The sequence below is a fragment of the Lates calcarifer genome, linkage group LG16_LG22 (genome assembly GCF_001640805.2).
Source record: "Lates calcarifer isolate ASB-BC8 linkage group LG16_LG22, TLL_Latcal_v3, whole genome shotgun sequence".
Classification (NCBI taxonomy): Eukaryota; Metazoa; Chordata; class Actinopteri; family Centropomidae; genus Lates; species Lates calcarifer.
Genome location: NC_066848.1, coordinates 15055974 through 15196967, shown reverse-complemented (window position 1 = coordinate 15196967; position 140994 = coordinate 15055974). Strand labels below are relative to the sequence as shown.

Below are 140994 nucleotides of genomic sequence, written 5' to 3'. Positions count from 1 at the left end.
CTGGATCGACTTCAAACTTTGTAGGTGTATTGCTGAGGACTCCCTGCTATTGACTGTGAAGTTTTTTGGTTGAACGGTTCTTAAGAGAGCTTCAAACATCGCTTTTCTATATGTTACCTGATGTGAGAAAAAGGTGTAACTGCTCTACGAAGGCAGTGCAGCACCTGGACAATTTATAGCGCACACATGTCAGGATTTTAAGACCGACGGAACTCAATATGACAGCACTTTCTATGCATGCAGTCACCCAGAGACTATCAAAGCAGAACAGAACAGCCAACTCCAGCAGTCACAATGAGACCGACTGAGCACATGCACTGCAAAGAAAGCAAATTGGATAAACAGAGACCAAGCAATCAGCCCTTCCACATTTTCTGCTAGCTGATTTTGTTGTGGCCTTCTATGACTGAGATGTAAGATGCTTTAAACCTATAATAATAAAACATTCTCCCTCTGCAGCTAATCATCACCACATATACATTCTAGTCATTACTACATGCCATTTGTTGTTGTTTCCTACATACCCTCATTAAATAATAATAATTAATGACTTTACTTTTGTGACTCATTATTAGTGTTGTTATGTTTTGTATGTTTTTTAATATGCTTGTGGATGTTTGAGCAGGTGTTTGTGTTTCTTTGTGGCCACAACTCTTTTTGTGTGTGTGTGTGTGTGTGTGTGTGTGTGTAGGACCAGAAGTTAATGTCCTTGTGTGTGTAAGGTTTGCCCTTGTGTTTTGCTTGTGCTCATGTGTGAGCGCACGCGGCTGAGTGAGGAGAGGAGCTGGGATTAGTTTAGTGGGTAGAGGAGCTCATTAACTTTCTATTCTCCATTGTCTGTTAATTTTCATTTCAGCTTTTAATTATCATTTCTCAGTTTTGCTGATAATTCCTAGCCTTCATTATGGGGAATGTGCTGTTTTCATCAAGAGTCACTTTTCCTGATTTTCCGCCTGTGTGGATAAGACAGCAGTGATGCTAATTTTAACTGTGTGTACATATGAGTGTGTGTGTGTGTGTGTGTGTGCATGTGAGTGTGTGTGTGTCTATATGTGTGTCTAAAAGAGGACTTCTACAGTAAAGTGCGGAAAGGAATAACAGTCAGGCATCTATTTGTTATTCTGAGAACTGTTTTGCATTAATTCTAGATGTGTAATAATCCTCTATTTTCTTCTAATATCACTTCAAAATAAAAGTGTCAACTGAATTGTTCTGTAGCTGCAGCACTGAAAATATTTCAATAATCATCCAGAAGGTTTTATTGGTTGTAAACAGTTTATAAGAACTGATGAGGCCTCACACAAGAGGGATGAAACAGTATCAACAATAACAGGGCAACACAAACACCGTCTACATTGCGTACCATTGCATCATTGCATCCTTTGACGTCTGTAACACACAGCAGATGCACCACATAGAAAAAAGTCAAGGTGTGGCAATAGACAAGGGACAATAGCTGGGAAGTAGGACAGAGGTGTGGCATGATGCTGTGACCTTACATAAAAAAACATTGTGGTTTGGTGAACATCATATGACGCCAGAGTGTGTTGGTATAGTAAAGGTCCTGTGGTGGATATTTTACTTGAGCTTGTATAACTTAAATGAATGACATGAATCTACACAGGATGTTTTTTTCTGACTCTGTCCTCCATCTGTTGGTATTGTCTCCTTCTGTACTCTGCATCCATCACTTATTCATCACAAATTCAACCTTTATCTATTCTGCATCTCTCATCTTTCATTAACCTCACAGTGGTAGCCACTCACCTCAGTTTTTTAACACTGCTTTCACTTTTGATGGTGAAATGGCCATTTCTCACTTCCTCCTGAAACTGTATTAAACTAGAATATGGATGGACACTAAACAATATTTGAATTTTCCAAACAGTGTAAACCCTCCACTAATGATCCACTTAACGTACACTTAAAAGTCCCATGTGTGCAATTTTATTTTGGGTGAATTGACAATGTGTCTGTTTTAATACATTTTTGGGACAGAAGAAAGAACCCACTCTCAAAATAAACAGTCCTGCTATGCTTTTGATGTGTACATCTTGGCATCAAAGCCTTTCTGTGTGCTGATATTGCTTTTTCTCCCTGTGCTTCTCTTCATATTCATCCAAGAAATAGACTTGACAACCTACCATGATGGGTGTGACGGAATATAGGCCAGGCAGGTTTTTACTGAAGTGATACGGTGGTAATGATTTGGAGTAGTAGGTAATGAAACTTGGTCTGCACTGCTTGTCTCCAGAATGTTCTATGACCATTCTGTATTTTTCTTTTATTTCATTACAAACATTTTCATATTTCTAGACTAGAACTTGTTTGGAGCACAAAAATAGAATCAGGGTCACATGTTAATACACTGCCGGGGGGAATTCTTGAAAATTACAATGTAAAATACAAGATACATAAAAAATATCTAGATAGATAGATAAGAACTTCATTGATCCTAAGTAATTGCACCACCACCTCAGTTGGCTTTAACTCTACAAGACGCTGCACAACACTTAGCCAGTCCATCTCTTTGATTAAAAAGTGGGCCCACTCTTACACCTGTGGTGGAAAAGGTTCCCAGATTCCCTGATACTGACATATGCTGGCCTCTGGTACTCATAATGACTGCAACAACCAATCAGCTTGGAGTTTCTCTTGGTTTACTGTTCTGCCCAGTTTAGAATTAAATGAGAACATAGTGACCTGTTTAGAGAATGTGTAGTAGCTGTATCATGTGTTTGTTTATATCTGTAATCCCTGTATTTGTGCTATTGGTTCTGGATAAAGACCTCGCTAATTAAGAATGCAAAGAAAAACCTCTTGGCAGCGAACAGCTCCCCCTTGTGGAGAATGCACGACCTCCTAAAAACATTTGTGAATGTGTGAGCGTCATTCATCCTTTCAGTCATTCTACTCCAGTAACGTCTCTTTCTCACTCTGATTCTTTACCCTCTCATGTCTCCGTCCCTCATTTCTTCAGCTGGACCCCGCCCCCCCACCCCACCCCATCGTCCTCCTTCCTCCCTCTCGCTCTCCCCTCTGTATCTCTCTCATTCATCATGGTAAGTTCCAGTGACAGGGGAGCACTGCTCGGTGGCAGTCCGCTTAGTAGAGCCTGACGCGCACAGCCTTGAAGACAGCCTCACGAAATGAAAGTGAGGGAGGAAGGGAGAGGGAGAGAGAGAGAGAGAGAGAGGGGGATAGAAGGCAATATGTAAATGGGGGAGGTGAAATGAGAGAAGGAGAGTAGGAAAGAGAGACAAAGAGGTCACATGTTCTCCCTGTGGAGCTATCATTGGACAACACATTCTAGTCTGTGTGTGCATGTTTGCCTATTTGGTGGGTGACCTTGGGAACTATGGCCTTGTGTCTGTGTGTGTGTTTTTCGTAATGGGGAACATGTTAGTGTAAAAGCACAGATTCATACAAATCATCTTTACCTGACAAAAATAAAAAAATAAAAAAATCAGATTTTATCTTCTCTTGTGTGTGATGTGTGTGTTTGTGAAGATGTTGTTGACTCTTCTTCTGCTGGAGAAAAGATGGCATGTTGGCAATTCCCATAACAATGTTCAGTGATTAATTCTGTATTCCAGAAATAAGCAATCAGGAGAGATCAGAGCAAATCTGATTCTACGTCAGTTGAACTGATTTCTGTGCTACATTCGCTCTCATAGAGAATAATTGCAGTTCAGACGATCAGCTGGATCATGATGTTCATCAGTATCATTATATTAAGCATCAAATATTAAATCTGGTTGAAAACAAATAGAGAATGTTGAGAACTCACTGAATCACTAGGGAAAGCAGGAATGAGCTTCTTTTAATATTTAACATGGTATCAAAATAATGAGGAGAGAATACTGTGATGTCTAAAAATGGACAGTCTAAAAATTTAAGAGAGATTATTCTCCTTCACTGTGTGCTTCTTTCTCCTTCTGGTTTCATTTGTTTAGCAGCAGTGAACATGGTTTTGTCATTAAAGAACGCCATCTCCAGAGTCATACAAGCATTTGTGAAAATAAAAGATCAAATTCTCTCAGTGAAGCAATATGAATGAAAACGAAATGCTCGCAACTATCTGAAATGTACAATAATGCACAACACTATATTATTTTAAACTTAGCAAAAGCTCTATCAGGACTATTCTTCTTGTTTAATCTTCCTTTTGCTTTGAGCTTAGAAAGCAGATTTTTTTTTTTTTTTGGACATTTTCACTTCAACCAGTCAGATGTTGTAATAGCCTCTGTGGGCCAGTTCCTATTGTTACTATTACTGTGTTAGCTGTCCTTTCATTTAGCCTCTTCTTTTGTTTCAATCAGTGTTAGGCAGCTGCTCATTTTAGTAGGTAAATCTGTTTATAGTCTTGCTTTTACAAACACACTGTGCAAGTAGTTGTAAAAGTACATGTACAGGCTGTTGTCTCATGACTAAAATAGTCTTATTTAGAAGTATACTAAAATATACACTCAGTTGCCAGTTTATTAGGTACACTTAGCTAAAATGTGTCCCTTACTTGTAAGTCACTTTGGATAAAAGTATCTGCCAAATGAGCATATGTAAATGAATTGCACTGTGTTATACAGACAGATGTTTCTATTATTTTATCCACCATATTTATGTCAATGAGGGTAGCCTAAACAAACACAAACCTTCTCTGTGTGATGCAAAATGCCACCAAAATCAACATACTCTTTCCAAAATGTTCATAACATCGATGACTTCTTAGTTTCATTATTGGCTGTTGGCTGTTTACGTGTAGTTTTAGATAACTGTATATAATAAACTTACAACTGAGAGTGTTCATAGTATTCAGTTTTGTTATGCACAGATATAAAGCACAGTTAAAAGTCTGTTTTTGATGAGGCATTGGATTGATATTCAATGCACCTCAATGCAACTTTTTTTTGTATGGACTGTCTCCAGGGATGCCTAAGGAACAGATCAGAGATTCATTTATCTCCATGTTGTGCTACATAAGGCCACTGCACGTGACATGTAATGTTAATGTAATTCCAAGACCAGGCCACTTTAACCCAGATGAAACACAGTGTCACACTGAGTTAGTGCCAATGCAATCAGATGTGTATTGTAATGTTGTATTACTGTTGTCATTAATGTTCTGACCAGCTCTGATCATACATGCTCAGTTTGCCCACTTGGTCAGTAAAACCAAGGTCATCTGAGAGCATTTAATAAATGCAATCTTACAATACAATTCCTGATTAATCATCCACAGAATAAATTGCTTATCTGTCTCCTGGTGTTTTTCAGTATGGCTGCAGTATGCAGGCTATTGTCTTACTTGTATGACAAATTTTACAATGACATGTCAGCATCAGCGTATTGCTTCTAACTGGCATTTTGCATTTACTAATGCTCCTCGGCCTGAAGAGCCATGAGGGAAATGAGACATTTTTACTCAAGGACGCCCGTGCTGTTGAGTATTTACAGGAACTTTAAAGGATGCAGGGAATATTTAAAAAATGCCAGTGCCAGAGACAAACAATGAAAAACAAGACAAACCTTTTAGGTAATATAAAACTTAGGCAGATACACTGCATGTTTAAAACACAGCAACTGAAAGTAAATGCTTAAGATTATATTTGTATCTTGTATCTTGCCTTTTGCAATCACACCTTAATCTCCCTGAATAGTTGTCTTACACATATCCTCAAGTAAACAATAGTTTCTTGCATCTGAAATATGTAATTACTTTTTAAGAAATCCAATAGCTTGCCATTTCTGTGTTCAGATTAGTGCAATCCTCCTATAAGCAGTCCATTACTTGCGGTTCCAGTATGGTGGTTACATTCAGAGGAAATTGATGTCAGTGTTTACACGAGGAGGCCAGTCATCGCTCGGTTTGCCAGCTTAGTTAGTGAAACCAAGGTCGACAAAAGGGAAAATCCATCATCCTCAACTAGCCAACATAGAGAGAAAGGGACCCTAAGTTTCTGCCTTGTGTTGTGCTGCTGTGTCTTTACAATGTAAATGAGATATTTTTTTTTTGTTAAAGATGATTTTTCCTTATTATTATTATTGTTATTGTTATTTTTCCCCTCACTGATAATAAAGGGGCACACAAGAAACAAGAGGAGAGAGAGGGCTATGACATGTAACAGAGGTAAATAGAATCAAACCATGGAAGTGCCTTTATGTGGCATGGTAACTACTTGGTCACACCCAAGCATGATATTTAAGACAAATTTTTTGTCCTCCAAATGTAGTTTTTTTTTTTTTTGCCACAACACCAAATGCAAAACATCTAGTGTAGAATTTGTTAGTTTTTTTTTCATGATTGATTGAAATAAATAAATAACTGAAATGAAAATGAAGTGGGGATACTCCTGTCCTGATTTCAGTGTAACATTAATCTGATCGAGTCACACGGGCTCTTTTGCATTTTTACATTGGCATGAATGTCATACATTACTGTATGAATTTGTGTGATCCAAACATTTTACACATTCATGTGTAATTGAGGCTACCGGCATGTTTGACTTGACATATTTTCCAAATTTGTCAACATCTCATGCACTGAATTGACAGACGGTGCATGAGATGTCTCTCTCACTCAGCACTTTATTAGGAACAGCATACAAAATCTGGGTAGGTGCAGATTCAGTTCTTTGTTGTTGATTCCACGAGATGTTGAAAACCTTCCTTTCAGACTCTAGTCCATGATGACATGATTGCATCACATCCCAGAGGTGTTCTGTTGGATGCAGATCTGGTGACTGGGGAGGCCACTGAAATACACTGAACTCATTAACATGTTCATGACGTCTTTCGCTCTGTGTCATGGTACATTGTCATGCTGGAAGTAGCCATTAGAAGATGGTAAATTGTGGCCATAAAGAGATTCCCCGCATCATTACACCACCACCACCCGCCTGGACTGTTGACACAAGGCAGGTTGGATCCATGGTTTCATGCTGTTGACGCCAAGTCACATTTTTCCCCATTGTGGTGGGGATGTGAACATCCTGACCTGTATCTGCATGAATTTATGCACTGCACTGCTGCCACGTAATAAGTTGATTGCATTGCACAAAGATGCAGGTGTACAGGTGTTCCTAATAAAGTGCTTGGTGAGCGTATGTTTTATATGTAACACTGTTTTGTCTACAACATAAAATGTTTGTGTATTCTAAGTTGATTATGAGCAAATGCACTTTCGTATACTAATGACTGAGTTACACTATCACAGTATCAAGGAAGTGGAGTGAGAAATGGATGAGAAAGAGTGGATACCTGCCTAAAGAAAATGAAGGAGGATGGTATGAAGGGATGAAGGGAATGCCTGAAGGAGGAAAGGGTGAAAAGACTGTTTGACAGCAGGAAGAAAGCGTGAATGCAAAGGGAAAGATAGGCAGGAAAGGCAAAAAAGCAAAGCTTTAAGCAAAGCATAAAGAGATAATATAAACTGGGGGGGGGGACTAATCAAAAGTGAGAGATTGAAACACAAAAATGAATTCATGCAGGGCTGCAGACGGGGAGGGATGGACGTGGAGGGTGGCCACAAGCGAAATGAAATTGCAGAGTTGCTGTTTCTGGAAGTAGGGAATATGAGAAAGGTATGAGCCGAGGCAAGAGGGAGAAGTAATGAGACAGGTAGTGAAAGACGGATGAAGAGGTATGGAGGGCAGTGAAATTCTGTATTTAATCATCTCCATAAAGGATCCCCCAAGAAACAGCCAATCAAGAGTTCCAAATGAGTCTTATGTTTGCTGATGAAGATGAATATTAGACTGAGTGCTGTTTTTTTTTTTTTTTAATTTCTGCCAATGAGAACATTTCTTTTGACATCCATCTCCTCTGTTCGCCATCCTTCTCACTTTCATACATCATTTCACAAATCATCACAACTTACAGACATGTTGACAGCATGTTGAGCCAGAGAAGCTACAAGTCTGCTGGACTGACTTGAATCTGTACCTCTTGTGTTGAGTGATGAGTGCGCATGTGTGTGCATGTGTGTGTGTGTGTGTGTGTGTTCAGGCTGAATGAAGATGGAGCTTTTGGTTGCTTTTTCTCCGCTTTGTGGGAGTTGAAGATCAATAATCCATCTTCCCATTCACTGGCCTACAACCTTAACTAAGAACACACACAAACACACACACAAACGCACACAATCTCAAAAACAAGTCAACATTCACACATACATGCTTAGGTAAAAGCAAGAACACACATAGATTTGCAAGTAAAGAGCTCAATAACCTTTTCAGTTAAAATCACTATGTTTCCCTATCCACATACACACACACGCACACATGCACACACACTTTGGATTGATGGAGTTGCTGAGACACTTTCTGACATGTTCTAAAGTACTGCATGTAGTTACAGATGGTTCACTGACCCCATCACTCCTCCTCTTCACTCACTTCCTCCACACTCTGAGCAGACAGGTGGAGAAAGCCACCAAAGCTGCTGGGATTAGTGGTTCCAGTCCTACTGGGACTTTATTTACTGCATCATGTCTACAGGGCAGTAAAGGCTTTAAAAGCCTTGCCCTGAATTGTCTCACTCACTGTTTCCTCCTTAGCTCCAGACAGACAAATAAATGTTTATGTATTTGCCTAAACAGCTGATGATGTTGGTTTTCTTGGGAGGACAATCTTGGATTTGAAGCTCTGTTTTTCAAACACAACTTCACACAGCTACAGTGCCTTCAAAGAAGCTCTCTTGGAGTCACCTGCTGTAATCTCCATTTGTCTGAATAATTGAGACTATCCTCTTGTGAAAAAAAAGTTGCTTGTGCAGCAGCTCCCCAGCAACGGCCCACAGTAATGTCTTCTTGTTAACTGACATCTAGTGGCCGTAATAATTCTGACATCTACTGAGTAGACGACGTAGTATGAAGAGCAAAGAAGTCCACGCTTTTCCTAAACCTAACTTCTTACCTTTTATACTTAACCTAACCAAGTAGATTTTCTGCCTAAACCTCTCCGAAGAGAGACTGTTCCGTAACGTTGATAACGTGTTTATTATAGTTATTATGACGACGAATCTCAGGTACGAGACCATTCTTCGTTAACTGTGTGATTATTATTGTTACTATGACAACAAAGCTCTGGCACGTTAGAATGCTCCTATGGCGATCTGTATGGTCGTGGATTAATCTTCTCAACTTGGCTTCAACTGTGGCCACTCAGAGCTAACTTAAAATAAAATTAGCAGATGTCAGACTAAGCTCAGCTTTAGCTTTATGCAGTATCATCAGGGATAGATCATTACAGCAAACATCCGTCACAGATGTTTTGTGTATCACATGACTAAATACTGGAATAATACATTTTGTTCAACTTCACTTTGGCACTTTGGTTCTAAGATAGCAACAGTATATATGGAAAAAAATTACAAATGCAGCTCATGATCCACATTCATATAATATGCTACAAGTACATGGTCATTTATTAATGCTCAGGGAAAGAGTCACACAAACCACACACACATGCACAAGGAGGACTGAGTGGCTGCAGGCGTAAACAGATTCACACACAAACATAACATACAAACACACACACAAACTCTCACACAAGGAACACACTGTTTATCTTTTGATTATGTCCGCAGCCATGTAACTGTCATCTGACTGTTTGTCATATCAGATAAACAAGAACAGACACAAAGCAGACACAACTCTTCTAAGGTTCAAGCACTGTCACTGGTAGGAAATCTGTGTGTTTGTGTGAGTCATTTTTTTCTGACAAAAGGACTTTACTTTAGCTCAGGTAAGAGGGCACCTGGACTGAAGGAGGCATTTGTTTGTTTGTTTGTGCACGTGTGTAAATGCATTCATTCAGACAGTTAGTTTGTGTTTGTGTACATGTTTGTGTGTGCATGGTCCTTCCCCACCCACACACACTTTGTCCTCATATCCAGACAAAGTCACCATGTCCTCATATTTTACTGAGGAAACAGGAGCTGTGTGTCTGTGTGTCCAAGGGAAGGTTACTCACCCCTGTCTCTACTGAGTTTTTTTTTTTTTTTTTTTTTTTTTTTACTTTATACTGTATTAATATAACTTTATGTTTGCTTAAACAGGAGAGAACCAAGGGAAGATTCTGATCAGGGAAAAAACAATGAAACATGACAGAAGCTGATGTTTTCTCAGTCTATACACAAAACTGCACCATCCAGTCACACAATTACAACCCTGAAAGATGAACTTATTTAATGTTTAAGACTACACAAACCAGAAATTATAATGTAACATAACATTCATGTGTACTGAGCTGTCAATGTAAGTTTGCACCAAAAGGGTGGCAGTGGTCTAATTATCTGACCTGAGTACCCTGCTCATTTTCACACCAGAATTTTTAAGTAAACAGGACAAATCTGCAGAAACTCAGTCAGTCACCAAATTGTACAAGTTTAATTAAGCCACTAATGTCACTGTAACCAGATTGCTGACTTGATTGGAAAACATGCTGAAAATCAAATGTAAAGGCTCAGGTCCACCTACGCAGGTGTTTTCACTTGAGCCTGATTAGACCTCCTTTGTGTGGGCGTGTACAGATGGCATGATTGACATCCCTCTGACCCTCCTGTAGTTTTTAGGTTTTGTTGCAGACTGAAAACAGTCTTGAATTAAAATAACACAAGGGGGCTATAATGCATGGGCGTGTTGTTTCAGGTTCCAATGAGACATGAAGTACAATCTGGGAAGTCCAGCTTGGAGGCTTAACAGATGCCAAAACATTGCACAGTGGTTTATAATACTCTGAGACAGGAAAATATACAGTGCAGCAGTGCAGTGCAGCTTATTTTATTTTTCATCACAACTGCCAGGTAAAATGTAGAACTATAGTGTTCACGTTACAAAGTAATCTGCCTGGACTGTGTGCTCTCATGTCTCGTTGATTGGTACTGCAGTCTACTACTCTATTACTACTGAGTCTTGTCAGAAGATGACATATTGCAGAAAAAGCTGAGGTTCAACTTTTTTGCAGTATGACACTGCAATTTTTTCCCCATCCCATTACTTTCAAATAAATCACGCTGCTGCATTGTCCATGCAAGAATAGTTAGTCTGAATGCAGCTTCTGAGTTTACCTTTATCATTCTTATTGATCCATGCCATATTCAGTGTAATTCTGATCAGTGGGGGTCAAATGCATTTACTGTTTAGTAAGTAAGTAGTAGTGTTTATTTACATCAGTCTTGGGGTTTACATGCATGGTAACATCAAATCACTTGAAGGGGCATTTTCCCTTAATTCAGTGCAGCTGTGGCCTCTTACAGCTGTTATCAGTGATATAATTTGTCAGGGAAAGCAGACAAATTATATCAGCTACTCCTCAATAATGCAAGGTGCAACTCTGTATTTCTGTTTGCAAGATTAAACCTGCTTACTGATAAGTCTCTATACTTCAATATGCATGTTTTTATTCCACAACCTCTCTGCATATCTGCACAGAAACACCACATGTCTAACTCTGCAGGCAGGCGAAGCCTCAAAGGTCCCACAAATCTACTTTAATTTGCTACCAAAGGAGAAGGGCTAAAGCTCTGAAATTGCTGATGAAGCAGTGTACATACAGTAGAAAGCCCCAGGTCACACACTTATTTTTATACATTATGATGTGACATATTATGAGGTAAAATGAGACAGCCATTATGGAAGATGAAATGGTTTTACATATATGAATACCAATGTTGTTGCTGAAACTAGTTTGCTTTTCTTACGGAGTACAAGAAAACAGAGCAGCAAATCAGACACTAATAGGCTAATTCAGAGCTACAAGAACCAAACAACAACAACAAACTTGTGAATAAAATTGCTGACATAAGTTTCCTACCTGAGAGTGGGATAGCTTTAATGCTAAAGGTGTGGTACTACACCAGGTGGTTTCACTGATTAGTGTCACTCTCTGGCTGAAGCTGTGTTTGTTTGGAATTAAAACCGTTGATGTCCTGTCAGACACTGTGGTTTAAACAAATTGATTTCTGCTAATTGGAACTTTTATTCCCTTTGCCAATGATAACAACGACAACAGCTGAACATTCAGTAGATATTCCCACTGGCTTGTACAAAAACAGCCTCACTTGATTTGATAATGATGCAGTTCAAGAATATTAGTTATGCACAACACATGTAGAGTGAAGATGTCTCAACCACTTGGATATTAGCACATATTAGCATATATGAATAATTTAATATTTATCCAAACAGACATTTGAAGTTGTTGTGTATATGTGAGTGAAGGGGTCAGTGGACATCAAACCATTCCGTGTTAAAGAACATATGTAATATTACAGCGCGGGGGGGATGAATAAAGAAAGGTCCTGCATCCAGTACAACAGGTTGGCACATTATCTGAGCCAAACCAAGCTTTAAGACAACAATGTACAACATCCATAAATATTTATTATCAACTCCAACTAAAGCTTTGCCCCATTTACACTTGCCATCTCGAATGATTCATATCCAGCCATCAACACAAAGGGTTGCCATGGATACCATGTGGTTTTTGATGTAATTCAGAATCTGATCTCTCTCATTAATATTGTGATCGTGATCAGGTCCAGGAACTTGGAGGTATTGCACTCAGTCGCCATATTTATGTTGCTGCATTTGTGGCAGTGGAGGTGGCTTTGCTAAATGCTGCACACACTTTGTGTTGTGTCACTATCCACAATCTCAAGTGGAATCAGAGCATTGTAGGAAAAGAATATAAGCAGCCCAAGCTGACCAATCACACATCCCCATGTGGTCTTCCCATAGCCACTGTAGCCCTGACATGTATTGACATATTTGAGGAGGCACGTGTCATCTGTGGTGTAACTAACTTAGTAACTTTGAAGCCTTCCTGGTTGTATTTACACATTTTCTGATAAAGCTGAACAGTTGGAAAGATGCCTCCATGTATTCTATTATTCTGAGATAAAGCTACTCTGCATTAGCAGTGTCAGTTTAATGCTAAAACGTTGCCAGTTCCAGATGTAGCATGTTTCAGAATGAACAGTAAAGGTAAAGAGAGTCATCATCTTTCCCTAAACCTAACCAAGTGGGTTTCTATACTCTGTGGAGGCAAATCTCCCTCTGCCTCAAAATACTGGTGGCTAATTGTGAATAACTTTTCAATAAACATATGGCCTGACATGGATCTTTACACATGTTGTCATTGTCAGAGCATCTTTCTGGTTATTACTTGAAAAAAACCTTCATGTTGTTTGTGCAGAGAGTGATTCTGAAAGGAACAGAGGGTTCCAAACTCTGTCCGAAAAGTACTTGTCAGTTCATAAACCACACCTCAGTGCACAGGAAGGACCACACACACACACACACACACACACCACCTGTCTTAGTACATTTGCACACATGCACCAGCAAACAAACAAATGCATCCTTCAGCCCAAGTGCCCTCCTACCTGTGCACTGGTAAAGTGCATTTGTCAGAAAACACACACACACACACACACACACACACACACACATAAATAAAAAACACACGGACTGTAGGTATAGAAGGTGGAGACTTAATGGACTCCAGTGACAGAAGAAGAATTGCGTTGTTGCAGCCATTCAGTGCCACATCAACACACACATACACCAACATAGGCACACACTTAAAAAAACACACGCATACACACACCCCTACACACAGAGACACCAACACAGTTCCATGCACACACATACGGGCATTTCCACACATGTGGAGACAGATACACACGTGCACATACGTACACACAGTATGGCGACCATTTTGTCCATCAGATTACCTGCCTTGCAGTTGGTGGTGTGCAGAATAACAATGAATGGAACAAACCACAAAGGAAAGGAGAGGAGAGGGGAGGGAGGAATGAAAGCACCGATAGAATAAGAAGAGGGGGAGGAATGCAGAGAGGGATGGATGAAAGACAGAAATTAAGGAAGGATGGTGAGGAGAGGAAGATAAAAGGATGGTACATAAGAAAGCAGGAGAAAATGAAAGGTGAGGAACTTTGAAGGATGAAGGGAGGGGAGAAAATGAGGATGGGCAGAAGAAAGTACCACTGTTAAGTATCTCATGAGGCATTTCAGATACTCAAAATAGGTGTGTAGGAGGTGTGTCTACTTGTGTGTGTGTCTTACAAGCACCTAAATTTACTTTACTGTATGAGAATTTGAAGCAATTTATATGTAATAATTACCTTTTTTATTACCAATACATGAAAAGATTGTAATGCAGCTTTAAAAATTAGATTAATTAGATTAGATTAATTCCCAGCTTTCTCCATTGCCTCTAACACCCCTCCTGAGTGCCTTGCCACAATAAAAGTCTCTCTTCTGCGCATGAAATGACTGGCCCCCAGCACAAGAAATACTCCAACACAATTTCCACACAAGAACAAACAACAGAAATCTTCATGAAGCCTGTTTGGCCAAATGTGAATTGGAGTGACGCTGGGGAAAACTATGGTCAATATCAGCAGGGCATTTCACTTATTTGATTTATGAAGGGAACTTTGTTCAGCTTTGGGGATCATAACCTACTGGCTCTCTTTCTATTAGACGTGAGCTAACATTACTGTAAAGCCTGTGAAATTTGTTGGCAATTTGTCATTAGCTTGCCTGCTAACGTGGACAGATTGATAGCAAACCACTGTGTTGAGTGGATAACATCTGCTGATACTCCAGGGGCTGATCTGGCTGGTAAATCTAAAAGCTCACTTCATTTACTAACAAACCAACACAGGATCAGTGAAAGTAAGTTACAGCTACTTGGCTAACTATTCCTTGTTTCCTCAGTAATGTTATCGTTAAGGTTGGACTGTGACTCTTGCACCCCAGCATGCACAGGGTGAGGCCTGGTAAAGAGACTGACGGGGTCAGTAAGAAGTTAATGGATGCTCATGCCTGCCTGCTTACGGAGTTTGAATATGTGTGCAAACGTGAGTAAAAGAGCAAGCCTGCAGTTCACTTAACAGCCACAGGTGTCAGTAATAACAAGGGTTTTTGTATTTCTTCATACAGAACCTTTAAAAGAGTGTAATGTCTGTGTGTGTAGGTTTGTTAGAAGTTGGATCAAAGCGGTGATTAATTCTGGATCAGCCAGGAGGGAGGATTTGACAGACACTGACATTTTGTCTCTCTATTTGATTATACAGTATCTCTCACACTCATTATTCAAGCTATATGCAGTTTCAAACCAGGATGATATGCATATTTATACATGCACTTTCAAAAAAATGCACATATTTTAAATCATTACAAGATACTTTAGCAGAAAACAAACAGAAAACAGAAACAGAAAACAAAAATCAATGATTTTGCGGAGTGCTTCTTTCTAGAAGAGGCGATACTCAGCAGTAATACAGGGTGAAATATATTGTACAGTCGAAGAGACAGAAAGACCAATTTCAACATCCACAGTAGCAGAAATAGATGTGATATCTGGTTGTATTTTGAGCAAGTGGTCAGACTTTTTCTCAGTTCAAAGAAACACTGCCTATAGCCACTGGTCATGTAACAATTTCCATCTGAATGCATCAAGTTTAGACCTGTTTCCTGAAGTCTGCCAGATGATGTCTTGGATGGATTACTAAACAGCTCTACTGAGCACAGGCACAGACGCCCGAGGGGTCATGTGGGCCCAACGTCAAAACCTCTGTGTGAAATAAGTGTTACAAAACTTTCACACTTATTTTATAAGATGATCCTGTTTTTTTTTCTGTGTATTCTCAATCTTAAAGAGACTAGTATCTGTAGCTTGCATATAAAAGTAGTCAAGCAAAAAGTACAATATTTGCCTCTGATATGTAGTAGAGTTTAGGGCAGCAAATGTGAATACTCAATTAAAATACAGGTATCGCAAATATGTAATTCCGTACAGTACTAGAATGAATGCTCTTACTTTCTACTATTGGTATTGACACCATTCAAAATGGGCCCTGCAGAAAGAAATCATAAAATTGTGAGGTCATAAATGTTGGGGGTTGGGGTTGTGGATGTACCTATGCCCAGAGGCCATTTGTCCAATAATCAGTACCTCATGAAGAAGTAGTGGAGCCAGGTGGAAGGAAAGTGGATATGACAAAATAATTAAATAAAAAGTAAAAAAAAGAAATGACAGCACTTCATCACAAATCCTCCTGGATTAAAGTAGACAGGCTGAACGGGAATTAATGATCTTAAATGATCTGTATGTGGATTTCTTTCGTGAAATATCATAAATTGTGACTTCAAAGTTTTCACTCTTTCACTCTCTCTATGTATTATTGTTTTTTTCTTATTTTTGGGATAGTCAGGTTCATCTTCAGGCTCATTTTGTAGCTTATATTTCTTTACATTTTGGTGAATTTGAATTTTGCATGGAAATCCATGCTGCAGTTACTATTGGCAGTTCCTGTTTGCACTGTTACCATGGATTTACATGCAGCGATCAGCTGGATTTCTCGGACAGTGCATCAAATGTCTATAAATGATGATTATGAGGTAGTACCTTAAATGATAGGGATTGTCTTTTTATGTGATTTCTTAACAGATTCATGTTCGTTTAACCATTGTGGACATTGGAGGTAGCACTATCACTGGCAATAGTTAGTTGTGTCTGTTTTACCATTATGTGTATATTTCTGTTCATTAGAGACCAAGGTGTAAATCCAAGTCAAAGGGGTATGCAATTTCTTTAGGTTAACTGCACTGATCAAGTTCAATGGGTTAAAGGAAAATGCATGACTTTTAGTCTAGGAACTTAAGAGGAGCTGACATGCTGCTCAGTAATCACTGATGTAAATAAATGGTCATTGACACCATACATTATTCAACTGACTGAGCTGCCTTTTCATCATACTCTCCTCAGATGCCAGTCAAACACACACACACACACGCACACACGCTTCATCATGTACTATTCATAAGCCTAATGATTATTGACTTCTCATTTTTCCCAGTGACACAAAACTGATTGCAAGTAAAGAAGATGTGTTGCCGCAAAGAAAGACAGCTGCCATTTAGAAATAATGAGTCACAAAATGAGTTTCTGGAAAGACAGAACAAGTGTAAGAATGACAAGAATAAATAAAGGAACTGAAAGAGGTATATACTGGAGCTTAGAGAGGGATATATTGCAAGGAAAGAGGGATAAAGCCATTAAGGAGGGATACAAGAGCAAATAAATGAAGGAAAAGATTATGAGAGAAGTAAAAGGGTGAATGAAGGAGAGTGAAAAAGAAGACAGAGGATAGTAAATTATGTAAATACTAGGACCTACAAAGAAGGACGAAGAAAGGAAAGCTGGGGCAGAAACAGAAATAAAAGGCATCAGGCATCACAAAGGCTGAAAACACTGGGAAATAACGAGAGTGAGGACATTTTACAATATGCCACGCATCATTTGCAAAAATATACAAATGCAAAGGCGACGTAATTGGCAACAAAATAATGCAAACTGTATGATATCAGACTGTAAATTAAAGTTTCTTATGTCTACACATAAGACACTTAACTTCCATATCTAAAAACTTTCATCAACTGTTTACTATATCTACAGTATCTGTGAGAATTTTGCAGAGTCAGATTTAATGCTTAATGCAGTGAGTAGGGAGGAAGTGAATATAGATAAATACATTTGTTTAAAGCAAAACAATGTAACTTTTTGCTGAGCAACAGTGCCCTCTGCAGCAACAAGCAGCAGTTAATTCTGTTGTACTCTAAGTCTGAGTGGTCAAACGGTTTTCATGTACAGAAAAAAAAATTGACTTCCAAGTCTTTACTTGCAGGGCCTAATTCTGGCAGTTTAAGCTGCTATCACTCAATTAAACACATCACGTGTGAGATTGTACCCATTCACCAAAGCTACATAGAGCAAGAACAGGTGTGCAGAGTGTGGATGGTAGAGGCACCATTCTCCCTATAACATCAAAATTATTTTGAAGCTGTTATTTTAAGGTAAAATAGTTGCATAATGTTGCTTTAATAATCTGAATGACATAACTTGATTATTTGTTGTTTGTGCTTTTTAAATTATTCTAATAGATCTTGCTTGAATCTAGGTGTGCTTGAGCTCTGTGGCTGGCTGACTCTGAGAATACAAAATACATCTGCAGCCACACTGGGATTAGTTTGTCATTTAGCTAAAATTACAAAGTTTGTGTTCTACCTATTTTTCCTTCAGTGACTTAAATCATGGACCCGAACTTACAACAGAGGCTGTAGACAGTCACGTTTAATTATCAAATCCTGCTCATATCTTCTTTTGGTGACTGCACATACTATCCTATGTCTGTGTATCCCAAATCTGATTTTAAAAAAAATGAATCGATGGCCATAAAGAAAGCATATGAAAAGAGAACAAGACAAGAGAGCCCTTGTTAACTGACACTTCAAATCCATGTAAAAAAGACAAAAAAGGAAATTGTTTAAAATACTATCAATGTGAATGATGGGTAGCAACTGGATCACAGTACCCTGGTCCAGTTTGGTCTAATCAGTCATCATGCCCAGATCTTCAAACTCTAAATGTATTAATCTGTCTGTCTGTCTTTTGATTTTCTCAACAACCTCTCATCCAATTGACTTCAAACTTGTGTGGGTATATTGCTGAGGACCTATGGAGATGCAGTGTCGACTGTAAAGTTTTTTGATGAGCAGTTTCTGAGAAAGCTTCAAACATCAATTTTTGACAAGTTACTTGCTGTGAAGAAAAAGGTGGAACAACTCTACACAGGAAGAACCGCACCGGGACAATTTATACAGTGCACATGGCAGGGTTTTAAGAAAGGTGGAGCTCAATTGCAACAGTGCTCTGTATGGCATCACCCAGACACCATCAGAGTGGATCAGGGCAGCAAACTCCAGCTGTACTGACCACGTACTCTGCAGCCTAGAGAGCAAGCTGGATTAACAGAGGCCAAGCAATCACCCCCTACTGACATTTTGAACAGGCACTGCACTAGTGATTATAATCAGCAGAGCAAGGTAGCAGCAGGTAGCAGCAGTACTTCAAAATAAACAGGGATATACATGAAAGTCAAAGAAAACTTTTGTATGGCTTTATTTGAATTTGTGTCCATTTGTCATATTATATTTATCAGTGAATTTAAACCACATCAATTGGGATACAAGAAAACCCACATCTGAAACCTCATCAGCATGAAATGTCCAGATGTGGCCACCTTCTCGGCTCAAAACATGGCTGAAGTCCATTATTTTCTCCAGAGCTGAACTCTGATAATGACTGCATTTCTCTCGCAACTGATTGATCATGTACACCATCTGTTCCCTTGTTGATTTCAGCTGTTAGATCTACTTTGGTCACAGAGGGCAGACGCAGATGAAAGGGAGGAGGCTGAAGGTTAAAGAGAAGTTTCCCAACTTTGAGATGATGCAGGCACTCTAAATTAGGTTCCAGCCTGATATGGCTGCTGATTAGTGAAAATGTATTCCTCTGAGGCCCCCATGACGAAGCTTTCTTGTATGTTCAGGCTGTTAGTGAGTATGTGAAGCTGTCAAAACAGAATTTGTGTGTGTGTGTGTGTGTGTGTGTGTGTGTATCATGAAGAACAAAGCCTGTTGAGTTTTGTTGATAGACGGTGACATTATTATTGCGTCATGGGTTCATGAACACATTTCTCTCCCTGTCTGTCCCACTACAACTGACAGTAGCTGTGGTGTGTGTGTGTGTGGTATTTGTACCTGTAGAGGTGTGTAAGTGTGTATACAGTATGTTGGTTTGTGAGGACCCATGATGCCTGTTGTTTTGACAGCAAACAGATGTGAGGTTTCCTGCTCATAATTAACCAGATGTGTGTCCGTGTGTTTGAGTGCGTGTGTGTGTGTGTGTGTTTACTTTCTCTTGGTCCATTTTCTAAATATCAAACAATGGAAACCTCTCACTGAGACACAGCATGGCTCAGAAGTACACGATGCACACACATACATACACACACACACACACACACACAGAGAGAGAGAGAGAGAGAGAGAAAGAGAGAGAGAAAACACATGCAGAAATAATAACACCCCAGAGATAATAAGCATACAGACATGAATGTACTGTACTCACAGTGGGATACAGTCAGAGACATCAACACACACATACACACACAGAGAGCAAAAAGAAGTCTTCCTACAGTGTCTCTGTTTAAGTAAAATGTCAAGTATGTGTTTTCTTTCCCCCACTACAAGATACATGGTACAATATCCTTCTCGTCTTTAAATCTTCTCTCCTGCTGTCAGCCGCATTCTAATTTAATTTCACAAATTACTCACAACAATGAAATAAGCAAACTGTGCCGACAGACAGCTAATACTTACAGAAATAATTTGTTTACAAGTCGAGTGGACTTAATTAATGAAGTTATTCAAACAACATACAGGTGATAATCTGTCTCTTTAATGAAGTCATAGTTATCTTAATTGCATTTTGCTGAATTAAAGCTCAGTATCCTCTCAAGAAACAGCACTGAAATCTGTCTGAACACTGACTCACACTGAACCGAGTCATATTTGAACCTGTAGAGATATTGTTGGTAAGTCAATGTGCCGGGGGCTACATGAAGGACAAGCCGAGTGGAATCATTAAAAGACCATGGTGTGTTATTCATACGCCATTTGACCAGGCTGCTATATCAGGCTTTGGAGACATAAACAGTGGTTGTTAGTAGGATCAACTGGCTTTGGTCTTTTCCTGAAACTTGTTGACAGCAAGAAAAACACAGCGAATCACCAGACTTGTCTTTTAGGGTATGTAGAAAAAAAACACATTTTCCCATAACTAAGGTGCTTTTGTAGCTCAAACCTAAACACACACTGGACACAAACCTTGGCCTCTGGTGTCAGTTTCACTCTTTTTTGTCTGAGAACATGTGGACTGGAAAAAAAAATGAATTGGCATATAAAGACACATCAAGAGGTAAGAGTTCTGATTTTCTGATGATTTTATGCTTTAATTCTACCTCAGTCCCACAGAGGACAGGTGGATATAAAAGAGAAGGTGACAAGAATTATCTACAATCCAGAGAAGAACTCTAACAATCCTCATTAAATCAGCAAATCCCACAGTATGCATGACAAGCATACTGTTAAGGATAGTTTAGGAGAAGAGTAAACATCAGTTCCACTTCCCATTATTTCTCTTGCCGAGTCTAAAAATGCTCAAATGACAGCAGATGAACAAAATTAACATTATTAACTAAGCCAATACTGTGTGGAGGGGTTTTGTCCACTGTATTATTAGCATCATGAATAACATCTGAGAGCAGTTAAAAAATGTCCTGCTGATGAATGAATTAACTGAATTAATCTCTGGGTAAATCCACCAGGAGATCATCAAACTGCAGGAATCAATAATGTTAATGCAACACTACTTACACATAAATCCACAGAGGGCCTGCAAAAAAAAGAAAGAAAGACAGAAAGAAAAGGCAAAAGAAAAGGTGCTGATGATGACAATGATGGTAATGATGATAATCCATGCACTCATCCAAATCCACAAAGACAAATTCTATCAATTTATTTATGTGGCAAAACTTTTATTTTTAATAATTTGCTTTCTTCAAAAGAGAAAATGCCCAGAGGTAAACAGGAAATACTAAATTGGCAGTTTAGGCTCCTACTTCTGTCCTTGTTAAAACTGAACAAATGTCTTTGCATATGGTAAAGTTGACAAGCAGTAGCAGGTTTAAGTGGTTTAAATGGAGGCCAAGACTATGGCCTAATTTAACCTTTGCATGTGAGAGGGCGAGCAGTAATTTAACCACCCACCATACTAACCCTTATTAAAGTAGAATAAATCTTCAACTCTGTGTGCAAGACTCTTTAAAGACTCTCAGCCTGCATTCAAATTGCCTCACCAAACCCCAGTGGTGATATGCATGAACAGGTGGGGAAACTGTATCCATCTTAACTAGCGAATCCTTACCAGGCCTCAGTTACAGTAACATAGAGACATTGCCTCTACCTTTCAATATCATACAGTTTATAATTTGAGAAAATTTGGCATAGGAAGAATGATAAATATCATTCACTGCAGAGGATGCATTTAGAATAAAGACTGAAAACAGGGCAAAACAGCTAGCCTGGTTTTCTCTAAATACATGCCTACCATCACCTCTAAAGGTCACTGTTTAACACATGTATCTTGTGTTTAGCCAGTACACAAACAGACATGTGGAAATGCAAAATAGTGATTTCAGAGGGAGTTCTACATTGTTATAGGCAGCCACATATGGTCTAATAAGGAGAGCTTGTACTACATGTCTCTGTATAAGCAAGAGCTTCGCAAGCCTTTCCAGCTTTCTGTGCTCAGTTATAACAGTTCAGAATTGGAAAGACTCATATGCATGACTCAGACACTGATAAAAAATGTTCACCATTGTTTAGGCTTGGCTGACAAGGATAAACAGGAAGCATGCAGTGGTCGGCAAAGGGCAGGCAAGGAGCAGGCAAACAAGCAGGAGGTCAATACAGACAGACCAGAACAGGTAAGTGAGGCTGGAAAGCTGCAGGTGGGATGGCACAATAAACAATCTGGCAGAGTGCTGGTGGAAATGGACCAGTATACATACTACTGTGTAAATGAGGAAAGAAGACCAGGTGAGTAGGTAGACAGGGAGGTGCCATGAAAAAGGTACGCAATGTAACATATTTTTGTGCATTTGTGGTACAACCAGTAACCTTTTTGTATTTCACCAAAGGTTCACTGCAGTCACTATGGAAGATCAGGGTCCACACAAATATGGTTCTTTGCTAAGCAGACCTGCTCTGTACTGCAAGTTGTTTGTTTCATATTCAGCTTAAACTCTTCATGGGAGACCAGCTGCTCATGTTTCTCGCTGCAGGGAGCTGCAGGTAGAGGGAGTAAAGTACCTGAGAGGGTTTAATAGTCACTAAGACAATTTTTTCTCATTTAACGCCTTTCATCACGGTGATGTGAGCTTCAAGCAACACTTTGCCAGTCTAACTATAATTATAGATTTTTAAAAAAGCATCAGCTGAGCCTTGTGGAATCAGCGTCACTAAATGACCCATAATAACAGTGCAGAATAGTCATTATAGTGTCTTGGCTTTTATACAACACATTTTCTCAGAATTGTCTGAAAAGTTTTTTTTTGCAAAGGTGTGTACATATATCAGGGAAAAATGTTATGCTGAATATGTGTCTGCATCCATTTTCTATGTTAGTGGTATAAAGACACATCATAAGGCAAATACAGCAATGCAGCTGTCTATCACCTTCACAGCATCATGCTGCAGGTTTAACTGGACAGTAACCAGTTAAACTTGCAAACCAAATATCTGCAGCTGTCATTCACATATGAAAGCCAGATGAATCAGACTGGCTGTTTGGATTAAAGTGAGTGTGTGGACTTTGAGTGCGGACTCACAGACCACCCAGACACACAAAGTAAGACAGTGATGAGCAGGAAACCACAGAGTTAAGTCCCATAGGTTTACATAATGTTCATGCTAATTCAACACCAACATCGCTGGCCTTGTCTATCATGGAAGGAAAAGTATGTCCAATTGTATGTATAATTTGTTTTGCAGTTGCACAAGAGAAGAAATAAGTGGACACAACTAAATAACTGTTACACATATCAGTGTTAGAATATGTAACAAGATGGAGCATATTACTTCAATACACAAACAGTCATAACTCTAACAATCAGCAAAAAAATATAGAAATTGTAACTGTCTTCAGTTGCTAAATGAAGTGATGGATAAATTAAATGAGGGAATGAGATGGTGAATTCTGGTGAGCAGACGTATTCTAATGTATCACCACACACATCTATATAATGCAGGAAGAGAAATAACTGATCCAGCTGTGCTGTAAATTGCAGCAATCACATTTATCTGAGGGGGAAGTGAAATTTCAGTGTGTTAGTATGACACTTCTAATCACCTAGCAGCCTCATACATATTACAAACACACACACACACATCCAATCACATGGAGACACCGATTCAATCATCAAAGCTTAAGTGCCCACCCACGGGAGACCTAAATCACACAAACACACACACTGATGAGCCACTGTTTGACCTTGGCCAAAGCCACCCTGCTGACGGTGTAAATCTGCTGGTTCCCTGATGGAACAAAGATGAGAGGACAGAAACACAAGGTGAGTTTCAACTCGTTACTGAAACAGTGGGTCATACCACTGATACTACACATGTTCATTTCAGTTACTAATATCATCTTATATCTTCTTATCAAGATAACAGTAATGTGTAATGTGCATGGCTTCACAGACAAACAACTCACCTTGCCTGATGCCAACATTTAAATAAACAAAATAAATGAAAAATAATTACATGCACAAACTGAGTGTAGGATTAGAATGAAATACATACAGAAAATATAATAAAATAGGTATAGAGACAGACAGTTTAAATTTAGTTTTAAATAGATCCCTGGATATAACAGCCAGGCAATAATTGTCAGTCTTTCTGTAAAAAATGACTCCATGGGTTGTCTGATCAACAGGTTATTATGACCCACAGTTGTGGAGGCTTGGTGACGTTGTATAAAGACTGACAAAGTCCATGTTAGGAGCAGACTGGGGTGGATAGGTGGGATGTCAAAACAGAGGACTGTCACACAGAAGGCAGTTGTTATACGCAATATCTAGATCAATAGGTTGTCTTGTCAGTTTGATTAATTAGACGATAAATTTCAAGGATCTAATACAGTCTACTTGGAACAGCTTGAATCTCTCATATTCTTTTGGGAGAAAACATAAATAAATTTTTTGTCATGTACTTCATAATGTAAAACCTGTTTTGAATTCTTTCTCATCATTTCTGTGTTGTCATTTTTTAGATCTACTGCTTATGGACAAAGAGGTTACAGCACACATCAGTTTTTTTGTTTGTTTGTTTTTTTTTTTTTTTAACATAAAAGTTAACCATTATGCTATAACAGTTTTTTCTTGGAATGGAAATGTTTCAGCCAGACCAAAAGGCAAAAAACCCATCTAAATGCAGAATTAGCCTCCCTCCTCTCATACTCCATGGTCATTTGATCAGAATTGCCTCCTCCTTCCTCCCACCTGGTGCCAGATTTCAGCTGGACACAAAGACTCTGACGCCCACACTGCCCCCCTGGCCCTTTTCTAATTGGATATGCAAACCTCATTTGCATGATTGGTCTTTGGCCACAGAATCTGCAGAAGCCACAACTGTTTATGTTTATGTGTGTGGTTGTGGTGGCAGATGATGGGGATGTCTTTAGTAACTGAGACATATGGGGGAGAAACAAAACCAATTAATGTATTAAAGCTTATATTTATTATTTATGCATTGAAGCCAATGCCACGTCACTGGCTATTACCAGCATCACTGGCAGGAGCTCACAGTTTCTTTCTGCAGGGGAGAAGCACTGAGACAAAAGGGCCCATGGGTGAACTTTACCATTCTCCAAGGAATGTTGCGAGATGACCACCCTCCATCCCAGCGTCTTAGGTGTTATTCAACCATGAATTGCTCCATTGGGTCTCTCTGAATGAGAATAGATGCAGAGGTGAAGCTGATCTTGTATGGCTACTTCTGCTACAGGAGTCCAGGAGGGTGGAGGATATGCAAATGGAACCAGGGAGAGGGCATGGAGCTCTGAATTTGCAATCTGACTGTGGACAGATGGCATTACAAGAGGGGCTCTGACTAACAACTTTGAAAGAACTCTAATCAATATGGGGGTTCTACTTAATGAGAAATAATACTGTAGTGGATGCGCTGATAAAGAATACTTGAAAAGCCCATATAAAGATGAGAAATTGTTCAGAAAAGATCTCAAAGGACCAGACACCAGTTTGAGTCAAGGTGAAGATCAGCAAAGAGACAAGTCCAGCATTCAAAAGCAAACAAACCTATGAACTTCTGTGAAAAGACAAGATAAAGAACAAAAGATGAACAAAAAAAGATAAATTGAATTTTACTGTGACTGTAAAAACCTGGAGGGATGTGGCATATGTCTTCAGCTTTAGGATCAAAAGAAAGGAGGCCATTTCAAGCATAATACCAAAGTCCTGGAAAAAGGAGGAGAACAACAAGTGACATGGAAGCAGCTCCTTGATAAAGCTTCTGTTGAGGCTTTAAAAAAATGTAGTAGTATAAAAGGAGTAGTATAGAGTCAAATCACAGGCCTTCTTCCAATATTCCAAAATTCCAACAGATGTCAGGATATCGTTAATGACAAGATGTGTCCTTTCACATCAGGAGTGATTCCTTAGTTGGTAGGTATGGAGAATCGCTGTATGCAATGTAAAGTCTAGGCACCAGTTCATTGCACATGGGTGAACTTGGCGAGTTCATGCTGATTGCTAAAGATATGGACTGTGAGGGGTCTGGAATATTTATGTACACCTTCAACAGCAGTCAAAATTGGATTTTGTTTTAAAGGAGCAGTGGTGGTCTTGATTGCAGAGACTCTTATGAATGATGATGACTTGACAGGGAAGAGAGCAAAAGAATAAATTTAAAAAAAAAGAAAAAGAAAAAAACTTGGATTAAACAAGACGGCCTCTCACCAAAAATATGATGGCTTTGAGGAATGATCTTGGTGATGTAGAAGATGACGCAAGGAGCTGGCACAACAACTCAGCTTAAACAGCATATAAGATATTCTGGCACAGGTCATTGTCTTTAATAAGAGGAAGCATCAAGCTTGACTTTTGAATCCTACACAAGAGTAAGCACAAATCCCATAAATGAGGACAAATATGAAACCCTGTCACCATTAGAAAAAGAGCTAACTACTACTACTAACTTGCACTGAAGTCTGCAGGAAAACAAGGAAGGAAGGTACCTGTTCTTTTGGCAGAGAGAATGAAAGAAACCATTGACTTGTTGATTAAGATGAGAGGTGAGGCTGGTTTATCTGCTGAAAATCCCTCTCTCATTGTAAGACCTGGTGTGATGACACATGGATGAAAATATGCAGAGGAAAACAAAGCAAAAACCCTTTAAGTCCTGAGGTCAACTAAATTAACACAACAGGCTGCCACACTCCAACTCCTGGATCTTAGTGGACAAAAGCTCAGACAAGTTGCAAGTTGACTGTGACTTTTACTGACAGATGATTTTTTGTCTTCTTCTTTTATTTTGTAGTTACTTCCCCTTTGTCTCTGGTGGCTTTGTTGACTGTCTTCTTTTTTCCCACTTGTTTTCTGGCCCACCTGTGTCTGATTAGTAATCACCCCCTGTGTGTATGTAAGTCCTGTCTTTCACTCTTAAATTTGCCTGAGCATTGAACTGTGTCTCATGTTTTTCATGATCTTCTGCATGTTTCCTTTTTGAGTTGGAATGTTCACATTTGTTTGCCCTCACCGCCATCACCTTCAGCGTAAGGTTTTTGTTGCAACAAATCTCTGGACTGCTTCATCACTTCCTTGTATTCTGTGTCTGGGTCCTCACTTTTGTGTATCTAACCCCAAAATGTAACAAAAACGTTTCAAATTGTTAAGATGAATAAGCTTCTGTTTGCAATGGAACTAGGCTTTGGGACCTTAGTGGGAAAGAACCTCGACACAGATCTTTCTGTCAGTGTTATGCATTGTAACTGATCTTGTTTTGTTCTGCTCAGGGGTCATTTTATTGTCAGCACAATCTATTATAGCTGGACAACATCTTAGGAAAAACAGACACACACAGCTGCACATTCTCTCGTGTGGTTATATTCACTGCTCTTGTGATGTAACCTTCTTGCTAATTGTTTGTTAGCTCTATATTTTCCATCCATCTCTCTGTTATCTATACTGCTCATTCTTAAGGTTCACATTTCAGTGTTGGCAGCTATGTTGGAGGCAGGGATCGACACTTGACTGCCTTCTCTTTCCTTTCATTGTGTTTAAAATATGTATCCCTTCTCTTATAAAGTAACATCAGATATTTATATTTAGATAGAATGTTGGTTAGAAATGCATTAATGGTAGCCCTTAACTACTGCATGTGAGTTCTTCTTGTCCCTTTAATGTGTGTGTCACTACAGCCTGTGAAACAATTTAAGCTGTCCGTCAGTTTCTGCAGCAACACCCCCAAGTCGGAGTCCTACACATTTATTATACTTTAGCCATTTAAGCCATTTTCACTCTGAAATACACTGGCAAAGTTCTCTGTGATGTTATGTACTTTAGGGAGCTGAATTGTATCTGACACTATTGATAGATGAAGCAAAGAGAGACACAGAACTGAGGGGAGGTTGGAGGGGAATCCAATTTCAGAGGACACGGGACATTGGTTGTCACTGTCCCTCTGTGTTTTATATATTTGGCCTCAGAGACGGCAGCAGCAGTTGGAATGTGTGTCCTCTGAGGCAGTGCCAGTGGAGCCTTTATTTCAACTTCATAATGTCCTGATGGAGGAAAAGAGGGAGGCGAAGAGAGAAGGGGGGTGGTGTGAAGAGAGGAAACCAGTTGTAAAAGTAAGTAATAAGACAAAGAGCTGTTGTGCACCGGGATGTGACAGGAGGTTATGACTGTGTTTGTGGAGAAGTGGAATAGCAGAGAGGCTGAGTGAGGCAATGTATGTGTCAGCCTGTCTATTTACCTAGCAGCTTTACTTTGATGATTTGATTTAAGGCTACATTTGGGGGCAGAGGCAGATACAAACTGCATTGCATGATCAAAACCAGTTTTATTATGAAGCCATTAGCTATAATTAAGTGTTGGACTTGCATTGCTCGCTTCATTAAAGCACTGCAGACTTATGCAATGATTATAACGTCATATTAATACAAATATAAATGAAGAGGAAAAAAGGCTTGAAATTCCACCAAACAGCTCGGTAGCTGCTAAGCAGAGCATCAAATTTAGTCCAAAGAGGTGAACAGAAAGTGAAGCAGGTGGTGGAGACTCATTAAGGTGATGATGCTCAGCCAAATTCATATATTACATTCCTTCAAGCAAACTACAATACTACAGATGTAACCACTGTATGAGCTCCTGTGTTTCTTGCATGGTAATTTTTAAGCTTTACATGGCACATAAGGGGAGCCAGGTTATCCTTGAAAAAGGTGAAATTTGTGTCATCATTTACATGTCTGTTTCTGAACTGTGAGTTAGCAAGAAGTAAAGCTCTGCATTATCAAAGGGGATATCCACTGATTTAACACTTAGCATGGTTTATACATCACAGAGAGTGTAAAAACAGGTATATAATGTTTTCTGTGACTCTGGAAGAGCTTTCTAAAGTCTGCAATAACTTGAATGATGACATCAGGGTTATCTCTCCGAGACTCTAAATTTATGAGAGGTGACGTGTATTCCAAAGCGAAGGGTGTGGAGATTGAAATACATGGGCATTTGTCAGGCAGGGAGAGTTTAATAAAATATGATATTGGTTTCAGTATGGAAAATGTAGGATCCTACATTTTGGGGTTTTCTGACCAATACTTCTCAAAAGTGAGAATATCTCAACCCCTGTTGCTACAGCTGTATCTCTTTAATCGCTGAAGAAATACAAGGAGATCAGACCCCAGTTGTGAGAAGAAAAGAAGTGCAAGGGGCTTTGTTGCCGTGGACATGCTGTTTCATGTCCTGGTAAGGCAATGAAATATATAAAAAATGAAATATCCAGGAGGGCCAGCTTGAGTAATAGACCCATAAATTTGACACAAAAACTGCACAGTAGTATATAATACTGTGGGAGAGGACTTAATGTCTATAAAATGATCAGCATTCATTTGTTATAATGATGATAAAGTGTGTTCAAGTTATAAAATAATGGTTCAACTTGTGTGCCAGAGCCCTCTGAGTGGCATTACCACTGAAATAAATGAGGGGGCTGCATTTTTTTCACACAGTGCTCTTGTCTGTCTGAATACAACCTCTATGCACCAAGATGCACTTTGCCTGTCATCTTAAATCATAAAATAATAACCCTTGAGCAAGGCACTTAAACCCCCAAAAAGCAATTTGTTTGAGGGACAAAGTGCATCTGCAGTCTGTGGATGGTTCTTAAATCAACCCCAGAGTGAGTGACAGCTCCTCAAGATGAGTGACAAGTGTTGAGGCGTGACCAAACACTGAGGGTGTGGACAGGCTACCAATACACTTCTTGTCTCAAAGCGTTGAATACTGCTGCTTCAACAAGGAAGCTTTTCAGTGCTTTTTTATTCAAAGAGGTTGACATTGTTTAATTTTGGGTTCCCTCTTTAAATGTAAATGGCTAAGATATAACAGTCAGAGTGGAGTAATAGGCAGTACTTAAGTTAATAAGGTAAAAATAGTAATATATATATATATATATATAATTAATAAAATAAGGTAATGGTGTAACTTTCGGACGGATGAAGCCCCGCTTGGCTTTGCTATAGTGAAGTGGTTAGTGAATGCAAGCTAGAAACCATTGTGGATGTGATAAATTGAGCAAGCTTTGACTTCCCCCAAACCATCAGCATCTTAGACTCTGAGGAAATAGGCCTGTCATACTCGCCTGATAGATTAAAATAGTCTATATACACATACATGTATTTACTGAGATACACTTGCCTTCCATTTCATAGCTGTCAGGCAGTGAGGCAGCAGCAGTGTGTGTGTGTGTGTGTGTGTGTGTGAGTATTAATGTGAGAATTTGTTTCAACTTGTGTATGTGTTTATGTTCTGCGTGTGCCAATATGTAGCTGTGAACGTAGCTGTATGTGTGCGTGAGTGTCTGGAGGAAACATGCTTATCATGCTGGAGCTTAACACACAATACTTTGATTTACTGCTCTCTTTCTCACACAGTCTAACACACACACACACACACACACACACACCTGACAGGCTGTTCATGCATTTATAGATGAAAAAAAGGTTTTAGGGGACTGGCTGGCCTGAAGACAACATTACTGCTTTTAGATGGAATGTATAGATGAATGTTGCACTGCTGGTGAGGTGTTAGAAAATGGTGTATGAATATCAAGAGGATACAGAGGGAACACCAGATACAGATTGAATGACTGGAGAAAGAAAGCCAAATCACGCACACTGGAACAAGAACAAGTGAGATGTTTATGTCCACGGAAGACTGGGAGTCTGCAAATTCTTCTTCTTGCCAGACACCTGCTGATTTCACTGAAAAGTTTTTTCTTTTGTGGTTGATTTTAAAACAGTACAACTGGTCTTAAAGGGGTGAGAGCACACATGGTGTCCTACAAAACAGATAACACAAACAGAAACCGATACAATACACCACATTTTACTGAGTAATTACTTAGTAAAATCAGCCATTCCCTGTTTGTAGGAAAATCTGCAGACTCTCAGCCCTCAAGGGATATGAAGCATAATGATTTTGTCAAAAATGACTGGTTGAGTTTGCCTCTGTTTACATTAGTTTCTCCAAAGTAGGGCGACAGACTTCGAATGTGGTATAAATCAAACATGACTGCCGTGCAAAGCAAGCAAATTAAGCCATGAATTGTTCCTACAGATATTCAAGTTGTTTACAGGAAAGACCCCTTAATGTTCCATCCATCCATCCATTATCTATACTGCTTATCCGTTAAGGGTCGCGGGGCTGGGGCCTATCCCAGCTGTTACTGGGCGAGAGGTGGGATCCACCCTGTACGGATCGCCCCTTAATGTTGCACATGCTAAATAAATATTAGATAGTATAAGAAATGGCAAATGATAAGAATTAATGTGGAAGAGGTGATGTGGTGAAAGTAGGTGAAATGAGAGTAGGGAAGAGAGAATAAGAAGCTGGTGAAGCAAAGCCTACGAATGACAGCCAGCACTAGACATCAGGAGGGCAGCAAAGAGAGGAAAATCAATATCTAATTTTACAGGCAAACATCCTCACAAACAGCACTGAACCTCAAAAGGTGATTCGTTTGGCTGCATTCTGCATTCGAGGGAAAACAATTTTGCCCTGTGCTTTCTACTTCTCCCAGAGATGAAAACTGTATGATGGATTGATTTTTACTTACCTTGATGCCTCTCCCTGTGTTTGGCCTCCGCTGGTAGTTGATTAAAACCTGTTGGTGATAAGTGGCAATCAGACAATCACCTGATGTCGTTATCTTGACAACAATTATATTGTTGTCTAATTTTGTGAAGGATAGGATGAACAAATATTGAATTTGCTTTCACTGGATGGATGAATAAGAGAAGGAAATACTGATGTGTACTAAAACTTAACGGAATATGTAACTGTATATCACAATTTTTTTCTGGGCTTGTATTCCTTCAAGGGGAACACCACTGACAACACAGATGGTGGTGATGCCACCTTGCTCTGTGAGGACCTTTGTATCACCCAGCACTTCTCAGCAGTACCTCACTCTTATAGTTTTCCTACACTGCTGTGCTTCTTCATCCAATGGTCCAGCTATCTATTGCAGCTTGTATGGTGTTTAACACTCTGGTGCAAACCTATAGGACAGTTAAGGGAGCTGCTCCTACCCACCGCCAAGCCATGGTCAAACCCTACAATCCATCGGTCTCAGCCTCTGGATGACTGAGAACCCTGTTGTCATTCATCTTGGTGAAGACTCTTTTCTGTCCTGGCTCCACAGTGGAGTCACTGGCCAATGTACTTAGCAGGCTGAAAGCTCACCTTGTCACACTAAACCTTGAGATCCCATGTCAGCACTTGCTCATGCATTTTGTTGATGAAGCCAGGTATGGTCTTAACATTACCCCTTTTCAGTCCATTCCAGTTCAAACAAACAGATCCAGAAAATACCCTCCTTTTCCTTCACTACACCTGTTACTCTGCACTTCACCTAAATATAGGACAACATATGCACACAACTACCTTTCTGCATCCTTTGTAAAGAGACAAAGAGAACCTCAGCACATGTGCTAAACCACTGAACACAGTTTTACGTGTTTGTTCATGATCTCAGCATTCAATGATGTTTAGCTCTCATTCCTATGGAGTTTTAATGCATGAACTGTAAGTAATCAGAGATTGCATTTATATGATGGTATTAGCTTTGACCCTCAGACGATAAATAATAATAATCTGAAAAATGTTTGCAGTTAGATTTCCAAAATGTCACATCATCAACATTATGTTTGCCAAGAGGAGGTGATCCTGCTCATCTCAAACAAACATGCACAGAGTCAATCAGAGCTGTTAGCTGTGAAATGAGTTGATCTCAATGTGACTGAAGCAAGCAGCCATAGCCAAGAGCAGACAACCTTGAAGCACTGACTCTCTTTTTTATATTTTATCTTTTTTTTATACAAGTCACATGGCAAACACAAGCTTTGCCAGCTGCAGCTACCTACATATGTATGTGTGTGTGTGTGTGTGTGTGTGTGCGCGCGCGCGCACGCAGGATCAACTCTATGTGCAAGATGTTGTGTGCGTGGGAGTTAGACTTGGGGTTACATTGTACATGAGTATGGTAGTGCGGAGGGAATGCACAATTTCTATGTTGTATGTAAGACTGATATTGTAGTGTATTAGTAGTCCTGATTTAGGTATGGTTAAGTTTGGCCAAATTAACTTAAAGGAAGAGACTGATTACACATTAACACATGCAGTTCTGGGACACGAATGGGATCAAAGGTCCCATCCACTAGTGTTCAATGTGAATTGTGAGGTGTGGGACATAGGGCGGGATCAGCACTGTTATTTTCTGTTTATAAGCAACACTGTATTAACCCTCTAGAGAAACAGCCCTCAAGGAATTCTACAAACTACAAACAATGATGAAATGAGATCATGGGGTTTGTATTCAGAGAATTTTTGACAAAAACTGGAATCAATACAAACAGATGTCATAGATTATGAGCAGAATATCAGACACTTTATCAAGTGTGCATTTCCTGTTGTCAAATTCTAAAGGACCTTCAACTTCTTGGTTGCTTATTCTCCCCAGTGTGACTGTGTGGGATGACTGGCAGTCATTAGTTAAGTAACTACGTGTATATAGTCAGAGGATGTCAACTTAAAACAGCTTTTCCTGTCAGGATTTCAAACTGCTATTATTAGTGCTATTCATTTCATTGCTATTCATTTCTGCTTCATGTATAATTCTGTTCTGTTTTATTGCCTTAACTTTGGTGTCTAAGCTGTCAGTCTTGCACAAATTCAACAAGCAGGCACTTACTATTGTCTTCTGCCTTGTTGAGAAGACATATTAAACTTGATGTCATTAGGCAAATAGCAGGTCTGTTTTCCAGTTGTCTGTCGGAGCTTTGTGGCTGAGCTGTCAAGATTTTAGACAAATGGCTGTGAAAATGCTGAGAGAAACACATAAAAAGTTGAGTTCCAGAACCCTGTATCCATAAGCAACCAGGTAGGTGATAAATAGACCTGCTTACTCTGTTGGAGAAAAGGATGAGGGGAAGAGGAATGGAGGAAAAAGCAAATGAGAAGAAACTGAGGTGAGATAATGAGACACAAGAGGCAAGAACAGGAAAAGGAAAGGATGCAAAAACGAAGATGAAAAGCACAGCGGAAGAGCTTGACAGTGAGATGGAAAAAAGCAAGGAACTCAATGACGGAAAGAAATGTGAGTGAAGAGGTGATGGGTTATAAAAAGGGGTGAAAACAGAACGAGAGGAAGGAATCCACTCAGTGGCAGAGGTGGAATGTGACTTAAGAAAAAATGGTCCCTGCAGAGAAAAAGAGAACAATGAAGATGGAGTGAGGTGTGAAAGATGTGATGGACATAAAGAGGGAGAGCAAGACAAAATGGGAAGAGAGAGACAGGAAGGGTGCCAGGCATCGTGACAGATGCTTCAATTTTACTTCAAGGGAAACTTTAAAAATGATTTTCAAAGATAAAGTCATCAGTCAGTGCTGGACAGCTTTGCAGTTCACCTGCTTGTGTGTGTAGGCGCATGTGTGTAGATTTAAGCAATAATGGTATAGCTACCAATTTTATACTCAATACACACAGTTTTACTAAACAACATTGACGTCCCAGTGATTTCATGTCCTCTTATATGTGTTTTGGTGGTGATTTTTGAAAATCTGAGGCCGGCCAAGGCCCCACCATTTCCCTAAATCTCTCCTCTCTGTTGCCAAATATCGGCAAAGATGGCTTTATCAGTAAGTCCAAATGTTTGGTTGGTCTATATTTTGCATTAATATTTTGTGAGCTTCTGTTGTATAATAAAACCTAATCCAACCCTGAACTACAGTAGGAAAGGTTATCAGCAATTGCCTCATTTTAAAAAAATGGCCTTCACATTCATTTTGGTAAGGTCAAAGAAAAATACATAATAGTAGTTGCCACAAGAATGCAGGCACAACAACAACACACACACAAAAAAGGAAAAAGAAAAAAAAAACAGTGTAGTTCCCCTGGTGAATGAATCTCACTGTGCAGACATATTGAGCCCTATGGGTATAAAGTATTGTGGTCTAATCACAAAAAGCTAGATTTGCTGTGCTTCTTGAGTGAATCACAGACCACATGAACACAAAATCCTCACAATGATGACAACAAACTCAGTACCAAAGCTCAACGTGCAATTCAAATAAACCTCAAATGCTGCCTTGATAGCATATACCAGTTTTATTATGAAAATGGATATGGTTTGAATGGAAGGAACACAGGTGTGTGTTTTCAGGTTAAGCTTGCATTACAATAGTTAAGAATTGTAAATGGAAATTACAGGGGGTAAGGCTTTGTTCTGTTTTTTGTTTTATTCTAATCTGTATTCTAATGAGGCTTAATTTGCTCTTGGTTTTTTATGAAACAAAATGATTTTTGTTTTATTCTGTTTTGTTTAAAACAATTCAGGGATTCCGTAACTGGACAAGTTCAAACTCATTAACTCAATATGAGATGGAGTACACAGTGAATTTCATTACTACAAGTATTCCTCTGCATTATGCAAAGGAGATTTCATTACAATCTCCAAGGATGCATTCAAACAAGGCTGAGTGTCCCTGTACAAGCCAGTCTCCTGAAATAGTCACAAAATGTAATCTATTGTCATGGACACGAATTTACCCTTATGTTTGTGACAGCCAGCATGACTTGCAGTTTGTCAAATAGTCACATAGAAAGCATTGATTTAACCTACATCTTTTTGTGACGGTAAAATATTGACTTGTAGTGACTACGTGTATTGGGCATTATTACACTTATTTATAGTAACGTTTAGGCACACGCAGAACTTGTTTAAGGTTAGATCATGGTTTGGTTTAATACAGAAAAGGTTTCCAGTGACTTCAGACACAACATGCAGATTTAAATTTAACCAAAACCACAATTGTTTATCAACCTTAACCAAAGTGCTTTCGTTGCCTAAACCCTCCCACAGAAGGGACTCTGGATGTGGACCCCGGTCTCTCATGTTACAGTTGTGTGCTTTGCCACCTTGTAACGCTGCTTCTGTTAATGAAAGTGGCACTTCATTTCCAATTGAGGTACACATGCTTGAAAGTTACGCTGTTGTTTTATTATATGGGTACAAATTTGAATAAATGATTAATAAACCATCAAACTAAATCACCCATTAACACCCTCCTAACTACAGACAACTCTGCTTTCTGGAAGTACCTTTCAATGAGTGTAATCAAATCACTACTTTGTATTAAATGATGATGAAATGATGATGTGTCTAAACTGTGGATTAATGTCTGAAACTGAATTATACGAGGCATGGTTTCATTTTTAGTTCAAAATTAAACATAAAAATGCAGCCTTAAGTTTGTATGTAGAACCTTTCTATGTTTTTTTGCACTGGGAGTCCACATCAAAATGGTTTGAGAAGGCATACTGTATTTTGCACTAATAAGTGGTCTGCTGTTGACTTTGTTGTTAAGCCTTAATTTCGACAGTCTTCCAACTGAGAAATCCCCTTGTCTACTAACAAGCAAACAAGCAATATTTTCATATCTATACCTAAAAAATGACTGTAATCTGAATTGGTTATTAGTACCATTAATAACCAACCCACTGAGAATCAACACCCAGCTGTGCAGGTTGGCAGTAAATTAAAAGCAGAAATTTTATAGCATAGTGAGTGAAATAAAGTTGGAGAACCCAAATTAAGCTTAGGGTAGGAAGGCATTAATGGAGCCAAGGTTTATGGTGTTCAATTTTAGCAACAGCTATTTCTTTGAGCAAGGCATTGTCCCCCCGCCTGCTCATTAATAAAATATAAGTCACTTAAGATAACAAAGACTGACATGAAAGTGGGGGGAAATTTTAGGGAAACAGAAGCAGTAAAACTGCAGTAGCAACAACCATAGTCACACATAGGCAGTGTTAGCCTGGTAACTGTGCACTGCAGGTGCCTACACAAGTGAAGTGCAATTAGATGACACTCAAGTGTTACAAAAATAGTTAATATGACGTTGACACACATGGTAATCAGAACAAGGACAAGAATGTAGGGCTATTCTATAAATTATATATGCTTGCCTAGTTTCACATCATTTAATTAACTAGATTCCCACTTTGCTAAAGAGAGACACATTCACTCACTCTTTCCTTACTACTGCTTTGTTTAGCTTTTTATGCATGTTTATTATCATCTCTTACAGTTAATGTTCATCATTTCCTATATTTTTTGTTACTTTAAGTGTCTTTTCTTTCACTTGTCTTTGTCATTGACCTGATTTCTGCTTGTTTGCAGATGGAAATGATGAGACCTCGGAGCAATTTTGCTGCTCTATCACCTTGCTCATTACAGCATGATAATGACAAGATGTCCTGTTCTGTACCCATAAAACAGTAACAGATATATATAGAAATAGATGGATGTATATTTACTATAGCCTAATAGTGGTATTATGTCAATTTCAATGAATTTCAGTGAAGCACATAGACATTGAGGTTACAAGAGGTTAGCATTCTGAAAGTCAGCACTTTTATCTCATTGTGGTGTGTACTGGTAGAAAGATAAGCAGCTACTGATACCATGAATCTCCTGCTAAAAGACTGAAGAGACTATTTCAAATTATAAAGAAATGTCTCCCTGGTGTCTTATTTCATTAAGTGGATTCTTCAGCACAATTCAGTGTGCATGCAAATAACAATGCAAAATGTCTAACTGATCATGCATAAGATGTTTCACATGTACAGTATGTGTACATATGCGTTAAAGTCAGACTATGGGGTTTTAATCTTTAGGTGATAATGAAATGTGTGTGTCATCAGCATATCATTGGCAACTGATCTATGTGCAGCCGAAAAACAAAGACAATTCATGAAAATGTGTTAAGCTGCAGTGTTGTGTCTTACTTCTCAGATTTGTAAACCACTGACATCATACAGAAATAAAAGTCAGAATTAAAAATATTGCTTCCCAGAGATTCACACTGAAGCAAATGCAAATAACCTTTGACACTTGACAGTATAGTTTCAGGCAAATCTTGTCTGGCAAAGTTTCTGTGTTTTCTTGCCAGGGAAGTTTGGCTGTGCACAAAGGAAACCAACAGCGGGTTATGTAATGGATGGTTCACAAGAATGTCAAACAGTCACCACAGAAAAATCACATTATGCAAATTAGTTATACGCTAATCACCTTTATGCTAATCCTCTTAAATCAGACTGTCTTAACCTGGACCTTAGATCAACTGAAAACGTGATTCTTCAGGTGTGCCCTTGGATGCATGTGTGTGTTTGTGTTACATTTCTCAGCCGTGTGACTGTGCAAGGATGTTTGTGGGTTTGTGCAAGTGTAATGCCATTGTAAACCTGTGTCTGCCTGCTAAATCTGCAGTCCAATACACTGAGCCAAGATCGGCCCGATCCTAATCCTTAGATTTCATTTTCATGGCAATTCGACATTCACCAAGTAGGACATAGGTTGTGTGTGTATTTGTGTGTGTGTGTGTGTGTGTGAGAAAGAGAGGGAGAGGGAGACGGACAAAGATACTCAACATGCTCTATATGCACTAATCTCTCAACATTAAGAACAAGATGCATTTTTATTAACCTGCAGCCTTAGAGAGTCCATCACTTTATCCTGATCTTAATCCTGTTCAACAGGACACAGCTGTAGGGAAACATCTATGATAAATAGACACATTTTTTCCCAGTACCTAGTTTACGACCTGATTAAGAGTTTTTGTTGCTGCATCATGCCTCAGTGGAAGAAAAAGTCTAGAAGCGGTTAACTGATTTAAGCAATCTTTTTAGTTTCCTGCAATCAACAGCGCCTACACACACATACACATTATCTACTGGCTAAGCCTGTAACACCTTTCACGTGCTGATTCAGTGATCTTCTTTATGGTTTATATTTATGGTTGTTTTCGATTAATTAAAGCAGTGGTTGATCATAAAATGCCACATGATGTCCATTCAGTTTATTGACTTTTATGAGCAGACATGAGGCCAGTAAAGTAGAAAAGCTGATGGTTTCACCTGGCACATCTTGTGTATTATTTTGTGAAGAGGAAATGCTATAAAAGCCTGGAATAGTCTCTAGAAAAGTTTACTTTTGGGGTTCAGTCCTCATCTCTCACTCCACATTTGCCCTCTGCTTCAAAACTAGGAGGCAATAATGTGGAAGGGGAAAATGAATATTTCACAGTTTTGTCTATCTGCAATATATCGAGATTAATTTTTGTTTCCTGCACCCCTACAGGCATGACTGCTGGATCTGAGAGAGCAGCAACAGACATCCAAAGAACAACAATACAAAATCAGGAATAAAAAATACATTGTTATAGAATAGGAACTCAAGTAATAGAACTGATTGATGTTGATGATGTATGCGTCAGTGTATTTGAAAGAGTCATGTTGTGAATTGGTGTCATTAGAGGAGGACAACCAAATTTATAAGGGATTATTCTCTAGGAACCATGAAATAATTGTCAAGATATTGCTCTAAAAGTTAAATATGTCAATCTGCTTTTGATGCTAGAAGTAAAGTCAGGGGATTACTGAAGTCAGTAGGGCTCATCATCAGGGGACCATGAGTATCTGCACAGACTTTCAAGGAACTACATCCAGTAGCTGTTGAGATGTTTCAGTCTGGACCACAGTGGAGGACTGACCATCTGTAGAACCACTGCTAGCATGACTAAAGCCAGTCATCTTCTGAAAACACACTTCTTTGTTTTCACTATCCCTAACCCCCAATCTATAGCCTCATACTATGCCCCTTCCATTTAAAATGCCTATTAAACATTTTTTCCCTGCACTGCTCATTTGATTATCATTCTTGCCGACATCAGTGAAGCGTGACGGTTGATTCAGTTTTCATGTATGATTATAATGAACATCTTTTCCCTTAGTCTGGCCAGAATCTGCTCATTAGCAAATGTGAGCTCACACACATCCCCATATGGGCACACACATGTACCTACACAGGTTGATATATGCAGATAAGAAAACACTGGCACACAGTAACATTAGTAGAATTACAGCACGTTTTTTGAACTGTCATGCTTAATAACCACTCACAATGGTCGGTCGTAACCCAAATGAGACAATGACATTGAAATGGTGGGAAAGCAGTTCATATTGTATATTAGTCGTATTGAGTGCAGATTTTGAGAGACATTTTTTTCTGTTTTGCCACCACTCAGGAGGCAGAATATTAAATCATAAAGTACAATAAACGTTTGAAAGTTGACACATTATTATATGACTTGCCTGGCAGAAAGTGTATTTTTATGCAAATTTAGATATATTAATCCTTGAAAGTAGAATGGGGACATCAAATTTCATGAAATTGCTCCACGCACTTTTTAAGTTCCCTTAAAGCAGAAAGTTTTTGGTAATAAACAAGATCATGCAATGAATAAGATAAATGTCCACCATGGCCATCCAGAAACTGGATCAATTTGACATTGCATCAATGACTATTGAGACCCATTTTATTAGATAATGATGAAAAGACATCAATGTCCATGCACATATCACCCACACAAACCATAACAGACCTATGAAAACAACAGACTGACTCTTCTTTTCCTATAGGGGAGAATGTAATGTATAGAGATCTGTGTTGGCTTTATTTTTATAGAAACAAATGGTTAACTGATTTGATAGACACAGAGAATAGATCATTCAGACCTACAATGAAAAGATCAGGCTTTGATAATACAGTGCTCAAAAAGCTAATGCTCTGCCTCTACCCTAATAGTTCTGTATAAATGCCACATATACTGTGCAGTGCTGCCCACAATAGCTCCACTTATCATTGAGGTGACAGGCACATAATAACATGGCTCTATGGCTAATGGCTCCCACACACTCAGGGCTTAAAATGTATTTCTCTCTGACTATATAACTCTTCCTCCCTCTCAAACGTGATGGGATAATACATCCAACAAATGCAATGATTCATGGGTAATGACTAGCGACAATGTAGATGGACCTGTCCACAGCCAAAACCTGGCTGATTGTTGCACAGTGATTGTTTTTAATCTTGTCTAAGAAAATTGGTAATTTGAATCTGCTGCAACAGCTCATACTATCCTGAAGCTTTCTAGCACCAGTTTAGTTTAAGATTTAATTCATGAACAACTCTGCTTGGATATGCAAGCACACAGGAAACATTTTTCCTCTTAACAACGTCTTCTTAAGCGCAGGCGAAACAAGTTGAATTAACGTGTGTCAGTAAACAAAGCCAGTGAGCCACCATGTGCATTTATTTAAAATTATTTTTCTTAACATTTTTCTAGTTAGATTTTGACCTTAAAAAACTATAACAAGTAACAGGAACACTTTCAAAGTCTTCACATTGATATTTCAAAATACCAAAATTTTTCTGTCGCAATGTCTTTTGCTAGCTAGCTTACAGCTAACGTTTGTACAGTTGATATAATTGAAACAGTATAGCTTTCAAATTTGATTGCACAACATGATTGTTAGGATTTCAAGCTGAGCCACAGCCACTGTTTTCTGTGAAAGAGCTGAGTGTACCTTTAGCTGTGTACACTTAGAGGAAGGGCAAATGTTACCGTTACTTGTTACTAGTTTTTTATGTCTTGTATGGTGTCAGGGTGGTTTGTGGCATGTTGTTCAGTCCAGGAACTCACCAGAGCAGGATTCCTCTGTCATCTGTTGCTCACCGTGCCTCTGGTTTGCCAAATTGCCAGGTAGTTAATTGCGTTCACCTGTTGTCCCAGATGGAAATTAGTCTCTGATTACTCTGAATGGCTGCATCATTCTGCCAGAATCCATTTATGAGCTCAGCTAGTGCCAAAAAAAAGGAAAAAGAAAAGAAAAAGTATCATCATAGGAGGCACTGAGCCCATGACAGGATGATACATTAGTGATATCAATGCTGTGGTTTGTCCATGCAAAATAATTGTATTTAAGACAGAAACTTATTGTCTTTTTTAAGCTTCCAGTCATGCTAAACTTTTCAACCATCAAGATCTTTTCATTAACTCTGCTGGTACCAAGCAAAATAACATAGAGTGTAATGGATTACCATTAAAATTCTGTAGTTACTTTACCATTACTAATCTCAGTAATACTCAAACTTCAATAATTGTTTTTTGTTCACTGAAGACATTTTAAGAAGCACAGGTGTAAACAATTAAATTATTAATAGCTGCTTGTTTCAGCCTCCTGATATTGTGCACGCTGACTGACAGTTACATTGTCATTGTTTACCACTAATTTAATTTCTTACCTGTAGTTTTATGGGAGTGTTTATATCAGTTTCCTCTTTCAGCGTCCAGTAGAGAGACTGGTCCAGGTTTGGTAGCTTGGTGCAGGGGCTAAACGTGAGAGCAGGTAGCTAGCTTCTACCAAAAGAGGACAAATGCACCTCCCTGTAAATCCTAAATCGTCTCATTCACATGTTTTGTCTCCTTAGCTGGTTAACTAGCCAATGGTAAGCCTCATTCACAAATCATTAGAGCTAATTTGGAGTGTGTTTGAACACTACAGCGTCATTGTTAGCATAAGACGCCTAGAGAGCTGTTTACAGTCACAGGGTTAAGCTAGGTGCTTATAGTGAATAAATACCTCCAAACTGTGGGTTGGCTGCCAGCTAGACCACAATGTCTGGTTGCAAACCAGTGTGTGGTTGTGGTTTTGCAGCTGTTGAAAGCCAAAATAAAATATAAAATAATTTTTGCCAGCAAAATGGTATCTGTGTAGCACTAAAATAAAAACAGCCTGCCAGGTAGTAAGATTAGTTAGTGGCTAACGTTTTTACCCAATGTTGAGTCCCGTCTGTGACCTCAAAACAAAAGTTGACAGTGTGTCTCCTCAGTTGTCGACTCCCAGTTAATTCAGAGGCTTTGATTTTCAGAAATAGGCCAAAAAATGTAAAACTGTAGTAAAAATAATTAATTGGTAAAGTTCAAATTAATTAAAAAAAAAAAAAATTCAATTCATGCAACAAGAATTTGATTACATTTTTAAGAGACTAAGATGATTACCCAATGATTGTAAAATGTTTTCATCAAAGGTTTCAGCAGCATTACAGTGTTACAGCACCATTAGTGTTGATGCAACCCTATAGGCAGCTGTAGCACAGGACAGAAAGCAAAGAGCTTGGCAGGATTGTAAGTGCAATGATTGAACAATCAGTCAATATCAGTTAAGACAGGCATGTCCCTGATTATGCAGCCAGAATGAAAACTGCAAGTATTGAAAACCAACTGGGCTCTGAACCCTGATCAGGGGAGTAGAGTACACTGAACTGTGGGATTTACAGGGCAACCAGCTCTATGGGTGATTATCAAATTCAATAATTGATATCTTTGTACTGGTGGAGGAAGTTTTAATGTTTAACTATCTCCCTGTCCATTCTCTTCTTCCCCTTTTCTGCCAAGCATCGCCATAGACCCCATATGTGTTTTTTTTTCTTATTTTTTTACATTCCCTTCCCTCACCTGCTAAGGTCTGTCCCCGAGGATGTGATGTGTGTGTGTGTGTGCACGCAAGCGTGTAGGAAGTGCAAGGTCTCTAGAACCGTGCACACCCCACCCCCCACCCCACCCCCCAAGACAATTTCAGTCTAGTTATTGACAGTCTGATCTCTCCTGCATTAGTGTGTGTATACAGTATTGAATATGTGTGTGTGTGTGTGTGTGTGGCACCTAGTGATAGAACCTCTAAATCACTTTCCTGGTTGATTGTCTGGATGTGTTTGTGTGATCACTCATGTGTGAAGCTGAGAGCCCTGTAAGCTATAAAATCTGGGAAAGAGACTATATATGTCGTCAAAAGAAAAGGTTTTACAATTTGAAATGAAGCATGTGAATGAGTATACTGCATATAAGTGTGTGTCTGTGTGTGTGTATGCAGTGATCTGCTTTCTTACTTTAGCAAATGATTGAGGGATTTAAGGAAGAGAGGGTTTGATTGTATACCATACACTGTATGTGGTCTCATATGGTACATACAGTAACTGTGTGTGTGTTATGGTCCACTAAATCACATCCCAACATTATTATGGTGTAGTGAACATGAATTTGTACGTCCTTTCATTGTGTGTGTGTCTGCATGTGTGTATGGGTGTGTTTGGCCCATGCCTGTATCTGCAGGGCAGACACACACAACTTGTCCTGGTACTCCACTGCTTTTTCCCATTGGCCACCATGACCTGCCAAAGGTGGTCCCAACTTTTCCTTTGGACAACACCCAAAGGCAAAAATCCAAACCTCAAAGTAAAGGCATGAAATAGCCTTTAACAAGTGGTGCAACACTTCTTTAGCAATTCTGGTCTTATATTCAGTATAGTGCTAATAGAATGCAATATTACATAATTATTTTCACAATATTTATTAAAGCCAGATGTGTTGTTTTATACACAATACAGTTAAATGATCCATTTTGACATCGAGAATTTGCTTTATTTGACAGTGGTAGCAGAGAAAGAAAGAGAGGGAAGATGAGAGAGAGAGGGTATGATATACAGGAAAAAGCCTGGGCCAGATTCCAAGCTTGACTGCTGCAGTAAGGATTCAGCCTTAACACATGGTATGTGCTCTACCAGGTGAGTTACTGGGGCACTAAGGACAATTATATTATGAAAGCAGATCTGAAATAAAATGTTTTCTTTTTTGTTTTCCCAAAATTATTTAAATAGTGGACCACAATTGATTAGTGTAGACCAACAGTCCACTCCTGGTAAGATAGGGATGTGTGTGTGTATGTGTGTGTGTGTGTGTGTGTGTGTGTGCGTTTGACTAGAATAAAGGACATCTTGCTATTATCATGCTGCACTGAACTGTGGCAGAGCCTCAAAATGGCTCAAAGGTCAGATTAGTTCCATTTGAAAATAAGAAGAAATGGGAAAGTCTGTGCTGGCTCTGATGTGTGTATGTTTGAAAGAGAAGCAGTAAGGTTTATCACCTTCATGTTCGTTTGAACTGTTTTATGGCATCCATAGAGCTTCAGCAGATGGCATGATGGGCGCCTTCCTTACAGTATACTGTTTGCTGTCCTGTCGGTTAAAATAGCTTAGACCATAAATGACTAATGGTAATGGCTGCATATCTTCCTGTGTGTGTTGGTGAGAGAATGAGAGAAAGAAAGAGAGAGAGAGAGAAATCGAGCAATAAATACTATGTCTGTATTCAACGTTGTGTGTGTGTGTGTGTGGACACGCACGGATGCTTGTTTAGTTAAGTGAATGAGCTGCTGGGCACTGTTTCAGCATCATGACATCATTTGCCCTGAGCAGAGTCAAGAACATCCAGAACAGTTTTCCTCGTCCAACAATAAAATTGTTCTTGCAATGTGTTTGTGTTGACGTGTGTGGGTGTGTGTATTTGTGTACATGTCTTCCTATGGTTGTCTGGACAGATTTTTGTTCAAAACAATTGACATTTTGGTTGGTCCTCACAGCTTCAAAGGGCTGTTTGAGGGTACGTGGTACTAGGTTTATAATTTAGGAATGATTTAGAAATTATTATTATGGTTTGGGTAAGGGTTTGGAGTTAGGCATTTAGCTAGGAAATGCAATATGTTAGCAAGTGTCCTCACAACTATAGAGGGAATGTGTGTGTGTGTGTGTGTGTGTGTGTGTGTGTGTGTGTGTCTTTTTATAGGAACATATTTCCGTGTACCTGGTAACTATCTTAGTCTGGAAGATTGTGTTCCTCAACAACAAACTGATGAGGAACATGATGACTACAAAGCATAAATGTCAATACATAGGTGTGTGTGCGCGTGAGTGTGTACACGTGTCTGTGTGTGTGTTGATGACTGAGTAAAGTACAAAATGTGCTCCTCAGAATAAGTGATGAAAATGCGTTTTTTTTTTTTGGGCATCAGTCTAAGGCTGCCATTAAATCTGCTTTCTCCACTTCAGAATTATGGTTTTGGGTGGGCGTAAAGCTTTGTATGAAATATCGAATAAAGTTGACCCAAAAGTAACCCACAATGCTTCCTGGACAAACAAAACCATAGTTCAGCAGCTGTGAGAGTTGTTTTTGTGCTGCGTTATGCAAAGCACGGAGAGATAATTTTTAAAAAATGCGGAAAGACAGTGAATCCAGTGGTGAGTTGATGTCACAGTTTGGTTTGGGGCAGGCAGGTATTCATCATGAGAATGAATCAGGGTACAGGAATAATGAGGGATGATTCAAAGCAGATAAATATTGTTTTATCTGGCAACAGCATGATTATTCTTGAGGTTTCTTTAGAGCAAGCGATAAGTCTGTTATGTAAAACAAATCAGATTGATTAACTTCTGTATTTTTCTTGGCCTGATAATCCAACTGAATTGTCATTTCATATCACTTCATTCATTCAACCTGACAGTGTACCCATGTTAGTCAAGTTCTGCAGGGGAAGTGCTTTGTTTTGTTTCGCCTTGTAGCAAATGATGTGTCTGTCCCACTATCTTCATTTCCTCTAGACTCAGAGGCTGTGGTAGAGGTTGCAGTGGAGGAGCAGTTCACACTTTTTGCAACAATTGTTATTTCTCTATGTCCACTTCTCGTCCATGCTTCTCAGCATTTTTGTGGCAAATTTTCTGCTGCTGCTTTTAATAGAGATACAGCTTAGATGATTAGTATGATCTAAACCTGTGCAGTTACTTGAGTTTGTGTTCTTAACAGTAAAACAGTTCCTGGTTCTGACAAAATGGTATCACCACAAGGTCCATTTCTTAACTGTTTTGGAGCCTGTGATACTGTTATAGATGCTTAATTGTTTTTTGTTTATTTTTCTGATCACATAAGAGTCTTCTTGTCCATCTTGGCTCAAAAGTTAAGATTGATTCTTTGACCTTGTTAATATTATTGACAAAACAATCTCACATAAAGACCTAGTTTGTACCTTTTCTGGGGTTTTTGATCAAACCACATGGTCTTCCTCAGCAGAATGAATTGGTTGAGAGAGATTGTAATACAGTTGAACAGTTGGTAAATGGACTATTTCCAAGGTCAAGAATGACCATTCAGTTTCAAATTTTTCCTGTTCTGCCTGCTATAGCAGTTTCTTTTTTATGCCATTAAGCAATGAAAAAGATTTCCTGTCCAATATGATACTGTCTCAGTGAGGACAATGTCCTCTCAATAGTGATCCCATTTGTTAGTGCTGACTTAGAAGTTTCAGATTGTCAATAAATAAATTTAATATAATAATAAATTTTTCTCCTTAAAATCCCTATGATGAGAACCATCCACTTTGAGCTACTGCCAGTGTGCCTGTAACATCACTTCCCCTGATGACTTCCCCTGATGACTTCCCCCTGCACAAATACAGGTTTCGTAATAGAAATATCACTACATGCCAAAATCAAAATCACAATGTCAGGAGTTACATGACACCCTTCCACGCCCACCCCTCACCCGCTTTACCCCCACCCTGGAGTCTATTTTAATGATAGTCTGTGTAGCATTAGCGCCGAGGGAGTGTCAAAGTCCTGCTCAGCTGTCAGGGCTCCTCTGTGAAACTGTAGATGGAAACGGAACGTGACTATAATTACATTAGTTGTCATTTATGGAGAAAAGACCAGAACCAGACAATAAGAAGAGGACAGAGATACAGACAGACACAGAGGCAGCAGAGAAGGAAGAGTCATTTGGGTAAAAGCTTATGCTGTTTTGGCTTTCTGCAAACATGCATAGTAAGGGTTATATTGTTATTTCGATATACTGCACAGTTTTTTTTTTTCGATACGTCAGTTTTACTTTGCCATAAACTGGATTAGATAGTCCAGCTATAAAGTGTAAGGTTGATTATGACCAGTCTGTTTGTCTCAATATTTGGTTGAATCCTAATGACTGTGATGATTTCTTAACTTCTTTATCTGGTGCCACCATGATTAATACTTAATTACTAACATGTACGTGGTCACAACATGAAACGAACAACAAACCCTTTTTTTCTGTACAACATCCGGTGCAGCCTCACATATCTGCATCAAGTGCAGATGCACATGATGTCATTGTTATAATGTCATAAACCAAGAGCAAAGATTTCCACCAAGGACACAATGATAAAATGTGTATGTTAAGTGACATTGTCATGTGGCATCCAAATGCCAGATGAACGCATGAATAGTTTTTTTTTTGTTGTTGTTTTTTTTTGTCATTTGCTGTTTCTACTTGAAAAATCAGATCAAATCTGACCCGATTTATCGAAAACAGAGTAGGACTGGGGTGGTGCTCAGGAACTCCAACATAAAAAGCTGAGGATCTCTGTCAATATGTGACAGGGCCTTGATGAAAATGAATAAATCTGCTCGGGCAACCCTTTCCTTGTAAATAAATGTTAAAAATTATTCTTGCAGAGAGGGTGACACTTTCAGCAATAAACACAAATCTGATTCAAATCCAGAAGTTACAAGTGCCTGTAGGAGAAAAAGTGATATAAACTCAGCACTTTTTGCAGATTTGGCAGCATAGACAGGTACTTCTGCCAAGATGTGCAGTTTTTCCTCATTATGCTTTGTACCTCATAAACAAATGTGTAATTCACACTCACTTTGTGCAGTCTGCCTTCTTGGTTAAAGCGCTTTACTGGTCTCTGATGTCTGAAACTGTTGCTTGTGGTCCTACGACCCTTCATTGTCCCTGACCTTGAGTGGGGGAAGCCAGTGCTTCCAGCCAGGCTAACAGACAGACAGACGGACAGAGAAAGGATAACAGGATTATTTTATGGTGGTTGTGGTTCACTGATCTTAATTGTAGTGTACATAGTGTGGCTCAAAGCTACATCGCTCCATGTCAAAGAGAATTAAAGTTACAGGAGTTCAAAGTAACTTCAGTGTTCGGTTGTGATGCCTTCAGCTCTGCATGGTTCACTTTTATCAGCTGGCTAACTCTCCTCAGCCTGGTTTCCATATCATTCCAGGGCTTAAATATTACACTGTTTACTATGAGATGATGATGGCATATGATGTGTAACAAAATTCATACTGTTTGTAATAACAACTTTCTCTGCTCAAAATTATCTTGTATCTGACTGCTTAGATTTGAAAGATCAGTTCAGTTGAATTGCCTGGCTCCTCCTTAGCCATGACAAAATAGGCAAGACCATGGTCTACTTTGCCACCCTTTCTATAATCGTTGACTCATTGGTGCTCAGCACCAAACTACTGACAGTCAAAGTTAACGACTATCTGGTGAATATTTTGCAACTAAAAATCTCTCAGGTGTTGGTGGAGACCAAAACAGACCAAAAACAATTGTGAGTGTGACCCATAATTAATGCTAATATTGGTCTATTTATGCTTGATTTGTAAATTTTGTTAACACATTCTCCGTATCAATTTTATATAGTGATAATATGTCAATGTCGTTTTAGCTTGTTATGGTGCCCCCAAGTGGCCAAAAAATCAATTAGTGCTTTAACAAAAAGTTGTTATATTAGAAGTCTAAGTAAATATTAACAAACCATAATTTGATTCCTCTGCTGGCTTCAGAGGGGCCCGACATAAGTCCTGCTCTTACACCCAGTTTGGTCCTTTGGTGAAGATGTGGTGATTGTTTTGATGCTGATGATGCTAATCCTTTTTAGAAGGCATTTTCTTACTTACTGGAGAATCTTTTGCATAACAGTAGTTACACAACAAAAATGCCTCTCTTTTTTTCCTTTTTTTCTGTCTCTCCTTTTCCTCTTTCCTGTTCATTTTTTATTTTACATCCCTCCATTCCCCTTCTCTCTAAAGCCCTCCTCAATCAGAGGGAGTATTATCTAGGGAATTATCGTACAACCTCTAAATTTCACTGAAAGGCTTTCATTCCGTATAATTAAATTCACAGAATTTAGCAATGACCCAGACACACCGTTGTACAGCGAGTTCAAGGCTTTACATTTCTTCAAGCAGACCTTCATACTGCTGCCAAGAAAATGCTTTCAAAACCATCCTGTAGATTCTGTTATTTTTACAGGAGGGTGCATTTAGAAGAAAAGAGCCAGAAGGAGCCATACCATTTTATGGCTATAATTATGAACTCGTCTTGATTTGCAGAGGATTAATGTTATTGGAGGAAATCTTTAACTGCACATATTGCCATCCATCTTTTGGTGAAGACAGAAGGCTATGTTTTACATGGCAGATTTGTAATCCCTTAGAAGGTTTTTGCAGCAGGAATGGGATAACTATTAGAGCTGAGAGTTGTGGAATTGCTTCAGGGTTAAAAGCAGTCAAGCTTCAGAGGAGAGAAAATGGAGGGAGGGTGTGGGAGTTTATGTAACGTGACATCACAAGTTGAGCTTTCCTGTAAAGTCAGCCCCAGTGGCTATGCTAGAGGTGTGTGTGTGTGTGTGTGTGTGTGTGTGTTTTTTTTTAACCCTGCTGACATTACAGGCTATTGAGGATCACCCTTCCACTGCTGAGAGGCAGGATTAGTTTGTGACATGAGACGTTCATTAATTCTTATCCTATCTATCATTCAAGATGCTCACAGTTTGAATAAGGCCAGTACAAAGAGAGACAGATTTGATGAGTGTTCTCTGAGGTCCCACTCATCACCAGTGATATTACCTGAAGACATGAAACGTTTTGTTGTAATAATGGAGATCATTTCTGATTTTAATTCTGTCCCGTAAGGCAAACAGGAGTTTACAGCCAAGCTAGCAGCTCTGTGAGAGTGTACTTGATGCTGCAGTGGTTAAGGTGACTGAATGTCAACATGCTAACATTTTCTCAATGTTGACTTGACAGATGTTTGCCAGTTATAATGTTTACCATCTTAAGTATTATAGTCTTCATCTTAATTTGGTGTGTGAGCATACTAATATTTGCTAATTAACACTAAACACAGTGCAGGTTGGTGGGGATGTCATTTTGCAGACCACAGTACTAGACACATTTTGAAAAATTCATGACCAAAGTTATCACAATTAATGCTGAAGGGGAACTTTATTTTCAAACACAGTAAATGTTGAGACATTTCACACAAAACCACAAATATTGACCAAATGGTGGCACCAATAGGAAAGTTGGGGGATCCCCAAAGTCATTACGATTCATCATCTGAGTACCATGAATGTTCAGTATTAGATATTAAGATATTTCATAGAGAAAACTCTGACCTGCTTGTGGCACTTGCTTTTTTTAAATCCACCATTTACTTACAATTCAAAGATCCAGTCTTCCTCCTGTCAGGGGCAGTAATGGAATCCATAGAGTAAGATAAGATTGCAGACAAGGAAGAAAAATCTTCACCTTATACAAATGTATCTGCAGCACTGATGAGGTCAGTGATCTTTATTAGGCTGCTCAGTGAATCCACAGTTTTGACCTGCAGTTAGGATTGTTGATGCTGATTTTAATAAATACAATCCCAAACTAAAATCATGCTACATTTGCAGAGAGAGATTCAAAATTCTCTTCCTCCACTTTGAGCCCTCATTCTTGTACACTGTTACTTTCAGCCAGCACAAAAGGGCTGTCCTGATTCAAGGAAAGAATAATATTTTATCGGAGGAAATTTTACTAAGGACGCAGTATGTCTTCCGAGGACAAAGGGCTCCTGTTGGAAGTGGAAAGTGTTTCTACTAAAGGGGAGTGATGATGGCTGTAAAACATTCTCTACTGTAGCCCAGCAGCCATTAACTGTTAGATTTAAGCCATGCGTCACAAACAGGAAGTTTAAAGAGACTATTGGTTTATGCTCCATGAGTCATTCTGGATGCACAGAAATATGACGGGTCCTCTCTGCGTTCAGTATTGATCCGGTTTGGCCATGACTAGATTAAAAATATTGCTTAGATGCACTGTTGTTGTGTGTTGCTATGAGAGTTTGAGTATGTGCAATAATTCAGAAAAGTCTGTGTATGTGTGTGTGGATTAGTGTTGTGTGTGTTTCTCTCTGTTTGTGTGTACTATAAGGATTTACTGATGGTCTTGTTTTACTACAGCTGTATACATTTCCTTGGCAGAATGTCTAACTCATGTGGCTCTGGGATTTTCAGTTGTTATTATCTACGTGCCTATCACAAAAACTCGAGGTTCCTACACTAAAGCAAACACAACCACGATCAAAATCAAAGTGGTAGGTTGTTGTGGTTGCCATGGTTGTGTTACTATAAGACAATTACACTTAAAAGTAGAGTAAGCAATTCTAATCAAATTCACTTTTGGTCAAATTCAGCAAATATCTCCTCACAATCTACTAGCTGTCCCAATTGACAGTTCAACTATGAGTTCAGGAAAAAGTCAGGAAAACATTGCTCTGTTTCTGCTTGACATGACTAAATATATTTATACTGTATATACATATATAAAATATGTAACCATGTATAAAATGTACAATCAGTGTTTGATTGTAACTGGCAAATCTTGAGACAGCGTATTTAATTTAAAAAATATATGAGATTCATGCCCCCACAAAACCTGAATAAAGTAGTCCTCGGTCACACTCTTGCTTATTTTTTAAGTTTATCTTTCTCATATTGATCCAGGCAGCAAATTAATCTTTTGGTCAATTCAGTTGCCACTTTTGTCTTTCTAGGAAACTCAGATGGATTGATGTCTGGTTATGAATTGTTTTTCGCCTATTACATAATTTCCAGTTCACAGCTAAATACCAGCTAGTTTTTTGGGGAATTATGAGGAAAGCTTTCAGGTTTCATTTGTAGAGCTTCAAATCACAACATATATTATCTCAAGGGACTTTACAGAGTTAAGTGTCATTCTCACTGGAAAACCAACCTAAATCACAACCTTATTATTATTTTTGTAGAACTCTTATTATTATCTCTTTTGCACTCTCTTGTCTTTCATTGTCTCACTCACTTTTACTTCACAGTTAAAACTGGAGCCATTTTTATCTCATAGTAAATTATTTATCAGCTTACATTATTCAACAAGTGTAATAAGTGCAGAATGCTGGTTAAATGAATAATGGAATGGCCGTCATTTTGGAAACACATTTCTCACTCGGTCTAACTGGCAACATCTTCCGTATGACTGCAGGGTATTCAAGTGCTGTGTTAGCTTACGGTTTAACTTACTATGTGATGCTGCACAGATGCCATCACACACCACAACATTTGGTCACACTGATATAGATTTTTGTGGCAAATAATGATTTAATTTTTTTTATTTAGTGAAGCTAATAGTTGCTGATATTTTTTAATAAATTCTCAGTAAGTTTTATTTCAACACGGTAAGAGTCAAAAGTACTTCACAAAAACTCTCCAGGATAACAGTATGTACATTAGACACATTTGGTACACTCACTCACTATATTGCCAAGAGTTAAAAAAAGAAGTTTGACTCTCATGGCTGTACGCTGCATATGAAGCTATTACGTAGCCCTCTGTAAAACAACGAAATTGATTTTTTACACTTCGGTTTTTGAATGAATTAGCAAGCAAGCTATTACGTATTGACTGTACTTTCCACTTTGGACAACTTTATACCTCCTGCAGTTTACGGTTTACATTTATTTTACAGCCTTTGTTACCATTTTCTTCATGAATTAAGATTTAACATACAAGCAATAATCAGTATAATCATCAGCAGACATTGCTTTCTTGCTGACAAAGTTTAAAAGCAAATACTAATAATAATGTTCACTTGTTATTTGTAGTTGTGTGAACTCTGAAGCTTGCAGGTTATGGAACAACAAAGCAAGGGACATTTACTCCCTGAGTCTGTCCTTAAGACAGTGCCTCTCCTCAGACTGCATGTTTACCAGTGTACTTGTGTTGCCTGGGAGAAGGCATTGCCTGAAAGGCCAGAGTCAGGCAACAAAAGTCTTTGTGTGCAGCAAACACGAGAGACAATTACATGAGAGACTGTAACATGACTGACTGCAAGATGTCCACTAAGCTGTGCCCATTTTGAGGTGAGTAAATCCTCCTCTCCAGAGGTGTGTACATGCTGTATACATGTGTACACACAGCACTATACCTCTGGTTGCCCCTTTTTCTAGTCATTGTATTGTATTAACTTAGTTGTAAAAACTTCATATTCAAATGGACCGATATGAAAGTGGCACCAGTTTTTCATTTAACTCTCAGCAATAAAGTGAATAAGTGTAATTCATTATTAGTATAATTTTGATGACAAAGCAGGGGGCAGCAAGGCAGCAATCCATTTATGAGGAATACAAAATACCAAAACATATTTTTGAAGTTTAAATTTCACATTTACATGTCCAAATGATGGTCAGTCTTTAGCAGTAAACACATGAATAGTTCTTAGTTTTAAAATATGAAAAGTCATGCTGTAAACTAAACTTGATATAACTGTAATAAGTAAGACCTTTAATATTAGCCCAAGCAGTGTCTCGCTGTCTCACTGCGGTGTCAGAGTGAGTAATGGTGAATTATCCAGGTCATTGCTGGCTCATCATCACTGCAGGTGAAAATGCAATGCTGTCTCCAGTTTTTGCTACTTGGCTTCGCTCTCTTTACCACTGCGAAAGATGACACAGTGAGTCTGACATTTAGAGAAGTCAGTGGAAAAAGACAAATAGCAGATAATGAACAGATGTCCAGAGGGAAGGTGGTGGTGTGAGGTTGTGATGAAGTTCAATGTTGAAATTACTTGAATGTCAAGCTTTATTGTGACTTACACTGTAAATGAAAATTACTGGGCGGCCAGCACAGGGGATGTCAAAGTAAAATGTCAGGCCATTCAGGCACTTTAAAATGTTTATCGTGCTGCAGATCTAGATGACATGTAAATTTGGCCTACTTGAACGCAAGATTAAATCTGAAAGTATAATGTGTTCTAAATTGATGAGATGATGGTGCCTCAGAATGGTAAAAAGTGTTTATAAGTATCAAGATAGAAAGTCAAATAAATGGGGATTTACGATCTGTTTTCAAGATTAACTGTCTTCTTCTTTATACAAGCTCAGGTTGTATCGTGCATAACACATACATAAGAGGAGACCCAGCTCATCAGAAGAGGGACAAAAATGACTTGGCGTGTAATTTATATGCTATTTCAAGTGACCTCCCTGGGAGAGGAGGGTATTGTTTTCGTGTTGACAATGAACAGATAACACAGTCCAAAAATCATCAGAACCTAAAGGGATCCAGGTTGGATGATGCCAAAGCGTTAATCTATCCTGAAAAGGAGCAAAGATGGTTGCCACTGAAGGGGAATGAAGGCAGCACACCACCGAGCATGTTTGTATATCCCCCCTTTCACTCCCTTTTCTGTTAACATCGTGTTTACCCAGGTCCCACTGTACTCTGTTTTACTGCCTCATTGGCAATGCCTATATAAATAACAAGTCTGACCACAGACAGTTATTGCTCATTTGTTCAGAAAGGAATGGATGTAACAGTACATGAGCCGTATGAGGAAAATTATAATCTGTTTGCTCAACAGACCTGATTTTTGTAATGAAAAAACCAGAGTAAAAACCTGTCTCCAACCTTAATTCAAAAAGAATTCCTTCAAAATTTAATCTGCAGTTTAATGGTTTCTAAGATGCAACATGAAATTGCTACTTTCAGTACTTTGTATCTCTTCAGTTTCCCTTCTCAGTAGGTTACTAGCTCTTTTTTCATGCTTTTATCTTGATAATGTTATGACTGAATGCTGCTTTTTTCCCCCATCCCTCCTTTATTCTCTGTGGGTGTCCATATGTTCTTCTTCTTATGTTTTCACCCTCTCTCACTTTCTCTCCTTATGTCTCATTAGCTCCTTTTTCTTCTGCCTGACACCTACACACACACACACACACACACTTTGTCTTTTTGGTGTTCTGCTTCTCTGCATTTTGTTTCCCGTCACTTATCCCCTCTCTTCTGTTGTCTTCTCTCTTTTTTAATGATTAATTTAATTGACATTTAATCTCACTCTGTTTCTCTTTGGGTTGTCAGGTCACCCCTGCCTGATAATACTGCTGGTTATCTGCAGCTCTGCCTGTGCAGCTAACAATATACTTATGTACTTAAAATTCCCATGTTTCCCTCATGCCCTTGCTCCATTTTCCTCCTCCTGTCTCCCTCCCTTCATTCCCCTTAAATTGCTCGACCCCTTTATTTCTTCTTTTCTTTTACCCTCCCATCCTGTTTTTGTGAATCCTCCTTCCCCCTCCTTAGGTTTTCCATCCTTTCCTCCCTCTTTTATTCCTTACAGTCTCTGCTATCATCACCTTCTCCTCTGTCCCTTTAGCCTCCTCTCTCTTGTGTATCCATTCATTTCCACCCCACCTCTCCCCTATGCCTGTCTCTGGCCTTCCTTTGCTCACCTCACCAAACACATTTCCATTTAAAACTCATTTAATCCCCCACTTTCTTCCCATTTTCTTCCCATCTCCTTTGCTCTTGTCACATATAGGCCAGTGTGCACTCCCTTCTCTCTCTCACCCGTCACACACACACACACACACACACACACACACACACACAAACTGCATGAACATCTCATGCTGGCTTTCCTCTAACTTTATTTTTCATTTCCGCGTCTTTGGTTTTCTCCTTCATGTCTTTGTCTCTTTCCAGCTCTCTTCCTCTTCGAGCCTCCCTCACTCTCCTGCACCTTTTTTTTCTTTCCCCACATTCCCTCTCTGCTCCCTCCCTCAAGCCAAATGTCCAAGTACAATTGAATTTCATCAGATTTCTTATTACTTTCTCCTACTGCCACTCCTCCTGGCAACAGCATTGTTTTATTCTACCCACTGCCTCTGTACTGATTCCCTCTTAAATAACAACTTTATCGGATAGCCTGTCAAACCTGTTGTCACCAAGGTACAATATTCCCCCCATTTACTTAAAGAGAAAATCCTCCCCCTAGTCATCTCACGTTGTTATATATCAGTCAGTGATATTTATTGCATTCCTCGAGTGATGAAATGGCACATTTTATTCTTGAGGTAGATGTTTTTTTCCCTCATACTGTCTCATGTACTTCTGTATAAGATGATAGTTGCCTTCATTTCCGAAAATGCCCTCTGGTATCCAGTATTGGAACACTTTAGCTTTGGGTTGCACTGGTTGCAGAATCCTAGTCCTTCCTTTCACTAACTCATCTCCTTCTTTCCACTAATTTCTCCTTCTTTTCTTGTATCATTCTCGTCACCATCTTTTGTGCCTCTGTCTTCCTTCTTGCTCCTCACTATATTCTCTCTCCTCTCCTTGTCCTCATCCCCCTTTCATGTTTATATCCTAATTTTTCTCCACCTCTTGTCTTTCCACAGACAATACTATAGTTTTCCTTTGCTCTACAACTTCTGCAACAATTAATATTACATAATGTCCCACATGGTAAATTTTTCATCTGATGCTGAGGTGGCTGCATAATTTACAGTCTGTGTAAGAAGCTTTGAACCTTTTTTTTCTCTCTTAAACTATAAAGACAAGAAAGGAGAAAAAGGAGGTGTTGTAGGGGAGGAGATGGATTCATTTCAAAATAGTAAACGGTACGAGCCGTAATACCACAACAGTATACTTGGACACTGAAAAGCTCCATTGAGCTGAGGTTAACTGCAACGTCAGATAGTAATTCTTTGAGGGTTCATCACTTCAAGCAACAATATAGATTTTTTCCATTGTTGATAGTAAAATTATTGATTACTGCGGCTTTAGATGTCAAGAATATAAATTTAAAAAATGGCAGTGACTTGAGTTTTACGTATTCCTAGCCAATGTATAAAGTTGGAAGGCTAGCAGCAGCAAGCTTGCGCTGTAACTTCCCTACATGCAAGCTAATGCAATATAGATTTGAAAGGTACTGTTTGTTGCTGACATCAGTAAGTGGGGAAAGTGAGAGATTACCACCACTTAGGTGCTGCAAGGCTGCAAGACCCTTAACTCTTACCTGCTCCAGTAGAGACTAATTGACTGGGTAGCTTCCAAATGTAAAGAAAATTTTTAAAAAGGTTAAACAGTTGGAAATAACAGTAATAAAAAAAAGAAAGAAAGAAAAGAAAAATGTTACCAGACACTGTAACCTTTACTGCAGATGCTCTTATACAGTTAATCAAGCAAAACTCTCATGATCTGCTTACCTGGGTAATTCTAACCTGCAGATGAGTGACAATTCAAAGAGAAAAAATCAGTGTCTTAGTAAGGTGTTGTGTCAACATGAGCCACCTGAACAGCTTCAGCGTTCCTTGGCATAGATCCTCTAAATGTGGGGAACACTGAACAAAATTCCTCTAAAAGATAAGCCCCAATATGGTTGTAATGATGGTGGAGTGAGATGTATAATCAACTGGTCCAAAATCTCCCTGTGATTTTTAGTTTGGTTGAGATCTGCTGGCTGTGAAGGCCTAAATGCATGATTCATATCATTTCACACAAATTAAACCATTTGTTATGTTTTTCTGTTCAGTTATTCTGGTTTTCATTCAATTTGTCATTGGCACAGAGAACAGATGAACACAGCCGGTGAGAAAAGCTGAGGCTGGTTGTGCTATCTTTCGTCAGGCCCCCTGCTGGACTAATTATCCCAAATATCTGCTGAAACTAGGAGATTAAAGCAAAGCCAGAAAGGATTTGGTGACGATTATTGTTTTGTGCAGTTAAAGCCAGTTGTGGTGGTGTCACCTCCCGTCACCTCCTGTCCGGTCTGCGTGAGAAGACAAGAGGAAGAGGAGTAGAGGAAGAGGAGGTGTCAGAGAGGGGACAGCAGGAAACTACAGTATCGATCCACGTCAGGTTAAGATGACCTAAAGACAACTCCGCTGGGAGAAGCCTTCAACTCATTCTCTAACTATCTGCTTCTCTCTTTCCTGCTAGTTTGTGCTTTTGCTCACTCAGCCAGTGTGTCACTGCACCATTTCAGTTAAAGTACATAATGCATCCCAGCTATAAGCAGATTTAGTTATCAGCCACTGACAAAGTGACATTATCATGAAGAAATGTTTATGTAATTGAATTGCTATCATTCAGACAATTGTCTGTTTTACTGCTCTGTAGTGTGTGATTGATAAAACACAATATAAACTTCATTCATTTATTCAGCTGCCTTTCATTTTTAGAAACACTTTCCACTTTGTAGGTAAGTGTAACACTGTACATCACAGAATAGTAGTGGGGGATATAGGATGGGAACCTCCAGATGATCTGTTCAGTGTTCCCAAACAAGAATGTGGATTTTTTTGTGTGTGTTGGACTTTTGAAAAAAAAAAAAGAAGAAAATTAGACCTGTAAACACAGCATCATCATCTGTTGAAGTTATGGTTAACATGGGGCAAACTGGTTCCCTGTTTTCTGTTCCAACCAACAGACATGGTAGCAACATTAGTATTTATTTCTTTTTTCAATATTTCTGGCTTTGCTTTGCTTCTATGTCTGATTTGGTCTTGACAGCTCCTGGAGAAAATATCTGCCCTCTTTAGCTGCCTAATAGACCAGAATGTTCTGGTCTGCATTTTGATGATGGGCAGGCAGGTACTGGTAGTTTTTTTTTTTTTTTCTTTAAGCATATGCCTGAGTCCTCTTCTCATTATACCATCCTATCCTCTACACTCATTCCCATTCTCCCACTCACTCATGTACATTTCTGATCTTTAAAATCCATACTCAACATCTGCTCTCTTCAGATCTGCTGACCAACAGCTGTAAAATGCTCTGTGGTCAAGGCTCAAAACAGTTTTTATAGTTTTAGCTCCAGCGTTATGGAACAGCCTCCTCCTCAGGTCAGCTGAGTCAGAACTTCACTTTAAAAAGCTTTTAAAAACTATTTGAATAGACTGTCATATTTATACAGCTATCATGTGCTCTGATTTGTCTTATTTTGCTGCTATTGGGGATTTGTGATTTCATTTGCTTTGTCATATCTTACCTCCTGCTGTGGTTGTTATGGTGGATTATAAATAAAGTTTACTTAGACACTCATTCTTTCTTTCATTCTCTTTCTCACACACATGCTCACCAAAATCACTATTCACACAGTGTCTAACTGACTCCCTACCTAAAGAGAGAGAGGAGAGTCTCTTTGGCAGGCAGTGTGATAGATGTCTACCTATAATCTCTAAAGCCACCTGGAGAAGATAGATGATTATAGGATTTTGTCTCTGTCTCCTTCTGTCTGTGTCCCTTTCTTTCTCTGTCTTGCTCCTTCCTCAGGCTGTTCATATTGTGTCAGTGTTTCAAAAAGGGTTCAGTGTGTGTGTACAGATTGATTGAATTAGGTTGTACAAGCCAATAGCTGACCAGACAACTGCTGTCTCCAAAGAAAATATTTTTAGGTACTATTCCAGTCTTTTAACTTTAAACATATTTATCTCAAACTGTGATACTGTATGTGTATGTAGTATTTATTTTACTTCTTTATTTTGTATTGAAAGATCAACAATGACCATTAGTTGAAATAGCCTCATGAAGTTTTGTATGTTCATGTTCTCAAGAGGATGAATCTTACTGACTTTGCTGATCCTGCTGAGTTTTCATTTGCTCCGCCACGATGATTCGCATGTGTGAATTATCTTAACTATCAGCATAGCAAGTATTACATGGATCGTCATGAAATTTGGTACAGATATTCATGTCCAACTCTGCATTTGTAAGAATTTTTTCATCACGTGCCATCATTAGGTCAGAATTTTGCCATGGCTAATTACAGCCTCACAGAGCTGCTGGCATGGTTTTTGCCTTTTTCCATAACAGAAACATTGGATTTTAGTTGAATAAGTTAACATTTTCAGACATGTTTATAAATGAATATTATGACTGACATTGTACCAGATGGTTGTACCTATCGTCATGCACCCTGATATCATGCTCTTTCGTGCTCATAGTCATGAAAGTTAATCTATTCAATTGTGTCCCAGAGCACGACTGGCCGGCTTTCTCAGGACACAATTCAGTAGATTAATCTTTGTGAGTATCAGCATGAAAATGTGTGATACCAGATTGGGTCATAAGCTCTGGGCAGCATCCAAAAGAATGAGATTACGGTGTCAAGTGGCCAAAATTAGTTTCCTCCGTAGGGTGTTCAGCCTCAGAAACAGGGAGAGGAGCTCAGACATCCTAAGGGAGCCTGGAGTAGAGCTCCTTAATATTGAAAGGATCCAGTTGAGGTGGTTCAGGCATTTGATTAGGCTGCCTCCTTTGAGGCTTCCTCCTGAGGTTTTCTGGGCACGTGGGTCATGGGTAGACCCAGAACTCCTTGGAGGGATTACATATCCCATCTGGCCTGGGAACACCTTGGGATCTCCCCCAGTAGGAGTTGGACAGTAGGAGTAGGAGTTCCTGGGGACAAGGGGCAGGAATATCCTGTTCAGTTTGCTACCACTGTGACCCATACCTGTATAAGTGGGAGAAAATGGATGGATGGCATTTTGTAAGTAAGTACTTACTTATACATCACGTCTTCTTGTAATGAGCTCCTGAATATATTGTACAATATATATCACATGGAAGTGCCAAAAAAAGAAGGAGCATTTAGATATATTAATACTTACTGAGTACTATGCTTAGACTATATATGGATACTTAGAGTATGTGCTGTTATATAACGCAGCCTCCAAGGAGTACTTTAGCACAACTACTAACGGCACAAACAATCCAGGTAGTCGAGGTTGTAGTTCAAAAACAATAGATCATATCATTTAATCTGGTGAAGCTTGAATGATCTTGTGAGAAAAGAACTTAGTAGAGAAAAGCAATAAGACCTGAGGAGAGAGGTGATGTTTAAATTCCAGATAAGAGAGCAGTGGAGTGTATAGAGGAGAAAAATTATGATTCAGCAGGTAGAGGTGAAAAGAGGTCTCACTTCAGGTCAGGAGATGTCAGGCTTTGATGGAAAATGTGGAGTTCAAGTTCAACTACAATAACTAGAACATGAGAGTGTGAGTTCACGATTTAGCATCAGTCACTCTGAGCCTTACCTCTCACGAATGCCCAGTTCCTTACCTCAGCAGGCATTTACTTTATTTTTCTTTCTTTCTTTATTTTTTTGTCAGAGTAAGATTTAAACTTACTTACTTGCTGATTTTGGGATATTTCTATTGGCTAACAGCAGTGCAATGCCAGCGTGCATCCTTAGTTTGGGGACAGAATCATTTAAACACATGTACAATAGAGTTATATAGTATTAGGGGCCATTTATTGTGGAGATATGTTTTATATTTAAATGTTTCTTTTTAATTCCAATACACATCCATGGATCACTCTCACAGACATTTGATTAGCTTGAACAGGCCTCTTCTCAGGACAGTGTGGAGATGTACAAATTGTTCATTCTCTCTCCTGTTTTCTTGTACACAGGCCAGAAAACTTACCTGAATCATTTGTATTACAGTACATGGACTTTGATGAACTCAAGTGCATAACAGCATAACATCATCCAACTTCAACCTGAACAGAGCTGTTATCAACTAAGAACAACTCTGCTGCTGTACAGGGCCCTAAATAATCTCTCTTAATATGGTAACATAGGAGTCTCCTACTTAATTTAATACACACACTTATGGGTGGATTGCAATAATATGGTTTTCTTAAGGCCTGGACACACAGAATTTTAAACACCCAAATTTAGTCATTCATTCCAAAGGAAGTGCTGCAGTCACAGGATCCACTTAAGATGGCCAAATCTGTGTAAATGTTAAGTATAGAGTTCAACTTCACTAAAGTTTGTCATGCAAATTTTCAAGGTTGACCAATAGCAAGCTGTCTTAGCAGTGCTGAACTTGCAATGGTGAGTCCAAACTAAGGGAAGCTATCATAGTTTTTTAGCTGTGCATTATCTACTTTCATGTAACCTCCTCTGTCAGAGTAAAAACAGATCCACAAAAGTGGCATGGGCAAGCAAACAGTTAAAGGTCTTTTGAATAATAATAATAATAATGATATCTTGAATTTATATAGCACTTTTCATGAGACCCAAGGATGCTTTACAGAGACAATGTCCAAACAAAACAAAACAAAGACTAACTGCCAAAGGCCTGGGTGAATAAGGGACTTTTCAGAGCAGACTTAAAAGTGACCAAGATGTAGCATGGCGAATCTCCACTGGGAGAGAGTTCCAGAGGGTGGGGGCCACCATGCTGAAGGCTCTATCCCCAAAGGTTTGCTTTACTTTGGTGTGGGGAATAGAGAGGCAGGCCTGAGTCAGAGGACCACAGGTTCTCTGATGGGGTATGCTGGTGGAGGAGGTCCAAAAGGTACTGTGGAGTGAGGTTGTGAAGCAATTTGTAGACAAGCAGGAGGAGTTTGTAGATGATGGGGTACTTAACCGGAAGGCACTGTAGGTGAGTGAGGGTGGGGGTGATGTGCTGCCAAGGCTTAGTGCGGGTTAGAATCCTGGCAGCTGAGTTTTGTACATACTGGAGCCTGTCAAGGGCTGTCGAATGAACTGTGTGAACTTATTGTCCCTTTAGCTAATGAGTTAGCTAACCCATGACCTGTTATCAAAAAGCTAGCTCCTGTCAGTTGCTCATCTTCTGCCCTTGTTATTCATGTCCATCCAAACCTTGGAGGTGCTCCAACAGCCTGTCTCCTAACATTGTCAGTACACAACATTAACTGACTTTTACAGCCAGGACCCTGGACGCCCAAAATAACTCCTTTAACTCTACATCTAACAATCTGATCCTCAATGTAACAGACAAACAGCTGACCCCTCTAGCTTGAAACAGCCCACTCAGACAGTGTAGAAACCAAACTGCATCACCAACATTTTCTTAGTGAGCTGCACATCTCTATTTTCAAGAACCTCTCTTACTTTGACTTGAGTTGCACTGAACTCCAGCAGCACTGTTTACCTCAAAAAAAAAAAAAAAAATCCCACTCTTCACTCCTCCGCTTGGTGCTGTACAAAGCCGAGAAAAGTGACTCACGCTTTTACATAAAACCCTGGATGAAGCTGTCATTATGGGGCAATTATTTTAGAAAAAAGTTACTGTAGGAAAGGCATTGATTCTTTCAACAACAACTCCTACCTCCTGCTGTCACACAGCTGGACTGCTGTCCTTCCCTCAGCGGCTCTTTGATTGCCGCTCTCCACTGTACTGGGGAAAGAGCTATAATGCTGAGCAAATTATCTTGAATAAGGTGAAATTGAGAAACATCCAGTGGATAATTACCAGTCACTCTGCTGCCTTTCATCTGTGTCCAAAGACTAGAGGTGCTGATTGGTGACCTGCTGCACACACACAGTGTCAGAGTGTATGTGTGTGTGCAATGTGCCATAGGCACTCGCCACATACATGCATAAACATGCACAGCAGCAGCTGAATTTAATACCACCCTTCATCGTGATTGTCTGTGTTTTCATTATAACTTTTAACAGCTTATTATGAGAACCTATAATAATCCTCCCCCCTGCCACTGGGGGAAACTGTTGCTGGTGTGTACTTGATCTGCAACAACTAACATCCAGATGAATGCTAGGATCCAAGTTTTCCCAGTACAACAATGCATTGTTAGATGATCAATATTATTCATTTAATCTGTCAGTGGTTTTAATGTCGTACATTATGTGCATTTGATTGCTCTTCTTCAACAACCCAGATGTTTGTCTCAGTAAACTAAAGCTGAATGTAGAGTTGAGGATCAAGTACAATTTCAAAGCAAATTCATTCAGTTACAACATTCAGTTTTTAGATTTGTTAAAATTCAGTTCCAAACTCATAAATTCAATTTCAAATTCTGCTATTCATATTTATGTGGATCAAATTTAATTGTTGTTGTTGTTATTAAAGGCTGCATTCTCACTTACTTGAGTTCAAAAGTACAAATACATCAGTATAAAAATACTTTGTAAGTTAAAGCATTATGAGTAAAACCCGTCTAAGTATCAAGGTAAAAGTATTCATTCTGCAGTGCATGTCATCTGTGACTGACAGATCATTATATATAATATTAGATGCATCAGCGTGTAAGCAGCATTTTACTGTTATTGGTTGAGGTGGAGTTACTTCTATTTAAACTACCCGGTATATATCTAGGGTATGCATTGTACCAAATAATAAATAAATAAGTAAATAAGAGTAAAATACAGTACAATTTAATTTTTTAAAAAGGAGAAAAAAATGCAAAAACGCAGAACCTCTGGATTCACCCCATTTTTCAACAGGCACAGTACAGATGCCTTGTTGTCCTCTGTAGGACCCCACATATCCAACATGGCGGCGACTATACGGGTGTGCTGTGCCCTCCGCATCACAGTTGGAGGTGGAGTGTTTTACCTTTTTTACCTTCCACAGCTTCGTTAAACCTGTACAGTGTGTACATAGGAGTATGTTTACAGTAATTTTGTTTTATGTTTAAGTGTGACCGGTTCTTGGCAGGTCTGTTTTCTGACCCGGGATCATCCTGTCATTGCTGCGGGGCAGTGCATGATTAAAAAAAAAAAAAAAAAAACCGCATGCTAATGACTTAGTTTTCAGCATAGTCAGGATTTATAATTAGCCTACAGTTACGAATAACATTGACTTGGATTTGGATTTTAGACTTTTACATCAAAACTGATGATACTCTCCGGCATTGTGTCTGATGTACAACCCGAGTGATCCTCACGTGTGTCAGCTGCTCTCTAATCGTTTTTATGTTAATGTTTATCCTATTTATTATCATTTTTAATCGTCTAACTATTGTAATTTAAGGACATAATAGAAATATTAGAGCTGGTGACTCCCAAGCAGCCTTGAAATGATGTATGCCTGTCCCCAACCAAACTCTATTCAAAATTCTTTCAATCTAATGTTGCCCTGATTATTATTAAATGTAGAGGGCACTGAGAAAATAACTTTATAGATTAGTTATGCAGTGTCTAAGTCCGTGGTTTAAGTCGGCATATTTACAACATACCTACTCATAACCGGAAAAGTATTTTATCTCAGTGAAATCTCAACTTCTAGCAACCTCTGCTTTTCTTGCTGTCTCAGTATTGTTTTAAAAAACGTCATAAACATGTTTGTTTGTAAAACCTTTGCTCATAAATTAGCCAATTAACGTAATTAGAAGGTTTTTTTTTTTAATACATCTCTCAATCCTGTGGTGGATGTCTCTGTCTATGTCTCTGTTTCAGGCGTTGCACCACTCCGCACCGTTGTGGGAGCAGCTCAGGTATCCCAGTTTGCAAGTCGAGCCTCAGCTGCCTCTCTCCAAAGAAACCCAGCACTTCCACCGTTGCCTGCAACAGCATGGCAGCAAGCCAGGCATGGCAGCTTCTTCAACAAGTGTAAGTTAATAAAAAATATTATTTCCAAAATGACTTGTCCCCATAGTGGAGCAAAAGCATCATCATTTATCAGTTACTCACCTAAAAGAGCCACTATCCTTTAACCATAATTTTGGTTTTATACATTCGTTTGATTCACAAAATCATTAGCAAGTTTGTTTCAAATGGGATTTGACAGTTCTGTCTGTGGCTCCAAGTTGCAGCTGCAACAAAATAGTGGTGTTGTTTACTCTTCAAACCCCAGTATTTAGTGTCACCAATGTCATCGGTCCCTCCCACACGTTACATATGGGTATAATGTTCAGGTGGCCACATACTTGTGGCCATGCAGCGTATGTTGGAAGTAGGGCTGGGTGTTAAAACAACCTCAATCCGAGATCATAACTTATCACATGGCAGGTATTAACATAACAGCCAGTCAGGCAGCAGTTTTTACACACCCATTTCCTGTCACAAAGCATTGTTGGGCTGACCAGCGGTAAAGAAAGCTATGGACAAGAAAGAAATATAGGCATGAAAGTGAGAGTGGAGAACTCGCATTATCCTCCAAACAGGAAATTGATGACAAGAAAGGTCACTCCATGTCAATTATATGGAAGTAATTTGGTTACTTTAAAAGCCACAAAGCCCAGATTAAGACGGTCTACAAAACTTATCGCTAATGGGAAACAACACATCTTTTTCAGTCACCTGAAAAGGTTTCATCCCAGCGATGAAAATGTGGGCTGGCCACACCAAGTTCTAGCAGGGGCTAGAAGGGCTGTACCAAAACAAATTTGATCGTTTATTTTTCCATATCGCCTAGCCCTAGTTGGAAGTGATTTTCCCATCAACAAATGCAGGTGCATGTCTGAGGAGTCTGTTTGGACAAGATGTCTGATTGATGACAGTATTTCAAATGGGCACACAGTATACGGAACTTTAAAACATCCTCTCTCCTTTGTTTTCTCAGTCTCTCTTCCCCCTTCGCTCTCTTGTCGTATTCATTCTCAGTCCCTGCCGCAGCATATCTCAAACAATTATATGTTTTGTGTCTGTCAACATGTCTCACTCACAGTTTGTATTGTGATCACAGGAATACACACTGTCAAACACTTAACACTGAAAACCAACACTCTTTCATATTCCATTGACGGTGTGAAGACTCATTAAATATTTACTCTCACTGGAGTTTTGGTTGTATTATTTTGCTTTTATTGTACTGATGTACAGTGTCAGATGGGTCATAATCTGTGGATATACTACAGGTCTTAAACTGGATCTACAGTATATCACTTTAGTTCCAGTCTTTACAAATAGTAAGTTATTGTATTTTATTACAGTCCTAGCAGTATACTTCATGACATCTTTACTCGTGCTGCTACAGCCACAGAGTCCATATATCCAGTAAGCTTTAGTGCACCTAAAATGACCAAGTAAACTGCTGATCAAAAGATAAAAAATGATACGGATGTGGGGAGGAATGGACAGATCAGTAGCAGCGGAGCTAGCTCACTGCTGTGAAGGTGTAGTAGGTGAGAAAACAGACTCAGGTGAAGCTGAGGATGCCCCATCAAGCTGTAAATCTGCTATGTTGGCAGCATTTTGGCTTTTCAGTCAGGGGAGAAAGAAAGTGGTATCAAGACAAGTAAAGACTAACGTTTGGAGAATTTTAATTGGGATTTTCAATGTAGAGGCTGCTGCTAGTCTTAATTTTATTCTCTGTTTTTACAGTAAAGCAAAAATAAAAGTGTTTTGAAAGGTGCTATATAAATAATAATTATTAATGGTATTATTTTACATAACTAGTTTCCAGTTAATCTGCTGATTATTTTGCTTGATTAGTCGGTTGATTTTTTTGTTTTCTGATTTTTAATAGACCAATGATGGAATGTACATTATCATTCTTTGTATTGAAGCACAGCACTTGCTGATAAACCTGTTTTTTTTTTTTCTATTTAGCTGACATCTCACATTCTTTCCCTCTGTTTCTCTCTGTCTTCTTCTGTCATACAAATAAAATGGAGAAAAGATTTAAAAAAAAAAGTGACTGATTGTTAGAGCCAGCATGTTTATGTTAGTTCATATGTATGCGTGTGTGTGTTTACAGTGACGGCTGAGGAGCTGTGGAAAGGTGTGTTGGCAGAGACGGGTGCTGGAGCCAGGAAGGGCAGAGGGAAGAGAACCAAGCGCAAAATGAAGAAAGACCTGAACCGAGGACAGAGCCTTGGGGAAGGTGAGACAAAATCAGATTGTTTACATTATTTTCTTTGCTGACAGGTGTTTACATTTCTCCTTCCTTGCTGTTAAGTTGTGTTCTGCCGTTCAGAGGTCGGCACTAGTGTGTCAAACTAATGCTAATAAGCATCTGATAGACACAACGCACTAGAATATTCATTAAACTAATGTTGATTAATTTATTACACTGCTCCACTAGGGAGAGGAATAACCCTTCGTTCTCTCTGCCTGTTTTCCCTTTTCCTGTTTTGAGTGTCTTTATTCACATTTCTTCTAAGATGAACTTCAGTCTTCATTCAGCCTCAGTCTCTGTGCCTCTCTCTTCTCTACTTTGCTTTCACTATAACTAAGTGACTCTCATTTATCGCTCTTTTGCTATTCCTACTCTTCCGTCTGTGGTTACGTGATTTTTTTTTTTTTAAAGAAACTGTTTTGCTGCAGTGTTTTTAATTTATTACTCAGTCAGTGTTTTTAAGACCAGTACTGTAGATATCAAGTTTTAAAATCTTAGAATTAAATTTCTGACATGTCTAGAAACCCTGTATGTACTATACAATATATTCTCTTGTCTTGCACCATGTAACTCTCTTTCTCTCTCTCTCATGCTGTCGCTCCCTTTTTCCTTTTTTCTTTCTGTGTCTTTAATGCACAGGTAAAGGCGGTTTTCTGTGGCCTGGTCTGAACGCTCCGATGATAAGGGATGGCGCTCCTCAAACCATGAGTCAAAGAGGCAAGGAGGAGCAGGAGGAGGTGCAAGCTGAACGAGGTACAGACACAGAATACGCTGAATACATACAAACACACAAACTGAACAAGCAAAGCCAAATAGCAGTTACTTCACTGAAAAAGAGTCTTTTTCAAGAGTCACCAGGAAGAAACAGCATGGATAATGATAGAAGAACCAACAGCACCACTGGTGTGAGATAGAAGCTGCCAATTTGTCTCCACTGTGATCTCATTTGTTAACAGTAATTACACAGATAATTTGACAATGACAGATAGCACCTTGGATGTTTATCACATCGTGCTCTTTGAAGTCAGCTGGGGGCCTGTTGCATGTTCTCAGGGCTCCGATGCTAAATGTGCCGGTTGTGTCTTTCCTGCAGTGCGTCAGAGGGATGAGTGGGATAGGAAGAGGAAGATGAGGGTGAAGCGGGAGAGAGGATGGACGGGCAACTCCTGGGGGGGCACCAGCCTGGGCTCCCCTGACCCTGGACCTAACGGAGGTAAATACAACCCAGACCTGCTCATTGTATATTGTTTCTGACCAAAATAGGTAGGAGTTACTGTTCATGACAGACCAACAACTTCAGACAGACTGCGCAAAATATGCCACAGAGCTGTGGTCATAAAGTTAACAGCATAATAACCTAAAAACACCTTAAAACAACCCGAGAGCTCTCTGAAAATGCTTAAGACCTACCCCAAATAGTAGCTTAATGAGACTTATCCAAATTTTGAATACACAAAAACATTGTAAATCGTGTGTGTTTTTGAAGCAGTAAAGCCAGTTTTATACGTGAAGGTGATACATTGGTTACAGGACTTAGCTTTTTGACTGTCATAACACCCCTTCAACACTAGATGAATGTGTCTCATGTTATGTAGAAGGGCTGCCACAATTACTTTCATTTTCAGTTAATCTGCTGAGAATTTTCTCTAGTCTGTAAAATGTCAAAGATAGTGAAAAACATCAGTGAGGGCTACATCTTCAAATATCTTTAGTCCAACCAACAGTCCAAAACCCAGATATATTTAGCTAATGTAATATAAAACAGAGAACATTTAACTATTCAGTTTGTAAGTGTGTACGGTGGCAATGGAAAACTGTTTGCACTGGAGAGGTTTTGCTTGCTAGTCATAGCCATAAAACAAAAGTAATCATATTTACATTCTGCTGTTCAGTCTGTAATAGAGAGCATCAGTTGAGCTACTTAAAAAGATAAGATCAATGGATCTATCTTTTACTTGATCCAGAACAAAGCACAAGCAGACGGAGCCGACAGTCGCAGCATTTGTGCACATCTCCATTAACACCCTGTGAGGAAATATAGATGCGGCTCCTGTGCTGACTGGAGAAGTAATGATGAGTCTAGATCATGACACAGCAGGTCTCGGAGGGACAACTCACTGTCACACACACACACACACACACACACACACACACACACACACACACACTGAGTGGTGTGGGATGGGAAGACACAATGATGACTGCAGTGATGGAGAAAGAAGGGATGGAAGAAGCAACAGAGGAGTAATAAGGGATGTGCTGCTTTGTGTTAGAGGGAATAAGAGAGTGACAGGCCAGTATGGTGGCCCATTAGGACTGATGAAGATGAGAATTCGACCAAAGTGTCAAGTGGGACAATTTCCTAATTTAGAAAGATATCCTCCTCTTTCTGTTCGTCTCATTCTCTCTCTCTGTGTCCCTGACTTTCCATGTCACACTTTCTGTCTGTCAGAACTCTCTTTCTCTGTCTCACACCTTTTATTCTCTCTCTTTCTGTCTCTGTCTGCTAATCTACTGTCTCCTCTCTTTCCTCCATCTCCTGTCCTCAACTGTCTCTCCTCCTCTCTCGTTGTCCCTTTCTCTCTTCTGTCAGTCTGTCTTTCTTTCCCATCCTTCCTCCCTGTCATTTCCTTTCAGATTTACACTCTCATCTTTCTCTCCTCCCGTCTCTCAACCCATTTTTCCTCTCTCCTCCTTTCCCTTCTTCCCTCCCACGCAGCCTTGTCTTCTCTCCTCTCTCAGTTCTTGAACCTAAATGACCAGACTCTTGTTTTTTCATTGAAATGTTGATTCGTCAGTTCACTACTTTGGTCCACAAATGCTAACTTGTGCTCAGTGCTGATTAGCAAATATTAGCATGCTTCCATGCTAAACACCAACGTGCCAGCGCTGTCATTGAGAGCTTAGTGCAGCCTCACAGAGCAGCTGACATCGCTGTGGACTCTTAGTCCTGTTATTCTTTTACTTCACTTTCCATTTGATATACTGTTGTTATTGCCTTGTAATTGAGTTAGGTGAGGCAAACCTAACCGTTCAGATTAACTTTGACGGCAGGCAGAGAAAAACAGCACCTGTGAGGTTTTCTGTTTGAGATTTAGTAAGGAAAACAGTAGACCTTTCCCACAGTGGCCATTTTAACTCAAGCAGGAAAATCTATGTAGCCCCTGGGAGTCATAAAGTAAAAGAAATATTAGTATTGAAATCTTTGCAAACAAAGCAAATTCATTGATAAACCGTTAACACAAAGTAATAAATGCGTGTGAATGGATTGCTAAGTTGAATGCACGGTTTAGTGAAAATGAAGGGGCAAAAAACCAACCCTATTCAAATTCCATACTACATACTAACTGTACAGCAGCTACTACGTAGTGGTTTTTATAGTATGTAGTTTTTGCAGTCACTATAAAAGAAACCAATGTACTTGCCATCATTGATTTCTGTTTTTTAAATTGTCCCAGGAGCTGTTTCTCCACCATCCAGAAGTTGTTTTAATGTTGTGTCACTGTGAGCAGCTCCTATATTTCCTTTGTGCATTTTTCACAGGGAGCCTAAAAGTGTTTGTGCATTTTCTGTCATTGGTCTGGTGCGAACACTGGTATTGAAAATGTAGAACTGGACACGACTGTACTCGTATCCCTTTATGACTTTAATGCCTCTTGGTTTCAATGGAGACATTTTGAAAATCTAAATGCAGTTTCAGAGGAGCTTTCATTAATAATATAGGACAGTACTGTAATTGTGTCAAGATGTAAATGGACAAATTTGAAAATAAGAAGCAATTCTATGAGAAAGCTGTAAACAGTGTCTGAAGCCCATAAAGGTGCATCTCCTGCCTAATCAACTCTTTATTGCAAACTCTGAGGAACGCTGCTGCTTAATTCCAGTGGATCTACCAATGGAGCTGCTAGCCTCCTATTCCCAGCCTTATTACATGCTTAAATCTTGGTCCTTGCTGTCAGAATTGAGTTTAGCCCATTTGCCTCAAACTGCTGACAGATGAGAGACTCTGTAGTCACAAAGCGCATTTTCTCGCTTCTTTCTCCTTCTTTCTTCAGTCTCTTATTCACTTCCATCGCATAATCTTTAGTTTCCTTTTTTTCCCCCCTCATTTCCTCTTGATATTCCCTCTCTCTCGCTCCTGTGCTAACAAGCTCTCTCACACCGTGAAATACACTCGCGCTCTCCCCTCCTACATGTACAAACACTTCCCTTCACACGCACACTGTCTGTCACTCTCACTCACACACAAATACACACGGGGCTTAGTGAATGTGATGTGCAGAGAGCTGTAACTAGGTTGCTTGTCTCTGATCAGGTTTAGTTTCTTACAGATGGTGGGCTAATGTCCCAGCTGACGAGTGTGTGTGTGTGTGTGTGTGTGTGTGTGTGTGTGTGTGTGTTCTCCTCCGAGCCCTTGAGTCAGCTCTCCTTTGTTTGTTGTTAATTGGTTAGAAGTGAACAGGCTGCTGCTGGGAGACTAACATCCTTCAGAGGTCACTGACAATGAAAAGTGTCGACTCGTTACACTACTGCAAGGGCTTCTGGGTATTTGTTAGGCTAGCGAGAGCCTGGTTTAATCTGTTTATGGTGTCTGTGACTGTGTGTGCGTGCCTGTGCCAAAACGTGTTTGTGTGTAAAAGCTTTTTACTTACCTCTTTCTTTCCCTTTCTCTCCACAGAAACTTATGAGGACTTTGATTCACGCATCATTGAGGTGAGTGTAACCTGACATACACAAATATAGAGGCTTTAATTATCAGCTGCTGTTTTTGTAATGTAATTTGGACCTTGAAGAACGCTACATCACAGCTTTTATTTTCATTTATGTCATTTATTTTTCAAAATTATATATTCAGTCAAAACTAATATGTCAGGTTAATTATTTTTCCAAAACACCGCTTGTCAGATAGCCTTGAAGAAAAAAAACTATCCAGGGATGCTGCTCCTCATAAATACTTAGTCAACACATAAGACTAAACAGCTACATTGAAAGCAGCATTCAGTCTTGAATAAAATGTTATCATGCAGTAAACAAACACATTAAACTACAACAAATTTGTCACATCAGTCAAGTTTTAATTCAATGAGCAAATTTTTGACAGTTTGAATAAAATCCTTTCACTTGATATTGACTGATGATTATTTTAATAGCTGCTGTTTTATCACACATTCTGACTCTCAAAGTTGTTGAAATCAAGGACTGTAATGCAGAGCCAGACTGATGCCAGTTTTATCACCCGATTCAAGCTAATTGTGGGTGAAATAGTATTGGTATTTATAATGACTGATGAGTGACAAGATGGAAAGCTAATGAATGGATGGATAATGGAAAGCCAAAGATGGGTGCTTGGGCTATTTTATTATTAGTGTTGCTATAGCCCAGTTTGTAAGCATTTTTGTGACTGGTGTAGGCTTTAGCCCATTGACAAACTTGAATATGGGTGCATTTGTGAAATAGTCAGTAAAACTAGCCCTAGCAAGTAAATGAACAGTGGCATCGACAGCCACTAGAAGACACATGCTTTTAGTGTATCTGTTGCTAAATTAGTTAGCCACAGAACTAGCCACTACTATGGCTCATGGAAGCCAGCTAATAGCATTATACTCTGTCTGCCTAATTGACATAATGGTAAATACATCCGCAACAACAAAGATTTTATACCAGTGGTGTTAGACAAGTTTAAAGCTGGTGCCCTCTCAGAATAAAGGCTAACCCCATAGCTAATATCTGACCATTACATTTCAAATAGCTGGCTATATTGGTAATATTAGAGAGGTTGTTAGAGTAGCAGAAAAGCACCAGAAATAAAAGTGTGCAGACTGAGACAACTAAACAACAAGTTGATGCAGACACTCCCCCCTCCCTGTTCCTGTTTGTCTTGTTTCTGCATCATTAAAGATGGCATGTTATTAAACAACGGCATAAACTGTGGCTGGAAAATGTTTTCCTTCAGCTTGCATCATATAGATATAAATAAAAGAGTACTGGATAAATGAATACATAAGAATTAGAGTCGTTCCAAGTTTACTGTGTACTATTTTTGAACAGTAAAACAGGTTTATTTTTAAGCTGCATAATGCCCTGCTCAGTGCATATCTTGGGCAGAACTCTTCAGCAACTAAATGTAAGGGATCCTTATTAGAATGTAAAATATTGAGAAGAAAATATTGAAATTGGCATCAGCCTTCAAAATCCTGTATCGGCTGTGCTCTACTCTAATGTAATGTATCCTGTCTCAGCTCTCCACATCCCACCCTTTGCTCTTCATCATGTTGCTAAAAGGTTGAAATAGTTGTGACTGATATGTTGTGAAAGGTTTTTATTATTGATAAAACATTAATACACAGGTGCTAATTTGTTAACTTGTTTTATACAGGCAAAAGTCAATTGGCTCTTTAGACATGTACTCACTCTTTAAATCATTCAGATAAAAGCAGAAATCACAGCTGCACTGACAGTTAAGCACTGTGCAGGGAGGACCAGGAAACTCCAGTGTGTTTGGTTTTACTGCTGTCCTCTAACTAAATCTGACTGTACAGAATAATTATGCAGAAAGCCTCAGAGGGGGAAACTGTTTTCAAGAAACTCAAAATGGTGGAAAATCCAGTGTGGCATGTACACATTGATGGGGTTGTAGGCAAATTTGCTGAGCAAGGGTAGAAGCAGTTGAGCACCACATTTCAGCTGCAGTGCTTTAGCGCTCCCTGACGCCAAACAGAGTCATTTTGAAAAGGTCAAATTTGCATTAGTATTTGATGCAAAGCAAATATAAAAAACATTAATCAACTCTAAAGCAGTGGTATTAGCACAAGAGGGGCGGGTACTCTTTCAATGGGAAGACACTGTATCTAACTGCTGTTTACTCTGACAAAAAAAAATCTGATTTCTACAGTAAACAGCAACCTAGACCTTGTTAAAGAAGAATCAGCATGGTTATTAGGTTATACACTTGGCAGTTAGGGATGTTTCATTTTGAGGAAAGTCTTATTTAAAGGCAGAGAACCAACCTTATTTGATTTCACTAAAATAAAGAAGGACTGTGCTGAAAAAAGTCTCACCACGCTGCCAATGAAAGACTAAATCTGCACATTAAAAAAAACAGAAGCCGAGTAGTCGAACCAGCCACTGTCCAGTGTTGGGCTCTCATCAGTAACACACTCAAATGCACATGCTGCTATGTGCGTGTGTGTGTGAGTGTGTGAGTGTGAGAGAGGGAGGTACAATAAGCTGTATGGGCAGACCCCATTCATTTCGATTCTCTCTCTGTCGTGGGGTATTTTACCTTAATCCAATTACCGCTAATGGACCCTGCTAAACTAATGGGGTTAATACCACAAGGTCTCACATACACACACACACACACGCAGAAACACACAGATGTGTATATGCCTAACACACACACACATTAATCTGCAAAGAGATGCACATGCACATAATATAGTCTGATCCATGTTCTGTACATCAACCCACACATACACACCTGAAAGAGATCAGTATATACAAGTATTAACCTGCTGTATACTGATACATCAGAGGTCTGATTTCAATATAACCTTAGTTTATTTGCATCACTCATGTGTTTTATTTTGGTTTTTTTCCTATTAGTTTCAATCACTGTGTGTGTGTGTGTGTGTGTGTGTGTGTGTCTGTGTGTGTCTGTGTCTGTGTCTGTCTGTCTGTCTGTCTGTCTGTCTTACATTAATAGTCTTCCCCAGCCCTCCTGCTTGCATAAATAAGAGTGGTGTCACAGACTCTAGGCTCCCCCTTGGAAACTGACGGATGCTTTTATGGTGCCGTCTCCTTCTATAAATATATCTGTATGTGTGTGTGTGTGTGCACTCACACGTTTCTGTATCGGGGTGTGTGTGTGTGTGTGTGTGTGTGTGTGTGTGTGTGTGTGTGTGTGTGTGTGTGTGTGTGTGTGTGTGTGCGCGTGCGCACCACTATAAATTCAGGCCTAATGAAATGAAAAAGGCTTACTGGAATAAAAAGGCTTGTCTCCCAAGGACGACGATGCCGGCATGCCATTAGTGAACACATCCAGCAGGAGGAGAGGGAGGGTGGGCGACAGAGGGCTGAGGAAGGGTGGAAGCGATGGTGAGATGGAGGAAAAGTTGTGTGAGTGAGTTAGGAAGTTAGAAGGTGAGAGGAATGTGAGGAGAGAAAATGGTAGATGGCGTGCCATTAATAATAAAATTGCCTTAAACTGTAGAGAAAGTTAATAATTCAGTATGCCTGTTCCAATATATAATGTAGAATTCTCATGAAATCAACCACATACTATTCCCCAAACGATACTTTATTTTCAGCACCAATCACAATACAAACTTTTTTTTCTGTACATTAATTTGAGGAATATAATATCATTTAATAAATGAAGCCACAATTTTTAAACATTTTATCTAAACACAGTCAGACCCACATACTTTGCCTGAATGATAAAGTTTATAATGAACAAAATTATTATTTAAATCATTAGTCTTATTATGAATCTGATCAGACATTCAATGCCAGATTTTTCTACTTGACATTTCCCAGTGCTATGAACCCATCTTAGTCAGTCCCAAAAATGTATTGATTGTATCGACTAAAATGGTTACTCTTCTGGGTAATCCAAAAGCTTATGTCTTCTCTGAAACATTTTTTATGTGGGATTTTGTATCACTTATGTGTGATAAGTATGGATTATTATTGTTAAATCTGAAATTTATATTTAATAATGGAATAATTACACAACTTCAAATGTATGTCACCTTAATTTTTATGTGTTCAGCAGCAGTAGTTGGTGATTATGTAAACTTTCTCATGTGCAAAGAGAGATTTGGTAGTCAAAAAGCTAGGTTATACAGTATACATGGCAACATTCTGAGTGGTTTTGCTCACTGAGCAGTTATAGGATAGGTGCCTCAATTTGTATATGTTAATAAAATAGATAAAAATAAGATGTAGCTCAGGTAATGGCAGCAGTCAAATTATCAAGCAACTTAAATGTGTATCACCTGAATCAACAGCTGCACTCTCATCTACAAAGCTTTCTAGCCCCTTTAAGTCCCTTGTTTTGGTTTTGCAGCCCACAACTTTGTTGTTTCGGCTCAGTCTTATCACCTTCGTGAGCGTTGTTTCCAGCAGCGGGAGGCTGTTGTGCCCAAACAAACTCTGATAAACCCACTCTAACTACTAACAAATCAGATGTTCCAACTCAGAAGTTGGTGGAAACCATAATAGAGGTAAAAAGAGAGTTGGTCAGAAATATAACTCCAAACAAATGCTAATGTTGCTTCGTGTCTGTTGAATTTGCAAATAAGAAACTGTTTGTTAACGTGTTAGACACAGTAACTTAAGGTGTTTACAGCTTGTTGTGCTGTCTCCAGGTGGTCAAAAAAAGGATTTATGCAGGTTTAGGTAGAGGTGAGGGTACGCAAGAGTGGAGTACAGAGAAACGTCAAATAAAATACATGCACCATAATGTATCATTTAATCCAATACAATAACATTTACAAACTACATCCTAAAAATTTCCATTAAGTTAAAGCACACGTCTCTGGCACAGTCTCAGTAAGAAGTGCAATCATTTGGACCTCAGAGGGATGAGGAAGAGAGCGAGGGATGACCGAGAGCAGAGGTAACAGTAGAGAAAAGAATGGGAGGAGAGTTAGAGCGACAGAGAGAAAAGTGATGTTCATGGCCTCTCTCCAGGTACAGCAGCCACTTGGACAGGATTCGGTGATTTCATTAACAGAGATGGAATGTCGTCAGTGTCAGAACAGGGGTTTTTGTCTTTTTTTTTTTTTTAATCTCACCCTTCCCTGAACTCAACAACCTTGAAAAGTTTTGCCAAAAGTAAACAGAGAGCAAGCCAGATGAGAGCAACTTTGCAAGAACTTTCGATTAGATTAGGTGCTTTAACAGCTAAGTGGAGCTTACGAGGGCATGTGGACCACTTAATATCTGAAGTGAAATTCACATAAAGGGCATTAATACAGCTTGATTAATAATTTGTTAAAAGCAACACTTATGACATAGGCTATTAGCAGCTCATATCCTCTCTCATCTTTATGTGCAGTTTGAATAGAAATAATCTGCAGCTACCACTGCTGCAGGAATCCCATTAAGAGCATTTTTAAGTTAATGATGCTTTTCCAACTGTGTTTGATATTGTGATTGTCTAAACAGCATCAAAGATGGCCACTTAACTGACAGTAATTAAGTTAATAGAATTTCAATATCAATTCAATTATTCAAAAATATAAAAGCTTGCAGTCTTCCATCACATCAGACAGTGCTGAAATACAGCTCATGAAAGTTAATCTAGTGGCACAACTTTCATCAGTAACAGGATGGTTGTCTGTATTTATTTGGGTTCATTAGAGTTGACCCAAGAGCACACGGTTCATTAGAGCACATTCATAGTAGTTTGTCTTGTCTTCCAGAAGAGTTCATTTAGGAACAGAATGTTTATCTGAGTCAATTTTAGCCACTGCTCACTAAATGATTATTATTAACTTTTAGGCCCAACTGAGGAGAGCAAAAGTTCTTAGATTTACATAACAACATATGCATGTTTTAGCTTATGACAGTGTTGTGTAGATATAGATGCACTGACTGTGATACAGAATTGTACACAAATAATACTTACTTCAGTGGACAATACAGTGAAGAAGTTTTTATTGCAGGAAATGTTGAGCTGTTGAAATGACTCAAGAGCTAATTTATCATAAAGCCTGTGTATTCACTTAAATTGATTCTAAATTGCAGCAAAATGCAGCAGTTTCAGTTAAATGTGAGAATTCCAATCTGTTGTTGTAAGATATTTATTTACACTTAAACACAGTCAGTATTTCCCATAGAGTGTATGAACTATGTGGAAAAAGATAAACAAACAAACAAGTCCACATCAGTTAAACATGTTTTTGTCTTATTGTTTCTCTTTCACTCACACAATCACACACACACACACACAGACTTCTGAGTCATTTTCATGATTGATAAATGGTTTTCCTGAGCCAACAGTGATGATTGCATTTCTGCTCAGTGGTCATAATTAGCTTCACAAATGTATTCTCAGGTTTTGGCTATTTCTCTTAACCAGATTCAGTGCCAGCAGGTCAGGGACCAGAGATCTGTGAAACATCTTCTAAATTAAACACACACTGTGACTGTTTTTCAGTGAAAACAAACTGATTATTAATGTAAGAATTTCACTTGCATTGGAATCAGTTACGTAATGTGCACATTTTCTAATGAGTCAGCAGGACTTCTTAAACCTTAGAAAGACTTTTATTTTGATGGTGAGATTTCAGCCATTGAATAATTAGATAATTGTTCATACATCTCAAGTGTCATAAACACAATACAATTACATGACCAACAAATTAAGCAACGTTTACCAGAATAAGTATAATAGCACCAGTGTTTTAATTGGTTGGTAAACATAACATTAGGGGGAAGGAGCAGAGGCATAATGTTACACACTAAAGGCCATAAATCTAATGAGTGAGGTAATTGTGTGGTCATCTAGTGACAGTATCGATCATTAGACTTGGCTAAGAGAGTGATCATGTCAACACACTGTGTGTTTGCTTCAGCGTAGTCATCAGGGCAAAATGTCACAATGTTGGGCATAAAAGAGTTTGTGTATGTTGTGAGACAAACAGCACAGTGACGTTTAGGTCAGGATTAATGTGACAAAACTTTCGCACAGGAAGAAGAGCATGAGCAGCGTTGTTGGTCGGTCAAACAGGAGGATGACCTCATGTTTGATGTTTGATAAGAGATGGACAGATGAACACAAGTCTGCTTTAAGTTGAAGTTAGTTTAATAACACACCATCGTAATGTATAAATGTTAATGCTCAAGCTGAAGAAACATAAAGTAGATCCACATTTAGTGCTCCCACACAGGTTAACATAAACTATACATAGCTGTGTGAATCCAGTAACTACTGAGAAAATGATCATAAATCTGTGAACTAAATACTAAGATATATAAACATAACAGTGCAGCTCATAAGAATAAGTAAGCTATGAGCACAGATAAAGTGATTGTAGTGTATGTAGTCAGAATTTGTTTCAGTTATACAGGAGTAAATAAACTCCTGCCACTACTCAGTGTGTTTGCTAGGGTCAAGATATCAACTTCAAATCCAAGTGAAAGAAGTGATGTGAAGTTGTGCAACAGTAAGTCAGAGAAGTGTTTAATGTTGGCGTAGGTTTGTGCTCTCTCACTGCCTTCTGGTTCCATGTGGTGAAAACTCCTCCCCTGCACTGCAGAGTGTGGATAGGATACAGATAGGGAGGCATGCAGCAACAGATTGAGAAAATAAGAGATGAAACAGAAGTGAGAGCGAGCTAGAAGCATCCTCCCACCGCCATGCTGTCGCTCATCCGGCGGAGACAAACTCAGCCCATCTGCTCTCCCAGCTAATGTTCGTCCAAAAACTGCTGCATCTTCACCTTCAAAACGAGGAACATAAAGCAGAAAGCTCAACATCACCGGAGACATTTACGCACACTTCTGATACAAACTGGCTGCAAGCAGCTACAAGTCACATTGAAGTGTGATAACTTGTTGAATTTTGATTCACAAAAACAGCGTTTGAGATCCCATCTGGTCGGGATCTTTGCAGAGGCAGAGAGTTTCCTTATTCTCACCAATGTTCATACTTGACTACAAGAATATGAGGATATGCTGCTGCCTTCCTTTACAGCTCTGCAGCCATAGTGTATAAGCATAATGTTGTGTGTATATATTATGTATTTAGTTATAAAAATAGCTAGTAATTATTTTGTACGCTGTTCATTAACAGCATTGTGTGTATCCACAGTAAGATAAGAAAATGTTTAAAGTATTAGGACCTAGTAGAGAGACCTTACTCTGTGTGTGTGTGTGTGTGTGTGTGTGTGTGTGTGTGTGTGTGTGTGTGTGTGTGTGTGTGTGTGTGTGTGTGCGTGCGTGTGCGGTGCGTGCGCGTGCAGGCTGTGCGCTGCAGTTTGGCTGTGTTTTCAGAGTTTTGGTGTTTGCTGCTGCCCTGACCCCAATCCTTCTGCTGTGGCCCTGCAGTCAAATTATAAACCCTTTACTGAAATGTGTGTGTTACATAACTAGAGGAGCTGAAGGCAGATCTTGACTTTGAAGTTGCCTCAGCTGAAATTCAGCACCACTCTGTCACTTGCGCTCTCTGGCGGGGATGAAAGCGCCGAGGTGAACTGTGTTTTGTTTTTCTGGCCCAGATAAGTCCCAGAAGGGCTGCTGGTGGTCCCTGTACAGGCCACCCATAGGAAAAAAAAAAAAGACACAGGGTAATAGAACATAACATAAACATAAACATAGCGACAACATAGCATACCTGGATCAGATTCTCCTTTTTGTTTACAAGATGAGACATTAGCACATTTATTTTCACTGTGTTTTGAATTCGTGGTTTCAGAGTTTGAAAGAAAGCTTTATCTTTGGTTCAAGGCAACTTCTTTGAGAAACCAGGGCGTGTACGTTCTGGTCTACTTGGACAGTCAGGATGAGGAGAGTTCAGGTGCAAGGACTGGTGGCAGCTCCCCTTAGAGTTAAATATGTCCCTTATTAAAGAGTGGGCAGAATGGATTTATTCACTCACTCATTGTTTTTCTTTTTTCTTTTTTTTTTTTATCTTCAGTATTCTGCATCAGTCTTTCTTAATTTAACCCATTTCTCTTACTTACTGTCTTCCCACGTCTCTTAAACACTCACAACATAGAGCAGTCGAGGACTTCAAAATCTCCAAAGTAATAAAAGTCATGTTTGTTTTTACATCTTTTCTACACAATAAATAAACATTAGATGATGGATATTATTGAATGTATTATCACTTCTCGTCTTCCCACCTCACTGTATAAATATACAGCAGATATTCCTGTATTTGTATAGAATAGTAGATGCGCTGTCAGATGAATACTGTTAACTCACAATAGCGCTGAATGCAGTAAACCACCACCACAATCAGCTCAAAATAACAATAAAAAAAAAAAAAAACAAAACACAACATAAAACAAAAACAAAACACCACAATAAGACAGCAAAGTCATTCTAACACAGCAAAATGATTAAAGCTGTGTACCATGTCTCTGACTCAGAACTATTTAGATTTTACTGTACTGTAACTCACATCTTATGTATATTTTACTTAAAGCTGCACTAATCATAATTATATGACAGTGATCAAGATATGTAATGTGAAGCAGTTGCTCAGGGTGATGAACCAACAGAGAATTAGCACCTGAGTCAACACTTTACCTCAGCTGTACAAAGCATTTTAGCTTCTTTCAGCTCATAGTTTACCATTCTGGTTCACTCTCATCAACCTTGTGTCCAACCACAGCAGGAAGCAGCAGCAAAGCTCTGATAAACTAATTGTACACAATCTGCCCAGCACCAAACAGCAGACACACAGTTAAAGACTAACTGGTAAACATAATGGGGCATTATGACACAGAAGAGGCAGCTGGTGGAGACCAAAACAGAGCAAAAAGTAATGTGAGTGTTGAATTTAGATTCACCAGGTCTCTATAAACACATTTTGAAATACATATTGATGTTGCTTCATATTTTCTGAATGCATTTACAGGCAACAGTTTGCTATCACATCAACCATAACAACTTTGTTTAGTAATAATATGTCAAAAGTGTGTGATGTTCAGCTTGTTGTGGACCTCTGCCCTGAAGTGGCCAAAAACAAATGAAGAATGCTGCTGTGTGTGTGTGTGTGTGTGTGTGTGTTGTGTGTGTGTGTGTGTGTGTGTGAGTGAGTGTGTGTGTGTGAGAGACTTGTACAGTTCTTCAGTAAAGTTTTCTTTTAGGAGTCAGCAGTTTCTTCATCTGTTATCAAGGCACCACACACACACACACACACACACACACACACTCACTCATATGCTCACACTCCACAGTACAACACACTGTCTTTTCTTCATATATTTACTCAGTGTCTCTTTCTCTCTTTCACACATACACACACATACACACACACACTTACATACTGCATACACATGCTTGCGTGTAATCACGTGCACACAGACATCCCTGTGCACCTATCTTTGTGGGGACCCGTCATTGACATAATGCCTCCCCTAGCCTCTTACCCAAACCATAATCATCACAGCTGAATGTCGAATCCTTACCCACAAGTATGGTGGACTCCTGGTTTCTGGAACCCGTGAATACACTAAAACAAGCTTGTGATTCTTTTGACGTTAACTATTATTGTCTCCCAGACAGAGACCTTTCATTGTCTGCTGTTCTGTCATGCCACTCCTCCTCTTCTCTCCCTCTTTGTTTTCTGTTGTTTTCTTTTTGTTCCCTTCTTTTCCTGTCTTTGGTTTTCATTCCTTTTCTTGTTTCCTCTCTTCTCTTTATTTCGTCACCTATCCTCCCACTGCACCTTCTTCCTCCTCACATTTTATCTCTCATCTCCCTTTCATACACTCCCTCCTTCTCTTTGTAGTGTACCAATGCTGCCCCCTGGTATTTTAAAAGTCATATTACATGTAGTTAATCAGCCTGCATGGTTGGACGATGGAGGACAAGCAGCTGTATATGTGATAGATGAGCATGTGCTCTGTTTACTAGCAGATCGATGAAAGTCACTTTAATCTGGACAGGCATTTTGGTCTGGATTGACACACAGATATGCTTTAGCAGATTGTTGTAGTGTTATATTACGTTTTAAGTAAAAATATTAAATTTTAAAAAATGTGTTTATGGAAACAGGGAAAAAAAATCTAACGTACTTAGACAAGAAATAATGTTGTTTAATGTTATGTATTGTTGTTTGATGTCTTTTAGGTGAAGAGTGTGTTCAACATGACAGCGAAAGAGGGCAGGAAGAGGTCCATCAGCTGTCTGGTCGCTGTGGGAAATGGCAAAGGAGCAGCAGGTTTGACAGCTGATTATAAGTCATTACTCTGACTCCAATTTATCTTTAAAATTATATAAATAGACATGAATAATAATATATTTTGAGGACCAATTTGAAGAATAGGCATAGGTATTTTAAATCCAAAACTGGTTTGGGAAAAAAAAAAATATCCTCTTGGTTTCTGAAATCATGGGACAGAACCAAAAATGACTTTGACAGCTTCAGGGTGTTTGCAAAAGTTGAAAAAGACCTTTCTCATTCTCTGTAGATATGGAGGAGTTCAGGAAATGTTTTTGACACTTTTCACACTCTTCAGGAGCAGCAAAATAAAGAAAATGCTGAGGAAAGCCTTTACACACTCCTGAGGTTCACCTGCCTTCAGTGTCTCATTACAGACTCAGTTAGAATTGCTTTATATAAAATGTCATCATGTCACAGTGTTCATGAAGACTCATAATCAATATCAGTAATTTAACAACATGTGAAACATTTAATTGGCAGCATTTCTAATATAAATAAATAAATAACGAACCAGTGTGGTCTGACTGTGTTCATTGCTCTGCTGTCAGAGATGTTTTAAAATTGACTGCCCTCCCTCCCACCAGGGTTTGCGTTGGGTAAAGCAACAGACAGACACACAGCTCTGCGAAAGGTAAGACCACAGACTTGTTTGTATTCACAGGCAAAATAATTAGTCAGTCAGTGTTTGTGTTAATATCCTCACATTGTGGAATTTGTAATGTCTTTAGGGGTTGGATATTTGTTTTTGTTTTTTTTAATTTAATGTAAATGGAGTAAAATAACAATGAGCGTAATTGTTTTCAACAGAATTTGATTGCCCGGGTGGAAACAGAATTTAGACTGAGTAAAACTGAGTTATTATGTAGATTAATTAACTGATGTTTGTTCCCTTCAGATTTCTGTTGTAACTTTTAAAATATGACATATTTTCCTGCATTTGATTCAATCCAGACAAAATTACACAGTAAAATTAAACAGGGGCCCTTAGAGATGCAAATCCACCTACCCTCTTCTATATGATTCAGTATATGTTGATTTAAAGGTTTCATCACAGAGCAGTCCCACAAGGCAACAAGGAAAGTCCCTTGTGTTTTGTATATAATAATATTTGTATTCCCCCTATTAATACGTCCATTATTTGTCCAATTTGGCTTTCCAGCTGAAGTGTTAATTATAATGACAGTGTTAACTTTCCTCTCTCCTCTGTTGGTGTGTGTGTGTGCAGGCCAAGAACAGAGCCATCCACTACTTGTACTATATAGATCGATACAATAACCACACCAGTAAGTGACTGTGTTTTTTCCCCCTTACTCCATCTCCTTCACTTACTTTTCCTCCTAGACTTCCTCCTCCTCCTTCAACTGCCCCTTCACATCCTTCCCTGGATATAGTAACAATCCTCTATATTTATATTGTGGCCACGAGTTTTAATTATTTGAACCTACTTTCTGAGAAATCGTGTTTCGGCCATCATTTTGTCATTGACAGCTCTAAATACCACATTACCCATTGAGCCTTGGCTACTGTTGCTATGAGGTAGGATTCAGTCAAAGGGGTGAATCAAAGTAGCAACAAATGCCAGACATTTCTGAGTCGAAATTATGGATCAAACACGTTGTCATTCTTCTCGAATTTATGCAGAATTGACCCAGAATCCAAAAATGAACTGATTTAAACTGTATAATATGTTACCCATTTTCTCAGCAATCTTTAGCTTTTTCACTCGCTGATACAGCAAAGGTAGGACCGGATTGGGAGTTGAGCCAAGTCCGCACACACTGCATAATGTGTTTTTAACCAAATGAGTCACATCATCCTGACATCATTTCATACAGAATGAATGGAAAATACATGAAATCAATACATGATCAAGTTCAAATCTTTATCAGTGCCTGAATGTTCATCGTTTATACTGACAACTCAACCAGGAGAGTTTCCAACTGTGAGTCATGTAACATTTTGTATGAGGGGAAAAAAACGAATGGGACTTTACTTCCATGAAGGATGGGCACCCAAATAAAAATAGGTTCTCACACTTGACAGCTCTATTCTTTCCACCCCTTTGGTTTCCTCCTTCTACCTCTCTCTCTCCATCTCTCCTCATCTCACTCCACTTCCACCTCTTTTCTCATTTTCCTCCTCCTCCTCTGCATCTTTTCCAACTCTTTATGCATTCCTCTTGTCCCGCACCGTCCTCTCCTACCACCTGCCTGTATTTACACAAGCGACATAATTAAAAAAAATGGATTTGTGAAGAAAGATATGGGAGGTAAAATGCACCGCTTGTACTTTTCTTATTGTAAAACTCCATTTGGCTGCTGCTATTGCTGCTGCTGCTGCTGCTGGAGAGCAAAGCCAGAAAGATTAATGTGTGTGTGAGTCATCAGCCCGCACTGCACCCACCGGAGGAGAAAGTTAGCTTCCTGCTTTGGCCCGAAACCAGACCTGAGGCGTGTGTGTGTGTGTGTGTGTGTGTGTGTGTGTGTGTGTGTGTATGTGTGTATGTTTGTGTGTTTGTATGTGTGTGTGTGTGTGTGTGTGTGTTCGTTCCTGTATTTCCACCCAGTTTGAGCTTAACACTGTGGTTATATTTAATTTTTGCAGGTCCATAGATAAAAAATCCTTCCACATGCCAGCTCACACTGTGCCACCATCTGCGACCTGTCTCGACCACCGTGATTGGTTGTTTGTTTACTACTTTGTCTTTTAAATAAGACAGTCTTTTGGAGGCTCATTTTCATTGGGTTTGGGATCAAATTAAATCAGGTAGCTCGTAGATCATGTTTGTCATCATTCCTCTGTCACCGTTGTTGGCCAAGTTGTACAATTTTCAACCCCTTGCTTTATTTGATTTCTAAAAAAGTTTAAATCCAGTGGTCAGATGACAAGCTGACCAGTCATAATTCAAGTTCTGGTGACAGTCCAGATCTGGGATTCCTGCCACCAGATGATTAACAGTTTCTCTCCATAATTGTCTTGCTGCCACGGCATGTTGGTCGGGCAAGTCTGACATCTGGATGGTCCCAGCTTTGCTGCCAAACATGTTGTTTTGCTGGAAAAATACAAACCCGATAAACAGATAGAAAGCACCAGGGAAGCTACAGGTTGGTAAGTTGGAAAAGCGCTCAGGCTCTGGCAGATGTTTGAGCTCCGCTGACCTTTCAGTTGTTGCTGTTATTGTCATTGGCGCCAGTACTCCCACTCTCCCGTGAATATCCATGTGGCTTCACCGGTGTTCAGTAGAAGTTAATGGATAACACAAAGCCAAAGTGAATTTGAATAAATTTGAATGTGGCAGCGGGTTTGGTTGTTTTCTGTTTTGGCCATTTTCCACCATTGTGGGAAGAAAACAGGACCTTTTGGACTAAACTAGAACATCAAAACAAACACATTTTCTTGTGGGTAGACTTTTAGTTGAGTGGTAGAGATTGAATAAACAGACACGGTCACTAGAATATTGTGGAGTAATCTGCCTTTTTTTTGTTTGTTTGTTTGTTTTCAATCCACTCTCGCTGTTTGGATCAATAGACACACTCATTGTTCCAACTGAACCTGGACCTCCTGCAGCCACAGCAAATGTTTAGCTCCCCCCACATGTGTGTGTTCTCCTGCATGGGTGTGTGCATATGACATTTAGTTTTGCATTTTAGATTTTTTCACCCAGTAGGATGCCTCCTCTGAGCACAGAATTCTCTCTCTTTTACGAAAGTTGTCTTCTCATCCATCCTCCCTGTTTGTTCCCTCCATCTATAATCTATGTCGCAGCATCGCTGTACAAAGTCTAATTTATTAAGTGTGTTAGATTCCAACTGGATGTCTAGAGTATGCAGGGACCAGTGAGATGTTTTAAAGTGATGTGACACCAGAAACAAGATTTTAACACAGAGCTATGGAACAGTCGTCTCAAGCTTCATTCAGCAGCACACAGCTCCCGCTCAGGGACCCTGAGTGTGTCTGAATAACTAATTAGCCACAGCTGCTGCAGTGAGCGGGAGACGCTGGCATGTGGAAGGACATCTGGTGGGCAGGTAGAGAAACACAAGCCCTGAGGGAAAACACAATAACAAAGGGATAACAAAACACAAGTGCCTTCATTTGGAAATAGCACAAAACATAAACAGCCAAACAAAAAATCTGTTTGGCTGTTTGGTCCATCTCTTTCCCTGCTCAACAGCCAATGAGTGTAATTCAGCTGTTGTTTTCATCCCCCACAGTTTATCATGACATCGAATCCAAGTTCAAGAGGACGACGCTGCGCATGAAGAAACAAAACGAAGGTACATCTTAATCCATTCAACATTTTCGATTGTAGGATTAAGGTGAAGTTTGGTGATATTCTGACCAAAAATGCATCAGTCCATCTCTCTGTGTTTTACAAATTTTCTGTGCCATTCACTCACTCACCTAAGCTGCTTCATTCCTACTGAGGACTGTTAAAATGAGCCATAAATATACACATATTATTTTTTCAAATACATAGCAATTTCCTAGAGCAACTGGGCACTGTAGTTTTATTCAGACAGAAGAAGTATAAAGTGCATTATTGGGAGTATTTTCAGCTGTGGAAAAATACACATTTAGTGCAGCAGGATGGATTTGTGTTATTGACTCAAAACAAAGTTTTGGCTCCAAATTCATTACTTTTCCAACTTCTCATTGCACTTTGTCAGCAATAAGATACATATAGAATATCGTCAGACTTCTTCATGTTATACTGTTTACTCAGTATATTTGAGCAATATGATGATAAATGCTGTGAGATTATATCTCTGAAATACTTTCTTTTATTGGTCTGTAAACAGTCTAAAAGACTCTCTACTACACCAAAAATATATAACATATTAATAAGAAGTGTACTAATCTAACAGTGTCTCTATCTTAATAGAAGGCTTTACATTGTCTACCCCTAATGTTCAGCCATGGTGACATTAATGTGTGTATATTTGTGCTTTGCTGGCTCTGTGTCTCTGCAGGTTATGGTCTGCACTGCCACCGGGCAATCATCACTCTGTGCAGGCTGATCGGCATAAAGGACATGTACTGCAAAGTAGAGGGATCTGTCAATTACCTCAACATCACCAGGGCCCTCTTCACTGGGTTAGCCAATCAGGTGCGGTCATGTAAGCGTAGTGGGAGGTAGTGGTGGATCACTGGTTTTAATTGCTACTGGAAAAGCATCAGTCTGCATTTTATTCTCTGAGTTAATGACCAGAAACAACAGAACAAAATCCTGTCCTGTGCAATAAAGAGAGGTCTTAAACGTTTTGTTAAAGATCAGTATAAAGCAGGTCTGTAAAGGTGAATAAAATTTGAGGTTACAAAGGGACATTGACTTAACTGAAAGATGCTGTAAACACTGGGGCTGAAGGGAGTGTGGCTTCATCACTACGTACAACCACCTTTCAGTACAGTTCTGTGTTGTTGATTAAAAAATTGTGTTTATATATCTTTATGAAGAAGACAGTCTGGTAGTGAAGAGGTCTGAGGGGCACAGATGTCTGTAACACTACCTTTACAAACTATATAGAGGTTGTCCTGCTAGGTTCCAAGCCTCAATAACATCTCTCTTCTTCCTCACCTCTTCACTAACACCTGTCTCTCCTTCTGCCACTCTGTAGGAAACCCACCAGACTCTGGCCAACAAGAAGAAGCTCCATGTTGTCGAGTTTCAGGAGCATCGCGGCCCGCTGCCCGTGGTGGTGGCGAGTCCTACAGAAAGGGCGCGACCCAACCCAGAGCCTGAGGACGAGATCCCCAATACCCGGCTGCACTGGGACGACGTGCGAGCCGTGCAGGGAACCAAACGCTCGATGTGGGCAGGTGTAAAACGCACCATCTGGTAGGGCAGGAGTGGACTGATGACTGGTCAGACCACAGGACGGATGATTGGGCTGATAAAGGCAGGAGGTGTCTGATAGAGGGTCTGACTTTGGCTTTGCTAAAGCTGAAATCATGTGTTGTTCTTTTCAACCAGGGACTAAAGTTAAATGTTTCCCAAACTGAAGACATCTCATTTGGTAACATAATTCTACAGATACACCTGACAAAGGCCAATATTCACACTCAGCATAATATTGATGCCCTAGATATCAATGTTTCCATCAGAACTGTAAAAAGAAATGTGGAATTGTTCCAAAATGTTGTATGAATAAAGTATATAAATCATTTTCTGAACAGTTTATACCTGTAAAATAACGAACTCTGAGAGAGGCTTTGCTCTTCCATCACAACAGAAAGGTCACACGTTTTAATCATCAAAATAATCCAGCTAAATTCATTGAAAGTGATTTTCCCTCAACAGCTGACCTTCACACTGAGCTACTGATGGTCTGGATGAACAATGAATTCAATCACTGAAATAAAAATTTTCTTGCAGACATAGAAGGTTAAAGAAAATCTGAAAGGGAACCAGACTGTTAACCTCTGTAAAAGGGCATTGACAGTCAAGGACAAAATTACTATTTCCAGGACTTGATGTGAAAATGTTAGAGAAGAAAAGCTCAATTTTACAGTTTCTGTTAAAGGAATAGTTCAACATTGTTAGATTTGAAGATTTTCAAAATGTTCCAATTTTTGCACACCAACTATGGATCAGATAATTTAATGTAAATAACTTTTGCAGCCAGTCTCAGCTGTTACCCACATTAAAATAATGATAAAGATTAGTTTAGACGGATGGATTACAGTTTTTCTGAATTGCCAAAACACATTTTCTGAAATTTCCCCTCATTTTCTCAAAACAAAAACTCCAAAATTCAAGCTATACTCTCAAAACCTTTGACTTGTCTTGCAAAATCAAACAATTGATTCAAAACTGTTTTAACTTCATTCAAAACCAAACACTGCTGTCAGAGGACACACAAAGCCAACTAATGCATACAGCCTGCTCAGCAATCACTCCACACTACATAAACAAATGCAAAACACTGTACTCTGGGCATAGCAGGAAAAAACTCTTTATTTGCTGTAGGATATTTGCATATTCTTGCACCTATGAAAACATATGTAAACAAGAAATCCTGCAGCAAAAATGAAAACCTGGGTTATGATTTTACAGCAGGCAATGTCATTCATTCTGCCTCAGCATCATGTCTCGGCCGGGTCAGGACTTCATCTACATCACAGGCAGTCCTCTCCTTTGCTAAGCAATGGGGAAAGAATCCTTTTGCTGAATCCAGCCTTGAAAAGATTCCACTCCTGTATCATCACATGCACAGCATCCATTGACTTTACTATGATTTTCCATTCTCTTGAGATGGCTTACATCCTGTTTACTGCGTGGGTTCCATACATCACTGACTTGACGCATGTGTGCTCGGTTTTGAGTGGTGGTGCATTAACAATAACGTGTTAGTGTTAGTTGTGTTTAACTTTTGGGGTCAGTGTGTGTCATTCTGGGTCAAAGTGCACCACACTGCAAAATGTGTTTTTTGAATGAGAATGTGTGTGATTTGCAAATTGTGTAACCAGATGAACAGTGTTTAAAGTTTTGCCAAAGGTGTGATTGTGATTGATTTGATGAAGTTATTTTGGCAGTCGACAGTTTAGTTTAGAAAATGGGGTTTAGTGTTTTGGCAATTCAGAAAAACTGTAATAGTGTATGATTCTTTCAAATATGATTCCTCTGTTTCTGTATGTTCCATAAAAAATCACCAGGGGGAAACCTTGCTCCATCTACTCCACTGAAGATGAATTAAAGCTGAGATGCTGCTGATCGACAAAACTTTTCACAAACAAAATCGAGAGAATGAAAATGCAAGGGGAACAGACAGACATCTAATACATCAACACTGAGCTGTAAGTGATGGCATAGATGTGATCTGGAATGACAGTTGTGACATGAAATCGACGATACAGAAAGAAGCATATAAAGTGGACCACATACACCGGTCAACCACAACATTAAAACCACTGACAGGAGTAAATAATATTGATCGTTTTGTTACAATACAACGTTCTGCTGGGAAACCTTGGGTCCTGACACTCATGAGGATGTTACTTGACACGTGCCACCCACCTAAACATTGTTGCAGATCAAAAAAAAAAAAAAAACACACACTTTAGTCTGTCCAAGATCAATTTTTAAGTTTTTTTAATTGCTTTTCTGTCATGCTGATGCTGTTTTTTTTAATGCTCATTCATTCATTGGTTGGGCTTTAAGCAGCTGTTTAACCCCCAAAATCTGCCCCTGTTGGTAAATTCCAGTGGAATTTCTACAGTAGGAACTCCTCTGCGACTGAATCTGCAACTGAATCGTGGCCTGTGGTGTTTCTTTGTCTTCGTCACTGGCTGCTCATCAGTACTGCCTAGTTGAAACTGAAGCGTTGTCTCTGCCTCAACTCGTATGAGCTCTTCTTCAGCACGTAACATCTTTTGTTTTTCAAGTTCTTGAACACACTTTTTAAGATGGATTATCTCATCCTCGTTCTCCCCAATCCTCTTATACATGCCAGCATTGTCCAGTTCTAGGCTGTGAATTTTGTGCAGATATTCCTGTTCTGGATGGTTTCTCTCCTCAGTTTTCAGCTCCTCTATGAGCTTCTGAGTGTCCTTGATATAGTTTTCCTGAATCTGAGTCAGCCTGTCTAGCTCCTGAATCTGTGAGACAACTTCCTGCTTTTCTAAAATGGCTTGCTTTATATTCAGGCAGAGACTGTCCTTCTGTCTGTGCATGGCCTCAGAGATGGCTTTCAACTTCTTTTCAAGTCTTTGTATTTTTCTCTGTACCTGCTCATTTCTCGCTTTCTCTGCCTTCAACTCATTGTACAGTTCCCTGTAGATGTTGTCCTGTGCAGATTCCAGATCCCCACTAAGTTCTTCTGGGTGATCTTTAGGAGGCTCCATGCTGGTCCCACCCTGGCTGCTGCTGGCTTGGCTGGGCTGCAGGTTGTTGTCCAGGCTGCTCATGTTTCTCGAGAACAGTTGGTGGAAGAATTTGAGTCTAATTCCCTAATCTATCCATGATGTCACAGATGACATCACACTTCCAAGCACTTCCTCTGCAAAATTCATTTTAGGTTTTACTATTTTAATTTGGGAATAAAAGGCACATTTTTCTATCAAATCTGCCACCATAATTTAGTCCACATGCACACACACGTTGATCTCAGGCATCCTTTTCTCGAGACCCTATCCCTAACCACTACTTGTCAAACTTTCCCTTAATCTTAACCTTAAAAAAAACAGTTCTTTCCCAGTTGGGGACACAGCTTTTGTTTCTAATTGGACAGGCTGTCCCCAATTAACTGGTCTTGTCTAAAATTGGTCCCACGCACACACAAACACACACAGAAATCTCCCAGGCACACCCTTGGCTGCCTCACGTCTCTGATTTGATTAGGAATTATGAATGTCTGCATAAAGTGTCATAGCAATCCATAATTTAAGTGGTTATCCGATCAACTTCTGGATCAACCAAAAAGCCATGCCATGAACGTGTATTGGACAAAAAAGGAACATAAATAGAAAACATTGCATATATTCCTTTGAGTAACAACTGCAATAAATTAAAGTTTCCTTTCTTGCTCATTAAATGAGTCTCTTCTGCTCCCTTTTGTCTAAACTCTTTCTATTGTTCTTCCTGCACAGACATCTTGCCAACTTGTTTTCTAAATGTAGCTCTGCTTCTGAACATGGCTATTGTCACAGTTCCAGGACTCGTATCCTGCTTATCAAATTTAAATATTGAAAAGAATGGGGTAAATATTTACCCACTGTTATATGTGTGACTGGGTTTAGACTGTAGACGGATGGATGCATGAGGAACCTGTAGCATTCAGAGCAACTGAACTAAAACTCAAATGTGCACAAATGGCATTGAAAACTAAAGTCAAAGTAAGTCAAAGTGGATTAATGAATGAATTTGTTCAAATGTATGAGGGATGAAATGAAGCAATAACACGGCAAGGTTTACATCTCTACTTGTTTTAATCTAAAGAATACAAAACTTTGTTTATTCATCAATACAAATTTCAACCAGAGGTCTCATACCTAAAAAATACACTTCACCATCCTTAAAGTACTGATGATTAGCTTGTATTAATTCTATATCACAAAGAAAAATGCAACAACAAAACCAAAAAAAAAATGAGATTTGAGAAGTATTTTTCTACAAACTCTTTAGAATCACTGTAGAGAAACAAAGGTCTCTTAGACATGTGATTTGTTTTGTTCTGTTAGAGAGAATGTCTTTAAAGATACTGCGGGTAAAGGGAGATGGTTCTGATGGATATACTGTGTAATAAAGCTAGCAAAATGTTATTGTAGGTTTCAGTTCACCTAAATTTTCTATTTTCTTGTCTTTAGTTACTAATGCAAATAGTTTCCCTCAACTGTTCTGTAAGTAAATAGTTCAGAATTTTGGTATACTTTTGCTGTCTTGTTGAGAATTAGATGACTGATGAATGATACCACTCTCACATCTGTCCATTTATTGAACCAACACTTTCTGTAACTGTGGGTTTGACAATGTTTTTTGTTTTTTCTTTAAAAAAGAAAAAACACATTACATTAGGAACTGCAGTAGGAAAATTATGTTACTGGCCAAAGGGTGGATTTTGTTACTTTTGGACAAACCCAAGCTAGCCATTTCCCCCTGCTTTCAGTCTCCGTGCTAAGCTAAGCCAACCAGCTGCTAGTTGTAGCTTCATATTTTTTATACAGACATGAGAGTGGTATCAGTCTTCCCAACCAACTCTCTGCAAGAAATCAAATAAATGTATATCCAAAACATTGAACTATTCATTTAACTTCATTACGCTGCATGGTCACTGACTATGGAAACAACTTCCTCTTCAGTTTTATTTTGTATTCTCCATCCACCTGAGCTTCCAACATTTTCTTCATTAAAGACCATCAACCATGCTTTAATCAGCTTTTTCTAATTCCACCAACATCAGCATGTTATGCACACATATTGTCATTTTTTGTTTGTTTTTTGATTTTTTTTTTTCAAAATACATTCAGTCTGTTGCATTTATTTTTGTATGATCATTGTATAAATCCAGTAAAAATATTTTTTAAGGCTCAACGTAGATTTAAAAAAACAAGATCACATACGAGGGGGCTTCAAAAAGTTTGTTGGAAACAACAGTTTAAGTTATTATGTTTATTTTTCCATTGCAACATATATTTAAGGGTTCATTTTTAGAACATATTATGACACGTTAGTACGAAAACGTACAGATGCATTGAGATCAAAATGATTTTTAACTCTGTACTTTTTCCACAAACTTTTTGAAGCCCCATAGTATCTGTAATTTGCATGACCATTGGCTCAAAATTAACTTCATTTGCTTTCACAGGAACATACAAGATGACATTTCTAGGGTACAGCTCTTCATTTGTTCACTAAAATGTTTTTTAATGGTTCTTCTTCACATATCCCCATCCTTCTCAACCTTTGCTATATATTATTAAATGTCCCAAAATAGGGCTGAAAGCCTTCATTATGAATCTTAGCAGGTTGATGTGACTTGTGAGTAATCCCGCCCAATACACACACACACACAGGGGGAACAGCATTTCTTGGACACACAGGTTTGTGAATCAGCATCGCTCTTTAGAAGGACTTCCATCGGATGGCGGAGAGGATGGTGTGGATGAAGTAGAGGAGTATGGCCAAGAAGGCAAACACCTGACACACACAAATGAACACAAATTAATTGTTTTGAGAATAGCATCTATCTTCTCACATACCTCTAGGCAAGAAATCAAGTTAGCGTATTTACTAAAATATTAAACTATTCCTTTGCACCCCACTATAGCTCCTGGTAGTGACTTTGTGTTATTTTGATGTTAACAATTTGGTGTGAAAAGTTTTTCAGGAGAATCAGAAAAAACAAGCAGTAAAATGTCTCCAGAAATGTGCCATAAGATCAGGTTTTTCTGCACAAATGAACACCTGTTGATACTGTCTTGAGATCAGTTCTCACCACAGCAGCGATGTCAATCTGGTAGATTCTAAACTCTTGCCCTTTTTTGCCAATAGTGATGAAAGCCAGATCCACACCTGCACTGAGGTAGAAGAATGCTGCCAGGCCATGGTAAGCAAAGTCCTGGACACACACACACACCACACACACACACACAGATGAAATCAAAATTTTTACAACATGGCCAGAAGCCCTTCACTGTTTAATTTCCCATCTCATTCATTCTTTCTCTCTTACAGCGGCAGCCCAGCCTGAGCTGTTCTTATGACCCCCAGCAGCGAAGATGATCATCCATAGGAAGGTCATGACGAAGCAGAAGACAGAGACAAACATCACCCAGCCCAGAGGGTTTGGTGGGTCCACGTGTGTCGATGCCACCAGGATCCACACCAAACCACCAAACACCTGCAGAGTGGAGGAAAGGTGTGGGCACGGTATTGTGATATCTGAAATTTATAATAGTACTTTTTTAAACACATACTAATCCCCTCGTGCATTTTTGCCTTTGTTGGTGAGAGATGAAGCATGAAATTTGGGGCTAGAATAGTGACAGACGTTGAGAATATAATAAACTAAATGTAATGGCAAAAACAGGTGGAGCTGAGCATTTAACTTTTGTCTTTGAAAAGTGAGTTAATGATCTGATGCAGTGAATGAAAACTACATCTGCATTTGAACGGTATGATATAGTTTGTGTCTGTGAAAAAAAAAACGTAAACCTCAACTTTGATTTCTTAAAAACTGGAAAAGATATTAAAAAACAGAATACAGACTTTAAAGTTAAAATGTTTGATTTTAAAAAAGAATAATAGTTTGAGCTACAAGTGCTGTGTGTTGAACTTTTGATGTTCAAAAAAATTAGAAAGGATATTTAGATACTATAGAGGAGGAAGAAATTTGTGTGTGATTGCGCACACAAATGTTTCTCACTGTTGATTGTTCAAACCAAACCTCACCCATCTGGTCTACCACATTCAAACAGACACAGTCTGGAGTTATTAACCTCTGACCAACTCTTCTATTTGTCGGTGTTAAATCTCTCATTTCCTTTGTCTTACTCTGTAGTAGTAACCACAGCAAGTCACTAACTCCTTCATGTCAGTCTGAAATGGCTTGCTAAGATACACATTTTTTACAGTGCGCTAACTCCCTGAAGACATGAAATCCTACCAGCAGCAGAGATGTGTTTTGATACTCGATGTGGATGAAGTGTGGTTTCTGCTCCTTAGGCGGGAAATATTCCCCAAAATGACCTGCAATGCCTGCTACTTTTTTCTAGCTAATTGGGCCGAGCTGTGATTCTTTTTCGACTTCATCTGTTAAAACCACGTCGGCCATGACAGTTAAAAAGTAGATGACGGGAAAGATGCAGCATAAAGAAGAATTTTGAAGCCTTTTGCATTTGAAAATAGATGTGTATAATGAGAAGATATTCCTATAGGGGTGGATGTAATTCTGATGACACCTTGGTTTTTCTGTCATGATTATAACTGATGAAAAGACTGTGTCAGCTGCCTGTGCTGTCAAAGCATCCTCTAGTACCATTATTTTGACTTGGACAGGGTGTGATCTCCTGAGCTGTTGATTAAACATAACCAGGATGCAGGCTGTGTTACACAGCTACACGAGGATCAAATACCATTAGCAAAAAAGAATTGTTGGATTTGCATTTAATTCTAAGCTTGGATTTTTCTATGTAGTCCCATTAAAGCTAAGAAGTCCTTTTCAAGCTACAGTATGAGCTGGCTAAGAATAAGCAAACCAAACTTAAAAAGAATAGGAAATGGTGTATAGAAGCAAAAATCTAAACTGGATCAAAACCATAAAGGGTAAATGTAATTTAAAGAAGTGACATGAAAAATCTGTCAAAAAGCAGCCTGTGAATAACAAATCAATAGGATCAGATGCCACATGCCTCTAAATGTTGACTAAATAAACATTTCTCTTTACTTTTTGTATGTTTTGTAACTTATTCTAAGGTCAGGTTGGGCGCTGTTTAGTTTGTCAGGTTACTTTAAACAGTGAGCTAACCACATCCGTATTGTCTAAACTCTCTGGAATTCATAGTGTTATACTCTGTCATACCCAACTGAACTTAAAAAAAAAAAAAAAAAGTGAACACACAGTAATTTGCAAATAACCTGATCCAGGGCTGACCACACCTCCATTGCAGAAAGGCTTTGCAGCATTTGCTCTGCAGTTATGTATATGTATTATGTATGGAGACGGGGTGGCAAGGATACACACTGAATGTCAAGATAATTCTTTTGTTCACAAGAAAATGCCATAGGGCACCTTTAGAGGTGCCATATGTAAGTTTGTTTCTAGCACTACAAAAAAGAGGCAAAAGTAGTAGTAGTAGTAGTTCTTGGCAAATAAAGAAATTAAGTTTGATGCCAAAGTTTCCCTTAGACTGATAAGTAACAGTTGTTAATGCTAATGTTAGCTATGTAGCAATTGCAAAAACTTATATACATATAGCACCTTTAATAAGTAAGGCTAGTGATTTTATAAATCTAACAATAAGTACTCTTTTGTCAAGTCTTATGGTACACTAAATCTGCATGAAGCTTTATGGATATTTTACCGCACAGTTTAAGGATTGTTAAGGATGTGTTGAAAATAGAATAACAGCTGGATCATGAGCAGTATACAATACACATCCCTATAAGAATTTAAATGGTAATCATTCACATGTATGATGATTAAACCATCTGTACACACCTGATTTATTCAACATCAAATCAGTGGAGTCAACGTGTCATATATTCAATTAGCAATTTTACCACGAGATAATTTCACCTTTTCCTCAAATTCTTCTCCAGAAAATCACATTTGATGAGAGCAATATAAGATTACTTAACCTTCTTCATAACCGTAGCCAAGCAGTGTATTTTAATTGCCAAGGTGCTCATGGGCATGGGATTCAATCAGAGGCCAACAGAAAAGGTTTTTCACCACATCTTCTGTTCCATTTTTTTTTACCCATTGTGGTGAACAGAACAAATTGTCATAGTTTTTTTCTTCTTCTTTAGCCTCACTTTAATTTCTTAGACATTAAAATAAGTGCAGATTTGTTTCCTATTTCTTGGCTTGCTGCATAGATGAAGCAGGTTGCTTGTGACATGGAGCATGTGTCCTCTTCATAACTCTTCCCTTAGATAAATAGAAGCTAAAATAAACAACCAAAAAATAAAAATAAAAATTAAGTTGACTTATCAGACAAAATAAACTGAAACATCTTCTTGTGTTTCAGTTATTTATCCAGCAGTTACATGAGCAGCTTCTATCTTTTGTCATCATTCAGGGAGAAGAAGAGTTGGCCGCATTCTTTCTTAGATTAGTAGCACAGATACAATATGAGTGAAATGTGAGATGTGAAAAGACGAGGGCGCTCCTCCCATACAAGCAATATGTGTTAACATCTCCTATTTCACCAAAATGCTGAATTTGTGTCTTCAAATATACATTATATTTATTCAGAGATTCACAAAATTAAAACAAATTTTGGTATGTTTTTTGTTTTTTATAAGAGACTAGCATCTGCCTTAGGTACCTTATTACATCATGCTAGCATGAGTTGTAGCAGAGGAATTCATATTCATATATGATGGGCACTGATTTAAAAATGTCATACACATGCGGGTAAAAAAAGTTCATTAGTTGTTGGTCTGTTAACTGTGATAGTAACAGTGTTAATGTTGTGTCTACCAATTACTTGTTAGTCCTTAAAATGACCATAATTATTTTAAATGTTATGTCTCATACATCATTATGTAACAATGGATGACTTGTTTAACTTTGGGATATAAAACTAATTTGAACAAAATTCATTGTTGCTTGATATTTAGACATTTTTTTGCAACATTTGTTGCGTATAAAATACTCTAAAATCTAATTCAGATTAATCAAAATAAGGAAAACTAATTCATTTTTGAATTACTGGCTGCTGCATTTCACAAATGGAAAAAGCCCCTTCATACGACTTACAACGACTTCAAGGTCAGCTGTTTTGCCCTCTGCCATTGTCCACTCACCAGTTCAGGCAGGTAAAATATATCCGGGGCCGTGGTGCATATCCCCAGTCCGCTGGGCAGGCTCCCCATTGGCTGAGCGGTAGTTGCAGCCATCTCTGCCTGTTCCTTCACCCAGAGTCAAAAGCGAGCAACCTGCCTTCTCCTCTGAACTAACGGAGCAGCAGCAGGTGTTCCCAACCCTTATAGGAGAGTGAAGTTAGCACACAAACCCGTTCTGTTATTGTGGGTGAGAGATCCCTTCCCACAACAGCTCTTTGCAGTGGGGCAAACTAGACACACCCTTCATCTGACAGCACCCAAGGCTAACTGGTGTTTAATGTGAGCATGTGAGCTGGTGACCTATGAGGGGATTTTGAAACAACCAGAAGAGGAATTTTGTGCCCTTAGGCTAGAGTGAAACCTGTGCAGCTGAAATATCGTCATTGTTGCTGTCAAGTAAAGAAACGGCTCACTGAGTTTTAGGTTATATTAACTTTATGAGCCTCACTTTTTGTTAGCAGAGTGCCTGCAGCCTCTGCTTGTATTGCACTCAGAGGCTGTTTAATTAGCTATGAAGACACTCCACCTTAGCCACTTCAACCTGGAGACACTTTGGCAGTTCCACATAGCTTTACTTTAAAGCTGCACTATTGACAATTGATCATATGATTATGTGCAATGTGCTCACAAACCCACAGATAGTTCTCACCCTGCTCTGCTGTCCTCCTTAGCTTTATGGAGCATTTTAGCTTGTTTCTGATTTTTGTTTTGGTTTTACAACCCAGATAGATAATAGTGTCCATTCACTCCCTCTGCTTTGATCAGCCTGTTTCCAGCCATTGTACATCAGCTATAAAATAAGCAACTGTTTGCTAACATGTTTGGCTTTCTAATTTAATAAAGTGGTAGTATATCAATGTTGTATTTATAATTTGTTCAGCCATTCCCAGGTGGACAAAAAATGCTTTAAGTTCTTGTCTACATCCCAGATTGTCCAGACAAATGTGTTTAGTGATGCACTGACATCATGCAAATCTATAAATTATTTAGAAAAATGAAGGAAAAGGTCAGACTTAGCTTATCTTGTCAAGATATACTCTATTGTTCTGAACCACAGTGTTGCAATGACATGAAGTAAAAGCCAAACACAAAAGAAATATTTTCATGCAGATAATTAAACTACTTACGTTACTAGGTCACTGTGAAACCACTACATGACTTCAGTTACAGGTAGTTGTGTACTATCCAGAGAAGAACCTGTGTCCTAGAACTCTGCAAGACTAACACCACTCCACTTACCTGATAGTTTGACAGTTTATACTCTGGGCAAATCAGCAGCACAGACAGAGGGGACAGAAGACAATAAACCTTTCTGCTGGTTCATAAACCTCTAATTATCTTTCTAGACAGCAGAGATTCCAGTATCTTAAAGGCTTCATATCATTCAGCCCACTCTGTCTCAGGAAAGCATTAGCTTAAAGGTATATTATGCAGGATTTGTCAGTTGCTTTTTGTCAATACATTGTTCAAAGTAGTTCCTTGTCTCGTCTCAAGAAGCAAGAGACAGAGAAAGAGAAAGCAACGGTGGTCTAGTGACGTAGAGCATGAATGAAAATACGCAGCGGTGTTAGCTTGAGCAAAGCAGTTAATCAGAGAAAGACAGTGTCATTTTCTGATTGTTTCACAGCGGTTAGGTTCTAAAGCACAAGTAAACATGCCCACACCTCCGCATGACCCTGCAAGAAGGTGCCACATTGCTGGATTTCATGTGAATGCGCCTGAATCACACACATCTTCCTGTCGGCTGTGGCCTGTACGATCTGCATGTGTAGCTCTGCACTGCCCTTGGTCAAATAGGCACAAAGACCTGTGGCTCTTAATACATCCATAACACAGACTAGGAGCAGAGGAGAGAGGTGGCCACAGTGATGTAACCACGTTTCTACAGAGTCCTATCCCCATACCATGCACTCTATTGTGCAGGTGTGTAAGATACATTTGTGTAGGAAGACATGGTTATAATATACAGCATATCTGAAAATACGGAATTTGTTCAGTTAAATTCTGTATTGTTGCAATGAGAGGATTTGCCTTTGGGATTGTTGTAATATATGAAAAGACTTTTTTTTTTTTTTTACTACTGTAATAATTAGATATTAGACACATGTACAATATTCTTTTGCCACATAATCTTTTCAGGTAGAAAAGCAGGGTCCATTGTTGAATATCTTGACAGAGCTTATGTTGATTTCTTCACATGTGAACACAGTAAAAACCATGATGTTGGAATGACTGGTTAATTTATTCATAGATTCAGTCAAATCATCTAAATATTTACATGATGACATTTTTTTTCTCATAAAAATGCAAATAATAAATGAAATGGAAACATCAAAACAATAAACTAAAGCTACTGCATTGAAAGAAAATAAAAAAAGATTTGGTCAAGAGGAAGAGTTGTTTCCTTTGATATGTATACATTTACCATTTGTTCATAGTAAACATGGAGGAAGCATGCAGGAAATAAAGGTCATTCTTCTATTCAATCAAGTCCTTTGGATATTCAAGGTTTCTGGCTTTGAATGGTACAGCCCTCCCAGGATTAGCAGTTTAGAGCAAGGAATTTTTTTGGATGTCCTCATAAATTTATCTTAAAATATAATGCTGTAGTAGCCACTCCTGAATATGTCATTAGATCTGTGTTTTATTTAGTTGTTTACACCCATCTGCCTTCCTACATTTATTTCTGACTAACTAACTTTAACTTGAACAGGTTCATTTCAAAAGAGTATATACTGAGCAAACTGCTGCCTTTCTGATTATGACACGATTAAATTGTGGAGTAATAACGCACAGGCCCACCTCTCCAACCAGACCAATGAACAGGTAACATTTATCAACAACCTGCTTGTTTTTCACTCATTCATTCATTCATTAGATGTTTGAATGAATGAGTGCATGAACGCTGGTTCAAAAGCAAGTACTCTTTATCGTTGAGCTGACATGAAAATAAAAAGAACAAAAAAACAGAACGTCATTTGGTTTCATCTCTTTTTGGTCGTCCTGTTCTCAGCTTTTGGTTGGTTGGTTGGTGTTTTGTTTTAGGACCTCTTCCATCGGATGGCAGAGAAGATGGCATGGATGAAGTAGAGAAGAGTTGCCACATAGGACATCACCTGAAAACACACATGACACAAACAGACAGATGATCACCTTGAGGTATAGGAAGAGGGAGGTTTTACAAAGCCTGGATGCCATGAGATAATACGAGTCAACAAAATGATGTTTTTAATATCAATATATGATTGCATCAGAGCTGCAGCTAACAATTATTTTTTTTATCATCTATTAATATGCCAATTAGTTCAAACACTGCAAAAATCTAATTTCCTGTCAACTTCTGATCCTAAAAGTTGTATTTTCTTAAAACAAGGAGAAGAAAATCTGCCATTAAGATGAGATCATTTCAACCTGTTTTAACAGAAGTCAGCCTTCATGAATTTTCTGGATTGAGGTGAAACAATTTTATTTCTGCTGTAAACAAGATCAAATAAATTTTACTTGTAATAAAGTATTGTCAAAGCTCTTCTTTCCAATCTGAAAGTTAAGAAGAGTAAAAGAGGAAACTGTTTACATAAGAAACTTATGAAGTTAAGTTACTTAAACATGGCTGTTCTCCTTCCACAATGTTGTAACTTATTAGAATATTGTAATACAGTTAAGCATAGGAAGGTGGCACAGGGTTAGCACTGTCGCCTCACAGCAAGAAGGTTCCATGTTCAAACCCCAGAGTTTTGCATGTTCTCGGGTACTCCGGCTTAAGTGGTGACTCTAAATTGATCAATCAATAAATTGATGGATTTGGATGTACTAATTGGTTTGATCTGTAGGTGTATGTGTATGTGTGTTTGACATCATACCACTGCAGCAATATCCAGTCTGTAGATTTTGAGAAGTTCGCCAGTGGACAATACATTCACGGTGCTTCCTATCACTATGGTGATATACGCTAGATCCACCGATGCACTGAGGTAGAAAACCACAGCCACAAAATGATAAGCCACATCCTGCAGAGAGAGGGGAGGGGGGTGGAGGATGAGTGTTTGAGGGAAGGTGAGAAAGACACATTTTTTTGGCCACGTGCTCTATCCGCTGTTAACCATTTGTCCAGTTAGACAGGCAGCAGGTGGGTGGGTGTGTCTCACCAGGGTGGGCCAGACGCTACTCTGATTGGCTCCGCAGAGGAAGATGAAGAACCAGAGTGTGGTCAGTACGAAGCAGAAGACGGACACAAACATCACCCAGCCCAGAGGGTTGTCCATGAAGACGCGGGTCGATGCCACCAGGATCCACACCAAGCCTCCAAACACCTGCAGGGGAGGGGGGACAAGGGGGGTGAGGGAGAAGTTAGACAGTCATTATAAGTTTTCATCATGCACTGGTATAGATTTAGTTCCTGTGATTACAAGAGCCATCTTTGCTTAATACAAACTAGAAAATCCCTGATTAGAGGGTCAACAAAGTGACTTATAATGCTCTCGGTGTACAACAAGCTCACATGAGATGACAGCAATGAAATATAGTGATTTTACAGACTGCAATAATATCTCTTAAAATATTTGAAGTCATCAAGTCCTTCATAATTTCCATTTTTAATCTTCTGTCAGGTTATTTTTCACATGATGAACAAATGTCTTAAACTCATGCCATTGTTATGAATTAATACTGGACATAAGCTTAACATGTGTAGTGAGATTTAGCTCATTGTTTAGCTGTAACTTTACTATTCTGGTTCACTCTGTTGTTTTTCTGCCTGCTCAGTGCCAAACAGTGGACAGACATAGTTAGTGATTGCTGGTGAACACAGTGGACCGTTTAGCTTAAAGAGAGGGAATATTTAAATAGTTGACAATAAGGTCAGATATTGCAGGTTTTAAAAAGGCAACACTGCACCATAAACCTGTGGAACTTCCAAGACACGGACTTAAAAAACAAAAAGAAAGAAAGAAAGATCAAAACCAATGTGGCAGAGGCCACAGTAGATATCCTAACATTTAGTCCCTAGTATTAAAAAAAAAAAGGATCCTACATATCCCATAATGCAACTCAACAGTATAATTTTATTAGACCTCTCATGACTTGTAATTGCCCATGTCTTTCAAATTCCACACCCCCAGATGGTAATGTATGTCTTCTTAATACATATGAAATCTCCCAGCAGATTCCAGAAAGCTCCTCATTGTGTGTAAAAATGGTGGAGTGCCCCTTTAATGTAAGGGTTGAGCCTGAGGGCTGATATACACACACGCGCGCACACACACACACACACACATCCACAATGCAACCTCACTCAGGTGTATTTTCATAGTCTTTCTCCTCCTTTGACAAACATTCTGCTTGAAAGGCATTTTGATAGACTATTATTCGTTGATAAGCGGCACTCTGAAATATATATATATATATATATATATATATATATATTATATATATTTTTTATTTTTATTTATTTATTTATTTTTTTAATGACTGTCAACTTTTAATTGTGCAATGAGACCTTCTATCAGTGGCATGCTTGGCCTTTTTTGATGTGTCACAATAAGAAAATTATGTGTAAATAATACATTTATAGATTATTAGCTGCTTCAGTTTCAGGGCCATCATCTGTGTTATTTGTAACACCTGTGTTTTTCCTGCTATGACTGGTCAAAATGTCTGCTGGCAACACAGCTTTGATTTTCTGCTGCTGGCTGACACACAGACCCTCCTCAGGTGTTTCAACTCAACCAATCAACATTAAGCCTTCAAGTATCAGGTGTGCAGGCATAAAGCTGGAGCAAACACTTTCAGGGCCTTGTTCAGATGGAAAGCAGGTCTGCTTTTTAGAGGAGAAATGACCACCAACAACAGCAAATAAATCCCTCTGCTTCTCAAGCGAGGAACTGAAACATGTAGACAACATAAATGGCTTCAGGGCTGTGTGGGAGAGGCAAATCCTGGACGCTTACTCTGAGAGACAAAACAGAAGAGCTTTCCCCATTTCTCATCTTACTCTCCCTGCTAAAAGGTGATTTTTAGGGGTGAATTGCAACAGGGACTTTCATCAATTCAGCAGCACTTCAAACATCTAGCCATTGGGTGTTTTTCACAAGTGCAGTGACACTGGCAGTGGTCAGTCTATTCACTATGCATTTTGTAACTCAGCAACCAACATTCAATCTGCCTACATGGAAAGAATGTGCCACACCTTGATTTAAACAATTCACCTGCAGGGAGTTTGAACCTCAAATGATCTTCAAGGTTAGACATATTTCCTCTCTGTACGACAATATCACAGTCTTAATTTAAGCTATTTAATTCTTCAATTATTTTTTACATTTTCAAACAAGATGCCATGATTTCCATGCACATTTATATCCAATAGAGCAATTTTTGGATGTCCCATGTGTTCAGTTTCCCCAGACAATGAAAGTAAAGAGGTTCTGTCGGTTTAAACATTCGTCTACCATTATGAAAAGCTAAAATGGTTGACTCAGTAGCAGAGAAAATATGTCTTTTTGCATGATCAATACAGTTAATGATGATATTTAATATGGTTTAGCATGACACAATTACAATTGTCAATATAATGTAAAAGGATATGAGACTATTAACAATGTTTCAAATAGGAAAATATCCTTTAAACTCTGTGAGTAATAAATTATCTGTTCTGGTTCACCCAGAGTTTAAAAACTTTTGTCCAGTGGTTGAGTTCCCTGTATCTGTAGAAATCAATTATTTCACAACAGCATGTCTCTCCAACTGGTGACATTAAGTCATAGGGCTACAGTTCAACTGCCCCAGCTTTTCAGTTTCTGTTATTACACAACACATTGCCATGTCTTTCTTTGAATTCAAACCTTTGATGGGAGAAAGCCACAGCAGCCAAATATGTGATTGTGATGAAAGCTGAAACAACCTGAAGCACAGAGCGTTAAGAAAATGAGATACAGAGTTGAGCAAACGCCTGAAGCCAACAGCTCATTACTGTGAAAACACTTGCATTAGTTCATACAAACATTCCGCTAAGCTATCACATGGAGTGGTATTAGCAAATATTACATAAATCTTATCTGTACGACTCCATATCAGACTTATCTATCTCTATAACAGAGGGACATTATTCATTTCACATCCATTCCAGGTAAAAGGGAAATGGCCTGTAGCCCATTAAAATTCCACAGAAAATCCATCTTTGAATTATCAAATACCCTCTGCCAGGAGGCTCTGAAATACATGCAGCTTGTGTTCACTGAATTCCAATTGCTAACCCAGAGTCACTGTAAAAAGACACATCTACACATCCAGAGACTTGAGAGTAACTGATGGATATGTTAGAAACTATCCCTGTATGATCAATAACGTCCTTCACCCCGGGGGAAGCTTTTCAGAACCCCATTTCACACCAATAAGGGGTGATCCTGCTATATTTCAATAAGGGGTGATACTTTTATAGTCAAGAGCTAGATTTTCAGTGGGATGCTCCTTTGAGCCCAAGCTTCTCTGACGCGTGCAACCTTAACTTATTTTGAAATGCCTGTTTGAAATAATGGCCAACTCAAACAACACTCCATATACAACATTGTTTCATTGTTTGCAGCCTTGTTCATTTCATTCATTCATGTAGCGCACATCAGCTTTCAGTGCTGCTTTTCTAAAGACTGCTCCTCAATACAACTGGCCTTGAGCTCAGTTTTATTTGTCTCTGCATGCTCTAAGTCCACAGAACAGATATCAAAAACAGGAAGCCAAACGCCACTGCTGTGTTGTGTGATGGCAAAAGCCAAGGGGTTTGGAATAGCAATACCAAATTTTTATCAGTGTCTTCTTGTTGGTTTCTCCCTCTGAACTTTCTTTGTTTGAAATTGCTCCACCATTCACTTTAATTCCAGGAAAACGATACTGAACATTTGCCAAAAAAAAGCTGCCAAGCCTGTCCTTAGTCAGTAATCCTCCCTGCCCTTTATATATTTGTAATGGTTTAGATTTACAGCGCAAACTCTGACCAGAGTGGTATATTACAACATTACCAGTACATTTCCATACCTGAGCTGCAGATCTTTTAATTTCATGAAAAGCTCCACAAGCCAGCAGCCAAAAAAAAAAAAGACTCGAGCCAGCAAGGAAACCATGTGAGCTGATGACTGGTTTAGATTTACACTTCCCTCTGCAACTAAAGCTGTTTTTCCACCTGCGCCACACAGATTTAATCTCCCAAGTTCCCTGTGTAGAAACTGCAAGTAGTCTGTAATTGTTTCTGAATGATTCATTTAAACAGCAGTCATAAGAAACTGACTTTTAATTGACCCAAGCAGAGGAATGTGTGGAGTGAAGACAGAAACTGTGTAAATATTAAAATGTAAACATTTTATTTTAAGTAAAGGATCACAGACATCTTAGACTGCTATTCCAAATGTCTCTAAATTGCAATATTGAAAAAAACAAAAAACAAAACATTATTCAATATATTTAAAATGCAGAATATCCTGTCACCAAATGATTGAATTAGTGCCCCAGAAAAAAAAAAACATTTGGAAACATGCCTTTATAAAATTGAGAATCCAAAATAAAATTTTGTTTTTAAAGTTTGTTTGCTCATTAAACTAAACAGCTCTGGATTTGTCCTACACTGTCACATAGTTCCTGATAAATCAACTGTGGTTATGTTTCTGTTCTATGGACTTATGCTTCACTGAACAGTATGTGTCAGCATTAAACTGTAGCAAGCTTTTATTATGTGGCAACTATTATTAATAAAGAAGAGTAGAGGAACAGTAGGTATGAGTTGTTTTTAGTGACGAGGCCCATTAATCTGCTTCATCAGTTTAGACAGACCAAACCAAAGCTATCAGCTCTAATCTTCATGGTGGGTTAGCAGGTCATTTTGATCTGTATTGGCCTCACTGATCAAACACTCATACCTGCTGACCATTTTAGCAAGACAAGACAAATTTCTGTCTGAATGGAGACTGCCCTCAGTGGAACAGTGATGAAGAAGCAGATAGAGAGTCAAATAAACAAGATCAAACAGGAAACTGGCAGATAAAAAGAAATAAGATCTTACTATGATTTACGTGGGTGAGCAGATAAATGTGGAGAGACTAAAACCAAGAGCAAAAGGGAGAAAATATCCAAGGGGAGATAAGAAACCCTGAAAAATTAACACAATGGCACTGAACAAATGAGAAACTCACAAACTCAGGGATGAAGAAAACATCAGGAACGGTGGCAAAAATCCTGCCGCCTGTGGGCAGAACATCACCCGAGGTGGTGGAAGCCATAGTCCAAAATGTTGTGTGTGTATGTGTGTGTGATTTCCTCTAGAATGAGATGTGCAACCTGTTTTAATCTGCTTTTTAAAGGCCATCTTCCTCACCCTCCTCTCTCTCTCCTCCCTCACCTCCCTCCTCCACTGCGCCTACCCATCCATTCCTTAGGTCGAAACTACCAGTTTGACAGGTAGTTTTTGGCTTTGTTTGTGCAGCGGGAGGATGTCTCTGGTCTCTGTGTGTGTTGCCTAACTGTGCAGTTTTTTTTTAATGCATTTGTGTGTGCCCTCATAGGTTTATAGTGTTTGTGTGCGGGCCTATGACTGGCAACAACCCCGTTTACATGCACACAAAAAAAAAGTGATTATGAGGCAACTAATGCAGCGTTCACGTAGGATATGAAAGGAGTGCTGAAGGTTAACATCATTCACTACAGCCAGGGTTAAGAAATTAAGGCACACTTAATCTTTATTAAAATTAAAGGACTCTTTCTATGATCAGGGTTATTGGACTCTGCATCAGTTTGGTGGTTTTAGTTTGGATTTTATTTGAATTTTATTGCTTTCTGCTTCACTACTCTTAACAGCAGTGGTCTGACAGTATGCATAGTTCAAACACAGCAGAAATTTCCCAAGTAGTTTGACTACAAATCAAAAATCTCCTGCACACCTGAACAATCTTTATGACAGGAGCATAGGAGTACACATGTATGAGGGAGAAGAGATACTCTCACACTGTAAAGAACATTTAAAGCAACAAAATGTAACTTTGCTGAGCAATAGCACCACAGCCACGAGTGGTGATTCATTCTGTTGGGTTCCAAGTACAAGTGGTTTTCATGTATGGAAAACAAAACCTATGAATCATTTGACCAGAGCTCTGACTGCGTGGTCCCACTCATATCCCACTGATATCAGAGATGAATACTGGTGTTTGATGACTTCTAAGTCTTTTAACTGATCTACAGTTCGGCATTACTCTTTAACTTACTGATCCTGATTCAAGCAGTTTAAGCTGCTGGCTATCACTCAGTTAGCACAACATCGTACCTGTTCACCAAAGATACAGAGTGTAAAAACAGGCATTTGGGGCGTGGAGTGTGAATACAGAGATTTTTATCAGTGTACCATCAAATAATACTGAAGCTGTATTAAGCAAAAGTTAGTTACATATGTTAACCGATGTATTTTTGCTGGGTATTCATTTATTCATCTATCCAGGTGGTATGGACATCTGTGTATTTATCCTACATAACTACATGAACTAGAAAAAAATAGAATTATTATTTTTTCCAGCATTTATTTGAAACATTTTCTAGCAGATAAGGCTCTGACAGTAAGTTATATGAGTGACCTTTTAACAACCCCTTATCAGGAGCTTGAGTTTATGTTCATCTGTGCCTACATGTGTGTTTGTATAGGGCCCCACTTAACTGCGCTCCTGTTAAACTGGTGTTTTTTTTGTTTTTTTTTCTACCAGCTTTCCACTGAAACTGAAAACTTCAGGGCTTAAAATAAATGGATGGAGGCATATAGGGAAGGTCTGCTTAGCTTGTTAACGTAGAGTGCACATGTGGCTGAGCAAGAGAACATGAGGGATCAGGGCAGCGAGAGGATGCGACAGGAAAGGACAAACAGGGACACATATGTAGATGAAGCAGCTTTGAGTCAAACATGAGAGCAAACAAAGGGCAAAAAGAGAGAAAGAGAGAGGTTGGGAGTGGCTGGGATTTAATATTTAACCTGTTATGCTGTAGTTTTCCACCCTGTAAAGAAGAAATTGTCCAACAAGGGGACACTTCAGGGAATTACTGGTCCCAACTATGAAATAGTCTGGCACCTAACCCCCCAAGTAAAACAGAATGAAATGAAATAATCTTTTGTTTTTACGGTTCTTTTATTATATGGGTTAAACAAACATGGTATAACATGTTGATCTGTGAGCTTTAGATGTGTTTTTAGGCGAATCATGCTAAGTTAAGCTTCATATCTACTGTGCACACGTGAGAGTGGTCTCAATCTTCACATCTAAATTGAGCTACAAAAGCAAATAAATGTATGTGTTTCCCAAAAATGCCAGACTATTCCTTTAAGATGAAACTGATATTACATTTCTGTTAATTGTTTCAGAGATGACCCAGTGTCACCTGTGAGTCACAGTGAGTGAGCTGTGTGAGTTATGTGCGTTTGTCTCTGAGTGTGTCACCGAGTTGATGGTTTCCAGGATAAAGGATTAAAACTGCATCCACAATATAGAAAACCTATTGTGTGGGATGACACCAGTCTTTTCATCTTGGTCACATTTCAATATCAATCATTCTGCTCTGTTGCCACAAAATAAATATTACTCTGTTGCTAATCAGTCATCACAGAGCCTTGTGCAGGATTTAATTCTCGTGCTAATTACACAGCTCTGTTCAGTGGCTCTTGTTTCAAATTGGAAGTAAAGGTTTTCACGGCCTAGTTACAGACTGAACCACTGAAGGTCATTTCTCATTTCTCAACAGCTTGAGGTTCAGGTTCTTGCTAGAACCTAGTGCAGATGTGAGTCACAGTTTAAGAATTACAGGAAACAATGTAGCTACAGGATCAAATCACAGAATGCCTCATTCTTTTCAAGATAATATTTTGTGTGTTTCTATTCTCTTCTATACCAGCTAACTGCACTACAATAGATATTTTATGACAAAAATAGTGGCAATGTGCAAATGACACACTTAGCTAACTCGCCTTTTAAGAGGTACCACAGAATTTTAAAATGGCGGAGTGAGTCATTCTGTTTCATGTTGTCCAAATGAGGATGTCTCTTTCAGAGGGAGAAACTTGCTTTGTTCTGCTGATGCTAACACACCCTGAGTCAACCTGTGTGTCTGTTAGCCTCTGCTGAGGTCACTAAAGTGTGTTTGGAGACCCCTCTGTGTTGTTACGAAGCCAAAGGTCAGTGACACTGACATATCTAAATGGAGTGTTGTTCCCTCTGCTGATGTGATCCAGCCAACCTGACCTTAGTGCAGCAAATACGTTTGCTTAGCACTTAGCAACTAGCAGAATAAGAGCAACTAGTGGGATGTGATGCCTTCAGTTGTGAATTTATTTTGTTGTATTTTATTTGAAAGGATAAAAATGTCACCTCTGCAGTTCAACGGCCACATCCCCCAACATAACCTCAAGGGCTTTTTCAATGTGCTCTGATCTTATGACATAGTATTTATATATCTTAGATGTGCTGATATGTCAGGAAATTAAAACTAGTTTTACAAGTTCTAAAGCATGGACACATGAAGTAGCATTTGTATTGAATTACAGTAGATGACACATAGTTCTCCAACATCACCTTAACTTCCATAGCTTAATGCTCAAGAAACTACCATTGATCTGTCTTTCAAAATTTGTGGCTGAAAACAGTTGCCGACAAGAGCAGTAAGAGTCGTCCAAAACAGTAAAGTTGCAGGCTGTAAAACCATAACAATGAGCTGAAAGATGCTAAAACTCTCCATAAAGCAGATATGTGTAATAACTCTCAGCAGGTTTGTTAATATGAGTGATCCCTTTCACATTATGCATAGTCATTCAGTCATTCATTAATCTCTTATGTTTAATCACATCTTCTTCTAATCCTTGATCAGCCTTTTTTCTGTATTAGTGTTAGGACTTTTGAATACAAAGTACAATTAAGAGAAAAACAAGTCAGATAACTTTTTTCAGTATGATGTAGTGATCCTTTCTTTTTAGTTTTTTACTATGTCATTAGCTTGATTTTAACCTGAGCAAATAATAATATTTAAATTATGATTTGATGATGATTATCTGTGGCTCTTCTTAACCACCAGACACACATACACAGAAACAGGATTACACTTGCCAGGCAGCCAACAAGTGTGTTTGCCCAGTGTTAGGAGAGACACACCTTACACTAGCTCCTTCAGTATGGATCTGGTTACAGGCCTACACACACACACACACACACACACACACACACATACACACACACACATACTTCCATGGGAACCCCTGGCAGCTCTGTCTCAAAATACAATGGCCATTTGTCAGCGTCAGGTGTAGTTAAACAATGTAACTTACATACACAAACACTGATAAAGAATGCATTGTGTTGTGTATCCTGAATGACAAAACAACATATTTTTCATCCACAAAAAAAAAAAAAGAGATGAAAAAATTAATGTCTCAGGACTTTTCAGCAAGCTGTAAAGTCTGTCCTTGAGGTCAGCAGGATGGCTCAATGGTCAAACAATCCGCTCTTTAACTTTATGAGTTCGTGCTCTGCTGAATCCCTGCAAGCTCCAGGGATCTGCTGTGCAGCTGACTCTGACCTTTGACCTTTTGACAGATACGTTTTACCACTGTTGACCATGCTACATGTCTGAAGCATAATTCTGCATGTATTCAAAGATAAGGCAGCAAAGTGCAGTACTGTAAGACTTATATAGAGTATTTATCATACCTAGTAACAAAAAACAAATGTGATTTAAACTTTAGGCACCTGAATTAGACACCTTTTAATACTGCAATACATAGCATTTCTATTCTTTTAACACATTAGACCATTAACACAATACCCAGTTTAATAGTGATATTTATTTGCTGGACTGACATAAATGAAAGAAACAGCATTTAGATATTTTCAGTTTGGGTTTATTGGATGGATTTTTACTTATTCAAACAAAGAGAAAAACATCCCTCCTGGATCATCTTTCCAGCTCTGGCCCAACTATTCCCAAGAAACATCCACTTTCCTGCTCAACTGGTCTTGACCTGCTCTTGGGCCCCTCTTCTTTTTCTTACTCCTCCTCAGACACAATAGTCCTCCTGGTGCACAATAAGAACTGGGTGAGAACGTCTCAACGTTTCCAGGTGACAATAGCAGTCACATCTACAATGAGGTTTTCTGTCTGTGGTTGAGTATCATTCCACTACACACAAATTTTGCCTTCTAGTTACTATAGTAATAGTGGTTGTATATGCACTGTCTTCACCTGCTTAGTTATAAAGGTTCTTCCTGTTCATGTAACATATGCAGGACAAATAATGTCAAGTTTTCTGCACATTCCTTGGATCTTAAAGGATCATTAAGTAATTTATGGTTTTTATCAACATCTATCAGTGATCCAATCAGCTGTTGGGGATGTGTGTGTTTGTTAATGTTCCTTGAATTTATCACATGACTGTTTTTAGTGCATACGTTTTTCAGTCCACACAAAGCAAATAAATTTCACTTTAGGAAGAATTAGCACTGTAAAGCATTTGATTGAGTGAGTGAGTTCATCAAGTTCATCACTGATACTTGATTATTAACAAAAAATTCTGCTGGTTACAGCTTCTTAAAATAGTTTTTCCCTGGCTTTTCATAGTTTTCATAGAAAAAACTTTTATCACTGGTAACCTGTGATGAATGTTTTAAATCTGACAATTGGACAGAGACCACACTGAAAGATGGGATTGATGAAAGTAATTTTTGTAGTAAAAATATAACTTGTGAGACTGATGCTAATGTCTAATATTTTTGAGCATAGCTGATAATAAGGCTAATTGAGACCCTGCCAGTTGCTAGGATATCTACCGTAGACGCACAACTCTTAAATCAACAGCAAACAAACAAATCTTTTCCATGGTTCTGTGTCAACACAATGTTTCTATGTCACTGAAACAACAGCGTGGTAATTCTACAGGCAATTGCTGTCTCATCTGAGTTGCTCACGGTTTCTCCCTTTGTTTATTGCTGCCTTGAGATTTTTTTTTTATTTTTTTAGATTTTTCAGGTCATCACTAAAGAACACTTTCACCACATCACCACGGCAACAGCACAGGAATGTGGAAATACAGGATATGCAATATTATTCAGCACTGCACCAAAGAAAGACTCTGTGTGTTTGTGTGTGTGAGTGTGTGTATGTGTCTATGTACACACTTAGCAAGATGACTTAAGTTCTTACAAATGTGGATGGGTATGACTCAGTGTTCTCTACTCTTAAAGGAAAAGTTGGGCAAATACTTCTTCTGCCAAACAGCTAGCCTGTCTTCATCCAACAGTGACAAGATAGAGAGCCTGTGGTTCAGAAGTATAAAACAAACAAAAAAAACTAAACTAAATTAAAATCGAAGTGACATTTGTTGCTATGCTAATAAAACCCAGCTTTGGAAGAGAGCCTTTCTCAATAGTATGTTGAGTTGCTGATTTTATATGTCTGGATATGGACGGTCGGGTAAAAGTTGCAGTGTGTAGAACTACTCCTTTATCAGATTGCGTTATGGGGGGTTGTGTGCTTAGTTTAGAACACCATTTCTTGCCATCTTAATATCATGAGGGCAATGGTAATCTCAGTCTATCTCAGTCATCTTACATAGATGTAATGCTAACAGTCACAATATGTATCACATTTTGTTATATATGTTGCCTGAGATGCGACAGCACAACCGATGGATAACATGAACCTGTCTGTGCCCTGACTGGTCCAACCTCTCACTGCTCCTGTTCTTTTATACCAGGCTATAAAAAGACGACAACAGACTAATTATTAACTGTAAATACTGCTCTTATGCCCTGTAACTCTACACTACACACACACACAAAGACTAACACACACATGACTGATGTTGAACTAATGGGTGGAGAAGAATGGAGCAGCTCAGTGACCAGTCAGATGACAGGGTTGAAAAAAAGCCTGTGACAAATCAAACAGCTGATTTTGATAAAATGTTTATTACAAAATAGAACAATTTGGCAGTAAATAAAGATATCAAAACATGCTAATAATGTCACAGTTGGTTCTATTATTACAGAAATCTGTTTTGGTCTTGGTACAAAGTGTTCCTCACTTATTCCTTTAACCTGTGTTTACTTTAAGAGGGGCAAAGTCAGTTTTTTAAGGATTGACATCTTCAGCAAGAACCAGTAAGAGCCACAGACAAGGTGAGGGAGCTGGAAAGTATTGAGAAATGGGCTAACTTATGATTGTTTTTGGTCTTTTCATGGGATTTATTGACAGTAACAAAACTACACAACACCACCGGCATTATCCTGGTGGTGGAACATTTCAAAAATACTCCAAAATGCAGTGACCCTTAAGGATAAGTGGTGTAGATAATGGATGGATGGATGTTCCAAAATGTATTTATGGCACATTTAAAGGATTTGTTCAATTTAGTAGACCAAACTGATTTCTAGAATACAATAAATTAAAATTTCAAATTTTATATAAACACTCTCAACTCTAATCAAATTGTACCTTCTCTCTAAGCATCATTAATTGTTACCGTGCTACATGCAGGAGGTCAAAGGTCAACTCTGTGACATCAAATGCGAGATGAGAATGCATGGGGTCAACAAAGACCTCTGGACCTCCTGATTGGCTGGTGGTGTGCTGGGTGTGTTTGAGAGAGTCCAGGGTGGCGTAGATGACTCTGGCCCGCTGCTCCTCTGAGGGAGGGTCTGCCCAGCGAAGACAGGGCAGCCGAGGTGAGTGAAGGAGGAAATAGGCAGACGACATGTAGACTTTAGCAAACTCCTGTTTCAGAAAAGACAAGTCTCTCTGCAAACATACAGGGAGGAAGGAAGTTTAATTTACACACCTCAAACAAACAATGCACTGGACGCACATTCAGGGATGAATGCACACAAACACATCTTAACTTCTTGGTGGAGAAAAGCCACCAGATACCACCCTCTACAGGTCTGTACTATTATTACACACACACACATACAAACATTCACACATACACATACAATCTCACCTTCTGTGCTCTGCTCATATTGGTCTCAGCATCCAACCAGGCACTCTGAAAGAAAACAGATAATTTTAATTGCAATTTTACTGAGTGATAGCAACTGACCCTAAAATATTTTAATTACTGAGGGTTTCAGGACACTTTTAGTGACTCATTTTCATCTAAATGATGTTTCAAAGACCTCTCAAGTTTGCCTGTGGGGTAGGATTCTGGGAGTTATTCAGCTGCCTGGATTGGAACATGAGTAAACAGCAAAAGAATTCAACTTACATAGCAACACATAAATAGGAGTAAAACATTTTCTGTTTCAATCCCCTTAAAGCAACCAGGAGAAAATACCATTATACCCCCCTGACTGACCCTTAGGACATCCAGCAGGTCTGGTTGGTCCAACAGCACAGGGAAGGTAGAAAGTATAGGACTGCATATCAGATCTGAAACAGGCAGAAATATTATTTAAATGTATTTAAATGTCTCTGAAAACCATGGATATCTGCAGTTTGGATAAGAGGCATGGAGGGTGTGTGTTATCACCTGCATTCTGCATAGTAGGCCTGTCCATCAGTAGTGTGTCAGCTAGCAGCTGTCTATGTAGAGCCAGCAGATGGACACAGCTCAAACAGTGCAGCAGAGTGTCTGGGAGGAGACTGAAAGGGAAAACACAGTTCATACTCCACTAACTTTTACAATATAGTGTATGCATATGACTGAGGTGAGCAATGAATGTTCCCTGAATAAACCTGATAATATATATTATTTAGATTATATTATTTTAGTAACTATAAAAAATGTTGAATGAGATCACATAAGCTCTGTAGTAGGTTTTTCTTGCTGATCCCCCCACCTGAGCTGCACTCTGGTCCTGCTGTTGGCTGATTTCAACTTTACAATCAGTTTGGGCTGCCGCCTGGCCTGAAGCATCTGCTGGAAAACACCAGCTGGAGCTGAATGAAAGGAGAGAGAGAGGAGACACACTGCTTGAATCCAGTCTTTCTTGTTTTTCCATTTTAAAATTTACGTGATTCTTTGTGTACTAAGTCACACATCTGTCACACACAACTTTTGTGACTGTTGTGACTGTTCTTATGTCGAGCTGTCTTTCTTACATCCTCTTGTGACTGAAGCCTCCACTGCTACATCTCTCTCATAGGGAGTGCCACCGTTCACTGGCAGCTCATAGGTCCTAAACACAGATTAGATTAAATAAGATTAGACTAGAGAGAGTACATAATTATTTAAGTCTGTCCCCTTTGTTATACACATTGTTCATACAGTACATACAGTAGGTGTGGTAGGTTTCATTTTCATAATTTTCTTAATACTAGACATGTATATATATGTATTTGTCATTATTATACATATCTCTGCATGTGTGTGTGTGTGTGTGTGTGTGTGTACCTGTTTGGGACTGGATTTCCAGTGTCATCGGTCAGTTTGAGGAAAGCCCAGCCGCAGCTCAGGTCTCCTCTCTCACCTGTAGACTAAAGGAAGAGAGGGGATTTCATTTTTTTCTTCGATCACAACAAAAGAAGTTCTCAATACTGGTTTTCCATTTCCTGTGTGATCCTACGTATCTTATGTGCACTGACTTAATCGCATCCCTATCACATGTGTTTCTGCATGTGTGTGTTTGCCCTTACATTCCGTATAAAGGTGACTCCCAGTTCAAAGAGGATACCGAGGTCAGGAGATGCAGAGTTGCAGCGCAGGAAACAGTCTCCATCCAGGAGGGTGGGTAGGATACCTGTCATCTAGAGCAAACACACACACACCTCTGCATGTTGATGCATGTTGTTTTATCTCAGTATTCATCATAAGCTGTTTAGTGCCAGAAGCAGTTTTATCAGACAATAGAGGTAAACAACAGTGTGTAATTCCGTGTTCATGATGATGCACACATACTCTTGGAGAGAAACTCCAGGTCTTGGGGCTTTTGGAGTTGTAGGTTGCCCTCACTGTGTGGATGTTACTCAACACCTGAAACACAAGTATAACTCATTAGGAAAAAAAACCTGGGATAGAAAAAGAGCATAAAAAAGTAGAAAAGTCTGGTCTTAACTGATTCTTCCCAAAAAGTTAATCAAGGACATGAATCACTTACTCTAATACAGAAATAGAGAGAAATTTGCATACAATTACATCTGACCCTAGTGGTTCATATATGGATTTACAATCTAATTTTAGCTACTAATTAATAAACAACTTTTTTTACTAATTGTTTCCTCTCTCCTGATACCTGAGTTCCATCAAAGGCACAGAGGCGGATGTGTCTGCTGAGGACCTGAACACCAACCCCAGGAGTGGGAATCATCCTGCAGCTCCACAAAGTGAAACAAACACAAGTCCGAACCTGCCGAGCACGAACCTACATGACAGAGGACCAACAAGTTCACAGAAAATTGAACTGTTTTAGTTAAGAGAGTATGCTCCTGACTGGATGTTGTGCACTGTGAGAAACTGAAAGAAACCAGAAAGAAAGAGAGACCGTCTCACTCTGCCAGTGTCTGGGTCCAGAAAGAGGTCTTTAAAGGAGAGCTGTGATTGGCTGAGCTCAGGCTGAATATGGTGACTTCCTCTGTATGTTACACCTAGAAAAAGACAGTTATGCATTTTAATCACACAGTATTTATTAAAGAGTTAAAGTTACTCGTAGTGACAGGCACCACTGGTAGCTATAGTGGTGGTGGCACAAATGTTGCTCTTTTATTGGTTTTAAAAACTAATATATTGCAGGGACTTTACATTTAGCACTGGATTGTGTTTTTAATCCCTGTAAATTACAAAAGCTGTTTGAATGTGTGTTTCTGTTTGACAGTGACTGAGTGAGTGTGTGTGTGTGTGTGCCCATGCATGTGTGTGTGTGCTTGTTAGAGTGTATAATGACCTTCCTCCACCAGCAGTTTATTGAGAGTTGACGGTCTGAATCCTGAAGGTATGGCCCCCATGGCAGAGAGCACATCTGTTGCATCAATCTGTCTCACACACACACACACACACACACACAGTGAAAACTATAAAAATATTGAATGTACAATATTTGTTGATGGTTAAACTAAAGTGACATGAGTTCTGGTGATTATAATTGCAGAGTTTGTACTTGTTGTTTTACCTCAGTCAGAGCCTTCCTCACCGTAGACCAGTTGGAGTGTGAAGTCCCACTGTCAAAGAACAGTCATTACTAGTTTCAGACAGAGATTCAAATCATATTCAGTGGTTGTGTGATAAATTGAGTCAGCATTGTTCTACTTGTGTAACTACCCAAAACCACTGACGAGGTCAAAGACTGATAAAAATCTGACAGGTGACATAGATCCAAAAACATAAGTTGAACCTCGGTTTGTCTCCATCATCAGTCAGTTCTTCACCATCTTCTTCTTCCTCCTCCTCATTTTCATCATCATCGTCCTTTTCATCATCACCATCATCTTCCTCTTCATTTTCATTGTCATCATCTTCATCATCAACACCAGAGCCAAGCTGAGAAATTTGTGGTTTTAACTGCCAAAGATCCCAAGTTTCAGCAGTTTACAGTAACTTAATTATATGTTATAATAAATTCTTTAGCTGAATACTTGTTTAAATAAACAGTAACAATTAAACTGTTGGACACTCTGTGATGCAGATGTTTAGCAGGTTGGGTACCTTCAGGTAGGTTTTTGGAACCACTCCTCTGTTGCCTTTAGTGTCCTGAGCCAGCCACCATCCATCTGCTGTCCTCCTGATAATCCTCAACACCTCCCCCCTCTTAAAACAGCAGGAAAATGAACGAATAATGTAACATCACATTAGTAATGTATCACTAACAAACATACTTTTTAATTACTTCTTATATCAAAAGAAACATTCAGAGACCACAGAAGATAAAACTCAATTCATGACAAGTGGGTCTGAAAATCTATTTTGTGAATCAGCCTGTGTACATAAAATAAAATACCCTCAAGTTGCATATTATAAAAGTACTCACATCACTTGCAATCCTCTGATTTATAACCCTAGTAACACTGAATAATTAATTACTTTGTATGATGATTAGTAGAGCGTTTGTGTTTATGAATATGCAGTTCATTAAATCATAACAGAAAGCATGCTGATGTTCATGTACACAGCAAATAAATGCTTAAAATTATAATATATAGCTGACAAGTCAGGAACATTTGGATTCACACTTGCTTTGATTTCAATTTTATCTGCAGGAGTATGGACACACTACTGCATTTGTGTAGCTAGAGCATCCTCTGCTGTTTTCAGTAAATACAACAAAATGCCATTTTGTTGTATTGTATGTATCCTGCGCATTATCTCTAAAACAAGGAGTACTTCACCTGAACAGACAAATCTCCTTCCTGTTCTCCTTTGAAATCACTGAGGACTGTGTATATGCGAGGGTCTGACATAGATGGCGGTTTCACAGCTCGCCTCTCATCTTTATCCTCATCACCATCGTTATCAGCATCAGCATCATCATCATCATCATCATCATCGTACTGCATCTTCATCATCACTGTCACTATCTTCTTTTGAAATATCAGCTGTGGATGAAAACATGGTAATGTGAAAAGATATTTTTAAGTTTGGGGTGAGATGTCAAACTACTGTTTTTCTTCTGCAATCTAAAAAATACTGAGCAACACGTCACTGCTGTGGGGGGATTTGAGCCACTGCAGCAGGGAATATGATGCTTATATTTGATATAAAACAATCATAAATGACCCCCATCACTTTGCAGTGAGCACACAGGCCACAGACCCTGCAACAGTGCTTGGTCCTGGTGGTGAAAGCTCCAGAGAGAGTGTGTTCAGACGCTCCAAGATGTTCTGCAGTCGTCTCTCCTCTTCCTGTTTCCTCTGGTCATAGTTTCCCACCGGAGCCAGCTCATCAGCCTGGAAACAAGTCGAGCAGCAAATCATGTTGTCAATTTAGCCAGTTGAACAGTACAGAACAATGTATAATACAGTAAGTTTAGATGTATTCGGACCACTGGTTACACGAAAACTGGTATCAGCCTGTGAGTGATATCTGACTATTCGTTCAATCCATTCTACTTCAATCCATTTACTGATATGAAATACTAACCTTTGTCAGTTTCTTCAGTGTCCGTAGTGTCTCCTCTGCCGACATCTGCAGTTCTTGACATCTATTTGGAATTAGACGCATTAAAAATCAAACCTCAAAGCAATAGATTAGAAAAATGTTTAAAATCAACTAAATCCTAACAGCATGAAAAAAAGGAATAGGAATAAAAGCAGAGTGAAGCCATGTCCCTTCAATAGTTTTAGTGCTAGTCCTGGTGAGGGTCTTTGTCTTAACAGGAGCTCCAGTTTAGGAAGCACTGCTGTGGTTTCTTCAGAGCTGTTTACCTCCGAAATGCCTCTTCAGTAGATCCGCCCTGACTAAGCACATCCTTCACCAGACTGTCAACCTGGGTTAGAAGAACAATAGGACAAAACAACACTGAATGCAATAATGTTGACATCAGTGTACAGCTGAGGTTGAACTGCACAGCCCATCAATAATAATATATATTTTACAATGTGCATGTTTAATAATTAGTGTAAAATAGAAACAAAAGTGCTGTGAGCCCATTAAAGATCCTATGCTGCAGAACAGCCCAGTCATTTTAATGTGTCCCTGCTTCTTGAATGAGCTCCTTGTTAAACAAGTCACAAGATACTTTACCTGGATATATTCTAGAAAATTCGGCATAAACTTCATCCACCAGAAAGCACTTACTTTCTGGCCAAGATGTATACTCCATTAACGGAGCTGCTATGGCTCAAACCTTCTCTCCTTATATGGAAAGTGGTTGGTTAACGTTGGTGGTAAGTACCGTTGCAACAACCTGTCTATCCATAGCTACTGTATGTGTAACATTCAAAACCCACACGTTGAAGTTTAAACATCACCACAAGAAACACACAAGCAGGCACCATTCTTTAACAGACCTGTTTTTTGGTTTCGTCCACATTCTCTCTGGACAAGCTGCAAAGGTCCCTTTCTCTTTGGTGGCATTTATTCGCTGTTTTATGGGGCATAATCCATGTGTTAGCACATCGCCTGGTTAGCTAGCTGACGCTACACTTCCACTGGTCACTAGGCAACCGAGCTCCTCTTCATGTCCTCAGACATACTTTCCTCCTGGTATTAAGCTACCGCCACCTACTGGACTGGAGGATGAAGGTGTCGAGAAAAACCTCTGCTAAAATTGTTTATTTATACGGTTAATTTAATGGCTAATTCTATATTTGCCCACGATTAATCCCCGAATAGATTTTACCTCTGCTGCTTGTGTTACACTGTAACCCAAGTGTGGATTACCAACAGAGAAAAGTGGTCAACTTGGGGACCAAAACCCAGAGGGGTTTCCAAAAGGCCTCAGATTCACCCATCTCTGCTCCTTCTGGTATTTTGATTAAATGACAAATGTGTTAGGTTGTTTGCTCAACTTAAGCACAACTGAGGTTCTGCATTATTACCTAATTATCTGGCCCTGTTCCATGGAGGTGCCCTGTGTCAAAAATCTAGCTTTAAAACTCATATTATTTTAGTTTATAGTGTCCTCATATGGAGCATGTTCCTCAATACAGCTGTGTTTAATCAAACACAAAGACAAGACAAATTATTGTATCACTGCAGAAGTTTTGGCTGTGCTGGACTTGATGGGAACTTAAAGGCAGCAGGGTACATATTCAGAGTCATATATCAGGGGTCAGCAGGGGCCCAAAGTAATTTATTTATTTATTTTTATTTTTATTTATTTTATTTTTTTCCAGGGGCCTCTTAACAGGTTTTTCTGGCCATCATGTAACAAGTTTGTTTATTGCAGCCTGGTAGAAGTGGAGTGCTATTTATGAACAATCCCATGAGATCACATCTGGAAACCGTGTCAAGCAAATGCCCCAGAACAGTATGTTTATGTTCAAGTGACAAAGATCTCTTGTGGTCATAGTAATTATGACAGAAGCAAACGAGAAAGTGAGGCATTGTTAGATAGCGACAAAGTCCACATAGGGAGGAGGTTAGGGTGGATGGACTGGGTTGCCAAAATGCTGGACTTTAACACAGGAGACCGCTGTTTGTTTCCTCTTTCAGACCTGTTTAAACCATCATCGTTTCACAACCTTAACCAAGTGTTTGTTACTGTAACCACAATGATAAACCTTGACAAAGTACTATGGAGTAAAATACCAATTAGTCAAATATGTCTGCTTTAAAATGAGTCCAATAAAATGACATAGCCATTGTTACACTGTCAATACAAAGAGGTCAGAGTGTTACTGCCTGAATTACTGGTGCATCAGGAATTTCTGTTCTATTTTCTACCTGCTTTTTATATGTTACACTGTGAATTCAAATGTTTGTGGTTTGTATCAGTGACTCAAACACATTACACCATGATTCTTATTGTTTTTTTATTAAATAATTCTTTTTTGGGAGGAATATTGAGCAGTAACCAGTCACAAGAATATGCAGTATCGCTCTACCTCTGCTTTAGAATGAGCAATGGGTGTTTCCCTCATTCATGTTTGAGAAACTGGGATCAGAGACTTTGAACATCTCTTCATTTTTTCACCTTGCATAAGTATCTGCATTGATGTGAGTAGAATAGGCTGCTTCATTTTTCCATCTATCCTGAGCAAACTTACCTTTTACACCTGTTACACTGCAGTGTCTGCAGATACCATAACAACTCATGTATTATACAATAACACTCATACTAAATAAAATACAAAAAACAAATAATCTTGAGTAGGAAATGATTTATTTAACTTTTCCTGATATTTTTGCTGAAATCTCTGAAATATTTTTTAATGTAGAGATTAGAGATGGGCGATATACTATCGTTGGCGATAAACCGAGAAAAAAATCTTCACAGTAAAAATTAGTCATCCCTGAGATAATAACTCCAGTTGATGACATATTTGTGTGTGCGACAAGGAGGTCATTGCTAAAAAGGAGCGACCTAGATAATCTGGGACAGGCGGGCCAACATGACCCAATGCCCTCCCAAGAAAAGCAAAGAAAAAAATTTAAAAATCCCAAAATTTGCATTTGCATTTCTCTCCCTGCTTCCTGTTTCACATGTGTTTCTGTGGACACACATGGAGCGGAGGAGCTGTAGCAAAGACAGGTAGACAACTCCCTATGTTAAGTGTCAAGAAAAAATCCTACAAGTGCTGTAAGTTTCTCTAAAATCATACCGAAAGTTAGACCAGAATATCATTTTTTTTTTAAGGCACACTTGGTGGGACGGTGGCTCTGCCAGCAGGGAGGTTAGCCCCAGTCCCCTCCACACCCCACCAGACAACTTGCCTTACCATAGCTAGGGCTGAAACGATTAGTCGACATAATCAACGTTGTCGATTATGAAAATGCATCAACGCAGAATTTTAGTGTTGATGCGTCGCAGAACACCATAAAATCAGACACTTTGTAAGAGGAGCAATGCTCACTTGTTACTGCAATGCAGTACAAGAAGTGCTGGGGGCAGTATCACTTCCATTGAATGAAATGACTGCATTACTAATGCGACATGAGCCCCCTCTCCCTCCCAAGAAAAGCAAAGAAAAAATGTAAAAATCAAAAGATCGTTTATATTTGCGTTTCTCTCCCAGCTTCCTGTTTCTTGTGCATCTTTGTGTGAGCAAGAAAAGCTCCTACAAGTCTCTGCACAGACATCTAACACCCCTCCCCCCAGAGCAGAGATGGAGGGTGTGATAGAAATAATCACTGACTAATCGGAAAAATAATCACCAGATTATTTGACTACCAAAATAATCTTGCAGTTCCAGCCCTGACCATAACAGTCATCATGAGGGAAATACTGTGATAACATGGTGTTGAATGGTCATTTATATCATGATAAAAAACTGAAAAGTCCATATCGCCCATCCCTAGTTTAGATGTATCAAAGGCCTTTATGATCACCTTACCATCTCCCCAGAGAGCAAGCCATAGCTGTACAGAGAAGATTAAATCAACTGTACAGGATGACAGGACAGTAAAAATTTTACCTGGAGCTAAAATATTTAGTCCTGTCACTGCTCACTGTGAGCTGTGATTTTGGGCGACTGTGGCAAGGAAAAACTCCCTCTGAGGGAGAAACCTTGGGAGGAACCTGGCTCTCTGGGGGGGGCCCATCCTCCTGAGGGCTGTGTCCTTCAGCTCCCTCCATTTGACACATCTGTCCAGCCTCCAGATCATCTGTCCAAGTCCTGTGGTTTGTCCTCTGGTCCCCTGCCGCTGGGTCCTCATCTGCTGTCCTGCTGTCTAGTCCTCTGGCTAGAAACACATTAAAAATGAATACAAGTGTATTCCTAAATCCCTCCTCGCAAGTGTTCACGTTGTGTGTGTAACTGCCACATAATATGTTTAAATGCAGTGCACACATGACACTGCTCTCACTTACCTGTCTCCGATAAAACAGGATGTAAGAGGATCTTTGCCGCTGGTTGCACACATTGACACCGGTTGTTTGAGTGACCACTGTGTCATTGTATGTGAACCAGCGGTCTGTCAGGTCCACGGGTCCAACGTCGGGGTCCACTCCGTCGCAGATGTAGTGTCCTAGCAGGAGAAGAAGCATTGTTACATGGGCTGTCTTAGGACTCATTAGGTGTACATCATTGAAAATAATGGTTCATCTTACCACTTCTTGCTGTGGCGCCGATGTGATTTATGGTGCTCACTAAACTGTAGCATGCACCATGCTGAGAGGGAACAAAGTTGATCAGAGTTAGTCCACACATATAGTCCAAATATTTACTTATATCAGCCCCAGTCTGATGGTTCTGTTTGCTGTCAGGTGATTCTAGTTCTTTACCTGGCCTGAAGACACCACAAGCTCCCTCTGTAGATTGACAGGGTCATGGATCTTCTCTAGCTGGAAAGTTGGAGTGTACCGGAAACGCTTCAAATGCAGGACCAGCACTCTGTTGATGGAAAGAACAGATATGAGCACCAGGTGGCAGAGAAAGAGACACTTACTCTTGGTATTTTAAATACGTCACAATTATTCCTTAGAGGGAGCAGAACCCAGTTGGATACCACTGGGTGAACCAGTATCATTGCTGAGCACTAAGGTCAGTAGTTTGATTTTACTCACCTTGGCAGGGTGGCGAATGATGAGCGCTGGCCTGATTTGGTGGCACCACACTCACACCTGTACTCCAACTCTGTCTCCTGCGGAACAGCACAAGACCAACATGCTTTCACTTCTGTACTGGATTTACATGCACAGTTACAAACATCTACATACAGTATACATACACATACTAACACAATAATAATAGTGTGATGAAATGAATGTTTTCTATCATATCTTCACATTGTATCAGTGGGTTCTACTGTGACTGAATGAGGAGAGGTGTTTCTTACCATCAGGTAATTATCCAGCATGTTTTCAACTGTACCACCTCCAGCTGGAAGGTCCAGAGACAGATTTGTAAAGTCTTCCTCTCTGGTGGAACCTGCTCCGCAACTTTATATAACCAATACAAACAGTACTGTTATATTTCAGCTGCATAGGTCATGAATATGTATGTGATGCAGGTAACCGTCTAGTTTTACCTCTTGCATGTCCTGGTGTTTCGCATTTTAAACATCAGGTGGTCTTCTACTGGACAGCTGTAGGCCATGCCCAAGCCGGCAGTCAGCACCTGCAGCTGTGGGCCCCAATATCTTATTTGGTCAAAGACAACTGTCAGGAACTCATGGGCGTCCTGTAGATACACACACACAAACAATTGTACAGAGTTTAAACACAAAGGAGAAACTATCAGATGAAACAACACACCATTGAACCTGCTCACTCACTTTCTGCTGAAGGTCCCCGAACTCTGGAGCCCACAGAGCCACCGCCCTCTTGAATGCGGCAAGAAGGCGGAGTTTCTCCTGAGCATCACCGGAGAAGTGATGCTCGCTGAATGTTCTTGAATGTTCTGGAGAGGAGGAAATGGAAAATTGTTAGAGATATTGTCTATGACATTAAATTTTTTTGGTGTTCAGGTACAACATGAGGATAAAATGAGTGTTTGTGTCTGAGGGGTGCTGTACCTTAGGACTGCCGCTTCAGGTATTAGACTCCAAACCTGCTCCTGGTGACTGATGGCTGTCACAAAGTCCTCCAGTGTGAGGAGGCTCTGCAGGCTGGAGTTAATATAACATATCTGTGCTGGGTTGGGAAACCTGGCACACAAACATAACAAGTCTTATGTCAATATCATCAATTCTTCATTTTAGTAACTTCTCTACAGTTTTGTGTGTGTGTGTATGCAGATGTACTCACCCCAGACACTTAATGTGGTCACTCCTGAGTTTTTTCTGTGTGGTCACAGCTACTTCCTCCTTTTTGGTGAGCAGGGCCTGAGGAAACCTGTCGTCCTTCACTGGTTCCTCCTCTTTCTCCACTGGTCTTTTGGTAGCCACCACCTCATGTTGGGATGCTGATAAGTGGCACTTCTCCGGAGTCTCTTCTTCTTGGGGGGCTGGGGACACGCGACATCTATTCTGTTGGAGTAAAGAAATACTCTGGTTAAATGATGCAAAACTAAACAATATCTGATTCACCTTGAGCTCTACACTCTGGGTCAAACATATATACCTTGCAACAACGCCACCGCCGTGACTTCTTGGCCTTCTTGTTCTTCTTTGTGGTGACGCTGGTGATAAAGAAACATAGTGTTTTATTTTCCAAACCTCATCAAATTCTTGAAGGCCCTTAATGGGGTTAACAAAAGGGCTGAAAGATTAAAAACAGTCAGGAGGAGTGTTCTTACTTTTCCTTGTCCTCTTCCTGATCTTTTCCTTCCTTCTTTGTTTTTGTCTGTAAAAAAAAGACCTTAATTAGAATAAACTTTGTCAAATATTATGATGTTTGATGATATTTACAACTTACAAACAACATAGATTTATTTAATATGAAGCCAGGATGCTGTCTGTCAAACATACCAGTGGCCGACCAAAGAGGCGATACCTCAGTGGGGCTGTATTGTCGTTGTCCTGGATGGCAAAGGGAGCGCTGGGAGCAGGGACACTGGTGATAAAGAAAAAACCATAGAACGGTAAAACATATGAAGAAGCAGTCAGGAAAACACTATGATATATATAGTAGTGATATAGTGATATATAATAGTTATTAATTTCCTTACTCTCTGATCTTCTCTGCCACCAGTTCAACGACTGCTGTTGAGTACTGTACAGAAAAAAGTTTCCAGGATGGAAATTAATGGAACATCATGTATCTTCACAGCAGATATAACATAGCTTCACAGACAGTACATACTAAACACTGAGAAGTGTGAAGTGGAAATAGTCTCACCTTTCACCGTTCACAGTGTCACACAAACAGTAGAGAAATGACATAGAAAGTGCAGTGTATCTAGAAAACAAACCTTCCCACAGCACAAGCGAAACATCTTCAATGTTGGTTGTTGAAGTAAGGTAATTGAAATGGTTGAAATTGAAAATGAGATCGTGAGTAAATTGTTTCTGTATCCAGATTTGGTGAACTCTTGGTAAACTCTGATGTGTTCTCTGTATTACAATCTGACTAGAGGAATTCTAACAGAATTCAGTGATGACAATGACACTTCTAGAACGTGACTATGATATGATATCATTCTATGTCCACACAACTCTGTGTAAACATGGTGTAATGTATATATGTTATAAAACCAGTGGTCTTAACACTCTCAACCCCCTCCCCATTGAAATGAACAGAAAGTACATTTCAATGTGACTACACTAATAGGTCTGATTTGGGCCCATCCTGACAAATACAAAAGTACAGATTTGAGCCCACTGCAGATCCTCTCTGTGTGTGTGAGGATCCTGATAAAAAGAAACAGAAAAGCTAAAGTGCCCCAGAACTACCATTACACTAAAAATAATTTATTTGCAATTAAAAACAAATGTACTCACTTTGAGAAAAGACCTGTTTCAGCAGTCCATCACCATTTTGTTGCAATGTTAAGTTCTTGTTCCTGTCAATGGCCTTCTCCTGTTCCAGCTCACATTTACACTTCTCCAATTCAACAGATCTTTATTATGAAATGGAGGAAAAAATGAATATTAGTAGTTACTTTTTGGTATCCCACCACTAGGGCTGTATGATTATGGCCAAAATTATGAAAATGATGACAATCACAATTATTTTTGATCAGTCGTGAGATCATGATTATGTTTCACCATGATTCATTGATCTTAGGGACAAAATATTTTTATTGCACTTTCATTTTAAATAAACAGAGGACAGCTTTCACCTCCATGTTGTGTTACACTCTTGCTAATTTAAGAATGGTCTGGACTGGTTTAAGACTGGTTCGCAGGGGCTACGAGACTCATTGTGTCATTACGGGCAAGTGTCAACACAAGCAAAAACTTACATCAAGTAATAATTTTTAATTGGTTACGCCATCCATCCATTTTCCAACTGAAACAATAAGATATATATTTGTAAAACAAATTAAAGAGTTAAGAAAAACACACAAAACCTGTTCTAGATTATAGAACAAAGATGAACTTTGTTGTACTCAGTTAACTGAATTGAAATTAATATGACTGGATTAACTAAAGATAAACATTTTAATCCAATAAGAGGCAAAAAATAAAAATAAAATAAAAAATTGAATTGAGATATTAACACACAGTCAAGAGAGACTGCTTCTATTTGATTTGTTTAGGTTGGATTTTAGTGGCACAATGAAACATTTGTCCAATTATTGATTTTTTGGAGTCTATGTAGGGCATTTGACTGAACACATTAGCGCTTAATCCCTTAACAGACCTCCTCATTTGTATGCACAATCCTGAAAATTATTTTCCCAAAATAAAAATGCTTTGTACAGATAGAATAGGCAGCAGGTGGGGCAGTGTATTTTGAAAGGTTAATCAAAATAACACAATGTAAGATAACATCTGTTGTGATTTGGTGCTGTATAAATAAAAACTGACTTGACTTGATAAATGTATCACTATATGCACAATATGTAGAAAATGGGAGAAGCGTTGGGTCAATAACCCACATATGGTGTTTTAATAACCTTTATTTTTGAAAGTCAACCACTGCTTATTTTAGTGTAATTCCCTCTTAGCATTGTAATTACTGACTTCTTAGCATGAAGTGACTGCAACACTTACAATGATTGTATTTTAACGTCTCCCTGACAAGCTATTTCTAGCAGTTGTGCAAATAATGAATGCCATCTATACTGTAAGTAGAAGGAGCAGAAGAATAATGATGTCATTACAGTATGGCAAAAATCTCCCAAGTCGCGTTTAGACTAACTGCAAAATAAGAAGGCAAATGTCACATTTTGCAGACAGGACCCCAGAGCAGAACAGAGACCAACACTAACAGTAGCAGTTTAATGAATCTTTAATGTTCAAGTCAAGATAGACAGGGGATGACGAGGAGGGCACAGGCACAGGAGGGTGGAGTTCAGGGAGAGGTGTTCTGAGTCCGTAGCGGGGAATTGGCAGGTGGAGAAGGAGGGACTGGATCCAGGCAGGATGATGAGTTTCCAGAGAGGAATGGACAGTCCCACCTGGAGACTAGGCGGCGGCGGAGGCAGAGGAACACAGGAGAACAACTGTCAGGCAATTTACCCAGGTAAGTACACAAGGTAAGTTATCACTAGAGATAAGCACCAGAGTGTGGCCATAGCATTACCAGAAAGTGTAACAGAACTATCTGACAGGGGGTGCATTAATAGCCTGGGTTCTTATACTGCCAGTGATGAGTCATGAGGAGCTGGTGTGCTACAGCTGCCACAGGTAAGGCTCCACCTCTGCCAATAAGCACACAGACAAGAACAGGGGGAGGAGACACAAGGGAAACAGACAGGGGAAAACACATTTGAAACTTGAAACTTACAGCTACATTTGTCAGCAAAGTGTAGGTTGCCACAGAAGTTTGCAAACAATCATCATCAACATCAAAACAGAGGTGGAGAAAGTCAAGGCACACAAGGTTCAAATGATCTGTTGAACTACAGCTTTTAAGGTCCACCTTTGTCAGTCCATATTTGTGTGTCTTTGTTTCTTTGTCTGTATGGTCTGCTGATGTGTATAAGTAGCCATTTATACCAGTAAGTTTGTGTTTCCTCCAACAGTTTCACATTTTCTCCAGACACTGTCCTCCCATAAAAATGACCCCACGGGTCGTTTATACAAACAGCCTGTCACAACCCATGGTTATGTTTTGTCGTTAGGTGCAGCTAGAGGGCGAACTTTGCTTGTTGTGAAACGTGATGCCTTTAGGTTCTCCTCGTTGGCCTCCATTTCCAAATTTTAAAATCGAAAATCAAAACACATTTTTATTGCTGCTCCAAGCAACAAAGAAATAAACGAGTGAAAAGACAAATAAAGAAAAACTGATCGCTTACATGCTTATGTCCCTGCTACCATGCGATTGAATTTTTTTGAAATAACGACGTTTCTGGTGGTAATTGAACGCCACAAACACTATCTTCCATTCACTTCCAGTTTATGTTCACTTCCCGTGTTACTTCATTTAGCTGCCATGGCTGCCCCCATTGCTCTCGTACAAGGGGCCAGCAGAGGACTAGGGCTTGAATTCTGTAAATACATACTGAAAAACAAAACCCCCGCTGCCGTTATAGCGACATGCCGAAACCCGGACGGAGCGGCCGAGTTGCGGGGCCTTGCCGGTCAACACCCGGGCAGAGTGACGGTCCTCAGGCTGGACGTGAACCAGGAGGAGGACATCCGCGGAGCTGCGGAGCGGGTTAAGGAGAGCTTCGGTCGGCTAGATTTGATTGTCAACGCGTCGGCGATGCTTCATCCCTCAGGGAAAGGAGAAACCAGCCTGAGAGATGTCTCTGCTCAGGTAAGACTGTTTTTTGACAGTTTTGAGCTGCTGTCTTATGACTAGGAGTGGAATTAAACAGTTTTAAAGTGAAGTATGTTATTCTATAAGTTGTGAAAAGTCATGATTTATTATAAAATATGATTAAAACACGTCAACCCTTCACAAATTCTGTCACTTAATTTTTGCCTTTTTTGTCATTAACTATAGATTCTTTGTAAGACATTATCATCTTTGACGAATAGTTAGGGTTTGCTGGTCTACATTAAATAACTAGATATTTGTTAGGGTTTGGTCTCTGTCTTGAAGTAAAACAGTATTAATTTATTATACTGGTCCATACAATGTACTTGTTCTTCCAACCACTCATGGGACTCACACTATCCTGGTGGTGTCTGTACCCCAGCTGTGTCCTTCCTGAGGATGAGGAAACCACCCATGTGGTCCTTGCCAATGTTGTCTTAAGTCTACAACAAAATGATCATATAATTCACTAAACGTTGTTTGTGAAAGTAAAAAACTGTCATTTAAAAAAAATAATAATTTATGTATTTTTATTTATTATCCATATCTCATTTCATCAGTAAAGTCAGTAAAGTCAAGTCTAAGTCTCATGGCTCGATGGAAATAATCAAAAGAACGTGAGGCAAAATGTTTGTGCCCTGGAGCTTCACCCTCACATCTTTTAACTGACTGAATCATTGATCTGTACTAATTGATTTACTTTGTCTTTCAGGGCATCATTTCCACCTTGACAACCAACACAGTGGGTCCACTGGTTATGGCAAAGTATTTTGCCCCGCTCCTTCAGAAGGGTGGAGGTGGTTTCGGTCAACAGCCCGCAGAGAAAGCCAAGCAGCATAGTGGCATCATCGTCAATATCACTGCCAAAGTGGGATCTATTGGTGACAATGGTAGGCATCGTAGGGAGAACAAAAAAACATCATCCACCTGTACACGCAACTAGTTGACAGACTACACCACTAATGTAACCTCAGGTAGAAGTCAATGGAATCACAACATAAATAGTTTTCTTTAAACTTGGCAATGTATGTATGGTAATGGAGCTTGTCCTGCTGCAGCTGTCTTCTGATCTTTAAGTTCCTCTTTCCACTCCTCTTTCTCCTTTCAGGTCTTGGGGGTTGGTACAGCTACAGGATGTCTAAAGCAGCACTCAACATGGCCACCAGGAATCTGTCTATAGAGCTTGGTCGTAGTCGACCCAAGGTAGGTCTGAGCCTTCTGTACATTTTTATTCCATAACCATAAACAAATGACATAACAGTGGGACTATTTGTAGCCTCTGTCTCTGCTCCAACACCAGCAGAGAAAACACGTTTGGAAATGGATGCATGATGCCCTTACACTGAAGTATCTGAAGTATCTGAAGTTCTGATTTTTCCAGGTGGTGTGTGTGTCCTTACATCCAGGAACAGTAAACACAGATCTCTCCCGGCCATATCACAAGAATGTACCAAAAGACAAGTTGTTCAGTACAGAACACTCTGTGAACTGCCTGATGAGCATTGTAGACATGCTGAATATCGAAAAGTCTGGCAAGGCGTACAACTGGGATGGGACTGAGCTTCCTTGGTAGAATCAACATGATCAACCAAGTAGAATCGGTGGACAAAAAGGGAATTTATTCAGCTCTAATCTTGATGCTAAGTCTCTCAGCACCGTCTGAACTGTGCAATAAGCTGGACCAGACTTGAATATAGTGCTATACACAAGGGTCCTGGTGGAGTCACAGTCTGACCCATCAGAGACAAAGCCTGTCCACTACCTCACAACTAGTCAAAGTGCTTCAATCACCTGAAACACTTATGCTGTTTATAATGCCATCACACTAAGGCCTTATGTGGCTGTAAGACTTGACACACTTTTAACTACACTAATGATCTAATGTAGTATGAGGGTAGAAATGATGTATTATCAAAGTGATCTTGAGGGGTTTTTTTTTTTTTTTTTTGCTTATTCACTGTCTTGTCAAGAGTTAGATGATACTATTGATGACAGTCTCCCACAGTGTGTGTTTATTCAGTGTGGCACTGGAACTAGGAAGTTTGCTTATCTTATCATAAAGACTGGAAAAAGCTAATCTGGCTCTGTCCAAAGGTAAAGAAAATCCATTTACTAACACCAGATTAACATTTCATATCTTGTTATATTAATCTCTAGAAAAAACCTACTGTAAAAAATATAATATTTGCCAATATGAGGAACTATTCCTTTAAGTGTGATGAGCATGAACAATTTCAACTATTTCTTGTTGTTTTTCATATTGTTGAATAAAATCGGTTTTTGTCATGACAGTAAAGAGCTGAATTATTAATTTAAGATTCTGAACAATGACATTAAATAATTCCTAAAATTGAACAGGGTTAAATGGGCAACATTTATTTCTTTTTAAGCAGCACCTGTCTGCAGGAAAAAGCCTTGCATTCCTACATGTACAAGCTATCTTTGGATAACATAGATTATGTTAAGTGTTCTCTTATTTATTCTTTTTTTGCAGTGTATTATAGTGGTATAACGTGTTTCCTTTTCCTATTCCCTTTATCTGTATATCCTTGCTATATCTTTCTTATGTACCATTTGTACATTCTTGTATGTGTACTGATAATGATGATACACTTGTTCCAAAAATGAGAATTGATATTAAGTTTTCCTTAAAAAGAGAGAGAGAGAGAGGAAAAACAAAGTCAGACAAAAAAACCTAGAGAGGAAACTGGACAGGGAATTTCTCACCTATCTTCAGCCTATAGATTATTATTGTATTAATTAACTGCTTTGCTCGTTAGCATCAATAGGCAAAATACATCACATATCGAATCAACATGTATTGTGCCGTGATAGTGCAATAAGATATCAACATCCAACAAGTTGGAGATCTCTCTCTGACATATTAACCAGTCTTTATGGTCACACTTAACTAACTAACGTTTATTTAAGCGAAGGCAAAGAGAATTAGGCTTGATTTAATTTTAAATCATTACTGAGATTAAAGTCTGATCTGACACACACTATACGCAAGCTCAGGGAGTACTTTGTCAGCTAACATTAGCCACTTCCAAGAACAGTTGTGTACAGTTACTGAGCGGGAAAAAACTTCCTGTATCTGAAACCGTTGGTGATAGTCGGATGGTAACAGGAACCTTTTAACAGCGGTTTCGGCGGCAGTTTGAACGCGGGACATCGCAAAGAGGAGCTGGACTTCATTTTTTCATGTAAGCATGACTTTGTTTCATGTTAACATCTGCCGAGAGCACGTCGCAAAAAAACTACGTTGATGATTTTATGTAGAAAAGTTTACTGTGAGTGAAGCGCCTCAACTGGCAGAGAGCTTGTTAACTGACGTTAGCTTGCTAGCTAGCTAAACTACAAAACCTACAGTAAAGACGTTAATTTCGGTTGAACTGTCCCTGTGCTTGTAAAAGTGAATTGTCTCGGTCGAGGCTGGTGACAGAATATTCAGAAATGATTGCTAATATGATAAAGCTGCCGTTCAACTGTAGTTGGCCTGTGGTCTAATGTTATTTAGCTTAGCACAGAATGCTAAAAGCAGTTTGAGTTGGAGGGAGCTAGCACAGCAGCCCTTCGGACTGCTCAGTTTTTAAATTGCCGGCATGTTTTCCTGTCACATCTGTGGACATCACTCTAGTGCCATAGTGACCTCTGACCTCCTAATCTAGTCCTTAGCTGTTCATCCCTGGCTGCAACAGAAACTTAGAAAAAATGTGCACGTTTGTTGTATATGTTTCTTTATAGACATCAGAAGATGTGTTTGATGGAGCCTAGATTAAATCTCTACCCTACAGTATGCCTGTTGGGTATGCCATGTTGACTTTGTAGTGCCGAATGTAATGCACTGACTCAGTTTAATTCCCAATTTACAGAGCACAAAGTGCTGCGAGGACTTGAGCTAGAGTGTGGAGAACAACCCACCAATGCAGATGTCTGGGCAGTCCTCTCACTGGACCTTAACCTTGAGCTGTAATTCTGCATCATCCAACTACTGATGGTTCACTTCTCTGAGACCCTGGAAAGGTTGATCCTTCTTGCAAATGTAGGTTAGGTTTATGTGTTTGTTTGTTTCACATTGTACCACTTCCACTTTATAATGTATATAGAAGCTATGGTAGTAAAGGTGCTGTTGATACCAGAAAATATGTGCCATAAAAGATTTCTTTTATTATTATTGTTATCTCTATCTGTAACCTTTTTTCCACACTAACTCTGAACACACACTGTTTTTCAGGTGGTTCAATGGGATAAATCCAGAGAGGCACCAAGACTGGATGGGGCAAGTTGCAAGAAAAGATAACATCAGTCAACCCTTGTGTTTCCAGTCTACTAATGAAATGAAGGGACTTTGAGTGGGACTTTATATAAGTCAATGAACACACACTCACACACACTGTTAGTCTCTAAGCCACACTCTCACTCAAGTCTAAGTCATTCATTCTGTCACTTTTTCTGTCTGTTTATTTGTCCTAAATATTCCTCAGTTTTTTTGTTTTGTTTTTTTCAAAATAGTTTAGAGTCATGGTTTGAAAGGACACTTTGAAGCTTTGAATTTGTCTTAAAATTTGAAATTGAAGTCTGACAAATATACAGGACATCTTGTTAATTGCAAGTAACAGTGGTAAACTGCTAATCCTTTCATCAGTATTTTACTATGAAAATAGAAATCAACAGCTTTTTGCTGTTTTTACAAAAACTATGACTTATTGGGTGGTTAACAACTTAACTAAATCCTGTTAAAGGATTTTTACCAAATGCCTATACACTGTTGACCTGATTCTTACCAAATCGAGGTTACCAGGTTAATTTATCTGATTATATTACGACCTTTTTTTTACTGAAAAGCAGGAAAATAATGTAAAAGCAACTGCAACAGAACAGAGTCGATATGTTGTTGTTTTTGTTTTTTTTATTTTACCACTGACTGTCAATTTTTTGGCCATTGTGTTCAACATTGTGAGACTTAGAACTTTGAAGAGAGCAGAGAGCAGGATGAAAGGAGTGATGAGAAAGGGGTGATATTACTGTCTTCTGAAAAGCTGGAGGAATCTTTTCCTGAGAGATTTTCTTTGAGAATGTCTTTGCACCTCTTCCATCATATTCTCCCCCACTACTCATCAGTCCATCTGTAGAGTTCTCTCTCTCTTGTTTGTCTCTCAGAGCCTGCTTGAAGATACTCAGAGAATCCAGGAGGCCAGACTTTTCATGGCTCCACTGGAGTCATTCTCTGTCCAGGTCTTCTTGTGCTTTTGCCAGAGTTGCTGTGAAGCTGGAGGATGCCTTGATTTGCTCCTCCAGGAGGTGAGACCTTTCCTTCTCCTACTCTGACCTCTTCTCCAGGTCCTGGAGAAGTTCTGCTTTTAGGGTGTAGGTTTCTTTCATTTGCTCCTCCACCAGGCGGGACCTTTCCTCCTCCCACTCTGATCTCTTCTTGTCCAGCTCCTGGAGAAATGTAGCTTTGGGGGTAGAAGTTTCCTGGATTTGGTCTGCGAGGAGATGGGACCTCTCACTCTCCCACTGGCATCTGGAATTTTCCAGGTCATTTTTCACCTGGGCCAGTGTCTGTTTAATCATGGAGGTCTCCTCCTCCTGCCTGGCCAGGTTTCCCTCAAGCACCTATTTCTGTCTCTATTTTGAGAGCTTCCTCCAGCTTTTGTATATTTTGGGCTGCATCCTTTTCTTTTTTTACCCTTTGTGTATAGTTCAGCAATACATGTCTTAACCAATGTTTTAATTGCTTGTCTTCCATCGCTAGTAAAAGTTTTTCTTTCTCCAGTATGGCTATTTTGTTGTCCTTTTGAGCCATAAGCTGATGAATCACTATCTTAGTAAATGCAGGCCGTGGGAGTTTCTGCAGGTCGGATTTCAGTAGTTTCCTCAGGCTGTTTCAGAATAGTTATCATGGGCTCTGCTCTCTGAGGTTCTTTGAAAGTGACTTTCTTAGTTGTTTCAGGCTGTTTGAGTATACTCATCACAGGCCCTGCTTTCTGGGTTTCTGTGACTGGGACTTTGGTAGTCCCTTCAGGCCGTTTAGGTATTCTTATCACGGGCTCTGTTTTTAGAGTCATATCAGGCTGGATGGTGGTTGCTAATGCAGCCTGTGCGTCATGTTTTTGGGCAGACTGCTGAATGGACATGGCAGTTGCCTCTGCTTCCAGATGCACAACTGTCTGTTTTATTTTTCAGTCCAGCCTGTGTTTGCTTTGGTAGCACTGTAAGTCCAAACACACAACTTGCGTTATCAGCCGCAGTCATCTTACGAGGCGTCTTGTTTTCTTATCCCTCTCTTTTTGGCTGTTCAGCTGTCTCTCTCTGGATTGGAGGAAAGTCTCTCTCTTCCAGGTTGAGACAGGACCTTTGGTCAATCACATCTGGAATAGTCCAGGGGTTGACGGGTACAGCTCTTTTGCCCGGCTCGCAGGCTGCTTTCTCAGAAGGCTGGGATTTTTCCCTCTCTGTTAGCTCCATTAGTTGTTGTACGATTTCACTGTCATCGTTCGTGGAATCGTGAAGAATTTCCTGGGGGATTATACCATCCTTGTCCCAGATACGAAAAATGTGTTTGTTTTGTAGCTTTGTCTTCATGCTGATTAAATCTGGTCACAAAGTACTGCAGCTGTTTGTGAAAAGAGATTTCTGAAATGGAATTTTTCTCTGAAGTCCTTTTTGCTTGTAGTTAATCAGTAACATATACAGTATCATGTGTCGTACATGTACTGCAGTTCACAGTAAAAGTCTGCAAATATACAGGACATTTTGTTAAGTGCAAGTATGTGATAAACTGCTATTCCTTTCATCAGTATTTTACTATAAAAGTAGAAATCAGCTTTTGCTGTTTTCACAAATGAAAATATTTACCTTAACCAAAAAGTTTTTAAAAAAAATGTCAAACTTCATAAAGGACTTTTATTCTACTTTAGAAGCCAGCCTACTTATTAAACATATACATATACTGTATATACATATAATCATTAAAAAATTCCTAACATTTCTTTCAATCAGTCAGTGAGCAGAAATGACTCTCAGTACAATAAGGTTAATTACTTTTAGCCAGGAGATGGCAGCATTTGGAGATGCCATTATTGCTTTTTGGTACCCACAGTCTTCATGGAAATGGATCTTCCTTAATTGAGTCAACATTAGAAATTACAGCATCTGTTTATCTGTTGGAATGGTTGTCTTCGTTGCAGTAAATTTCCAGTTACTGATTGTTTGATAGAGTGGTAAAGGTGATATTACAGAGATATTAAAATAATATTTCCTTAGTGGTTGAAATTATGTCAGCATTGTTCCATATGTGATGGTACTTCATAATCTTGATAGTATGTCTTTGGTGTTACTTGACTGTCCAATGACCTGCAGTTGCATCTGCAGTACTTAGTTACAGTATGTCTATATAATATGACATATCTTAGAGTATCACTTTACATGATTGCTTTACAATTTGTGCATTTACAGGTATTTAAAAGTCCATCATCTCTGCTTAGTGCTGTGTGATCAATTATGTAATAACATTTTGTAATAGCACAACATGAATTGGCAAAACAGAACAAGAAATAAATGTTCTGTCCTCTTAATGGATGTAATGATTGCTTTATCAAGCTGTGATTGTTGTTGTTGACCTTTGTATCTTGCCTGAATTGCCTGCTATTCAATAATCTGATTGATCTGAGGTCTCTGTTAAAATAAATCTATATCTCAGTGCGACTATATCTGAAACGGATTCTTTGCTATGTAAC

The 140994-nt window shown here is 39.1% G+C and overlaps 7 protein-coding genes across 9 annotated transcripts; 2 read left to right on the top strand and 5 right to left on the bottom strand.

Annotated features, from left to right (window-relative positions):
• Nucleotides 1-65164: 65164 nt before the first annotated feature.
• On the top strand, nucleotides 65165-90571 carry mrps5 (mitochondrial ribosomal protein S5). The gene is made up of 12 exons (XM_018695304.2): nucleotides 65165-65260; nucleotides 66117-66269; nucleotides 68359-68484; nucleotides 69139-69252; nucleotides 69593-69712; nucleotides 73178-73212; nucleotides 84313-84403; nucleotides 84991-85037; nucleotides 85632-85689; nucleotides 88621-88683; nucleotides 89380-89516; nucleotides 90025-90571. The coding sequence occupies exons 1-12, from the start codon at nucleotides 65212-65214 to the stop codon at nucleotides 90247-90249; spliced, it is 1218 nt and encodes a 405-aa protein (XP_018550820.1). The 5' UTR covers nucleotides 65165-65211; the 3' UTR covers nucleotides 90250-90571.
• A 3743-nt stretch (nucleotides 90572-94314) lies between these two features.
• Nucleotides 94315-100609, bottom strand: LOC108896267 (myelin and lymphocyte protein). The gene is made up of 4 exons (XM_018695303.2): nucleotides 100377-100609; nucleotides 96577-96744; nucleotides 96340-96462; nucleotides 94315-96041 (listed from the first exon to the last, which is right to left on the bottom strand). The coding sequence occupies exons 1-4, from the start codon at nucleotides 100467-100469 to the stop codon at nucleotides 95967-95969; spliced, it is 459 nt and encodes a 152-aa protein (XP_018550819.1). The 5' UTR covers nucleotides 100470-100609; the 3' UTR covers nucleotides 94315-95966.
• Nucleotides 100610-102638: 2029 nt separating this feature from the next.
• On the bottom strand, nucleotides 102639-109745 carry LOC108896266 (myelin and lymphocyte protein). Its single transcript, XM_018695302.2, has 4 exons — nucleotides 109586-109745; nucleotides 104561-104725; nucleotides 104276-104422; nucleotides 102639-103531 (listed from the first exon to the last, which is right to left on the bottom strand). The coding sequence occupies exons 1-4, from the start codon at nucleotides 109670-109672 to the stop codon at nucleotides 103457-103459; spliced, it is 474 nt and encodes a 157-aa protein (XP_018550818.1). The 5' UTR covers nucleotides 109673-109745; the 3' UTR covers nucleotides 102639-103456.
• Nucleotides 109746-116358: 6613 nt separating this feature from the next.
• Nucleotides 116359-123488, bottom strand: nphp1 (nephronophthisis 1). Its single transcript, XM_018695301.2, is given in 21 exon segments — nucleotides 116359-117206; nucleotides 117409-117453; nucleotides 117763-117836; nucleotides 117937-118049; nucleotides 118247-118346; nucleotides 118509-118585; nucleotides 118801-118883; nucleotides 119043-119153; nucleotides 119305-119379; nucleotides 119639-119767; nucleotides 119896-119990; nucleotides 120287-120374; nucleotides 120512-120560; nucleotides 120734-120879; nucleotides 121045-121146; nucleotides 121725-121913; nucleotides 122145-122282; nucleotides 122476-122536; nucleotides 122760-122821; nucleotides 123345-123365; nucleotides 123367-123488. Coding segments are annotated over 21 exon segments (2082 nt in total). The 5' UTR covers nucleotides 123412-123488; the 3' UTR covers nucleotides 116359-116927.
• A 3094-nt stretch (nucleotides 123489-126582) lies between these two features.
• LOC108896249 (ubiquitin carboxyl-terminal hydrolase 37) lies at nucleotides 126583-128318 on the bottom strand. The gene is made up of 8 exons (XM_018695284.2): nucleotides 128215-128318; nucleotides 127969-128120; nucleotides 127777-127879; nucleotides 127505-127581; nucleotides 127223-127331; nucleotides 127049-127109; nucleotides 126809-126966; nucleotides 126583-126681 (listed from the first exon to the last, which is right to left on the bottom strand). The coding sequence occupies exons 2-8, from the start codon at nucleotides 128034-128036 to the stop codon at nucleotides 126670-126672; spliced, it is 588 nt and encodes a 195-aa protein (XP_018550800.2). The 5' UTR covers nucleotides 128037-128120; nucleotides 128215-128318; the 3' UTR covers nucleotides 126583-126669.
• Nucleotides 128319-128331: 13 nt separating this feature from the next.
• On the bottom strand, nucleotides 128332-129934 carry LOC127143416 (uncharacterized). The gene is made up of 7 exons (XM_051076693.1): nucleotides 129792-129934; nucleotides 129549-129592; nucleotides 129349-129433; nucleotides 129177-129223; nucleotides 129002-129059; nucleotides 128687-128907; nucleotides 128332-128586 (listed from the first exon to the last, which is right to left on the bottom strand). The coding sequence occupies exons 1-7, from the start codon at nucleotides 129813-129815 to the stop codon at nucleotides 128403-128405; spliced, it is 663 nt and encodes a 220-aa protein (XP_050932650.1). The 5' UTR covers nucleotides 129816-129934; the 3' UTR covers nucleotides 128332-128402.
• A 2854-nt stretch (nucleotides 129935-132788) lies between these two features.
• zgc:65997 (uncharacterized protein LOC794398 homolog) lies at nucleotides 132789-135538 on the top strand. Of its 3 annotated transcripts, none has more exons than XM_051076477.1 (4): nucleotides 132789-133249; nucleotides 133965-134142; nucleotides 134361-134455; nucleotides 134553-134692. In XM_051076477.1, exons 1-4 carry the CDS (start codon nucleotides 132806-132808, stop codon nucleotides 134622-134624), a joined length of 789 nt encoding a protein of 262 aa, XP_050932434.1. In that variant the 5' UTR covers nucleotides 132789-132805; the 3' UTR covers nucleotides 134625-134692. The 3 variants fall into 3 exon arrangements, with proteins under 3 accessions (XP_050932434.1, XP_018550811.1, XP_018550810.2); XM_018695295.2 differs by having other exon boundaries at nucleotides 134556-134688; XM_018695294.2 differs by having other exon boundaries at nucleotides 132871-133249; nucleotides 134634-135538.
• Nucleotides 135539-140994: the final 5456 nt, after the last annotated feature.

Excerpts from the sequence above, each read along its gene's own strand:
- mrps5 (XM_018695304.2), top strand. The coding sequence starts at position 65,212 with ATGGCGGCGACTATACGGGTGTGCTGTGCCCTCCGCATCACAGTTGGA. Across the intron at positions 68,485-69,138 it reads AGGACAGAGCCTTGGGGAAG|GTAAAGGCGGTTTTCTGTGG; the intron begins GTGAGACAAAAT and ends TTTAATGCACAG. Across the intron at positions 85,690-88,620 it reads TCGATACAATAACCACACCA|TTTATCATGACATCGAATCC; the intron begins GTAAGTGACTGT and ends CATCCCCCACAG.
- LOC108896267 (XM_018695303.2), bottom strand. The coding sequence starts at position 100,469 with ATGGCTGCAACTACCGCTCAGCCAATGGGGAGCCTGCCCAGCGGACTG. Across the intron at positions 96,463-96,576 it reads GCTCAGGCTGGGCTGCCGCT|GACTTTGCTTACCATGGCCT; the intron begins GTAAGAGAGAAA and ends GTGTGTGTCCAG. Across the intron at positions 96,042-96,339 it reads AGATTGACATCGCTGCTGTG|GTGTTTGCCTTCTTGGCCAT; the intron begins GTGAGAACTGAT and ends TGTGTGTGTCAG.
- LOC108896266 (XM_018695302.2), bottom strand. The coding sequence starts at position 109,672 with ATGGCTTCCACCACCTCGGGTGATGTTCTGCCCACAGGCGGCAGGATT. Across the intron at positions 104,423-104,560 it reads GTAGCGTCTGGCCCACCCTG|GATGTGGCTTATCATTTTGT; the intron begins GTGAGACACACC and ends CTCTCTCTGCAG. Across the intron at positions 103,532-104,275 it reads GACTGGATATTGCTGCAGTG|GTGATGTCCTATGTGGCAAC; the intron begins GTATGATGTCAA and ends GTGTGTTTTCAG.
- LOC108896249 (XM_018695284.2), bottom strand. The coding sequence starts at position 128,036 with ATGGCCTACAGCTGTCCAGTAGAAGACCACCTGATGTTTAAAATGCGA. Across the intron at positions 127,880-127,968 it reads AACACCAGGACATGCAAGAG|TTGCGGAGCAGGTTCCACCA; the intron begins GTAAAACTAGAC and ends GGTTATATAAAG. Across the intron at positions 127,332-127,504 it reads TCATTCGCCACCCTGCCAAG|AGTGCTGGTCCTGCATTTGA; the intron begins GTGAGTAAAATC and ends TTCCATCAACAG.
- LOC127143416 (XM_051076693.1), bottom strand. The coding sequence starts at position 129,815 with ATGTTTCGCTTGTGCTGTGGGAAG. Across the intron at positions 129,434-129,548 it reads GTGGCAGAGAAGATCAGAGA|TGTCCCTGCTCCCAGCGCTC; the intron begins GTAAGGAAATTA and ends CTTTATCACCAG. Across the intron at positions 128,908-129,001 it reads GGCGGTGGCGTTGTTGCAAG|AATAGATGTCGCGTGTCCCC; the intron begins GTATATATGTTT and ends TTACTCCAACAG.
- zgc:65997 (XM_018695294.2), top strand. The coding sequence starts at position 132,923 with ATGGCTGCCCCCATTGCTCTCGTACAAGGGGCCAGCAGAGGACTAGGG. Across the intron at positions 133,250-133,964 it reads TGAGAGATGTCTCTGCTCAG|GGCATCATTTCCACCTTGAC; the intron begins GTAAGACTGTTT and ends TTTGTCTTTCAG. Across the intron at positions 134,143-134,360 it reads GGGATCTATTGGTGACAATG|GTCTTGGGGGTTGGTACAGC; the intron begins GTAGGCATCGTA and ends TTCTCCTTTCAG.